General features: G+C 35.8%; 3 protein-coding genes, 1 long non-coding RNA gene and 1 other non-coding gene across 10 annotated transcripts; 2 read left to right on the top strand and 3 right to left on the bottom strand.

Annotated features, from left to right (window-relative positions):
* Nucleotides 1–21,380: 21,380 nt before the first annotated feature.
* On the bottom strand, nt 21,381–21,866 carry LOC119074520. The gene is made up of 2 exons (XR_005087203.1): nt 21,579–21,866; nt 21,381–21,505 (listed from the first exon to the last, which is right to left on the bottom strand). It is a non-coding gene; the product is annotated as an uncharacterized LOC119074520 (long non-coding RNA).
* Nucleotides 21,867–26,629: 4,763 nt separating this feature from the next.
* On the top strand, nt 26,630–26,770 carry LOC119075026. Its single transcript, XR_005087288.1, has one exon. It is a non-coding gene; the product is annotated as a U4 spliceosomal RNA (small nuclear RNA).
* A 1,115-nt stretch (nt 26,771–27,885) lies between these two features.
* Nucleotides 27,886–30,292, bottom strand: LOC119074512 (signal recognition particle receptor subunit alpha homolog). Its single transcript, XM_037180674.1, has 5 exons — nt 30,031–30,292; nt 29,454–29,959; nt 28,648–29,386; nt 28,492–28,582; nt 27,886–28,419 (listed from the first exon to the last, which is right to left on the bottom strand). Exons 1-5 carry the CDS (start codon nt 30,151–30,153, stop codon nt 27,989–27,991), a joined length of 1,890 nt encoding a protein of 629 aa, XP_037036569.1. The 5' UTR covers nt 30,154–30,292; the 3' UTR covers nt 27,886–27,988.
* A 2,145-nt stretch (nt 30,293–32,437) lies between these two features.
* LOC119074519 (ras-like GTP-binding protein Rho1) lies at nt 32,438–49,363 on the top strand. Of its 4 annotated transcripts, none has more exons than XR_005087202.1 (6): nt 32,438–32,597; nt 35,446–35,606; nt 40,877–41,026; nt 41,091–41,171; nt 41,241–41,796; nt 47,196–49,363. XR_005087202.1 is itself a non-coding variant. In XM_037180684.1 (5 exons), the coding sequence occupies exons 2-5, from the start codon at nt 35,451–35,453 to the stop codon at nt 41,430–41,432; spliced, it is 579 nt and encodes a 192-aa protein (XP_037036579.1). In that variant the 5' UTR covers nt 32,438–32,597; nt 35,446–35,450; the 3' UTR covers nt 41,433–41,885. The 4 variants fall into 4 exon arrangements, 2 of the variants coding, with proteins under 2 accessions (XP_037036579.1, XP_037036577.1); XR_005087201.1 differs by lacking the exon at nt 32,438–32,597 and adding an exon at nt 35,223–35,381; XM_037180684.1 differs by lacking the exon at nt 47,196–49,363 and having other exon boundaries at nt 41,241–41,885.
* Nucleotides 49,364–56,191: 6,828 nt separating this feature from the next.
* On the bottom strand, nt 56,192–115,693 carry LOC119074510 (dystroglycan). 3 transcript variants are annotated; one of them, XM_037180670.1, is made up of 19 exons: nt 115,335–115,693; nt 88,065–88,396; nt 84,254–84,322; nt 82,803–82,940; nt 81,707–81,826; nt 81,347–81,489; nt 78,362–78,451; nt 78,214–78,280; nt 70,755–71,321; nt 66,262–66,417; nt 65,911–66,066; nt 65,715–65,853; nt 65,467–65,647; nt 65,203–65,402; nt 64,758–65,137; nt 64,107–64,695; nt 63,850–64,038; nt 63,624–63,785; nt 56,192–62,482 (listed from the first exon to the last, which is right to left on the bottom strand). In XM_037180670.1, exons 2-19 carry the CDS (start codon nt 88,206–88,208, stop codon nt 62,361–62,363), a joined length of 3,612 nt encoding a protein of 1,203 aa, XP_037036565.1. In that variant the 5' UTR covers nt 88,209–88,396; nt 115,335–115,693; the 3' UTR covers nt 56,192–62,360. The 3 variants fall into 3 exon arrangements, with proteins under 3 accessions (XP_037036565.1, XP_037036566.1, XP_037036567.1); XM_037180671.1 differs by lacking the exon at nt 66,262–66,417; XM_037180672.1 differs by lacking the exon at nt 70,755–71,321 and having other exon boundaries at nt 115,335–115,690.
* Between the last annotated feature and the right edge of the window lie 1,288 nt (nt 115,694–116,981).

Below are 116,981 nucleotides of genomic sequence, written 5' to 3'. Positions count from 1 at the left end.
TCTAATCCCGAAAGAATTACTTTTTGAAAGTAATCCCCTCGGACCTAAAAATTGTAATCCCATATTTTTATCTGTGATGCCTGGTTTTACAACTATCACTTGATCGCGTGTGAGTATGAGACCCGTATACAAATGTACAAGTAGGGTGTTTGTTTTAGTACAACACCTGATATAAACTTAGAAACAAATTTAGTTACCTTCAACTGTAAAATATTTCGTAGGATTTATGATGGACTCAGCCCTACTGAGAATGTTCACTTGTGTTAATTTTCCCATAAAAACAAGCTCCTCCGAAGCCGAGACATGCCGATACACCTACGACGACGTATAGTATAATGAATCACAAAACTGAACCGTAAATTATTGTTGTTAGATGTAAAAATAAGTAAAATTGAATTTTATTGCTGTAATTATTGTAATCTGTTTTACCACTAAATGGCTAGTGACTGTACATAAAAGTTAATTAAATGGCGTTAAATTATCAATCGTTGTCCATCAGTCCGTCTAAAATCCATATCATATTAAAGAAGGACCGTATGTCAACACAAACTGTATTAATACCTAGAAATACCATAAAAATGTGTAAAACAAAATAATAATAATAAAAATATCACGAGAAGGGAGCGTCATCATTAAAATGAAATGAACACAAACCAATGGTGTATGACGAATCACAGTGGAATAAAAAGTGCGTGTCCATGACCTTGACATTAGAGGTTGATAAATTGTAATCGATAAATTTGTTGTCCGAGAATAAAGCAGCACATATATAACCTTTAGGACCGCATGTGAACCGAGAAAGAAAAGGCAAAAACATTTATAGTTCATCTGGAAATCCTTCTCCCCCCAATATAATACCCCTTCCTCCCTATCCACATATATAGATATAGATATACGTACACTAAACGTTAATGTATGATTTTATTATTTATGATCACTGTGAGTTAATATTGAGCTATTAAACCACAAGCATATTATACCTTTTTCTTATATAGTAAAAACATACACACAAAATGTTATCAATCTATATATTCGTATAAATATATATTTAGTGTTACTTTACCACAAGAAATGTTATGTAGATATAAAGATGTATAGAACAGACACCCTAATTTATATGATGACGACGATGATGATGATGAACTACTGGATATATTTAGAACAAAAGAAAAACTGTTAATAACACAACAATAAATATTAAATATATTCTTAATAAATGACGATGAGCGTTTTATATTACGGGTGGGTGGGTATCATCTATATGTATAACTGACTTGCAATCCAATAAACCTTGTAATATATCGGTTGCAAAAAACGAATTATCATCGGAGGTCATAAAGGTAAGTGAATAAATTCGAAGTTTTTTTTTAAGTAGGTAGACGTGTCGGAGCAAATACATTTCCGCGTTCGTTAGTACGTTCGGTAATGAAGTGGTTTGTAAAACATAGTTTCATTCTACTAATGATTCGCTAAATGTGTACATGCAAAAATGAATGACAACTTTTTTTGAGTTTGTCGTCCATTTGCCGCTGAAGCCAGGGTCTGCCGAGATTTTTTTTTAAAATAATTTTTCCAATAAACAATAAATTTGACAAAGCATTGCATTCGTTTCACAGTTCAAATCAGGAGAAGCCGTATCAGATGTATTGAATTTTATTTCTTTTTATACATAGGCCAAATTGAAAATTATCACTGACCACTGAGCTGTGGCACATCGCATAGATTACTCGAAGACGTGCTACCGGAGAATTTTCTTCTCTTTTGTTTTATATTAGAGGTGAGTGCGCGTACCAATTAAAATGCCTAGTCCATGTCCACTGCCCAAGGTTTTTGTGAAAAAAAGCATTTAGTTCGGGCTACAATGCGCGCAATAACCAAGCCACTTTCGACCATAGGGAGGGAAATGTGTGCAATAGTACTTTATCTCCCGATGTAATGAATTTTATATGTTGAGGGCGTTGAAAGTAGTGCTTGAAACATGAAAAGTACGGTTTTCGACGCATGTAGCGCATGTAAAACATATTTGCAACAGCTTCGCCGTGAAAACTTTTAAACTCAATTCTCAAGCGTTTTGAACTTTAAATACTGGTTTGATAACTAGAAGCAATCAAATGAGGTACAGGTATCATGTCACAGAAATGCTAAACGGACGAGTAACGAAGAGCTATTAGGAATGGGAATAACTGCATGTCTTTCGGGAAACTTTCATACGAAATAAATGTAAGGATAGAGCATACACTACACAAGCATACATCTTCAAAACAAAAGGTCTTCGAAATTTACTAAGGTAACGATGTCCATAAACAAGGGTATACGGAGGAATGTTCAAGAATTGAAATACATAAGATAAGTGGGCTATACCGCTGAAAGTAATTGGCCCCGTACGAAGTACGAAGGGGCTAATAGGATTACGATGCCGTGTGCAATTGATGGAATTCGAAGCAGACGGTAAGGGCAAAGTGTTTGCCTATGTTCATAGATGACGAATCTGCAATAAAAATTTTGTCCGTCCGTCCGTCCGTCCGTCTGTCCGTCCGTCCGTCCGTCTGTCCGTCCGTCTGTCACGTCGATATCTTGAGTAAATCAAATCCGATTTCAAAAAATTTTTTTTCCCTGAAATATGGTCGAAATAGTGAGGTTAAGTTCGAAGATGGGCAATTTTGGGTCGACCCCTCCCGAGCTGGGGCCCCATAACTGATTTAACGTTTTCCGAAGATATCTGCGGCCATTCAAAGGCTAAACATGTAAGTGATACGTCAAATAAAAGGTATTTACAATACCGATCGACGAAAAAAAAGTTTATGGAAATCAGATGATCGACTCGTTAGTTAGACCCCTTGGAGTGAACTAGGTACAGGGTGGCAAGCCGTTTTTGCTTGTAGTTTGGCCAAATTTGAACGGATTTCGATGGATTTTGCTTTATTAGGTATTGTACCGTACCAATCAGGGAAAAAAAGTTCATGGAATTCAGTTTACAGAAGCGTGAGCTAGGTCTCTTGGAGTGAGCTTATATGTGGCTACTCGGCCGTACAGTGAAGGTGGTGTTTTTTGTTAATATCTCGAGTAAAATTTGACCAAATTTCATGAATTTTTTTTGTTTGAAAGGTATTATTGAATGTTAAGCAGCTGTACTAATTTCCACCTCCTAACAAAATGGCCGTCGGCCGCCATTTTGGATTTTTGTAAAAACAATAGAAATCGGTGAAAATGATACTTACAAAGTTACTGATCAGTGTGAAGTGATTGGTTATGTGTGTGGGGTGTTTCAAGCATCCCAAATATGGATATCTATTTATAAATATATACAGCTATATTGAGCTATATAACGCTGTAAATAGTTCTTTTGAGCTATATACTAGCATATTTATTCGTAAATTGTTTATTTATAGGTAAATATAGGTTAATATAAATTGTTGCAAAAATTTTTAAGTTTAGGTTACAGTTGAAAGGAACGTCGTACGGGGCTTCGTAATTGCTCTATGCGCAATTTTTAAGACGTGCACATTTCATAAGAATTTTAGGTTAGTAGGTTTAGGGTAAGAGTAGGGCGACCGACGAACTAGGGTCGCGTACGCAATAGATGTACGGGTTCGTACCGGGCTCAGTCGCAGCGAACGCTCCGACTGTTCTGACGGCTCGTTTTTTTATTAGATTTAGAATCCTTTATAGTGGTTGTTACGTGCGTTTATGTCAAGTCACTTATGGATTAGGTAAATGTTTTCGAAACGTCCTTCTCCTCTTCAAACATAAATGCATAATGAACGAGCACAACACTCAGATCAAAGATTAAAACCCAATGTGGTTTTAACCTTTTCGGCATTACGACCGCACACACTTAAATGTTTACCTAGACGACGTAAACACAGTTGTTTTTCACTACATTTTTTTGCGTAAAAGGTATTGGGCGAGTGTAAGCATTTCAACATGATTTTCTTTCGAAATAAACATAAAACAAAAATAATTTACGAAAATACCCTCAAGCATACAGCACCTACACCAAAAACAATCAAGCTGGGAAAAAGGTTAAGCAATTTAAATGGAAATGAAAACAATTTTCCCACTATAAAATTAGCATAGAAAATTCTACTGGAAAAGCTATTAGCACATAGACAGACTTAGTTATGCGTACATGAGCCTTGTGTATGTGTTGGTGTGAAATTTCAGCAAAAACAAATCAAATAATTGTATCTGCTTTGTGGTATACGGTTTTAGGCAAATAACAAATACTCGATTTATTTCGAAAAGATGCGGGAAAAGCAATAGAAACAACAGAAACGCAGTGCCTACTGTGATTTCATCAGCCTCCGAATATTTTCTATGTTCATGTTAGAAGCAGTGCTGTGCCATAATCCATACATTTTTGGAAGGGTCTGAAAGGGTCTACATTTTGGACGCACTTTGTCAATGACCCGTAATGACTACTTTCGTATTGGCTTGTTAAAATCACACCATTTTGCTCCTACATCTCCCGATAAGACTTGCCTTTTTTGTCGAATTTCGGGAATACCTGATTTCTGTTGCAATAGCATTTGGTCTGGCAAATTCAAAAAGTGCGCGTTTTCTCTGACAATACTGTAGTGACTTCAAAATGATTATTTGTCCGCTTGGTATCTGTACAACGGAACCTAAGTTTGATTATCAGTAAAATAGTTCGAGAGTTACTACTGAGTGCCAGAGAGTGAAGTGAATGAAGGTACTGGGAAACGTTGAGGCGCTTCTACAGGCCAACGAAAGTTTACTATCGAAGGGATAGAAAACGATTTTGGCTCAGGACGAAAGATCATGATGATGGGATACCTGACAAATTGTTTATAAAAGAAAATCGCTCAATCAGTCAATCTGAACCGAAATGTGTCTATTGGACAGTTTTGAAATTAGAAATTTTTGTTAGTTGACAGACTGCAAATATTAATTTGATTTCCCGCCTCTTCCACACACCGACGAGTCGAATTTGATGTGGTTCAAGATGAAAGAAGATCATTGCTTCGGAACAGCATTGGACCGTACTATTATTGCTGGTTTATCGTTTCGATTACTTTGGGTGAAAATTTAATCCGTAGATTCATTTCGTTCCGATTTTACGGTCGTGCTTTAAACCAATTTTATATTTCATTTGACAAGGCGTTCTCTTGGTCGTTTCGTTGATGAAAATAATCTTCGGTAGAACCATCAAAAAGATTATTTTTCTCACTAATTACACAAATTTACCAGTAATAAAACAGTGCTAATCGACCACATAATTTCGGCATTAATTCCTTTCGGAAGAGAATTTATTTTCCACAGTTTGGTTTATTATCTCTGGGCATTATATCTGTATTGGACATTAAAACAGAATGGAATTTTGGGATGTATAACCGAATTTTGCGTGAAGAGCTGTTCTGCGTATTACAATAATGTAATATAATACGAAAACACCGTGTCAGACTGATGTTGGGTTAGATTTATGTCGAAAATTGTATTTAATGAAACTTTACCAAACTGTTGTTTCAAAGCAGACCACTACACATTAGGGCGTATCGAATTTTGCAAATTTTAAGGACCGCGATAGCCTGTGTGCGGAAAACATAGATCATCGAAAACTGTGTCCGGGCATGTGGTTGATGAATCCGATGGAGCCATGGAAGAAGTCCCCCCGGGCGGCTTTAAGTTTCCGATGGTCATAATTCGGAAAGTTGAGAGTATTTTTGAAAACAATGTTCTAGCGGGATGCAGAGCTTTGAAAACTCTACAAATCTACCGAAGAAACCTATGGTCCAAAAGGTGCCATTGCCAAGATTGCCTAACATCGAAAATGTGACCTTTTGGTTTTTGACTTATATTTCCTGAGAGACAAATGATTTTTTTTTAGCCTGTGGTATGAGGTGGTAGAGGAGGTCGAGCACTTCCAGTACACTAGGAATTATGACCTTCGGAAACTTAAAGTCGCCCAGGGGGATTTCTTCCATGGCTCCATTGGATCCATCAACCACATGCCCGGACACAGTTTTCGATGATCTACGTTTTCCGCACACAGGCTATCGCGGTCCTTAAAATTTGCAAAATTCGATACGCCCTACTACACATGTTCAACAGACTCTTAGCCACCAAGTACAATGTGTCTACTCTATGTGTCGGAAGTTTATCATTGTTTGGTTTATTCGCTATGTTAATGTGCTTGTTTACTCAGAAGCGAAACGTTCATAATAGAAAACACCAAATTCTCGTTACGACAGGCAAATATAAATTCCAATTGGAATTGAAAGCAAACCGGAAAAAAAGCTCTTGCCACTTTATCTGACTTTACCATGTTCAATGTTTGAGGGGATCAGTAGGTTTTTATTCAGTCGCCGATATTTTAAGCACGTTTCGTTGGGTCTTCAAATTATAGATAAATGATGTGGTTCAGGATTGTACATGGAAAGAAATAGATATCCCCTGAGCACACATTGTTCATCGACGTTGCATTTAAGTTGGATAGTCCTTGTCATACACTATTGAAAGAAGAAATGTTGCTTATCGCCAATTGTCAGATTCGTCGATTTCAAATTTAAAAATCTCTTTTGAGAAGTAACTGTTGGGTGTTGGGGGCACATCGTTGTTGTCTTATACCAAAGAGGGTTTCTTTCATTAACGGCCTCGGCACGAAATGAGACTAATTTCGTCTAAGAGGAATATGATTTTCTGAATTGTCAAATATATGATCCCAACAAAAATCTCTTCGAGAAAAGTGTGACGCAGTCTTTGAAGTACAATTTCTAAAATGAATGATATCGCTAGAGTTGACGCTTTCAGCTTCGTTACGCAAAAATTAAATTTTACACCCAATTTTAGTTCAAACAAGCTGGCTTAGTTTTTCTCATCATCTGCCAAATAATTTTTACCAAAAAAAATTTGACTGGAATCAACCAAAATTTTACCAAAAAAATCTGCGTCGCAAAGTGGCAGATAAATTTTCTTGCTGGTCTGTTCCTGAACATTTGCCACTTTGCGACGCAGATTTTTTTGGAAAAATTTTGGTTTTTTCCAGTCAAATTTTTTTTGGTAAAAATTATTTGACAGATGATGAGAAAAACTAAGCCAGCTTGTTTGAACTAAAATTGGGTGTAAAATTTAATTTTTGCGTAACGAAGCTGAAAGCGTTTTAGAAGTAACTCTATATGCAACCATTCAAGAAATATCTCCAAAACCCCAATCGACCCACCCATTTCAAACTTTCGACATTTTTCACATATGCCCCTCTGTTCTACTCATAAAACTCTGAGACTTTGCCGAAGAAAGTAACTCTCTATCTCTCATAATCGCAAAAATATTAGTCCTTTCATCCTACGCTCGAGTAGCTCAAAATTTGGTCACTCTACCCAAGTAGCATTTCATAACCGCGGTTGGAAAATTGACTAATTCGTTGCAAACTTTTTCGTTATCCAACGGTTATGTAACGAATACGTTATGTTCACAATAACTTATTCGTTATATAACCGTTTCACACCTAATTCGTTATCATTCAATTTTTAACGAATTAGTTGTACTACCGTTATGAAACGAATAAGTGAATCGACAATTTTTGCCAAAAACTTATTCGTCAATTAACTGTTATACAACCAATAAGTTGGAGTAATCTACTTAACTAATTCGTCTTAAAACAGTTATGCAACCAATACATTTTCAGTGGTTGATTTATGACATTTTGATTCTAACTGACGCGTCAGTTGGAATCAAGATGTCATGCAAAAAAGATCGGTCGGAGATGTAATCTGCGAGTAACTTGTTTTGCTTTAGTAATGCAATTTTAATACGATGCCATAATGTGAAACAATGAATTAATGTGAAGTTTGAAAATTGTGATGAAAATTGATCGTATTTTGTGAATAGTCATTTTGTATCTTTATGTCAATTAGTAAATCAGCATTTTATTGATCAATTTCACAACTTTTGTCTGCCACTGTTGTCGAAGTTAGGATTCTTATGTCTTGTTAGGTCTCTTTAGGAATATCTAGGATCGACAACAGTTTCTTACAATAAAAGTGAAATAGATCGATAAAATTTTGTTTAACTGGCATAGCAGTGAAATCTTTCATTATCAATGTCCGGAAAATTGGAAAAACGTCTGACTGACTAATTGTTGACCAAAATCAAACTGTGAAGAAAACAAGTCTTACTTTATTTACACACCAAATAAGGAATAATTAATTTAAAAAAATCGATTGCAGTGCATACAAACGTCTTTTCTGTGCATATAAATAATGTGAATTGATTTACGAATATCCAATCGCAGATCAAATTTTCAATGTAAAAACGTGTTCTTGAAAATGTAGTTAGAAGTTGAAAATAATGATAAACGAAAAAGTTGTCAAACGGTAGAACAACCGTGCTACAACTTATTAGTGAAACAATATTGAATTTTCAAATGTGACATAAGTCCTACGACGGTTTTGCAACCCTTTCACAACTTTAACCAATTCGTTGTATGACCGTCACACAACCAATTCGTTAATAGAATTTTACAACTGGGCAAAAACCGTTGTACAACCGTTGCTACAACGTTGCAGTAACGTTACGACAACTAATTAGTTATTTTGGGTTATCTCCAAAATATTTATAACCGCGGTTACATAGCGGTTGTACAACCCAATTTTAACAGTTGAATGCTACTTGGGTAATCACTCTAGCTCAAACGAATCTGCCCCGATTTTTTAAAATTATTTTTTTGTTCGAATCGTGTTACGAATACCTTTCATTTGATGGGTCGCACGCCTCTGTAGGTTTCAACACAGCTAAGCTACAGCCGAAAACGCGTTCCCGACCCGCGAAAACCACACTCAGAAACCACTTCGAGGCCAATAAAACAAAATTCTGGTTTTTCCTGGGGTAATGGCGTATCACATTTTCATTTTTATGCCCACCCTGAGGTTCCTGCAAAATTTCATGGCGATTGGCTGACTAGTTTCCGAGATCGACCGTCGATAGATAGATAGATAGATAGATAGATAGATAGATAGATAGATAGATAGATAGATAGATAGATAGATAGAAACATACAGAGTAAGTTGAATGATTTTGATTGTTTGGGAAACGTTAATTTGGTGCATTTTCTATCAAAATGACCAACTTCAAAACGATGTATCTCCGGCAATTTTAAAGTTACATAGTCGAGTGATAGCTCGTTTTGCTCGTATTTGAAGCGACAATATGATCAAATATGTTTTGTGGTGATATAAACCAAAGGGTAGAAACTGAAATGTTCGGCTATATATAGTTGCCGCGTCTCAAAAAATTTTCTTCGTTCTTTTTTTGGAAGTTAGACTGCGTCAAGTCCTCCGCTATCGCTCCGGACATGATCGATCCCCCTAACTTCCTAAAATGCGTATTTATCGAGTTATTACTTTGTCTGACAACACTGAATTGCGAATCTGTATGGAAACACTGAATTGCGAGTGTTTTTTATGGATGTTCCCTAAGGGTGTTTCATATAAATGCCCAGATAGGTCTCGATCGGTCCCTGGATCTCAAATACGTGTTCAAAGGTTCTTCATACCACATATAGATCGACGAATGAAGCATGACTGTCAAGCTAAGACCCTCCACAGTCAGGGCAGTCTATGAGGAACAGACATTCTTTCGGGAGGTGTGCTGTGGTTACTCGACTTAAGCTTTCCAATGAACCCTTTCTGCTCCTTAAAAATTAGTATCAAAATTCCATATTTTTGACTTTTGAAGACACGTCACTTTGAACTATGAACCCGGTTTTTACTTCTAGCGACCATTACCTGTCTAGACACACTCTTGAAGTCTCTTGGGGGAAATCATACCGATCTCGTCAATATCCTTCAATTCTTTCTTGAATAAAATCAAAGGAAGTTGTTACACTACATAACCCAAATGAGGAACAATGGTGCCTTCATCTAAATACCGGCAGACTTTTTAAACGCCCTTGTCGAACCTGATCCCAAAAAGGCTAAAATTAAATGCGATATCCTCCGTGAAACCTGAGCATTCAGTTGTAAAAGTTTAACTTTCGATTTCATTTTTACATAATGTTGCAAAAAAAAGTATAACTTTCAATGCCCTTAGTGTGTGCTCTCTCAAGTATATATTTGAAACTCGAACCCTCACTAACTATCTTGAGAATATGAAAATAAAGAGTTCTTCATGGCTTCAGACGCTTCAGAAACACTTTTCTCGAACACATACATAACAGAAACTGTGATGTGAGTTGCACTTAAAACCGTTAGAATAAGAAAAGAAACTCTATCTATATATGGAAGACGAAAAAGAAGAAGACGAGGAAAGAAAAAAAAGAGAAGAAAACCCTTCACTTCACATGCCATCAAATCACGTTTCGATAAATAAATCATTTTCCGTACGTGATGTTCGTAAGAATTGCTATTTACGTGTGTAGAAAGTATATAATATGTTATGTTCATTATTAACCACCGAACGAGCTTCATATATCAGCAATTCATTCATTTTCCAAATGAAATAGATTAGAACGAGAAAAATTTTCCGTATTTCCTTTGCCCCATTTTATTGTTTTTATTGTAGATATATCCGTTCCATATATCGCCGGGCACGGGTATTAAAACGAGCGGTGTACAAACAGTATGAGCCTCAGAGCGTGAATAGAAATAAAATCCAGGAAATTAGTTCAAATTGACTGTGGCAATTATACTGATCCGTGGAAATGATTTAAGAAAAGCGATCTTCTGTTACAGACAACATAGTAGCATATAAGTCTGGGTAGTATCAAGTATCTGGGAATTTTATAAAAATTTAGCTTTAGTCGATACAGGGCGGTTGTTGGTGTTGTTCAAAGATGTGATTGAGATTGTTTATTTGATTGATTCCGCTGGCACCATTTGTTAAGATTAGCTAAGACGTCCGAAAAAAAACTGCAAAATCAGACGAATAAACCTTTCAATCGAACGCATCGTATCGGACACGATAAATGTACTTCATCAAGATATATAGAAGGCAAATGGACAAACAAAAAGAATGAGAAATGTGTTCCGAGCAATTATTGCTGGGTTTTCAATGTTGGAATTTCGGTGGAGCAGAGTTACGACAAGATATCGACATTATTATTAGTTAGCTGTGGGCACATTAATTATGGATATGCCAGTTCATTTACCGGGCTACAAATGGAATGGTCATTGAGGTAATGAATCGATACTTTTATGGGGACGATTTTTATCACTGCAAAGGATACATCAGATGGGATATGGTATTAGAAGATGTGGCCATAAGGTGCTATGATGACTATGATGTAGACCTTTTCAATCGATTATGGTTACTATTCATCAGAAACATACAAATTAAGCAAACACGTTGTCATAAGTTGGTAGACTAACAAAACGTTTAGTTAACAACCAAAGGTTAGAACCGAGGTTAGAACATATGCATCACATCCACCCACACTGTCAATAATTTTTTATGTAAGAATGGAAGGTAAGCTCAGATCGATCCAATTAATAAGTCCACTCTTCGTATGAAGGAAACGCGGTATTTGGTCAACCCAATAACCTCGAAGTATTCAAATGATCTTGGGACAGAATTAGGCGCATAAATGTACGAGTCATTCAGTGTGGAAGTACCCAAATTACCAGGTATTTCTCACTCTTAAAGTTGCATAAAACCTTTAGTATCACCATATATGACCTTCATATTGGAGGAACAGCGTATCTCGGAATAAAGATCTTATCGGGATAATTGAAATATGGACTGTTTCGTTTGAACGGTTTATTTGAAGTGAAAATTAATTTTTACTAACATCGTTGGACTACTTGAATCGACTACTATGAATTTCCATTAAACAAAAATAACTCGTAATCTATGATTCCAACACTTCACCCTGAGAAAACCAGCATGCAACGACTCTGTGAAATTATGAAGGTTGGGTGAACTCATAGAGGTAGACTACCTAGAGGAATTATGACCCGAAATCAATACTCTCTCTAGCATCCAAAATCTCTCAAAAAATCGATGTAAGGGGGAAAATAAGTTTGAGAAACGCTGATTTTAATATGACTTAAAACCAACAACAACAACACGAGCGAACAAAGTAGCAGTGATTCATAAACGTATCTACCACCTTAATAATTGTAGTTTGGTTGCTAGGTAGAGTATTGCCCGAAATTCATTGAAACATTATATCACACACACCACTAACACGAAAACGTCAACTTTGCTTTGCTTTTGACGTAATGTGACCCTTTACTTTTGACATTAAGAGTGCCTTTTAAGTACACGGAGCTGTCACACACACATTTAAATATGAACTTAGCGATGTAAACTCTAGAAAAATTCCGAGTGGAATAGAACTCGTTCAGGAACTAAAAATTCGTTAGCCAAAGTGAAGATTTTTACATATTTTATATGAAAGAAATGTCAAAATTCTCACCAGTGAAACTTAACGAAGAGTTTCTGAACGAGCTCATACATTGTTTGACACGGGATAATTGGTCATTTTGGCAGAAGACCGGTACCAATACCAGATCGTTGCCTTCTTTGTTCTTCACAAAAATGTTTTATTAGTAAGAAGTAAGAAGCATTACTGGAGCAATACTATTTTGCTATAAGCTTCTGGAAAAAATGTCTTTTGAAACCAGTTCTCAAAGCGATCCGAAAAAGATTTGCGCTACGAATTTTATTTTTGAGTGCAGGGCCTATTATTGGGAATTTTATTTACTGAAATTACTGAAAATTACCGAAACTTACCAAAAACTTACTGAATTAACAAACAGACAAAAAAATTGTGGGAAATTTCAATGAAATTGCACATAATACCCAGCCACTAAAGAAATGCTTTTCCTAATCGGGAATAAAAACAAGTCAAAGATTGTGAGGATTGGCTTTGATAAAATATGGTCAGTCATCCTTCTGATTCCATAAGTCCATGTCTGTCTATACATACCTGTGAATGAAACAAATTTTCCACTCTTCGTCATTTACATCAAAAATCGACTTATCATTCATTCATTATGTAAATAATTATGGGAAGAAATAAAAGCGATAAATCTAAAACAAGATTTGATCACTTGAAAATAAAAAATGATTGCAGGAAAATAAGAATGTGATCACAACCAGTTTTTCAAATATAACACTACGAAATAAGATTCTATCAACCTAAAATAAGAAGTGATCACAAGTAGTACCTACCACCCGCTAAATCAAATGTGATCACTAAAAATAAAGTATTTGATCACTAAAAGTAAAGAATTTGATCACTAAAAGTCCGAACGAATACACATAAAAAGCGTTTTAACACGCCGAGCGATCCGGCCCATTGCCCCGGAGCGAAGCGGAGGGCCGCAATGCGAGCCGGGCGCCGGAACGGTGTTGGTAACTTAGGAGTTAATTTTTTTTCTCTCGCATCGTCTAATAATTAGTCTGTGTAATTCATTGCACATAAAAAGCGTTTTAACACGCCGAGCGATCCGGCCCATTGCCCCGGAGCGAAGCGGAGGGCCGCAATGCGAGCCGGGCGCCGGAACGGTGTTGGTAACTTAGGTGTTAATTTTTTTTTCTCTTGCATCGTCTAATAATCAAACAGAATAATAGATAGCATATCCTTATTTCTTGCAATCAAATTTTTTATTTTGCACGATCATTTCTTTATTTTTTGTAATCAAATTCGTATAATTGTAGATCATTTCTTATTTCGAGACGATCATATGTTAGTGGTAAAATTGCATATATTTAGTGATCAAATTCTTATTTTTTGGTGATCAAATTCTATTTTTATTGCTATCATAAAAAAATTGTGATCATTTCTCTTTTTCTAGTGATCATTTCCTATTTTCTTGTGATCATTTCTTATTAAATAGCTATCACTTTAATTACATGCCAATAATTATTGTGTCAGGTATCTACAGTGCCGAACTGGCTGCGAAAAGGCGCTACGGAGAAATCGATAAAAGGTCCGTTAAATTCGAAAAAGGCCTATTTTTCAAAAATGTAAAAAACTCCTCGGGAATCGACAGAATTCCCAGTACTGTCAGTGCGGCCCTGGGTATATCTGAAGCCTGAGTTAAAAAATATGTCAGCCGTTTGAACGTTTAATTGAACTTTAATCCGAACCATTTATTTCGTTCGTTCATCGCATCGCAAATGAAATTATAAAATGAAATAAATCGTTTCGAATTAAAATAATTGTCCTAATACGACAAAAAAAAAACAAGAGATAGAGAGAATTGTTGTGTATTTTTACAAAAAAAAAAAAGCAAAACAACATAAACAAAGAGAGGACTTTATTATGGATTCCGTTTTTGTTTGGTTTACGTGACATTTATAAATAATTAATTTTTGTAGTTGAATAGGACTACCTACAGGTTTATGTTTGAAAAAACAGTTATTTGTTTACCGAGGGGCGAAAATTTCAACAAGAGCGAAGCTTTTTTTGCAGGCAGAGCGAAGCGTTAGCCACAAATCGTTCGAGTTTGAATTACCTATCGTCCAGAGGTGAACACAATATTATCGTCGTCTGTATCTGCGTGACATTTCCAAAGTTTATAGCCTTGGCCGAAAAATTTTCTACCGAATAAGAGTAATTTCCCGGAAGTAATGTTCCCGTGCTCCCTATGAATTTCAGCGGCCTTATGCTCAAAACAAACGAGGCATTGAAAACGTGTTTTGGTCCTATTTTTCATGACGAAATTTTCGAAACTGTCAAATGAAGTTAGAACTTTTTCTATTCAAAATCGCGACTGCTGCATCTGTCAATGAAAACTAGGACCAAAACACGTTTTCAATGCCTCGTTTGTTTTGAGCATTAGCTTTTGATATGTGCGAGGTGTGATTAATCGTCGAAACAAAGGTGACAGTTCGGGGAAATATCAATTTATTTTCTCTCCTATCGAAACAAGAGGGAAGAAAATAGATATTTTGCCCCGCGAACTTTCATCGGACCAAGCGCCAACAAAACGTCTTTTTCTTTTTTTGAGTGGAGAAAATAAGGCAAATCACAACGCACTTCTGAACCGAAAACTTTTATTTCTGGTACTCAATGCGTTCAATTGATAAATGAATATAGCGGAGCATAAAACGTGTGTACCTTAAGGACATTAAATATTGACTGATGTCGTTTCAATAATAAATTATATTCGACGTTCATTCAGTAAATAAACGGAGACAAATTGTTATTGACTCAAATATCGAGATGAGATATTTGTTGGGCCTACGTTGCGATTAATTGACGAAACTAAATAAAGAGCATTGATTCCAAAACAGCTCGCATTTTATATGCGTAATTTATTGATTTGAAGTTTCACAAAGTGTATACCGATATGTTCAAGTCAATGGTATGTATGGGGATTAACGTTAAGTGCATTAACGGTAAAATTACCATTATAACACAAAAACTGAAATTTTCACAACTCTTCAAACTTTTTCCATTAAAATGTTTTGCTAACATTCGTGGAATTATAAGATCCAACCATTTCAATGTTTCATTCACGTTACTCTTTCGCCAAAGAAATGATGTCGTTTCTGCTAGGTAGACAGTTCTAATTTTATCACGTATACAACACAGTGGTCGTTGTTCGTTATGCGCGTTCTACCTCGGAGTGTGAGCTGCCGTCATCATTTCTCGATATTTCGAATTTGAAATTTCATTCTGTTTTAAAGTCTGGATAACATTGAGCTTTAACGTGATAGTTAACCGGTCTTGGTCTTTGAAAATAACAACAATAAACGTGCAATCACTTCCGAAATTTCGGTTTCAAGTTTCAAATGAACGACACAATTAGTAGAGGACAACCGTAATGACGAATCTACCGACTATATACTGAAAATTATTTTACATGCTAGCGTGCGGTAAAGTGCACTTTACGTCACTGTGTTTGACAGCCTGCGAGCGAGTGAAGTATTCACACAAGCCAAAACAACAAAACAAGCAATTTTACGTACACATATTAGTTGGATCTTATAATTCCATCCATGTAGATGAGATTTTTGTTCACTTTGATGTAGGCTTGAGAGCATTCAATTTCTAAATACGATTTGCAAACAAACTCAAAGTAACTGAATTTAACGTCAGTGAAATATATAAGTTAATCGAAAACGATTGGAAGTTTCTGTTTACGTGCCCTCATCAAAGGTTTGGAAAGTTTAAACTTATCATCGCATTTGGCACGATAAATAAATAAGATGCCTTTTCGAACTGTACAGCCAATATTCGATTAATAATGTGAATAAGATACTTCTCCGTACAATATACCATCCAACCCTGATGGGTATTGATTGAGGCATAATCTGATATATTATCGTGCAACTTAATTGAAATAATTTTCTTTGTAAAATAAAGTTGATGGAGGTATGCTGTGATGATGGCAGCAACTAATTTTAAATAATTTATTAAGGAGATTATAAATGTATCAGCATAACCTGCAACCTCTTTTGTGTGTAGAGCGTAGATACTTTTCGGTATAGAAATACAAATGACCTGATGGATGGTTTCAACGACAAACGTGTATGGGTTTCAGTAAACAGCAGTCAGTGTTGTAATAACCTATAAACTCAGCTAAGCAAGCGATATTGCCAATAGTTTTAGAGTTTAACAAAAAGTTTAATATTTTACTTTTTCGTAGGATTAATAACTGAATTGAGTGCAGGGTGGACGAAGTATAACATTAAACCTCTCGTAATAATCGAGTGTTTTTTGCGTACAGAGAATCTGCGCTACACTAAACCTTTTATAAAAATAGAGATTGATTAACGATGGAGACTACAGAAGCTTAGATGAGAGTGGTTCATTTATCAGTCACTTTTGATGAAAAAATTGTACTACTTCAATTTTCCTAATTTTATTTTATCTAACATGCCTTCAATCCATCTCTTCCTTTCATTAAAAAAAAAAAACAAAAACAAAAAAATGTATAGAATCTCGCCACCTTGAGGTAGGACATCAGCTATCATCTGTTATCGATAATAACTGTGGGAATAAACAGTGCCGGACTGGCACTATGGGCTTTCGGGCGATTCCCGACGGGCCTTTTGACTTTTGTGTGGATAAAAGGCAACGAAAAATTTCTTCATACAACGCCCAAATCATACAACAAGCTCTGGCTCATACTCATGTCGTCCTATATAGCAAATATTCAAAGAAATGAAGAACAAGATTTTGTATCAATCCCTTGAAAAGATCATAACAATTGAGGTAATAGATGCGATAGTAAAAGTGCCGATATGCTGGCCGTGTGTGATAGATTAGAATCTATTCCGATTCTTAACACTATTCATTTGATTTCTATTCGGATTCGGTAAAATTTCCGTATACAGTGAACAGGCTGTCTTTCTCTATTTGGTCTATTTTTCCAAGGGAGGGCGGAGGTAATGCCATAAAATTCAAAGGTCAAACATTTTAATGTCTTTATTCGTACAGAAACCCATTTGTATGTCCACCATTAAAATATTTGACATTTGAACGGCTAACTTCGATAGAATTGAATAGACCAGATAAGAATGACAGCCGTAATTCCTCTCCAGGCTTCATTTTATTTAAAATGAGTTTGCAACAATAACATTTGAAACAACTCCACCTTTTACGTACAGCTGTTTCATCTGTTGTCAACATAAAAAAAACGACAAGCTTTGACTAACGTGAACTTATATAGCAAAATGTGTGTCAAAGCTAATGAAGTAAAAGATTTTCCATGGAAAAATTTTAGATCAAAAGAAGTCTAACAGACTCGATAATTATACTGGTGATATGCTTGTCGTCTGTGGAAGTCTAATAAAATCACAAATTCACTTAATCTTTCTCGGAAAACTTTCACACTTCTAAACTCTGTATAACAATGATGGACAGACAATATTGTTTACCCATCAACAATATATATGGAGATAAAGGACTGAATGGGAAGCCTCAAAGAACCCATATTATCACCCCTTTTTTCCTTTCATACCTTTCTTGGTATACGCTTTTATTTACCTACGCTAACTTCCTTATTGCTTTCCTTTCATTTGAGATCTTCTTTTGTATTTAAATAGATTTTTCCCTTTTTTTATTTTTAGATTCAATAATGTGGAGGAAATTGCAAACAATTCAACGATACCCAGAGCGATGTCGCTCTTCAATTGCAATGTTTTCGAAGTAAAATGGAATTGTCATTGCATAGCATTCATACTTATTACAGAACGAGAGCGTTAGGTTTCGTAATACTGAAACAGGTTCATCGGAAATTAGCCGGGAAGATTCATTGTTGTCGAAGTTATTCATATCTCGTTCAGACAGAAAATATGGTTGTCGGTAAAATAATGTTTGACTAATCGGTCCACGGAAGGAATCTTTAAGGAAACAAAATATTACTTTATTGATCATGAATAATGATCTGAAGAACTGGAGCTATAGTGTGGATGCAGGTCGTAGGTCCGAACTGGTTCTATAAGTATTCGGGCGATGCACGAATTTTTAGGCCCTTACCCGAAATATTGCCTATAATTTACCGTCAACAACAGATACGTAAATAACTGTTACAGTGATGCACCGATGGACCTATAAGAGCGCTTGCGCGAGTATTAGTACTCAAGCGCTCGTGTACGTACACGTCTCTTACAGCCTTATAGCAGTAATGTACTATTATCGCAGTAGGCAAACATCTCTTTTTCTAGTGATATATTTTGCTTGCAAAACCTTTAGCCAGGCGTCCCACTTGTCCGAAATGTCCGAAATTTTACACATTTGTCCGAATTTGTCCGAAATGTCCGAAATATTCTTCAAGACCTGACCAGAATTAAATATATAAACTTATAAAAGTCTCATTTTCAAAAAAATTGCCTGCGGCGCGCTTCACAGAATTTTTAATTGAACTTTCAGTCTATCAATACTTTGTCCCTAAATTTTTATTCACTTGACTGTAAGTCATATGGGTCTTTATGGCAGAAAATACCGGAAAATGTGTATAGATACCGCGATCACTATAATTGAAAATTATGTGGAAATATGACGTTAAATATGAAACGTTAAATGTGTAATATATTTTTAACTTGAGTAAATCTAAATCGATTTTCAAAAACGTTTTGTTCGAAGGAGAACTGAATTCCTCAGGTCAAGTTTTTAAATGGGCGTTATCAGCTCAATGGTCTGGGAGTAGTTCTCGAAAAACCGATATGCTCATTGTTTCTTTTCCTATGGAACACGATAACTAACTCAGCTAATTTTCTAGACTTGGTTTTCATTCAAAAAAGCATTTCCTCAAAAAAAAATCCTGTTTTTCTGATTATGGTACTCGGGCATAATGTTACAATTCTTCCTTCGAGTGAAAATCAATAAATCAATATTAAGATAATAATATAACGAGTGAGCGCAGCGAATGAATATGTTAGAAAATAGCTGTAGCTCTAAAAGACAGCCACGTTAAGAGTTTCCTGCGTCACATCTTGGCTGACTCCAATATCTTTTTTAAGCATTTTTTCAGTATAGTCGAAATTAAAAAATTTCGAATAGAAGGGAGAATATGATCGAATTTTTGAAGTAATAGTAAGAAAAGTAGACAAAAATTCCAACAGGTTTAATGGTAACTAATTACAAGATTCGCCTGTGGCGCATCGAAATTTTAACCTTGCTTGTGATCATTATTTCTTCCATCCTTCAATGAAATACATGCAAATGATGTAGGTCGACGAAGGAAGTGTATTGACTAAAAACCACATATTTGAGGAAATTATTCTATGCGAGGAAAATGTATTTCTCAGCATTTGTCCAAAATTTGAGGAACGGAAAGAAGCCTGACCCATATTCAACCTGGTTTTATTTAAACATACAGTCTCGCAAGGTTGAAATACGACATGTTTCTGATTCGGGAGTTGTGGTTTGTAATTGAATTCACAAGAATTTCGTTTGACAAATGAAGATCTGGATTTCTGTTTTCTGAATTTTTATACTAAAATACCAAATCTAGATTTTCGTTTGTTTGACGAAATTTACATGGGATCTATTACAAACACTTACCTCAGAAACATGTCAGATATTATTCTTCCGCGACATGCATTAGTTAACCTACATCTTTAACACTATCTTTTCGTGAAGGTTTCAAGCCCTCTATTCAGGTTTATGATCTGTACAGCTACAGGTCATGTCAAAGTATACTTTTAAAAAAAATCTCATCTCTCTCATCTCATATAAAGCCTTAGGATTTGTTGGTGGAATGGACTTAAATGACTTACAGACTTTTTCTAATGCGTAACTTTAGTGAAAATTAGAAAAAAAATGTCCGAAATTTTTGCAGAAAATGTCCGAAATTTTTATGAATTGTCCGAAATGTCCGAATTTCGGACAAGGCAAAATTTAGTGGGACGGCTGCCTTTAGCTCTCTAGGGTAAGTTTGTTTACTCTTATGTACGTCGTTTATATAGCGCACAATACACACACACCGTATGCGATAAAATTAAAAACATTTCATTTGATTATACGTAAAGGCTAGTGCAATTACAAACTTTGTATTTATGTGACGTGATGTCAATCCAATTCATTCTATTCATTACACATGAAACTGATTATAGACTTGTATACGTACGTATTAAGCGTAATGACGAACGATACCACGATGTGAAATGAGTCAATAATATCAATAGAAGAAGAAAGTTTGTTTTAAACTGTTGAGACTCTATGGCTGAAATAATTAATTTTCGAATACTCCTATGTAGTAACATTTACCGTGTTCGTACTGTTAGGCACCGAGAAATGCATCTTAATTACAGTAATGAGATGACATACTCGACAACACATTAAGTAATAAAATGACGTAAATCTGCATATCATTCTAAAGTGCACTTTACAAATAACGAGTCTTATGTGATAATAGTATATTACGTACCTGCTCGTAAATTGGTTGTTTTGACAAGTGTGAGAATTGCGGAACGAGCCGAAGGCTAGAGAAGTATTCACAAAGGCCGAAACAATCATTTACAAAGAAATCCATGAGTTATTTTAAAGCACGATACAGAAGGGTTCATTTAACCGGCTACAACGGAACTGCGATAACGGCACCTCGCCTACGGCTCGTATAACGCAATAATACGCTGTTCACATGAGCAATGCTGTAATCTACTATTTTAAAAAGAGAGTAAACGTGAATGTACTGACGTTTGATCTGTTAGAACAGTATCGATTGGTAAGATTATCTGAAATCTGCGAATAGCACGACAGTCTCATTTATAAATTATAGAGGAACACAATCATGGAGGACTGAGAATAGAGAGAACTAAAAAAGAAATCCCACGGTAATTCACCAGTCACTTTATTCATCAATTTAGTTACTTGAATGACTTGTTATTCGAACCTTACACCTGAGACAAAAAGCAATTTTGTCATTGTCACCAATCAGTTCAAATTCCAGATCAACCGTTGGTCCTGCCATGGGAGCATTGACGGGCGCAATTAATTCATAATGAACTATTTCACCTTTTTGCAATGGACACGTTGCATTCTTTAAAAACTTACAAGCGTCCAAATCTTCCTTGGGCACGTCGTACGGTAGTAAGACGCCTTCCAGAAAAGCCTTTGCGTGGGCTCGTAGTTTTTCAGTATCTTCAGCTAAGGAAAGAAGTCACAAAAATCTCTGTTGAACACATGTAAGCGTATAAGGCGGACACGATATGAAGTACACTTACAAACTTCAAAGTTTATTGCAAAGTGAATGTTGCTCTTATTTATCACCTTGCATGGCTCTTTATTGCACCCATCCACTTCTACACTCAATGGAAGGGGTTTCTTTGAACTGCAAGAACGAACTTCAAGCGTGTATGTCCATTTCGATGAGATTATCAATAACACGACTACGCGGAACCAAGTTAACATATTGCTTGTTTCGCTCGGATTGAATTGCATAGAGAATTTCCCGACGAATTTTCTTTCCGTTTACACTAACATTGAAATAACTGAATGGATTCGCACGATGACAAGCAAAGGTGACTTGTAACTTTAGTTCCGCTGAAAGGTCGCGTGCTGATTTCGACTCACATTCAATTAATCTCTCAGAGATTATCTCTGACAAAGTTTCAATTTCATGCGTCTATGTAATTTTGAAACAATATTCATAGCGCAAAGCTTTTCGGCGTTGACTTCAGTTGCGTCACAATAGACCGTGTTCATATGATGTAATTTATTTTTTACCAAATGAACACATAGAAAAAACGCTCGGAACGTGTATAAATAGTTGAAAAAGTATTAGTTAGTATTTTTAATTTGAGTATGAAAGATTCAGAAAAATTTTGAAAATTTAAGCGCTTAAAAAGAAAGACCACATTCTGAATTACCAGAGTTAAAACGAAAAGCCAAAATGGCGCCGAATGGGATATTTTGATCGTTGACAGTTTGGTGATGTTGATCGTTTAAAATGGTGAACACATGAAAATTTTCGGAAAAAACAGTTTAATATGAGCGATAGCGGACGTAAACGATAAAACTTTTTATCCAGAAGAAAGTGGTCAAAAATGAATTTCGAAATGTTTATTAACGAACGACATATGTATAACATTTGTTCAGTGAAATTATAAAAAATCAAAACGAAATTTGTGCCGGTGTATGTGTGTAGTTGATGTTTGTTTCTATAATTAATTATTGAGTGATATGTTTATATTTTGCGTCTAAAGTGACCACAACAGTTCAATTAATCATTTAATATACATCTGCACCGATTAAAATGTTGCGAAATAATAGAAAATTGACGTCAAAGTGAGTCTCCAAAATTTGCTTCAAAACGAACATGGCTGCCAAAAATAATAACAAACAAAATATCCCTATCAGCTGTGGAATAATATCCAATTTTACATTTTTTAGAGTTTCTGCTATGAAACAAATTGACCATCGGGATGGCACCGGGATGGCAATGTATTTCTTAAATAATTTAATAAAAATAAATATAAACATTTGTTCTTGTGGTAATCATGCTAAATCTGATTTTTATTGACGTTCGAAACTTTTTTGTCAAAATAGCACTCGGTCTATTTATTGTTCAAGCCAATACTCTCTCTAGCAAACAAACTACTTTTATACTCATCAATAGAGAGTCAAACAGCCTCTGAAATTTTCATGTAAGTTACAGCGTAGTCAGTCAAAACGTAGAATAGTGTTAGTAGAATACACCACTAAAAAGCGTAACTACCATATTACTGGAACTACGAACTACTTAACCGATTTTCATAAACTTTTTTTTCGTGTGAAAGCTAGAATTACATAGATAAATAAGTCAATCCGACTAATGGTTCGTAAGATATGGTCGAAAAACCGAAAAACTTCGACGAACTTTGACGTAAAAATTTATACGTCAGAGAGAGCTTTTTTCTCCTTTGTTACGATCTGTCAGTTTTTCTATTTTGCGATTTTGTATGGAAATGAAAACTAAAATTGAGATATCTTTGCGGTTTTACAGTGAACGACATCTCAAATGTCTCACTGTCAAATTTTTCTGAGAATTTTATTGTGTCATTGCAAATTCTCAATGACATTCTCTGAAGAAAATGACAGTGAGACATTTGAGATGTCGTTCAATGTAAGTGGTTTTTCATATTTTTTTGGACCAAAATGTTTTAAAGTGTGTTTGGAATCGATTGACATTAACAAAATAATAAAATAGAAAAAAATATGTTCACACAATCTGTTAATGCCAATCGATTCCAAACACATTTTAAAACTTTTTGGTCCAAAAAAATATGTAAAACCACTTACAGTGAACGACATCTCAAATGTCTCACTGTCATTTTTTTCAGAGAATGTCATTGAGAATTTGCAATGACACAATAAAATTCTCAGAAAAATTTGACAGTGAGACATTTGAGATGTCGTTCACTGTAAAACCGCAAAGATATCTCAATTTTAGTTTTCATTTCCATACAAAATCGCAAAATAGAAAAACTGACAGATCGTAACAAAGGAGAAAAAAGCTCTCTCTGACGTATAAATTTATACGACTAATGGCGTGGATTTGAGTAAAACCACCATACTTCAAGCATGAGTTGTACTCTAAATAGAGTATTGCAACGGGACAGTGTATCAAACAAATTTTGGCACTGTAAAGAACTTTGGAAAAATTGTGCATAGAAAATAGTATTATATTTGACAGCTGTCACTCGAAGTGCTTTTGGTTGAAGTGCATTGGTAAAACCAAATTTCTTCGTTTGCCAAAATAATCACTAATATTAGGGGATTATCACTCAATGAAGAATTATTTTTTTTGTTGCTCGCGATATGAAGCTATCAGCTCACAGCCATATTCATTAGTAGTTTTGCTCATTTTAGTGTCATAATACTCTCGAACCGACGAAAGTTGTCGGTGCGAAAACAATTTGAAATAATACATTAAAGCGCCATCTCTACACATTCAATGGAACTTAAAATCGGCAACCTCGGCAACTGAATAATTTGCTCACTTAAAAATGTTGGTGATATTGGTAGCATTGGAAATGCTTCACAAAATAAAACATCTGTTTTTGACATATTTACATCTTGTTGTTTGTGGTATGGCAGTGTAAACAAAGCTTTGGCTATTGGACCTATTGGACTAAGACAGCATGAAAATTACTAACAAAATGAAAAACGGAAGGTATGGAATGCACTCCATCCATTCAATCGAATTGCATCTCAGTTAAGCAGACAATTTGTTTTTACTTTGTAGGCCCGGACGATCTGAAGCTTTAGTAAAAGTGGAACCGATCTGCGTTTTGTTCTTGCTGATATTTCGGTCATGAAATAGGTGGATAAAGGAGTTGTCATGAAAATCGAATTACTAATTACACCGACCAATCAAGGAAGCAGTTTGGTGAGAGGGTTTGTTAGAAGTTACGACTGAACCGGGTATAACTGCACAAAGTGCGTCTTGAGACACAACGAATGCATCTGATGTTTGCGGAGTATGACGAGGAGAAACCGCATACCGTAGTACTAAACATAGAAACAACGGAGGAGAAATTGCCGATGCATCGCCTACTTGAGTCATTTGGAGAAGAAAATTTTCACCGAAATCGAACTTGAAGCTATTCATCTATAAACAAGAACAAAGCCTATCGAAGAGAAGTGCATTACGCACAGCACTGCTCTCGCATGAACCTAGAAAATATTTGGAGGTTGATGAAGTCACAGAAGGCACTGCCTTTTTTTTGTAAAAATCGATGACTTGTTTTCCTTGTTAAAACATACATTTCAAGAAATCCTAAGCCTTGTTACCTGTCATTTCAGTGTTCATGCTAGGAGCAGTGCTGTGGTGAAGCAATACAGGTGAACTAAATAAAACGAATTGATTGTTAAACGACAGAATCCGAATGTGTTGACGAAACATAAGAAGATTTTGTTCGAATAAATATTGCTGTGCTTATAAATGCGATACGAAAACGAATAGGAACAGATTTAAATTTAGATCAATTTAAGAAGAGGTAAGTGCTGCCTAACGGTAAACCGGGGTGCAGCGATTGCAAAGCTAAATTCAATAAATTTTTGTCAAATATTCAATCTTGAAACTGAAACAAGCACAAAGTGAAGTGGTGAAATGAAATCTCAATTCACCTGTGGCAGTTCTCTAGCTACGACAGTCAAACTGTCAAACCATTCCGATATTCCTTTTCCCCTTTCTTCCTTGTTCGATAAGTTTTTCCACAAAATATTCGTATGAGTCTGACCTGGAAGTTGATGGACCGATAAGGAATGATGAGTTGTTATGAACTGACCTCCAATTACATCAAAAATTACATAAATCGAGAAAAGAACGTAAAAAATGTGATAAAAACTCGTAAAACCTACCAGTTCTAGAGCTGGGAAGACGATGGAACATCGGAAACATCACTCAACACTTAAAGAATGTATATTCTGCAGTTAATTCTCACCATATAGAACGCTTCTGGCGTTGAATCAAAGTACTTTAGTGCAAAAGTAGGGAATTTACGAATTTGGGTGTTGAAGGACATCCACTGCATTATGAACCTTTTTTGTGGCTACGATTCTATTCCACATTCCATTAGGACTGGCAGGCTATTCTTTATTTTTCATCAGGAAACATTAATGGTGCGTCACTGCTCTGCTCGAAAAGAAATACTAAATAAAGTTTGAAAATCTCAGTTCTAAGAACCGTGGTAATCCTGGCTTCAATCTAGGCAACAGGGCAAGCTCTGTCACGCATCAATCAAAAGGTACTGCCCTTAACTCTCCAAAAATACCACATTTAATGAAAACTATTTAGAATTGACGGTATGAGGCAATTAGGAATTTTGCGGACCACTTTTTAGGAAAATCCCTATATCGACACCATTTCCTTTCACTAGGAAAAAAATTGTTCCACGATATGCTGGTACTGAATCAGGCTTTCAAAGAAAAAAAGAATTTTTGAAAAATGTTTTCCCGTTCAAGAGATATTCGACTTTAAATTTTTTCAAACAAACTGCTTTTCCGGTCGGAAATGCGATTTTCCATTTTCCAGAAAAAAATTTAGTCCAACAGTTTTTCATGCTCACAAAGAAAACATTTTAAAACCGCAAAACGAGCGAATTGACCCAACGTAAAAGGAAACACAAATTTCTCCGTTTCATCAAATTGTTACAAGTAAACTGCATTCAGGTAACATTTCCAACGAAACATTTTTTACATACAATTTCCTTACATCATTTTCGCTACGATTCGCTAGACTTTATCGCATATGATTTCATTGGTAAGCCGTTGAAAACTACTCCAGTTAGCTTTGCGCAGGCGGCAATATCATAATCAATGAAGTGAAAACTGAGATGTGATTATTGCTAGTTGAAAACTTTAACCAATATCCCGTCGTGTGGACTGTACTGCAGTCCGCTATGACAATTTTTGAAAGCTCGAAAGAGCTAATAATTGATGATAAACCAATGCAAACCGAATCAATGGGGAAGAAAGCAATGCATATGCATGCATGTTGTGTGTGTTTTCTGTTTACGATTGAAAACGTTCAGAGAAAGAGAATAGAGACGAATGACTTTTCACTTGAATGGTGTGTGCTGTATAAGGGTGCGATGAAGTGTGAGGCGCTATACTGAGTTCTTTTTGTTTTTGTTTTTTCATTGATAATTCTTTATGAATAAAAGAACAATAGGTGTCTGACAACTGGTACCGTATCGCGTCCGGAGACTGGTGTCGACACACTACAAGTCAGTGACTTGAAGTCACCATTTATATAATGGTTTTCAAGGAGATTTATCGAAAGTACAGCAGTCACTCAGTGAGTGTCGTCTGTAATAGATGGTCATGGTCAACAGGTCAGCAACTTCATCGATATTTTATTCACGTTACGTAAAATGATCGAGGAACAAACAACCAGAATCTGGCGCTTGCTTCTTTTGCCAGTAAGGTAACGAGATCAAACCTTAGTTCTGCTTAGCTTTAAATTTTGTTCAGAATTGTAAGGCCCGAGAGGAGTTTGACCTCAAAATTTACATCACCTAAGTCTCTCCAATCTTAGGTCTAACTGAGCTGGAGCGTTATATCTGTACGTTACAACTTAAACTGTCCTGCAGCACTACACAAGGCAGCACTCATTACATGTATTGTTTTCACTGTAACGGTGACATAGTGAGTTAGATGGGGATCGGTGTCCTGATTACGAAACACACCTTCATTGGTAACGATGGTTTCAACGGGAGTCCACGGCCAAAATTATTCAAGATTGACATGGCTCTAAAAGTATGTGATGGAAACCAATTGACCTGTGTGACCAATGAACTCACGCCAAACAACATCAGCAAGCTTCCCGAACACGAATGAATTAGTCGAGGTTCGATAGTCAATTTTTGCGGAAATTTCCATCGGAAGAGGAGACTGAGTTGGTTATCAGAGTTACTGATTATACTACCCAGCCCAAGAGTATCCATCACGAGTGGTCCCTCCACATTTTTTTGTACAAAAAATAGTTTTCATTAAAGGCTGGCGGCAACGGTTCAGTTGCCATCAATAAGAACAACGCAGAGTGTACATAAAATAGGTCTCTTTTAATTGATTTACATTCATTCCAACACCGAACAACAAAATTCGTTTTAAAAACTTTCCCATGACCACACCATGAACGGCCCATTATTTCATCAAAGCGTGAACGACCGCCTTAGCATTCAATGCCTTCAGATCGGTGTACGTTTGCCCGGTACCGACAAAAACAATCGGTTGTCCCGTGATGTAGGTCATGGATATGGCAGCTCCGACTTTGTCGTCAATCGTATCGAATTTGGTCAAAACGATGCCGTCGATGATGTGCGGATTGGTATCGGATGAGTAGTCGGCCAATGCTTGATTGAATTTGACCAGTTGATCGACAGCTTCATTGCCCACCAGCGCTTCGCCGACGAACAACACCAAATCGGGTGTGTTCACTTTGATTAATTTAGCTAGGGCTCGCATCAACGGTTCGTTATCTTGCATACGGCCGGCAGTGTCGACTAAAATTACATCGAATTGGGCGTCTTTACCGTAGCGGATTGCTTCCATTGCGATGCCGGCTGCATCTTTTCCTGTTTTGAGTAAAATCGAAATTATTTCTCGTGCGTCCATTTGTCATGTCACGGACATGCTAGTCTACGTACCATATCCTTTCTCATACAATTCAACCATTGTACGTCCTCCATGCTTTTGTGGTGGATGTAGAGCATTTAAATGTCTGGTATGAGTTCGTAGCTGCAACGAAAAACAACGTTACAGCAACGTACGAACAATAATGGTCAGCCACAATCGATACGAACCTGTTCAACAGCACCAGCCCGGAAAGTATCGCATGCAGCAATCAAAACGTTCAAATTATTTTCGATCAACCAAAAGCAAATCTTCGCCAAATTGGTCGACTTTCCGACACCATTGACGCCACAGAATGTTATCACGAACGGTCGTTTCGATTTCTTTGCTTCGATGCAATCGCGCAAAATGTCGACACGTCGCTTCGGCGACAATATTTGCACCAACGCTTCCGTTATGGTCGTTTTAACAGTTGAGGCAATCGTGTCAAACGTTCCCAGCACTCTGCCATCCAATTTCGCTGCAACCGAATCGCACAACTTATACGCAATGTCCGAAGCCACATTCTTGCCAATCAAATGATCGCGCAGCTTGTCCAACGCCGGCTGCATATCGTCATGAGAAAGGTTCTTCGAACCGACCAAGCTTTTGAAAATCGAAAACATGCTGCCCGACGTGCCAGACTTAGATTTAGAGTTAGCAGTTCCTTGTCTTTGTTTCACATTGACCACTTCTTCCTCAGACGATTCATCGTCCAGTTCTTCTTCGCTTCCAACTTCCAAATCTTGAATGACACCTTTCATCGTGCCGATCATTTCATCGTCATGACGGAAGTCACTGCGAGCGTCCTCCGGTCTATCCTTTGATCGATCCAATGACGGAATGTCTTTGTTGTTACCACCCAATTCCCAAACGCGCGGTTTCTTGCCGGCTTTGTCCGACGGTGGTGCTGCAACTTTTGGGGATTTTCTATAAAAAAGAGGGGAAAACTTTAGGATTGGTCGTCTATCACGGCATTGCGACACTGCGAACGTACTTAGTATCACCTTTTTTCTTCGACAATTTTTCGGCTAATTTCCGTCGATTAGCCAATATTTGGTCCTCCTTATCAAACTGATCGTCGTCGACGGTGGCGACCTCCTCCCTAATATCAACAATTTTAACAGATTTCTTAACATCTTTATCATCGCCCTTGCGTTCAATCATCGACGCAACGGTCTTCTTCGATTTCATTGAATCGCTAAAGGAACGCATTTTCTTCGGCATCGCTGCCTGTTCTTTCGCCCATTGCTCGGACTCGGACAGTATGTTGTTGTATTCATTGACGAAATTGTAATTGAAAAAACTTCTAGCCACACCGCCAGTCAATTCATTTTTGTATTTGTCGCGAAACTCCAAATGAACGTCGCTCAGGAATTTGTCGATGTACGAAAGTTGGAGGATTTTCTGATAAGCAACGACAAAAATCAATTCGAATTCATTGTCGAGCTTATACTGTAGCGTCAAATTGTTGTGGTCGAATGTATTTGAACCGGAGCGTTCCTGCAGAATTTATTCGCTGGTTAGTGTTTCGGGTCTCAGATTTTTTTTCGAAATAGAATTCGGTTGTTTACCTGCAGAATTACACTTCGAATGAGTGCGTTCACGGACGAGGCAAATAGTTCATTTGTTCCAATTGAATTCGACCACCATAGCACGATACCTCCCTTTGTGAATATTGTAAATAGATCTAACATTTTTACGCTAACAAAAACTTGGCTTCAGAAGCAAAAGGGAAAACAAATAAAATGTTCGATATAGAAAATTGGATTAACTAAAGTGCGTAGAGCAACGATGGATATTTTGACATGTACTATTATGATGAAAACTGACAAATCAGCACACACACGTCAACATTTTTGAAATTATTATGTTCAACAAGTTGCATACTTTCTATCGGATGAAAGTTTTCAGCCTCTCTGTTTTCACTGCAACCATTAAAAGCGCGACAATGTTGTAATGAGGGATTCGGTGGGAAAAACTTTGGAAAAAACACAATGGGCAATTGTCCAGGGAGCTATATTAGAATATTTCTTGTTGATATTAAGTCGCCAAAAGTAATAAAGTCAAAAAGTTCTGCTTGCATATTCTCCGGTTTGTATGAACAGACCATACCTGGTTTGTACTTTCTTTGGGCTTTCCATCTGCAAGGTCAAAATTGTGAAAAAATGCTAACTCTAAATCGGGAAACCATTGCTTACTGTAATCCGCATGGGGCTGTGTTAGATTTAGTAACTCAATTGATTAAGTTTTCATATGTGTGCCTTGCACAGTTAATTTTATTTGTTCAATATTTATACAAAGACATTTTTCTGTAAATTACCGTTTATTATTTGCTAATGGTTCCCAGAAACCTCTGAAAACTGTCTGTTCCGTCGTACTGCAAAATCGATTTTTGACAAGTTGAAAACTAATGAGACCATATACAGAGCCATAGTATAGCCTCAAAACTTTTGCGAACATTTCGTCAACAATAATTTTTTGGTTATGTCATCTACAGTTTTGACAGCTAAAATAATCTTGGAACATACCTATAAACATCATGTCGACCTGCTCGTCTTCTAAGGCTAGGGAGTGGAAGAGATGAGACTTGGTAAGTTTTTTTTTGTACAAAAAGTAAACACCCCCTGCAAGTTACTGCATCGGATGTTTGTTGATCTCCTCTAATAGGTACTACTAGAACAAATGAACGCATTTTTAGAAATGTTTCTCAGTTATTTCCTCGATGTGGACTCAAAATCAATCAAATGTTGTGTGTATAGCCAAGGCTGTATACTTTGGGGAGGTCACGCAGATACAGATACGCGGGTTACACACCACAGTTGATGATAAAATGGCCGATTTCATACTAAAATTCACCTACTCTGATGATTCTCGTCGTCTTGATGATGTGGTGAATTTTTTGTATATGTAAAGTCATCAGAAGTGGTGTGTTCCCGCGTATCTAATAAAATGGCGGTCTGCGTGACCTCCTCAAAGTATACAGCCTTGTGTATAGCTAGTCCAGCTAGTCTTACAATAGTTAAAATATTGTTTCTCGACAACAAAATTTCAAAAATTTGCGCGATTTTTCTAATTCATTTTTGAATCTCCCATTGTTGGAATCGGCAGGATTCCGGACAAAAGGTTCGAGTAGAAACAACGATTTTATGAAAGAAAGTTTAATGAGTCCGAACATGACGAATATATAATTTTAACTGACTACAAATATGTTTGATTGCTATGTTGATCTCCAACACTCCTCCTCAATCAAATGGATTTGGAAATCTCAATTCAGCCGGACTGATACCTTAGACCATTCAAGGTACAATCGGGCTCCTCCTGAATCAAGAATTTTTCGCCTTCATTATGTACTGAATATGCAATGCTTGGTTACGCTACGCCATGTACGACTATGCGTCTTGCCATGCTCAGCTATGCGATCTGCATTGCTACTCCAATCGCTATGCTACGCCGATCGCCATACTTAGCTATGCAAATTGCCATGTCGATGCTATGCAATGCTACACCGAAGCTACGCCATTTCAGTCTTCATGAATCGCCCAAATGCCACCAACCTTCCAGACTTCTTGTAAATTCTCAAAACAATATTTGACTATGCTGCTATGAATTGCTACGACGCTATGAATTGCTACGCTGCTATGCATTGCTATGCTTTTGTGTAGCCACGCCATGCTACGCCGCTATGCAATTCTATGCCACAATGCAATTCTACGCCTCGCTCTGCCAAATTACGCTTGATGAATTTGTTTCAACACGACCTAATGAACGTCCCTGGGCCCATAACCTGTTGGAATCGGCAGGATTCCGGACAAAAGGTTCGAGTAGAAATAACGATTTTATGAAAGAAAGTTTAATGAGTCCGAACATGACGAATATATAATTTTGACTGACTACAAATATGTTTGATTGCTATGTTGATCTCCAACACCATCGACACTCTCAACTGTCTGCAGCCATTCAGAGGTTTGTCGACAGACATGACATCTGCATTTTTAGTTCAATGAGTCATACGTCGGGGTTTTCGTTTCTTATTTTGTTTGTGTCAGTGAAAAAACTCGTAAAAAATATTTATTTTCTTTAAGAAAAACGCTCGTAAACGCACCGATAATCTACGTTCTACATTTTCAACAGACTTCAGGTATTTATTACAAAAAGTGTACATTTGTGGCGTGAGTAATTCATGTCTTAATCTCAATTAAAAAATATTTTTTGGATGTTTGCATTATGCTGCTGTACATAAGCGCATCGTATTTTGTTCATTATGTTGCTTTTATTTCGGTTAAATAGAAATAGTGAGAAAGGAACGTCCATCAAATTATTAAAATATTGAAATTTACGAGACTGACGAGACATTACGGGCAATATTCTCATGATTTTATCGGACTGTTCAAAGACTCTTACACATACGCACGGAAACACCTTTCAATGGTATTCTCTGACTGATATGGCATTACATTTTGTTATCTACTGTCCACTGTGAATAATCGGAAATTACACAAAGATCGAGATGTTTATCTGTTTGTATGTTGCTAATTGAATTCTTTCGAATTGATTTGATATCAGAAATTTTCGATAAAATGTCCGTCCTATAAAGGGCTTCAGTATGGGTTCATTGTATGCATACAGCCAATATATTTACGCTTAGGTCAATAAATTGGTCACGTTTGGTTACCCAAATGTGTTCAACGCTTTCATACGATCTGACTAATATGAACGGTTTTGACTTGCACAGTACACAATTAGTGCTTCGAATGATCTTTCTTCATAAACACCATATCATCGTCTGCACCGGATTTCAACATACTGCGCCTATTGAAATCATAAGTGCTACTACAATAAACTGAACTTGCGCTGCACTCGAATTCACACGATACTTGGGTTCCGTGTGGTCTCGCAGATTTGCATTTCCTTCAGTTGTTTATAGACTTTGGGTATTTTCTACGTTCAACCATTCGTTTGACAAATTAATCACTTGTCAGTAGTGGTTTTCTTAGCACTTTAACCAGACAGACACGTAATACGATACAATGAAGTCTATTACATCTTTTGGTTAACATATCGCCTAATGCTCAACTCTAATCTTTTACTTCATTTGTTTAACTATTCATTTTACTGAGTAAGAACAATCCTGTGGTGTCATTAGAAATCTAATTGCATGTACTTTCAGGGCAAATAGGGAATATTGGGGCTTGGAAGCATCTACGACGAATTATAAGAAGTTGAAATGTTTCAGTGCTTATATTGAATCGCAGATGCTACCAAACTTCCGTAAGCTCTACTTTCCCTGAAAGTATATGCAAGTACCTTTCTAATGAAACCCCACACGACCATGAACGCTTCGTGTACCTCGAGAAATTTCTGTAAGAAAAGTGTAAGTTTTCAGTCTTTTTTCGGTTGAAAACTTCAACTGTACATATCTCAGTGTGGATGAATTTTAAACCCAATAAGACCCCATTTTCCCCGGAAGTACATGCAATTACCTTTCTAATGACACCCCACATGACCCTGCACGGCTCGTGTAACTGGACAAATTTTTGTAAGAAAAGTGCAAGTTTTCGGTTTTTGATCCCCTATCACCAGCCACACAAGCTACGAAGAATTTTTCTAAAAATGGTTTTGGCTTCTGGAGTCGAATACCTAACTGGGCACATATAAAAAATTCCAATAGAAAAGGCTTCCGATTTCGGTCTTCTGTTTTTCAGAAGAATCCCTCACAACGAACAATTTACACTTACTCATATGTACTGTAACGGTCCGTTGCCAAAGCGTAACGTTAAAAATATCGAAAGTCCTATGAAGAGTGCTCTGCGCACCGTTAAATTAGTAGGACTAGAATACCACTGTCTCCCAACAATGTCTTTACCGGTAAAATGTATGACAATTCTCAATTTGTGCTTTGTATCCACTTCCGGCAAATCGGCTTTTTTCTGCTTTTTACATTTTTGGCAGTAAATCTAAAGGATTTACTGCAAAATGTATGAAAAATTGATGAAAAATAAGCGCTTGCGTCACTGTCCTTCATCGCATAAAAAATTAGTACAAAGGAGATTCACGATTTTATGAGAGAATTTCAAACGTTTACTCTCTCAAAATCTTGCATCTCTATTTTTGCACTAAGTTTTTATGCGTTGTAGGACAGATTAAGGTGATGAGCGAAGAACATTTGACAGTTGGCTCACTTTATGTTCATATCTGTGGATATAATCGTTTTTGTTCGTGTTGTCAAAGTTCGGGCTTACAGTTAATTGGAACAAACCTATTTTTCAAGCACTATTTTTTAGACATTTTTCGAGAACTGAGTACTCATCTTCTTATGTTAAGAAACTTAGAAAATCGAATTTTTAATTTTACCAATAAATCAAACCGCCTGGAACTTTTATTTTGCTGGTCGATCGGATACATACGATGTGTAGCTAACATTTGCGTTCAATATTCCGTCGATTGAGGGAGGACTCAATAACTTATTGATAGAAAATCTTAACGCAACGGTTGCAATGGTTCACAGACGATTTGACAAATGTCAAGTTTTTTTCATGTGTAAATCTGATGTAAATACCGATTTTCGATATTTTTGTCACGACCTGTGTCCTTGCCTTAATCAATTAAATAATTTGGTTCAAAATGCACGTCAGTAATCAATTTTGAAAAAACGAATGAAAACGAAACAATTTATATGCAAGAAGTTAACGCAGTTTTTATGCTAAACGCCATCTATGGCAAAAAAGCCTGAACTAAATAATTGACTCTGTTGACGGTAGGAGGGTGTGTGAGTGTGTGAGAAAAAGAATTAGATTTTCTGTCAAACTCCAACGTCCATTTTGATTCGTAGAAGAAGTCACGGTCCATTTTTAAAGGCGTTGTTCTCACATTTAATCGAAACCGAAAACATTTTTTTTTAGTTCATACAAACGTTCAATTAATTGTAATACAGTTTTCCTTTATATTTTTTTTCTTTTTTTACATTTTATTTGCGTTGTGTCCTGCAGAATCGATGGCTGCCATACGCAAAAAATTAGTTATCGTCGGCGATGGTGCCTGTGGTAAAACTTGCCTTTTGATTGTGTTCAGCAAAGACCAATTTCCAGAGGTGTACGTACCGACAGTATTCGAAAATTATGTGGCTGATATTGAAGTCGACGGAAAGCAGGTAAATATTAAGTGCACATTTATGCGTACGTTACAATTACGCACAGTTTATGCCAGTGGCCATTAGACATCCCATTTCGTTGGATTTCTTTTTTTCTTTCGTGAAATTCTTCAGAAATTTATTTTACTTTGATAATCATAAGAGAGATGAAGTCATCATATTGGTCGTATAAAAACCACCTATATAGGTACATCATATATGTAATTCGAATGTGTCGGTTCAATTTAGTGTATAAATGTTGACGTTATGTTGATTTTTTCGTTGTTTTTGTTGTTGTTCTTGCGAGAAGAAAAGTATTGCTAAAAATAATATAAACTCATTGCAAATCCATTTCGGTTCGTTGGAAATGAATCTAAAATGCTGCTTGTTCGTTTTTCTTCCCGAAAACGACCTAATTTTCCAACTGAAACAACATTTTATTTGGCTTCAATTTCGGTCTTCTTCTTCTTTATATTTGTAGTCGTTCAATTGAGCGTAGCATCAAAAAAAAATTTTTGTTGATTTTATGAATGAATTAGTCTTTTGAGCTCATTTCCCGATAAAATTGTAAGATAACTGAGCTACACTATACATGCGCTCTGCATGGAAAGGTCATACAAATATATACCTGGCTAATCGTCACTTTATGGGTTTTCGTTCAACGATTTTTTTTTTGTTTTCTCGCGTAAAATGTTGCGAAACTCCCACACCACCACCGTCATTTTCCCCAGTCTCCCGATTTCCATGTTGTATATATCTCAATGTATTGTCGATTGTGACATTCAGAACAAAGGCGGAAAACTCACAACATCAATATGTTTTGATAGAAAGGATCAAAATGTACACAGTTGATTCAATGTGACACAACAGGTACAATTGAACAATCGAAACCATAAACTTTGAATTCAAGTGAACAAAGGGTCCATTGTATTTTGTGCGTGTGTGTGTGTGTGAGTGTGCTGTATGTTTCTCAATTCCTGGAAAAAAGGATTTTTTATCATTTGTGTTTTGTCTGTGCAAAAACTTTCCGTCTTACGACAATCGGAAACGAGCAGTTTTCTTTTCATGCGGGATCACCTACTCGGTTTTATTGTGTGTTATCGTAAATAGCGATTTTTCGTACTGGATGTCGCAATCATTTCTCTGAAACGTTTCTAATAGCAACAACGTAGATGCATATTGTCTGCAAAGAGTTTAAATTATTGGTTTCTCACTGCTAGCGTCTGTACAGATCATTCATAGTTCAAGCAAGCAAATTTGCAAATTAGTTTTTGTACGGCAACGTTTGACTGCATTCAAATGTTTAACGGGCTTTGATTCCTTCTAATGCGTCCGATTGATTTAAATTGTCACTCCAAAATTAAACTCATTTGAGCCTCAATGTAATTGCTACAAACACCAAGTTCTCAAGATCAAATATTTAGTTTCTGAAATATGTTATTCGCAAGTCATTATGTGAAGTGTACAGACTGGAGTCCAATTTTTCATTTTTTTTCTTAAATATTTTCAATAAAGATTTTTCGAACCAAGATACTGCGAGTATCGACTCAAAAAACAAAGTCTAGTGTGCAGACATGAGCGCCGCCGCCATTTTTGAGCAAGCCGCGCCGCAGCCGAGCCGGTGCCAAAAACACGGCTCAAGCCGGCTTGAAACGGCTGGAAAATGAAATAAAGATTTCGAAAGGTGAATGGGTGAAATAATTTTGAAAACCGAGATTCCTGTTGATCCTAAGCAGCTCAAGTACATTTTGATTTTTTTTTTTAAATTTGAATTTCTTGAATTTTCATGAATTTTCCAGAATGGTATATTACGTCCTCGCTTCAAAGTTTGTTGTTTTGGCAAGTATGACCTTTGCGGAACGAGCCGAAGGCGCACAATCAGTTAATTCACAAATTTGAGAAAACTTTATCGATCTTTGCGAATTTTCTCGATTTTTTTTCTTTTCAATTTTTACTTGATTTTCGTGGGCTTTCGATTTCTTCTCGAAAACCATTTTCTTAATGAGTTAAATGAGTGTACCGGAGCATGATTTTCCATTTAGTTCAAGTTTTGAGGCAATAAAACTTGAGGTGTTAGTGAACCTTAGACTTAGAGACTTGCTTGTAACAAGACCAGTTTCACTTGCACTTTGAACAACCTTATCTACCTACATTTTCGCTTTCCGTACAATTTCATTTTCATGCTTACTAGTTCATTTTCCATGAATTTATCTAAACGTTTTTAATTTTAAAAAAAGTTAAAAGGAACCTCCAGCCGAGCCGTTTTAAGCCGATTTTTTCGCCGCCGCCGAGAAATGTTTTTCGGCTAACCGTCGCCGAGGTTTCTCCGTCGGCGCTCATGCCTGCTAGTGTGTACCACTGTACCACACATGGCATTTTTTGTGGAAAAGAGCAACGAGAATATTATTTCAATAAGCGAAATTTCATTAATGTGTTAGAGGTAGACCAGAAGTGAATTGCTTATCGGAATGTTTTTCATGTCATTCTATGGTTTAAGTTAACATTTTTGGTAGTTAAATTCCAATTTCCTTTCAAAATTACGCCAAGCCCCCCGACGGTTTTTTCAACCTCAAATGTATTCCAGGGAACCTTTCAGCCAGGGACAATTTACGGAAATATACTTTCCTAAATTTCCCCAAAAAATATTGATAAATGACTACCCTGCTCTTCTCAGTACAGTGAGCGTCAACATTGCGGTTTACATTCTTTACACATGCTTTTGATTCAGTTAGACGTTTCGTTGTTTTTTCCCCGTAAACATCTCTATGCAATGCAAACGTCTACATGTATCCTTGAATGATAACAAGCGCCCAAACGATTTCGTTAAATTTAGTTAAACTTAGGTAGAATTCGCAAAATTTCACAGATTTCGTTAGGTTTCACAAATAATTGGCCCTGCCATAGACCAGTCAATCTTCTCGCTTCTCGTTTTTCGAGCTCTTCCGTTAATATTGGTAATGAGAAGTTATGGAACAAATTTTCTTTTTCGAACATTGATTTTTTCAGTAAATTTTTGACGAACGAGAAATTTTTTCTGATACAGCAAGGGGCGAATTAGGAATTCGATTTTCACGAAATTTCGTTAAAATTCGCAAAATTGACGAAATTTCGTTAAATTACTCAAAATTGACGAAATTTCGTTAAATTACTCAAAATTAACGAAATTTCGTTAAATTACTCAAAATTGACGAAATTTCGTTAAATTAATCAAAATTGACGAAATTTCACAAATACTCGGCCCTGAAACAACCAACTGTTGAGTCTCACTGTGTTTTTGGAATCAATCTATCATCGAGTAATTTAGAAGCAGCAACTTCCTGTAACTTTCGCAAAAACATTCCCAAATTCTGTACGACCTGACACGTGCTGGTAGCACATTAAATATTTAAAGGCATAGGCAGGAAACGTCTTATTTACAGTAACCGATTAATATCGACACCAGATGATGTACTAAATCCTTTAATGCTTCTGTGTTCCGTTATATTATCAAACGAATCTCCAACCGATACATATAGTTTCACGAACCAATCAACCGTACTGGTGTCGACGAAATCACGTACATCATTCGCTGGCTCACTCCTAATATTGATTTTATTTTTAATTTTTTTTTCGGTTTTTTTTTTAATGAGAAAATGAATATCATTACTCGGATGGATGTGTTTGCATTTCGGTGAGTTATAACCGAGCGCACATTACATTTTGTTTTCAGCTTCGACATGACCGCGCGCTCACACACACAGCGACACACACACACTGGGATTAGTCATTTGATTAAAACGAAATTGTTTACCTTTTTAAATACGAAAAATGATAAATTTTGATTTCATTCGCTTATTGGATCACAATATGCTTCTACTTTTGATAACCATTTATGAGGGAATTTTAGTTTTCCGTTTGTTTGTTAGTCGAAAGGTTATAATTTTGTGAGATACAAACGTATGTGTACCGTTGTAAGAGTGGCATGACACACATTCGATTACATCGGAATCTTATTCGATGTTCAAACATTAGTTGAGTGAAACAGCCTTAGTAGGTATGCTCGTCATTCCTTGTGATCATTAGCAGATCAGTGCCCCTCCTTTGCCATTCCTTTAGTCTTCATCTATGCTAGGATTACAGAGATTTCTTTTGACATTTTTTGAACGAAAAGACCTGCTCCAGCAATAACAACAAAATACATCTTCAACGTTGACGACTATTGAAATAATGACGTCATCATTTACGTCACATACCATGCAATAATTCAATGGCGTTACGTCATATTGGGGCTTCTCCGCATTCTTATCTGATAGAGCTTGGTGTTTATTGGAGCAGTTTTTTCCGGTGATAATCCTGACTGTTTTGCGAACTACTTTCGTTTCACTCCATTTCTCAACATTTCGTTTCCGTCTGTTCTCGGCAATCGATAAGAGAAAATTAATTAGCTAACGATTCTTGCATCCTTTCAAAGGCTGCCCTGTCTTCCTCTCATGCGTCGTGACCGATTAGATGTCGAAATTGACGGTATTCTTCGGATACTGATGGATCCTTTGAGAGAACTTGGTGATCTGATTTTGTTGTGTTGTTAATGACTAAGCTAACATGTCGAGGTCAGGATGATTCGTGGGGGCACCATTCGCTGTATGAGATACGTTGGAAATTTTCGTAAATATTTTTCTCGCGAAAAAAAGGGGACTTTTCCACTAGCAAATTCAATATCGGAACTGCATGGACCTAATTATCGGGAAATTTTTTCGTACAAAATTTGGATACCGGGAAATCGTGCCTTAACTGAAGAAATAACCAGTAAATGTATGAGGGAGGGCGTTGACTGACTTACAACTACAGTAGTTCGGCATCTCTGACTTTCTGGCTGCAACAACTGTGATATTACGAATCCACAACTCTCGTAGGCAGTCAATCCACCGTATCTTTGGTCGCCCTTTGAAACTTGTACCATTGAATTGACTTACGAAATCTTTTTTGTTTGCGACTCTATCATCGTTCGTATGAATCACAGGACCTGACTACCATAGTCGCCCTGCTTTGATAGCGCTAATTGTAAATTGGGCTGTTAATTCTGATTCCACACCTTCACTGGTCCCCTGGTGTTCTTAGTCCATAGTTTCCTTTTTGGTTACCGAGAAGTTTATTGACTCGATATGTTCCCATGCCCGATATGGCTTAAATGGTTAAATGACCACGGTATCCTACTTGTCCATGGTTTAACTGAAACTGAACCTGAACGGTCCCAACTCCATTTCATTCCTTATAAGACAACGCCAAACTAAAAATCTTTTCATCTTTTTTAGGTTGAGCTAGCATTATGGGATACAGCTGGACAAGAAGACTACGACAGACTAAGGCCACTCAGCTATCCAGACACAGATGTCATATTGATGTGTTTTTCGGTTGATTCACCCGATTCATTGGAGAATATTCCGGAAAAATGGACACCAGAGGTAATGTTTCGCCGTTGCTACTGTTCACTTGTACAATCCAATTTTTAACGATTTGATTCAACAGGTCAAACACTTCTGTCCAAATGTTCCAATCATCTTAGTCGGTAACAAAAAAGATCTTAGAAATGATCCAAACACAATTAAGGTAAGAGCGAAATGCATGGTGTGAACGATCAGTCGATCATTGACATTGGATTTTCTTTCGGTCACACAGGAATTGGCTAAAATGAAACAAGAACCAGTTAAGCCACAGGAAGGTCGTGCAATGGCTGAAAAAATTAATGCCTTCGCATATTTGGAATGTTCGGCCAAATCAAAGGAAGGTGTTCGCGAAGTCTTCGAAACAGCAACTAGAGCAGCCTTACAAGTCAAAAAGAAGAAGAAGGCCAGATGTTCCTTTCTCTAAACGAACGAAGCACAAAAATTTTCATTTTCTTTTTACAATTAAAAAAACAACAACACGAACATCAACAACCACAACCGGAATGTCCAACACAATTCTGCAGCAGAAAACCAACAACAGAAAATATTTTACAAAAAAAAAAATTACAACAGCCAGCCAACCAACCAACACACTTGACGATTATACATTTTCTTTTTTATCGAATTGGTCAACAAACATTTTTGGATTTAGAAATAACTTTTTAAGTGAAAACAGTGGAAGAGAGAAGAGAGAGAGAGAGAAAACCAACACATTTAAGTGGACAGAAAAATCATATTTTAATGGGGTGGTCAACAATATATGGAACACAAGGATTTAATTTCGAGAGGTTCGTTTTTTCTAATTACTACAGAAGATTATTTTATTAACAAGTTGTATTTTTATTAAATAATAAACTCGTATTTATTATGTCAGTGATTCGGTGGTTTGTTTGTTTATTTGTCCCATTTTTTTTTTCAATCCTTCGGCAGACAATATTCTTTCGATGCGAAAAAGGGCGACAGTGTTCACTTTTTCAGTTTGCAGGCTGACGTTTATTTATAGAAAAGTCGTTTCCAATGGAAATTTCACATATTTTTTCATTTAATAAATGATTTCTTTCATTCCATTACACTTTCCATTGCAACTCATATCGCTGGCATAAGAATACGAGTTTGCCCATTTTGAACAGAGGCAAAAAAAATGTGTGAAAAGTGTCCATTCACAGTAGCGAGTGTTAAATGAGAGCGATTTCGAATTAAAACAAAAAAACGGTGGCGGGACATTTCCACACCGTCAATATCGTCAGGAACGATATTATCGTTTTTTTTGGACGATACTATCGTCTAAAAAAACTATACTATCGTCTAAAAAACGATAATATCGTTTTTAGACGATAGTATCGTCCAAAAAAACGATATTATCGCCCAAAAAATTTTCATCCAGGACGATAATATCGTCTAAATTGAAAAATTCTAAAATATTGTCTGGACGATAGTATCGTTTTATTGTCGATATTATCGTTTAAAAAACGATATTATCGTTTAAAAAACGATATTATCGTTTTCTGACGATATTACCGTTCTAGAAAATCTAAATATTTTCGTTTTCTGTACGATAATATCGTCCAAAACGATAATATCGCCCAGGACGATATTATCGTTTAGTTTTGGGTGGTAATATTGTCCAGGACTCAATTTTACTCAGAGGTGCAGCAAGAACCGAATTCTCTTCCAAAATATCGAAAAACAATTGTCAGAGGAAATCACCTACACATCAGTGTTTAAAAAAGGCGTTTAGTTCGTCCCTAAATAATTCATCTTTTTACGTAATGAATACCAACTTTGATTGTACATAAAAAGCGTTTTTCCCAAATTTAGTATTTTTTAATTTTTCAAAATTTTGCAACATTTTTCAAGATTTTCAAAATTCTGCCACTTTGTGACGCAAAAGTTTTTTGGTAAAATTGTTCTTCTATAATTTTTTTGGCCTAATTTTTGCTTTGCCAATTTTTGCGTACAAGCGCAGAATGCGTCATCTACAGCGATATCACTTGTTTTGGAGGTATGCCCAGGGACTTGCGTCACTTTTATTCTTTTACTCGAACCGTTGTAGGTAAAATGGCACCGAAAATAAAATGTTTCAGTGAAAAGTAATGTTGTAGGTCCAAGGGGGAAACAACAACGGAAAATCATGTCCCACCGTTCGCATTCGAATACCATCCGCTCACATTCTCCATTCATTCGCTCATTTTTTCCCTTCATTCGACCACATTTTCACGTCATTCGCTCACTCTTTGGGCTTCTTCGTTCCACTCATTCGCTCATATTTTCCTACATTCGTTCCAACGGCGAATGCAACCTGTCCCACCATTCCCACCTGTCACAGCTGATATTTTTTTTTTGGTAGGTATTCACGCCCTCTTAATATCAGGGAGTTGCAGGAATGGGCCCAGAAAACAAGATTTTCGACCATTATTTTGATATTTTCGTAATTTATTATAGTTCCTGCAACTTGAAATGTACTTGAGGATCTCCAGTTGAGCTGAATGTGAAAGATATTTTGCTTGTATGTTATGCTTCTCTTTCATTAAGGAGTAGGTGTGGTATTCAAAGACTATTCTTATACCGGAGTGCGACCACCTCGACCGCACATAGGTGGATCCGCGCCCGGTCTTATGTCACTGACATAATTAAAACAAGCAAAGCAAGTCACTGTTTTGAAAACAGTGTTTTCACTAAAAGCATAAACGAATTTTCAGATATTTTCGTGATGCTTCTACTAGCGATGTAACTTTATAAAATGCTAAAAGTTTTGGCACATTTTCGATTTATGTTCGCTTCAAGCTTTATGCATTTCCACATTTCCTGACTAGGTTTTTCTAACGATCCCAAAATCCTGAACACTTAGATGGAATTTTAGGGTATTTTCGACATATTTGCCATTTTTAGCTCTTTTTTGCAAATATTTTCCTTCGATGATCTCAAATTTTGTCATGTTTTCTAGAGATTGTGAAGACTTTTTCAACGAACCCTAATTTGTAGAAATTGGACTACTTTTAGAAGAAATTTGAGGAAACTTTCGCTAAAATTTATCATTTTTTGTGCAACGCAATTAAATTCTCAAATTTTATACTATTCCCTAAAACTTATCGACCTTTCCAACGAGCTGTAACATGTTAAAAATTTTGAAAGGCAAATCACCGATATCAGGAAATCTTCCTTTCCAACTCTCTTTCTTTCTCTGGAACGAGTTGTCCAAATGGCACCAAATTTCATCCTATTTCCTAGTACTCGATTAAAATCCCTAAAACTAAATGTGACATTGTCCACACAACAACACCATTATTGCACAGTGCTGTTAGGTATAGATGGTCCCATCAAATACTAACAACACAACCTGTCACCATTCTGTCACCTTCTCCATTATTTGATAAATTTCGTTACATTTTTACCTTCGACGGTCTTGGAGCACTTTGTCTGTGAGGCATGTAGAATCATTATCCGTCCAGGCCCTATACTTTTCGACAATGTGAAGATCAAGCTCTTCCCATCCCTTTTCTCTTTCTTTTTGAAATCCGTCTGAAATTTCCCGCTTTTCAAGTAGCTGTAGCTTCTTTAAGTAATGCAAAGGGAATTGCATTTTCGTACTGGAGAAAATAGGAGCAGAATGAACGTATCCATAGATAGCATTCCGCATCCATCGAGAATTACAATCAAAATTTCATCTTTCGGTTGTGGAACAGTGTAGCGAATAATAGAACATTTTCATGCGAAAATGATTTTGTTCGACTTGAGTCTTAGTTTCGTACGAAGTACAGTTGCTCATAGCTTAGCAGTTCTTTGTGAATTTGATTATCTGAGTTAGTCCCAAACACATTTCACACACCCCAGATGCCTATGCGATAGCTGGACTGTGCTCAGTTCACGAAGTAAGCGTGGTTTTTCTCTGTTTGAAGGACAATCGAATGACAAAATGTATGACCAATGATAACAGATGGAGAAGTGGATTCAATGGTTCCAAATTTCAACAGTTACGGAGTTCTGTGGAGATTCATTTTTTGAAAATCAATGGAAAATTCAAATCTCACACAGTGATATGTAGATATATGTGATGGGTATTATCCCCCAGAAGGAATAATAGGCTCAATTGGAACTTTCATCTGGGAAATTATCGCCTAGAAATCATAATGGAAATATCATCCAGGAATTATTATCAACCAGTTCAATGGAAAATTGGGGAATTATTATCACAAAAAAACTGTCTGCTCTGCAAGTGCTACTGTTCCTCCCAGAAATAGACATAAAGTCAAATTAATATTCCTTATTATTAACGAGCAGAAAGTCAAATTTATTTTCCTTGTACGAACACTAACATGATTTCCACTTCACTGGGCGATAATTCCACAGTTTCAGATAGCTAGGGAATAATTACCATGTCACCCATTTCGAACTTAAAAAATTAAATTAGTCAAGAATCTTCTCACACTGAGCCAATAAGTTCCTAAACTCGTCGGAGTTTATTTCGTACCATTGTTGCAGAGAAAACTATCCCCGTGGTATTAAAATCCGTTCTTAAATCCCCAACAAATTGAAAGTGATCCCGCACAAACCTAAAGGTTTAATATCAGATTTTTATCTGTGCTCCTGTATGAAATTTTACAAATTTCTTTAGCTCTAAAACCAGTAACATTGGAATCAGAATTTATTATAAGTTTTGTTGGTGAAACGATATTCATTACTGACAATACGGTTTAAGTTGAAAAAGTTGTAGTCCGTTTGCAAAGCACTAAAACTCATGTCTACCTTTTACCGTGTTCACCCGATGGGACTTTAACACCCATCCACACAGTGCCTATTATTTGGTAATTAATTCCCAAGATTCCCAAAAATTCCCAAATATTCCCAAATATTTCCAAAAATGGAACTGAATTGAAGACGTTGTCGTCAGAAACGTAGATTGTGACATTTGTACGATTCAGTGGATGTTATACTTATAAAATTTTTAATACACAAAATAAAGTGTTTTAAGCCGATGGAGCATATAAAATATGCATTTACATTGCCTAATCAAGTAAAGCACATTACGCGATTACGCCTGAGCTTCCAAAATTTAATTTGGATTTCTTTTGACTTCAAAAATCTTGTCATCTAAGTTCCTAACTTAATTTCTGAGAAATTAATCTAGTTTTACTCGGCAGTGATACTAGAAAAGAGATGATCCAGTATAATTGATTCCTTAATCTACCCTGTAGCGGTATTACGGAAATCATTTTCTATCGTCTCTTATTCTTCTACTCTTCCGATAGAAATACGCTTTGCTACTTCGCCAATAGATGTCGTTCATGCCTTATTATTTCGAAATCGATTTTGTGAATTTTTGGGAATATTTGGAAATTTTTGGGAATATTTGGGAATATTTGGGAATTTTAGGAATGTTTGGGAATTTTAGGAATGTTTGGGAATTTTGGGAATATTTGGAAATTTTTGTAAATATTTGGGCAGTAGAAGAGTTGTAGAAGTTTAAACGATAGAAAATACCCGCTATATTGCCACTGGTTATTCCTAAGTCACTTGTGAACAGCGAAAATAAACTTCTAATGGATGACATAAAATGTTAGCGGTATTTAAACACGATTTATAGGGCTTTATTTGTAACAATAAAAACATAGAAACCAAACAAAATATATTCAAAAGGAACAATTATTTGGGAATTAATTCCCAAAAATTTCCAAATATTCCCAAAAATTTCCAAATATTCCCAAAAATTTCCAAATATTCCCAAAAATTCCCAAATATTCCCAAAAATTCCCAAATATTCCCAAAAATTCCCAAATATTCCCAAAAATTTCCAAATATTCCCAAAAATTCCCAAATATTCCCAAAAATTCCCAAATATTCCCAAAAATTTCCAAATATTCCCAAAAATTTCCAAATATTCCCAAAAATTTCCAAATATTCCCAAAAATTCCCAAATATTCCCAAAAATTCCCAAGTATTCCCAAAAATTCCCAAATATTCCCAAAAATTCCCAAATATTCCCAAAAATTTCCAAATCTTCCCAAAAATTCCCAAATATTCCCAAAAATTCCCAAATATTCCCAAAATTCCCAAATATTCCCAAAATCAATTCCCAAATAATAGGCCCTGCATCCACACCTTTATTTTCCCCCTTGAGAATAATATTTCATTTACAAGTGACAAGAAGATTGTTTCTGACCTAATTGCTTTTTTATTCTTTCTATTTCAGATTCTACAATTTAATTACGCTGGATACAAACTAAAAGTTTTCATTGTAAGATTTCACTGTATACTCTCACTCATAAAAGAAAAAAAAGAAGAAAAAAAAACACAAAAAAATCATGAAAACTATTTTCATTCTAAAAAACTATTATAAAACTTTAACGTAACAATTTAAACAAAACAAAGAATAAACAAAAAAGTTGTCAAATCTGTAATTTTTAACAAAAGAAAAGATAAAAATTTCTACTTTTTAAAAAGCTAAACGATAAGAGGAACAAAATGTGAACCGTTTTTTAACCCTTTCTTTAATGTGAAGCAAAAATAAGAAGAAATTTTTAAACAAATTGATTGTCTGTTGTCCGTTGATAATTTCAGTTGTATACTTTGACTTAGATTCAGTCATTCAAATGCAAATGGAGCTCAAAGGCCGAATGCATTAGGACTCATTGAATTTTCCTTTTTTTTCTTACATAAAAATCAAGCTAATCGAAGCTTATCAACAATATTCAATATAAATTATCCCAAATGAATACCAAACATCATGAAAAAAAGAGAAAATTTGCGATTTTCATTCTTCTGTAACGGAAAAATAAGAAATTGCAAAATAAAAGAAAAAGTTAAGAAAGTGCCTGATTTTCGTAGTTAAAACAAGAAAGAAAGAAACCATAACAAAATATCATTCGTTCGTTCGTTCGGTTTTGTTTGTTTGTTTGTTTGTTCTAAAATCAAAAAAGAGAAAAATTATCAAAAAGGCTTATTCGTTTTATACTTATATTTAGTGGGTTTGAATAATTAAGATTATGTTACGCATATCGCTCGTTTAGTTTTTCGAAATAAAATTTCCCAACAAAACAAGTATGAGAAAGTAGAATTTGTAGACCATTTTAGACGATAAAAACAACATTTTCAGTTCAGCATTCAGTGAGCATTTCTCCTTAAATTTTCATCCAGCTGTTCTTAGACCCAGACGTCACATGACTAGTTGTTTCCTTAAAATTCCTTAAAATTTTTAGAATTTTTAGGAATTAAATTCCTTAAAATAGGCCCTGCTTCAGAAGAATCACGAGGTCGAATGTCAAATAATAGCCTCTGCCGAATGATTATTTCTTTTTACATACCGTCAACTGTCGTCGATTTCAGATAGCCTTATGAATTTCGGGCGAATTTGTTATATGACCAGCGCCGGTTGCCATTTGGACGTGCTAGCAATTGTGAATCAAATACAATTTTGTAGTTTTGTTCGAATCATTATACTCTCCCGACTTCCGGTGTTCGTTGAGTTCCAGCATAGCCAATTTTTGAAGTAGAAATTCTCCAAAATTCTCTCCATTTTTTCAAATGTCTCTAAGTGTCCTTGAAGTCGATTTTTTCTTCCATTTCTCCAAAATCAAAATTGTTGTACCGTTTTGAAGGGCAGAAAATTCATAAATTTTGCTTTGTTGATGGAAAATTGTTGGTAGAATTGCATTTTCGAGAATTTAAGCAAAACGAACAATCCTATAAATAGGTTGAGTACGATTCGGGTTGGAGACATTCGTAAAAAAGACGGTTCGCACTTTCATATTTAATGTGAAAATTCTTCAGTGAAGAAACAGGCTGAACGTTTCTCGCTCTAAACCCTAAACCTGTCGGTCGCATTAGAAATATCCTCACTGAGGTTCATGTTAGGTCCCATTTAGAAGTAATTTCTGTGAGGTTTACTCTAACAATCTTCTTTTCAAGTGTTTACATCTGCTTATCCTGTGACCATTATCCAATTAGCGATTCGCCTCGAGAAATTCCAGTTAAATCTCCAAAAAAGGAAAATGTAAAATTTCCAAAACTTAAATTTCACAAATCTACACTTAAAGTCAACCAAATTTGTGTCATCGAGTCAACAGCATCTGGCTCACTCATAAAACTGCTTATACGTTTTATAGTCACACACACCCGATAGTTCTAAAACCGTATAAGTAGTGTGATTGTATGGGTGGACCAGCTGTAATAAACTTAGACCAAAATTCGGTTCGCATTAACTGTGTACGCAAATTCTAAAAAAAAAAAAAAATTGAATTAACAAACTGAACAATTGTTGCTTGTATTTTGTAGATTTTAAATGTTTAAAACAGTGAAAAGGGATTTGATTAAAGTTACTATTTTTAACGATGAAACGGTAGGTCCATTTTAATACGAAAAAAAAACTTGAATGAGTGAAACATTTTGCTTTAGCTTTTTCTTGTGACTTGATTTGATTTGCATGAACATTGTGAACAATTTCTACTCATAAAAATAATAAAAATATGAAAAACTAAAAAAAAACCGAACTCTACTATGCCCCCTAAATTGATATAAAATTAATTGATAAAAATTGTAATATAAATAAAAGAAAAGAAACATTACCTACTACTACTACTACACGCATTACATAATAATAAAAATTAAAATTAAAAATATGAAAAACAAATTGTGAATAAAAATGTCAAATGTGTAACCAAATTGATTTTCCCCTTTATGTATTTCGATTGATAAGTCGATGCTTTTAATTAATTAATTTTTCTTTTTTAAATTAATGAAAAAAATGGAAAAAGTATTTTTCAAATAGATTTAAAATAAAAAAATAAAAAAATTATGAGACTTTGCGCGGGGATGATTTTTTATCCGAATTATCCGATTTAATAATAATTTATTGCAAAATCAAAAACCAAAATGTTTAACTTTATATCTGGACGATATTACTCAATCCAAAACAAAATACTTTCGTTTAATTTCGAACCGATTTATGTAAAGAAATGAATTTTCGTTTAGTTTTAAAAAGATAAAATTTTATATAAAATTCAACATCATCAAACAACAAAACAAAAATTATTTTAATAAATAAATACCTTAAGCGATTGTCGTTGCCTTTTTTACTTTTATCATGTCCGGAGCGATAGCGGAGGACTTGACGCAGTCTAACTTCCAAAAAAAGAACGAAGAAAATTTTTTGAGACGCGGCAACTATATATAGCCGAACATTTCAGTTTCTACCCTTTGGTTTATATCACCACAAAACATATTTTATCATATTCTCGCTTCAAATACGAGCAAAACGAGCTATCACTCGACTATGTAGGTTTAAAATTGCCGGAGATACATCGTTTTGAAATTGGTCACTTTTCATACAAAATACACCAAATTGACTTTTCCCAAACAATCAAAATCTTTCAACTTACTCTGTATGTTTCTATCTATCTATCTATCGACGGTCGATCTCGGAAACTAGTCAGCCAATCTCCATGAAATTTTGCAGGAACCTCAGGGTGGACATAAAAATGAAAATGTGATACGCCATTACCCCAGGAAAAACCAGAATTTTGTTTTATTGGCCTCGAAGTGGTTTCTGAGTGTGGTTTTCAAGGGTCGGGAACGCGTTTTCGGCTGTAGCTTAGCTGTATTGAAACCTACAGAGGCGTGCGACCCATCAAATGAAAGGTATTCGTAACACGATTCGAACAAAAAAATAATTTAAAAAATCGGGGCAGATTCGTTTGAGCTAGAGTGATTAGAGTGACCAAATTTTGTGCTACTCGAGCGTAGGATGAAAGGACTAATATTTTTGCGATTATGAGAGATAGAGAGTTACTTTTTTCGGCAAAGTCTCAGAGTTTTACGAGTAGAACAGAGGGGCATATGTGAAAAATGTCGAAAGTTGGTAATGTATGGGTCAATTGGGGTTTTGAAGATATTTCTTGAATGGTGGCAGATTTTCGTCAAATTTTCGTATTTCGTCAAATTTTCTATTTTCGTCAAATTTTCGATTTTCGTCAAATTTTCGATTTTCGTCAAATTTTCGATTTTCGTCAAATTTTCGATTTTCGTCAAATTTTCGATTTTCGTCAAATTTTCGATTTTCGTCAAATTTTCGATTTTCGTCAAATTTTCGATTTTCGTCAAATTTTCGATTTTCGTCAAATTTTCGAATTTCGTAAAATTTTCAAATTTCTGTTATAAACTGTTATAAAAAGCAGTGTTCTAAAACTTCTAAAACGACTGATATCCCAACAAAAATCTCTTCGAGAAAAGTGTGACGCAGTCTTTGAAGTACAATTTCTAAAATGAATGATATCGCTAGAGTTGACGCTTTCAGCTTCTTTACGCAAAAATTAAATTTTACAACCAATTTTAGTTCAAACAAGCTGGCTTAGGTTTTCTCATCATCTGCCAAATAAGCGAAAGCGTCAACTCTAGCGATATCATTCATTTTAGAAATTGTACTTCAAAGACTGCGTCACACGTTTCTCGAAGAGATTTTTGTTGGGATTACATCCATGGATCAAATAAAAATCCGATAATCTGATGAAAAATTAACAATAGGCGAACTGTAGTAGCCCCTACTGGCATTTCCGAATTGTCTGGAAAATGGATAGTTTGGGTGAAATTTGTGAGACCATCACGCAACCTACCAATGTCAAGGTCTATTCCATTTCCTAGTTTTAATCGAGTACTAGGAAATACGAGTGCCATTTGGACAACTCGTTCCGGAGATATGAGAAAATGAAGTTAGTTACGTGTACGAAGTTGGGAAGGAAAATTTCCGATGAACTTTCCCATGATTTTTCCTAAAATCGACTATTCTAATTTCGTATAAAATATATCTAAACTTTTACAGATTTAAACATGCAGTAGCTCGTTGGAAGGGATTGGATTAGTAGTAGGAAATCGGATTAAATTTGACCATTACAATGCGCTGCAGATCTGCATAAAACGCTACAAAAAATTAAAAGTTTTAGTGAAAATTTCCTCCATCTACTAAAAGTGTTCCAATTGCAACAAATTTCGTTTGAAAGGTCTAGAGAAGTTCTAGGAAATAGGATAAAATTTGAAATGAATGAAGGAAAATATTTCCAAAAAAGTGCTGAAAATGGCGAATATGTCGAAAATAAAATTTCATCTAAAAGTATTCAGTTTTTGTGAATGAGGGCGCGTTACAAAAATTACAAATTCTAACAAAAAATTGCCAACTTTGGGCGTCAAAAACAAAGCTCCTGTGAGTTTTTTCAACTTGTTATCAAAAAACTTCTCTGCAATGGATTCTCTATGAGATTACCTGTTCAGGCATACCTCACACGATGTATTATGTCGTGATTTGCCGATTTTGTTTGCAAATAAAGTTGAAATTTTTGGTCAAAAAGTCTCAGTTTGGAACACTGACAGAGTGAAGGCGAAGATAAACAACGTTCTTATGGTATTTCATAGCTGGACTCCTCAGGTATTCACTACAGTTATCAGCAATGTCTTCTGTTCCCAAATGCTCGAGATATCTGTCAACATTGTGTGCAATTTCATGCTACTACCCCAAAAATCAAAAATCAGCCTAGAGGCAAGGAAAAAATTAATTTTTAATTTTTTTTTTGTTGTTTCGGATTCCTTGGTCAATTCTGAGTACAGCCTGAGGCCAGGCCTTTTAAAATAAAAACAAAATGAAAATACGACCCACCCTAACCAATAATAAGAAACGTTGGATCGGAAGATCTATCTGACATAACTATTGACGATGTACAGGCTGCAGTAGCCGAAATTAAAAACAAAAAGTCTCTCGGTGAAGATGGTGTTCCAGTGGAAGCCATTAAACTAGGTGGCGACTCATTGTTGGGTGCAATAACGACTTTGTTTAATCAATGTTTCCAATGGGAAGAAGTACCAGAAGCATGGGAAAATGCGGTAATTACATTGCTGCATAAAAAAGGAGACATAACAAAGTTGGAAAACTATCGACCCATATAAGTCCCTTATCAACACTGTACAAGTTGTTCATGAAAATCGTTACGAAGAGGAACACCAAGAAGCTCGACTTCTACCAATCTGTTGAACAAGCTGCATTTAGATCAGGATTCAGCACAAACTTACATGTGATGAGAACGCTAATCGAGAAATGCAATGAATAAAAAGATTGCTGTGGTCTTGATATTCATAGACTTTGAAAAAGCTTTTGATTCAGTGGAAATGTGGTCGATATTGGACTCATTAAACGAGTGCAGAGTAAACTCAAGGTACTCCAACACAATTCGATACGTCTTTAAAAACGCTACGTCGTGTATAAAACTCCATAAAAGCACGGAAAAATTCAGAATTGGCAGAGGTGTACGACAGGGTGACACCATATCACCTAAGTTATTCACATCGATTCTGGAGAGTGTTTTTAAGAAATTAGACTGGAGTGAAATGGGTATCAACATAAATGGAGAATACTTGAATAATCTCCGTATCGCAGATGACATCTCCCTGATGGCAGCTGATCTAGATCAGGCGCAATTTATGTTACAACTTACAACAGTTGAATGAGGAGTCAAACAAAGTCGGTCTCAAGATGAATTTGTCGAAAACAAAAATCATGACAAACATTGACGATGACAGAGACATTAAAATTGGTTATACTGTCATTGAACGAGTCGACAGTTACGTGTACATACCTAGGTCACAAATTAAAGTTAGGTCTGGACAACCAAACTGCAGAAATAAAACGTAGAATTGGTCTTGCATGGGCAGCCTTCGGAAAACTCAGGCTAATTTTCAAAAGCAAAATGAACAACAGTCTGAAACGTAAAGTGTTCGATGCGTGTGTTCTTCCTGTGCTCACATATGGACAGACGTCCCACATGTACGATTTGTCCGATTTGTCCGACTTTTTCAACATTTGTCCGACTTTGTACGATTTGTCCGACTTTTTCTTTAAAAATTGTCCAACTTTGTCCGACTTCTCTTCAAAAATAAAAATTTATGAGACTTTTTCTTCAAGATAACATTTGTTAGCAACATTAAATGCTTCTGATGCAAACTCGAAAAAAATCGCTCGCTCCGCTCGCATTTAGTTGTTTACACATTTTCACATTGACTAATATGTCATTGCATTGTACATGTTACTATAAAATTAAGGCAATAAATATATTACTGTATTGACTTGTTATGTTGACTACATAGAGAGGATTCTTTTGAAAAACAGCCTACCGAAATCGGACGCATTTTCCAGTGGACTCTTTTATATGTGCCTAGAAAGGTTTTCGACCCTTGAAGCCAAAACCACTTTCAAAAAAATTCTTCGAAGCTTTCGAATGTGTGGGGTGTCATTAGAAAGGTAATTTTATGTGCTTTTGGGCCAAATAGGGTCTTATGTGGTTTGGATGCATGTACGATGAAATAGAAGTTGAAATGTGGAAGTGTCCATATTTCATCGTAGATGCATCCAAACCACATAAACCCTGTACTGCTCGTGTAACTGGAGAAATTTTTGTAAGAAAAGTGCAAGTTTTCGATTTTTGATCACCTTTCACCAGCCACACAAACTTCGAAGAATTCTTTCGAGAGAGGTTTTGGCTTCTAGGATCGAATACCTTTCTAGGCATATATAAAAGAGTCCACTGGAAAATGCGTCCGATTTCGGTAGGCTGTTTTTCAAAAGAATCCCTCAGAGGTACCATAGAGGTTGACTCACATATTTACAATTTTGTATACGTTAACTTACAATACACAGACAATCGAATTTATAAGTTATTTATATTCCTTTTGACTTATAACATCTAAGTTGTAAGTTGTAGGACGACAGGGAGGTTGTTGAACCATGATTGAGTGATAAGACTTCAGGAAGTGACATCTTTTAGATGAACTTCATTCCTGACGCCTCTAAATTCAATTTATAAGTACGATTTATCCAAAGTATATAAACATACTGAAGGTACTTAATGCAAATCCACAAAAACTCACGTAACCCTACTTTCGGGTGAATATAATTTTTACAATGTTGGCCCCAGGCTGCATCTTTATACTCAACACAAAAACTCCAAACGTCACGCAAGCAACAGAACGCGTCTTATATCTTATATTCACCCGAAACTTAAGTGCCCATTCCACTTAAAAAAAGTACGCCGTGAGAGAGCCGTTAGAGCGCCGTGAGAGAGCAAACTGTCAAATAAACAAAGAAAAATAGAAAAAATTCAATTTTGTCTCTCACACGGAGTACTTTTTTTGGTAAGAGGAAACTAAGCATTAGGTTCCGTAAAATTTGTGATCCGCTGAGCATTTGCATTACCTTCAGTCAAATCACCTAGCAGGGTAATAGAAAAAAATAAAGTAGTTAATATTTCCACACCTTTTTTTTCATAATGTCATTGCAAAATTACCATTAAGGCTGCTAATGGTATTATTGGTATCAAAAAACTACTCTATTTGACGTGTAAGAACCTCTATTACCCTGCTGGGCTTTGCTTCAGTATGTTTATATTCTTTGCGATTTATCGACGAGGAATTGTCCGATTTTGTACTTTATTGAAAAAATACAGGTACTTTTCCTTAGGAAATGTCCGATTTAGTCCGACTTTTTAGCGAAAATATGTCCGATTTTGTCCGACTTTTTCAAGAAAAATGTCCGACTTGTTTTAAGTTGGACACCCCGAAAATCAGGTGGACGTCTGCATATGGAGCGGAATCGTTAACGTTAACAAAAGCTTCCGAAAATAAACTAAGAGTGGCACAAAAGTCGTTGATGTCATGGAAAGAATAGCATCTTTAAAGTGGAGCAGGGCGGGACATATTGCAAGAAGGACGGACGAACGTTGGACCAAAAAGATCATGAACTGGAGACCACCTAAAACTCGACCTAGAGGTAGACCACCAGAGAGATTGGATTTCTGATTGCGAAATTAAAAACACAATTGGGACGTTTCACAAAGTTTTTTTTGTTCATTAATTTTAAAGGATACATCGTTCACTGTTTATATTTTGAAAGGATTTTTTGTGTGTGTGTTGTTTGTTAGTTAATGTTTAATATTAAATCCTCATTTCAATAATTAATTATTATTATCATTTTATAATACTTATAAATTGTTAATTTTAACTTTAGTTTTGCTTCATTTTATATAAAAAAATATACAAATACGTCTAAACTATTTATTGTTGATGTTTGTTTCGGGTTGTCTAATTTTTTTAATTTAATTTTTTTTTTAATGAAAATTGTAAGATGTTCCTGTTTGTGTTTGTCGGTTGTTTTTTTTTTTACCAGACACATGTTTGTGTTGTTGTCATTTTTCATATCTTTTATTGTTTGTTGTTGTTTGTCGTAACGATTTGTATCTTTTTAAATGACTAATATTTAAAAAAAAAGTCTCACCTCTCCTCTCAAAGGAGAGATTGTGTATGGGATGGATACTATTATGTTTAGAAAAAAATGTTCATAGGTGGAGAGTTATATGCGGACTGATGATTAGGGTATAGGGTATCTAAATCCTTTATTGTAATTCGATTAATTTTTGTAAAAAATATTTTTTTCAGTAATTGGAAGCATGGTTGATATTTATTCATTTTCGTGGTATTTTAGTTCACTAAATTGATAAATGGTTGGTCTTGCAGCTTTTTCATTTTTCTTGATATAATATTGATTATATCTGATTCAAAAACAACAATAATTCTGTTATTCGTCGGGTAACAGTTTTATTTTACTGATGTATAAATGAGTCAAAAAGTGTCTCGATGTTGATAAAATCGAGTCAGTCGTAGAATGATAATTTTTTGTTGTTGTTTCCTTTATAGGTGTGCAAAAATTGATTGCTAATTTTATGTTGCTAAGGTTTTCTTCATTTTTAATAGTTTGGTTCGGTTAATTAATTTTATTTTTATTGTTATTCAATATTCGCGCGTACAAAAATTAGTTCACTTCCAGAATAATGATGACGATTTCGTTTTTCGAATGGACTGTGTGTCCCGATTGAAGACTACGTCAAGATATCAAAGCATTTCTGACGAACAATTCACCTGATCTTATCAGTGACACTTAACGATGATCCATTTTCTTGACACTTCTAAGAAATTGAGTACTTGCCAGTGTGCCCTGATACATCCTAGCCAAAATTATCGAAAATCTGTCAGTTCATCGAAAAACCCAGAACCAGACGGTAAAATCCGCCATACTTCCTGAACTTTTTTGTCAAGGTGAGTCCAATTTGCTGTATTACTTTGAATTAGAGGTGTGCGCCGGTCAAATTTTGCCAATCGGAAGGGCATGAAAATGATAAAACAGTCGCCCCATTGTGATTCAACTTTCCTAAATTGTTTCATTCAATCGGGAATGATTGTTCTAAATAACTGTATGTTCGTGTCACATTATCAGGGTATACCAGGACCTATGTTTATAGGAATTTAATTATTGAAAATTTTCCGAGAAAAATCTGAATTTTTCTGACACTTTTCGCAGAATTGTGCAGAGCTTTTCGGAATTTGCAGATTTTTTTCAAAGTTATACCTTCCAAAAGTAGGCCCTGGAGTATACGGATCGATAAATTCTCGAATAATATACCATAAACCGTAATCTCTTGTGTCAGCCAGACCTGGACTGGCCATATGAGGCGACTTGGAAAATCACAAGTAATTTAGTTTAACCTGCGACAGTCAATAGAGCTTTTTGACGCCTTTACTCCACTTTAGGCACCTTTTCCTACAATAGCGCCTTTTGGTAGCCAGTCCGCACTGTATATTGCCTGGTAAGAACAACATTTTTGTGAAGTACGAGATTCAGATGAATTCGTTTGATTGTGTTGTTGTCAAGTTTATTAAATCTGAAATGAAATTGCACGTCCGAAATATTGGAGAAATGGCATCACTTATTCTGGAGATGAGAAATCAATGAAATTACAATTGCTATTCTAATCCATTTTACACGATTTCTACTGATTTCTTTTCGTGCTTCACTTAAAATTTGTTTTTGTTTCTTTACAATGTTTCGACAAATTCTTATTTTTATTCCATCGTGGTGTACATCAAATATTATACAAAATATGGTTTATCTTGTTTAGCGTTACATTTTTAGAATAGTTTTATATTTGGGTTTGGGTTTTATCTTTTCTGTCTCTTATTTATTCCGGGTCAGTATGTGTTGAATTAGCGGATATGCGCTAATCTACGTCCACAATCTAATCGATCTAAAATTGCTTACAATTAATATAAATGGCAATGCTACTAAACATCTAAAATATTTTTCTTCAGAGATATTCTGGCGCTTGTCTTATATCAGTTTTAACTGAACAAAAATAAATTAAAATCGAAAATTTCCAAGAAAAATTTCCACCACCGGTTTCGGTTCATTTAGTTCTCAAAATTTCTGACGAGAAATTTCCATCCTATTTGGTTCATTCAATTTTCTTTTCATTTTCATTCATTTTTCGTAATCAGCTGAAGAAAAATTCGGTCCATTTGATTACGAATGGGTACGAATTGAGTTCCTTCTTTCATTGCGACCGATTTTCCTTATAGAAATTAAATTACGAAAGCTGGAAAATTTGGTCCAATTTTGGTTTGTCGTTGTGTCCACAATATAAGTACACGAAAATCTCAACGAAATATTTTTACGAACAGAACCATGGTTATTCAAGCGCTACATCTAATTTTTCTTTTCGTTTCTTTTTTGGATTGGCAGTGTGTGGTCATAAAAACAGTCATCTACTCAGATTTAATGCAATGCGAAGGGACATAAAAAGTCCTTACCGACGACATACTCACTTAAATCTTACAGGTGATTAGACATTTCACTAGGATTTGGGTTAGATGGTTCGTACATTGGAATTGGTCAGGCGAGGAATGAGGAAACCGTAACTTTATGCAACGGGAAGTCTTTAAGAAAATCTCGTAAATCTTTCTAGGGAAGTTTTAAGAACATGTCGAAAATCTTTTTCTTGTTACTTTTCTGCGCTTTGGTGACAGAAGTTCTAGTACCACACTGACAAAAAATATTTCAGAAAATTACCAGCGTCAGGTAATCTTCTTTCTTATACAAAAATCATGTAACCTGCCACAGTGCCCGACTCAACTTTATTTTCCAAATACGAATGTGCTCGGCTGCAGACCGAAAGTCGTTTATTACATGAAATTCCATGAACTTCTGACGGCCTTAAGATGTAAAATGCAATATTTGGGAGTAAAATTAAACGTCACGTTTCGTGTGACTATAGACCTCGGCTTCGCTTTGAAACAATTCATACTCAACCTTGCCACTCAGCATCATAATATGCAAACTTTTGATGCCTCTGTGGCATAAAACGTTGTATGCAACTCGATGCAAAGTATTTTATTAGGCTGTAGATGTGTAATTATGACACAAGGCCGCAGTAATGTACTTTGCACCTCGGTCGCATAAATTACTATTATAAAACCGAGTGATTTTTAGGCACTAGATGTGAAGATTGTCACTCAAGGCCGTAGGCCGAGTGTGACAATACACATCGTGTGTCTAAAAAAGCATTTATGATCGAGTTCTATACAACGTTTTTCGCAATAAAGGCAACGGAAAGTCCAACTTTTCGTCACTTGTTGCGAAAATGACTAATGCATAACTAGGGACAAAAAGTTGAAAGTTCACGTGCTGATTCGAGGCGAAGCCGAGGTCAATAATCACACGCAAACGTGCCTTCTATCCCGAGTTTACCCACCAACTACGAAACGGCGTACAAGTGAGAATTATTGTGGCATCCGAGCCGCTGGTGAGGTGCCGTTATTGTACTTATGTTGTAACCGTTTACATGAGCACTGTCGTATTATGCTATAACTTAACATCATGCTCATGACCTTCCAAACGTCAGACACGATCCCGAGCTATCAAACATGTCGAATGAATTAAACGAACAATTTGCACGCAGTTAACATCAATCGATTGAGGTTAAGGACAACTTAACGAAAACTTTAGTTACGAGTTACGTTGACGAACATGATGTGAATATGGGTAATTCCAGCTAATTTGTGACTGTTCGAAATATTTTCACCAATTGAAATGCGATTTCGGCACACTTTTTTTTCCTAGAAAGCTGTTGACCAGACGCGTCGTTTAAGCCCCATATTAGATCGGTGGCCAAAAATCTCGGGGAGATACCACCATAAAAATGTATGCTTGTTATCAGCAAATTTTTGAAAATTCTAGTTTATTTCACGAAACCTGAACCGATTTCACTAAACTTTTTTTTTGTTGAAAGCTATTGACAAGACGCGTAGTTTGACACCAATATGTGGTTATTGTAAAATGCGGTCTCGGGGAGACATGACCAAAAAAGTGTTTGTTTGTATTCGACATTCCGAGTTATTCTCAATAAATCTCAAATGATTTTTGTAAATTTGTTTTCCTGTAGATGTGAACGCTATAATTCCACAATTGCTCCAAGTGACACGAAATTAAATTTTTAAAAAGATTTTTGGTTCATTCTGCTTTGAAGTAAGGTAAAATCACCTTGACCCAAGCCTTGCCGAAATTACATTTTTTCAAATAAAAACTGAAGATCGGTGTCATTCGAAAGCTACAGCATATGACTTCACGAGAAAAATAACTTTGAGTCAATCAGGTTAGTTGGGTGAGTAAAGTAGGTGACAACAGCTTCCCAGTGGTGATAAAAGTCATCCTCGAATTTTAACTCGTCGAGATTATCTCGAAAAATTTTGTAACCATTTTTTTAAACGGTTTTGAGCCGAAACAACATTTTCTGTGGGGTAACAACCACCAATTGTGAAAAAAATATTTCTGGCTATTTATGACCTCAGAAAAATATCACTTTTTTAGACATATCTCCCACAAATTTTGGGTTACCAACCTCATATTAAGCTTAAACTGCGCGTCTTGACCATAGCTTTCAGGGGAAAAAAAGTTTACCGAAATCAGTTTTGATTTGGTGAAAATATTTCGAAAAGTCACAAACGTGTAACGCAACTAACCGCTGACTTTCGCGATCACACAAGTCACACTTCGCAGGCTAAAAATTCCAATTCTTGTTGGTATGAAAGCACTGTGTCTCCTGAGTATTAGAAAATTTATAGACTGATTTGTTACCGCAAAACATAGCCAACACAATTAACTTTATGACTCACAGTTAACGAAATTTGTAACGCAACTAACCATGGAATTACCCATATAGCCTGTAATAAAGGTAGCCTGTTATGAGCAATTTGCAATGCATACGCGATGTAAATTCAACGTACCGGTTGTCTCAATTTAAAAAAAGAAAAGTTATCTGACGGTAAATCTGAAATCGTTTTTGTCGGTGCATGAAAACTTTAAAATTTCGATAAGATCACAAGTCCTAGATATTTGATTCTAAATCATAAAGTCACATGGATTGGTCGTTGACACCTCTGTTAAGCCTCATCAGAAAATCTAACCCTTGCCGAACCAGTCTTGTCCACAATAAAGTGGTAAATTAATTATATTACGTCAATTCCAGTTGCATTTTGAAGCTGCCATCATCAACAAGCCGCATCGAAAATCTTTTTACCCCATCGTACTCTTCAAACGTTTTTTTTAACCTTTGGCGGCCATAATTGGTCATTGACATTTGGTGAACAAAATTTGAATGACAGCACTGTATTCTGCCTACACACACATATCCTCTTTCCTACCGAAATCGAGGATGTTTTTTTAGGCAGATAACAGACACGGTAAATACCAGACGAGACTCCAGAATATCGATATGCTTTTCGTTATAGGGAAAATAATTGGAAATCTTTTGACTTTTCTTCTCTTGCTTCTCTTTCTCCTCTTGTTTCTCTTACTTTTAATTACTTAAATGCTCGCTACGCCTCTAATATTATATTGTAGCCGGTCGATATTTAAATTCTATGCATAAACAACATTTAATGTAAATTTACCTTACGTTGCCTAGATTTACTTAAAGCAGCCCTGCAAGTTAATTATTTTGTTTCATAGAGTTAGTCTGTAATGAGTTTTTTTCTTTCTTTTTTTTCATAATTTATTTGTTTCTTAAGTTTAATTATTAAATTTAATTTAATTTAAAGAAAAATATTGAAAATTGAAATGTAAGGATCAATTACGAAATCCGGGTGTTCTTTACAATAGAAATTTTTATTATTTTTTTTTTTGATGAAGTCAAACTCCTCTGTTGTGGCTATCAATATTTTAGAAACATTAATGTCCTAAATTACTAACAAAAAATTCTAATCATTCAAAGAATCCTCTTCACCCATCATCATCATTTTTATACACTTAAAATTACACAAAATCAAAATCAGTCAAAATAAAACGCGGAAACAAAAATTTGAAAAGAAGAACGCGGGAAAATTTCTCTTAAGATCGTACAAAAAAGTATTGGGGTGACACGGGGTTTGAGTACAAAGAACAACGAAAATGATGCGCTTGATTGTTACATTTATAGTACATTTAACATTAACGGATGGTCGTTTAAGGCGAAACATATGGTGGCGGTTTGCGATAGGATGGTGTTACTGGTGATTTGCCTCTAGTCTCTCGGCCATTCATGACGACGGCAGGTGGAGGCACGTATTCATCCATATCTTCTTGGTCTGCAATGGATTTGATGTATAAATTTCAATTGCGTCAACACATTCCCGACTAATCGAATTCGATGTCTTTCAACTTTCTCGACCAATCGGGACGTTTTATGATGTCTAGCCGTTACACTCTAACGACTGAGAAATATACTACGACTACCCTCGTTAGAGCACACGTAGAAAACTCAAACTCAAACTCAACTCGCAGAACAAATATTTTTCGAACCGAGTAGTGTAACAACTTCGCTTAGGTTTCATTGTAAGGAACTGTTGTGCATGTAGGCTCGTCGTTCACTAAATTAATCGTGTTTTTGTCGAGGATTGACACCCCCGCCAATTGCCGCAACTTGCTGGAATGTGTTCTTGCTGTTCTTACTCAATAGGGCGTATCGAATTTTGAGAATTTTGAGAAAAGAGTTCAGCTACTGTTATGGAATATTATGTGCACTTACTGGCCAAGGTTACCTCGACTCAGCAACACCGGTTACAGTGTCTGCACTGGCTTCGTGGGCGACGTGGGTACACTTAAAAAGTTCATTCATTAATGTTGAAAAAGTGGTTTCGGATGGATCGCCGACCGGGGCAATGCCTAGTGTACTGGTAGTACTTGACCTCCTCTACAACCTCATGCCAAAAGCTAAACTTAATAATTTGTCTCTCAGGAAATAAAAGTCAAAAACGAAAATGTCGAACTTTCGATGTTAGAAAACCTCGACAGACACACCTTTTGGACCATCGGTTTCTTTGGCAGTTTTGTAGAGTTTTTAACGCTCTATATCCTGCTAGAACATTGTTTTCAGAAATACTCTCAACTTTCCGAGTTATGACCATTTGAAAGTTAAAGTCGTCCGGGGGGACTTCTTTCCGGGCACCTTCGGATCCATCAACCATATGCCTGGACTTAGTTTTCAATGATCTACGTTTTCCGCACACAGGCTATCGCGACCCTTAAAATTCTCAAAATTCGATACGCCCTATTACTCAACAGTTCTGTATTCTCTTAACGACTTTCGACACCTCGATACTTTCAACCGTAGAAGAACTAGGCGGCTAGTTTCAATTCACTAGACGCTTTGATTTTAAATGAATTCTAAGCGAATCTAGACCGCCCAACGAATTGAACAAAAATGTGAAAGAAAACGGAATAACTCACCGTCTGGGTTTGTACTATTATACGACGGCGGAAGCAATGGCGGTTTTTCGTCCTTCAATATAATCGGAGATTTGTTACCAATTTCCGGTTTTTCGTCCAATTCATCTTGGAATATGACCGGAATTCCCTTCGATCTAAACGACCTGCGTTCTTCCTCATCTCCTACACAGGCAAGAAAAACTCGAATTAGAACGATGCTACGCGGCTCTAATGTCTTCCGTCTTACCCAATTCCATTTTTCCAGTCATTCGTCGTCTGTGTAAACAACAGGCAATGATTGCCGCTATCAAAATCATCAAAATGATTACAACTGCTGGAAGGACGAACGTTAACAAGTAATCATCGCTGAAGTTAGACTGTTGTGTATCATCAGTTTTGACTGGTACGTGTGCATGATGTACGGTATCGTCGCTCTCTGTAGAATAAATGAAAATGTTAAACGATCTGTTCGGCAAAGGACAATGCACATCAATGTAAACCGACCCAAACAAGCTCCCATTGGAATCAAATTCACTTTGTTCAAATCGAATTCGCCGCCCAGCGTATCCTTAACTCTATGCCGAATGTTTCCGTCCGATTGAATCAACACTTTTCTCAGTTGCTCGATGTGTTCGGTCGGGCATACATGGTGCGGACGATGCAAAGTCGTGTTGTAGTAATTGATAAGTGTCTTGCCGGACTGATGCATTTTGCGGATTGCGCGAATTTGGATGCTTGACGTAGTCGTGTCACCGAAAATCTGTGCAATGCGTTCAACGAATCGACGTTGTACGGCTGAATTGTTGAATTCATCGTATGGCATGCCCAATGTCATTTCGAATAGAGTGTTATACTCTCGATGCAACGGATGGCTTACAACGACCACTAAAGCGTCTGTGGCTGACAGACCTTCGCGATCCTCAGCTACCAAAAGGAATTCCTTCTGTCCGGCGTCACCGTATTTTGGAATGCCGAAAAATTCTTGGTTCTTGGCATCGAACTGAAGCCAATGCCGAGGGTCTAATGGAGCACGATCCAATGACAGAAGCGATAACTTCAAGTCGGTGTTATCTTCCGGATCGTAGAACGTGTCCTACAAGTTTCGTTTCCATTAAATTCTAATCCATCCAGCGAGGATCAAGCGTAACAACTTACCGTTGGCACTTTGAACACCAACAATTGGCCAATGGTCGCATTGACTCGATCCACTTGATTCCTTGGCACGGGCGGGTAATTTTTGGTCATGTGAGGCGTTGGCTTCGGCGCTTTCGGTTTTGGTAATTCGATTTTCAAGCACGGCCCAATCGGCTTTCCGGACACAAATTTGATTTCCATTTCGGGAACATTCTGCGACAGTGCCTTGACAGTCAATCGTTGGATCAGTTCGTCTAATTTTTCCTCGGGGCACTTGTCTTTGGGCAGCGTGTCATTTGTGTAAACGAATGTGGCAGCACTTAGATCTTGAATGCTGTGACGAATTTCGCGTACCTCTATGCCACCGGTGCTAGATGTATCGTGTAGAGTGTCAATGATGCCTGCGAAGAGCAATGATAGTGTCATCGAAACACCTCCAACCAATGGAAATACAACGAAGACTCACCCTTAATCAGCCGAATCTGCCAGTCAACGTTGCTGCGGAATTTATCGATTAGTTTCACACCAATGCTAATGTCGTGATTAGCAGTACGATGTGCTTTATGCTGCTGCACAGCTATGTCCACTGTTTCCACAACACTTTCGTTAGAGCTGTCGCTAGCTCGAAGTAAAAATTGCCATTTCGAAACAGCATCTTCTAATGGTCTGTGGGAATCAAATTTTTGGGTTATTCACTTAAGCCAGCTTAACACAGGCAGCACAGTCTTACAGTCCATATATTTCTCGATTTTCTGCATTAAATTGAATCCACGAATTCTGCTTCAGCGGATTGTCGTTTTTATCCGTCAAAGACAACTTCAAATTGGTTCCATCTTCATTGTCGAAGAATGTCTCGATCGGTACGATTATACTGAACGGTTTGCCAGCCGTGACTGCTAGCTTTTGCATTCCTACACAAATTGGGAACAAATGGTTTACACAAAGAACAAATGACAAAGACGAATGTGTTTCGCTCACGATTCTTGATTGCAGGTGGATAATTCACTGGTTCCGGTTCGATGTATTCAGTGGTAGTGGTTGGTCTGTTTGTCGTAGGAATGGTTGAAGTGGCTGCAAATACATTATTCCGTTCTATCGTTGCGAAGGACGGAACAGCCTATAAAACGGAGATCGTTGTTGAGTCGTGCATGATAGAAATGGTTCAAAAAATTACTTGAAGCGGGACAATTCGTTCTCTCTCCGATGACGTTGTGGATGATGGAATGGTACTAACTTCTTCATATTCGTCACTATAGTCGGTTTCGTAGATCGGCGTACTGGATGTTTTCACAGTTACTCTTTCGGTGATGCTCACAATTGTTGGTTCAGTCTAATGAGGTTCCAAGAAAAAAATTCTGATTTTAGTAATGTGAAAATATTTATGGGTAGTCGCGCCGGAATGTGAATGATGAACATTATGAACAATGAAATCTATTTACATTACAGGTAAAAAAAGGTAACAAAAAATCGACTCGAAAAAAGGGTAAAATTTTGTGACTTTTTTTTTATTAAAATCTGAGATCACCTTCCGTTCAGTAACAACTACTGTAGCTTCAGTTTCTTGAGTTGTTGCTGATTCCGTTGTCGTTGTTACTGTACTTTTAACAACTTCTTTAACTTCTTCGGTAGTGGTAACAATTATTGTTGGTGCTACCGATGACGACGGTTCCTCAGTCTCAGTCTGTTTGATGTAATTTCAAAATAGTTTTTGTTATTAAAATTGTTACGATTAGAAAAGAAATTTATTTTCGTTGTCTATTTAATTGCAAACAAAACTGTTTTTACCAAAATATCGATTTCGATTAAAAGATAATTTTTCGCTTTTGTAAAATCAGATTACCACTAAAACACGGTGAGCTTGAACGAATTTTAATATAAAGTTGTCGTGCATATCGGTTTTGTCGTTAGATTTTATTGAAGGATCATACCAGGACACTATATCAACAATAAGAACCGAAAACCGACAGGCGGGTTTTTAAAAACGTTTTGAAAACCCAAACTTTTCGAACCAATTCGGCCTTTTAAGCACCTTCTGTTCAAACTAAAGACAACAAAGGGTACTAGTGTTAGAGACACTTCGATTACCTTTCGAATGGGACCAATACTGCTCTTGGGAAACTCTGTCTATGCCAAGAAGACTTTCTCGAAAAGTAGACCTATGCAGTAGACCCAGATTGGTCCAAAAAATAGAAAAAATTAGCTTTTTTGGGCATATAATTTCCAATTTTTCCTCTACGGAGTCTGTAGAAATAGAAAGCGTCGACATAATTCCAAATACGAAAAAGTTGTGTGTATCTCCACCACCTACGGGAATAACAACATTTTCAAAGAACGATTTTCTACAACGCAAGCGAGAAAATCTTCATTTTCTACCCTCCGCTGAAATTTCGGAAGCGTTTGTTGTGAAAAATGTTCTGTTTATGCATGAAGATTGCAAGTTACTTGACAATGAAATTGAAATTTGGAAATAAAATTTTTGTTTTACGCGCCCTGACGAGATTTGAACCCCAGACCTCTTGCGTATGAAGCAAGCGTTCTACGTATCAAACCACAGGACTGAACTCAGTCCTGTGGTTTGATACGTAGAACGCTTGCTTCATACGCAAGAGGTCTGGGGTTCAAATCTCGTCAGGGCGCGTAAAACAAAAATTTTATTTCCAAATTTCAATTTCATTGCCAAGTAACTTGCAATCTTCATGCATAAAAAATTATTTCAATGTTCGGAACACCACCGAAGCAATACAACATTCAAAATAAAAAAATGTTCTGTTTACTTCGGGAGAAAAGTTGTAAAATTTGACCTCGTTTAACAAGTAACTATTACAAATGTGCGGTGTGATTTACCCTTATTTTGTGGACTCATAAGGCCTTGAGAGAATGACGTTTTGTTGACTCTTTGTCTAATGACAGTTCTGGGGAGAAAATGTCTATTTTCTCCCCCCTTGTTTTGACACAACTTCACACAAGAAAAACATTCACCTCTAGAAGAAAATAAGAAATTCCGATCTGCTCCAAAATTTCGGTCTTGTAGGAATTTACTATTTTCATATCTCGGTAAACAAATTTTGACTTATACAGAGTGACATAGCAAGTTTGAAGTCTATCGAAAGGTATTCCAACTAGCATCATCACTATTGCTTTTAGTTGTAATTATGTTGTGTCTAGTCACGAGGAGCTTAAAATGGAATCAAAAATCTTTTTTTTTGCTAAGTATTTTCAAAAAGCGCTCGCTGGTTTTTCGTTCTGTCTGAATGTTGAGACAAAATCTAAAGTGAAACCCAATGTGATCGACAACCTGATTGCAAAATTTTTCTAGCGCGCCGTGACTAAGCTCTCCATCAAAATGTCTCTCGTTTAAATAATAAATTTCATAGATTAAACATGCTACAAAATCGAATTAACGAAAAAATAATAATTGTAAGTTGAAAGGGGTATAATAAGAAAGATGTTCTGTTGTTGTTGTTGTAGTTGTTGATGATGATGATGTGTTTCGCGTTAATACATCAGCCGAAAATTTATGCGACTCGGATGTAATTAAATTCAAAGTCGTTGGTAATCGAAGCACAATTTTACGTGTACTTTCATCGCATCATAGCGGTGTGCTTCAATTAAACAAAAGGTATTTTTAAATTTCGAGGTAGAAAATGTTTATCATTTTACATTGACGTAAATGAACACTTCATCAAAGCATATACTTCCACTGAGTGGTGAAAAAAAGTAAATTAGAAAGAAAACTGTTAAATCGAGTCGATAAGTGAAAATTATAAATCGATCGGTCGAGTACCTATTTATAGCGATCGATGGCAGAAATAATGAAAGTGCTGCGCGTTTAAATAAATTGAATTCAAAACCGGGAACGGAAGTTGTTAACATGAAAATGTCGAAAACTCTCAGCCGATTTTTACAGTTCTTTTCACCCCAACAACCGACAACGCACTCAAATCATAAAGCTCAACGCTAGACACACAAGTTTGAGATAATATTTGGCTTAGGGGGCTTATAATTCTATATTCCTGAAATTGTCAGCGTGACTCGGATCTTAAGTGAACTGTAAGAGGCGCCCGTTCAACTGGAATGTACTAAGTTTCTATAATAAAGCCTTCAACCTTTGAAATTATGCAAATCATGCAAATGTCCACAGTTCTGCCATTAGTTTTGAATCAATAATTACTTGAGAACAACGCGTTTTTGTAGGTCGAACGTACCAAAGCCCACCCTAAATTTACACAAACTAGTATGCTCTCCCTGTTTTTCTAAGGCTTCTTTCTGTCTCAGCCAAAATTCTTTCAAATTAATCGGACCGGCTTTTCTAATGTTGAACAAAATCTTTAACCGTTTTTCATCTTCATCTTACATTTTCGTTCAAGTTAAATATCATTCCATCGTAACGTTCGCACATCAAAGATCTACTATCTATCAATCTATCTACCTCAACGTTTCAAGGTGAAGCACCCAGAAGTAACTTGTTCACTTGCTAAAGAACTAAACGAAAACTATTAAAGTGAGGAAGAGGAGAAGTCGTAGGACTTAGGTGCTACTCACATATTTCATACGCGGAAAATTAGGAATTTCGGTATTCGGTCAAAATAACCCCACCAAAATAACGAATTGTAGTAATAACTAATGTCAAAAAAATTATTGGAAAAATGACGAGATGACCAGTATATCGACAAAATTCGAGGATATCGACAGAATTCGAGGATATGACTATATTCTAGTGTATCGACAGAATTCGAGGATATCGACTATATTCGATGATATCGACTATATACGAGTTCGACTGTAAGTGGAAGATATAAAAATTGTGGCTAGAACTTGCCCAGAATTCAATAAGTACAACATCGCAAATGCAAATACAATTATTATTTTTAGGTAAGTTAGCGCCGCAGGCCATGAAAAAAAAAGCAGGGTCGAGGGGCGGCAGCCCCCGCATAGGGGGTCAAGGGGGACTATCCCCCTTGCGGGGTCTAAGGGGCGGAGCCCCTAGCGGGGTTTGGGGCAGAACCCCATTAACGTCTGCAAAGTATGAAAAAGATCGCCGCTTTTAAATTATAAGAAAACGAGTTCGAGACTGACCCTAAATATTATGGGTGTTTTGTCCTCTTTTTTTTCACCGGGGTTATTTTGGTAGTAGTTATTTTGTCTCGTCGATATTTTATTGGGGTTATTTTAACCTAGAGCCAGGAATTTCATAGCCACTCCTTTTCCCCCAAAAAAATGTAAGAATAAAATTCCTTAGACATTCCCTTCCTCCATTAAACCGTGCGTAATTTGTGAATGTCTTAAGAAAACGCAAGGATTTGTGACTCTCAAACATACAACGTCCTAGAGACATTATTAATTTAAAGGGTTGGATTGATCACTTTTTACAAATGAAGTTTCATGGTGGATACTCAGGCCCTGACAGGCCAACTGTTACCTTAAAGTAGCTGTACTAATACTTATAACTAGCACATTAAAAGTATTTTTATTAACTAAATGAATGAATGATTGAAAATGAATTTAATGTTCCTTCCTGTCTAAACAACAAGACCACAACTTAAGCTATAAATACACTTAACACTAACAAAAATACTTTGCCACAACAATCAAAACCAATATTCGAAAAGTTTGTTAGTTTGTAAAGCACAATGCAGAAAGAAATGATGCAAAAGCATGTTAGTTCAACGACACGTTTTCTTTTTACACAAGGCTGCGCACAATATCAAAATAATGTCCAAGAAGTCAACGTTAAAAGAATTATGTGTCCGAAATACAATTAATTTGATCGGCATCTGTTCCGCTCACAGTATGTACCTACTAGACAAATGTGAGTTAAAGTGAAATCAACAATTGGGCTAGTGTTTTGGGTACTAAGTACCTCCGTTCTTGCAGGCAAGTTCATCTCACATTTTCCACCGGTCGACGTCTATCAATTCAATCAATTTTGCTCTTTTCAATCGTTGTTCTCACTTTAATTCACAATGCCCTCAAAACATAACCGGAAAATCGGTTGACTTCCGGTTCAAATAATCTTACCTTGATGGTAGTAGCAAGAGTGGTTACCAATGCGACAGTCGTCGATGGAGTCGTGTTTTCTGTGGATGTTTCAACAATATGCTTTTCTGTAGTTGTCACTACATCGACTGGTGTCGCAGTAGTTTCAACTGCTTCATCATTATCGATTGCTTCCGCAACACCGTCTTCTTTAGCAGTTTCGGCAATTAATTTCTTTAACAATGAAACATCTTCAACTACATAGTCCTCTTCGACTTTCTCAGCGCTAGCCGGTTTCGTAGCTACTTCCAAAATTTCATCATCGGATATTGTTTCCACAATGGGAAGCACATCCTCTTCAATCACTTTCGCGGCTAAATGCTTCGATTTCTTTTCCTCATTCAACATATGCTCGAGTTCTTTCAATTTATTGTTGTTATTCTCGACGGTTTTCATAATATCCGATTCTAATTTGGACACACTTTCCTGTATATCGAAATCGAGTAGCGTATTGTCGTCGGAGGCTCTAGCTGCGCTCTCAATGTCATTGTGTTTTTTGTCCGTATCTGTATCTGTTGATTTAATTAGACTATCGCGAGGTATGTTTGGCTGAAGCGATGAAAACAAAGAAAAAAAGAAGTTTTTTGTGAAGTTATTTACACAACGAATTTTTTCGTTTTTTTCTTTTTCAAAAATAAAACCCAATCACGATGTTGTATTTTTTGTTTTGTTAATATTTAAAAATGAACGGGTTCGTTTGATGATGAGTTCTAGCAAAGCTCAGTCGCGCATTACCTGATGTGTAATTAGAAAAAATATTTACATTCGATTTGCATGTAGAACTCATCAGCAAATAGACCACAGTACGGAAAAGACAATTTATTAAGCGAATGATGTAATATATCTCTTCTGTCCAGCTAAAATATTGTTTCAAAAAAGAAAAAAAAGTTAGCCGTGCGCAAATAACAGAGGTAATTGCGTCTTAATTTGCTAACCACGTAGGGGAAAGGTGATTTGAATATTTTTAATTTTATCGACAGGATGCGCCGTTGACTCATTTTAATTATTTTACTCAGAGAACTGCTTTCGAAATCGGGGAAATCACTAGATATGAGCAGGCAGAATGTATAGGGTATGTTGAATTTTACATAAAAGAACAACGCCTGATCTCTGGTTGAACTCAGGATGGTCCAGAGATCTTTATTGGAGGAAGTTTTATTTAATATGTTTTTCCCTCAAGACCCTTAAGAGCAAGTCCTAGATTGAGGTTGAATATTTCGTTGAAAGATTTCATTGACGTGAAGTAAAACCATTGGCTATTGGCTTAAGTTTACTGCTGAATAATGTCGCTTTAAAGTGGCACTGCTATCTGCCCCATAAACGTGCCCGGCGCTCACCTCTTTAAATAACCAATAAGCCTGCGGATGTAAAATATTCGAATAGGAAACTGCGGGAAAGGGCCTTTTAATTTCGGAAATCCATTAATGGTTGTATTTTGATTTAATTTAATTAAAGTAAATCCAATCGCGACAATCTAGAAATGACAAAAAAATAAAATCATTACCCGTCCACGCGTGTGGAAATTCACGCTATCCGCGGTATCCTGGATACCGGGAAGATTTCAGAAAAATTCTTTAGATACCGGGAAATCGAAAAAAACCTGATAAAATATGTGGCGAAAAATCAAATTCACGACTTTAGATACCGGGAAATTTGACTCGGATACCGGGAAGAAAACAAAATTTCCATACGCGGCCTGTCCATAAATGACCATATGTGCCACCAAGTTCCAATACAAAAAATTCTATACAAAAAATGGAAGACACGTCAGCTGTCAGTTAATCTTTCACCAAATTAGATGATGCATTTTTTCAATATTATTCATATTTCCGATAAAATTAAAGATTTACCCTCGCAAAAAAGTTGACAAAATAATTTAAATGTGCATGTGTGTGTATAGAATAAACGGGTTAATGAGTCGTTTAAATCGCTGGCTTTTAGAAACAGTATTCAAACCGTCGTCGAACAATCCAAAAACAGTCGTCGACTATGTACAAAAAACAGTCGATCGACCTTTTTAAAACAGTCGAATCGACTGTTTTAATAAGGTCTTTTGAGGGCGCCCACAAAATGGTCGTCAGACTAAAATGTAATTTTCGCGGATAATAATAAGATTTGATTCGTGCCAGGTGGATTTCCAATATTAATTAGGGTAGATCTAGCGAGTTGTCCCATAAAACCGATATGTGTCGAAGAAAATTGTAAATTGGTAAGACTTTTTAAACAGTCGTTACCGTGATGATCGCCGCGGGAACGACTATTTTAAAACATCAATAAATTTACAATTTTCTTCCACACATATCCGTTTTATGGGACAACTCGCTAGATCCACCCTAATTCTTATTGGAAATCCACCTGACACGCATAAAATTTTATTATTTTCCGCGAAAATCACATTTTAGTCGGACGCCTTTTTTGTAGGCGCCCTCAGAAGACCTTTTTAAAACAGTCGATCGACTGTTTTAAAAAGGTCGATCGACTGTTTTTTCAACACAGCCGACGACTATTTTGTATTTTGCCGGATTGAATACTTTTTCTGAAAGTAACTTAAACGACTCATTTAACAGTTTACACATGCACAATTTTATTTTTTATGCCAAATACTGCGAAAGTTTGTATTTTCGGTCCTCAAATGGTGACCGAAAGTAAAAAAATTCAGGCCTTGGGCCGAAAGTAAATGTCACTGTCATCATTTTACTTTCGCCCCATGGGCTTGCGTATTTGCGGGCCGAAAGTAAATGTCACTGTCATCATTTTACTTTCGGTCCTCATATGTCTCGAAAACACATGTTCACTTGATTGAAAGTACGCATTGAGTGTAGTGTTGTGTTGACGATAGCCAAATGTTTTGTGAGCAAGTGAATGTATGTTTACAGTAATTTCATTTGTTAAATTGTTTTTATTTTTATACCAGCGGGCTGCCGCCCCCTGGACCCCCGCGCGTTTCGGCATTTTGGTGTTTCTACAGCAAATTTTGTTGATAACTCAACAGTTTAATTAAAATTATGTTTTGTTTCGGACCGAAAATACAAATCTTCCGCAGTATTTGGCATAAAAAATAGTATGCATCACTCGGGGCAAAAGTAAAAAAAATCAAATCGTGTGATTGCCGCCCTTGCCTGCGGCGCGGGCTGCAAACTTCACACGTTTGAATTTTTTTACTTTCGCCCCTTGTTATGCAAAATACTATTTTGTTGTTTTGTGGGGGTAAATCTTTAATTTTATGCGAAATATGATTGATATTGAAAAAAGTTTAAGATTCGATTTGGTGAAAAATCAACTGACAGTTGATTATTCTTCCTTTTTTTATTTTTTTATTAGAACTTGGAGGCACATATGTAATGGTCTTTTATGAACAGGTGATTATTCTACTTTTTTCTAGCATTTCGCGATTTGATTAATTTTTTTTTAAATCGAAAACCAACTATGAACGAATTTTAATCAATTTTTGAATTTAAAAAGCCCTCTCCCGCAGTTTCTAGGTTGAGACTAGCAAGTATGTTACCATACGGCATCCATACATTGCCACCGGGACAATATGAAGGGACTTTCTGTCTTTCATAGAACAACCCTGGCCGTTGATCGAACATTTAATTCTTTGGACATTATCAATTCGGACCGTTTAAGTCAAACGAGAACCAGAGTATAACCAACTGTTTCAAAAGTCTCTTATCTGTTATCAAAAAGAAGAAGACAAAAACAAGCGAATTAGCACACGCAATTCTTCCCTTATATGGTGTAAAATTGAATGAAGTAAAAGATTTGATTTGATTTGATTTGAAGTAACAGATTGAGTCGTTTTATGGTAATACGCTTGTCGTTCATTAATTTGATTCAATTTTCAGTGAATTAAAAACCATTTCGAGAAAATCGTCGACCGATAATTAATTTTCAAAAAGTCGTGCTCAAATTAAATTGTCTTTCCGTACCAATTATGTGATAGAGAAAGTGTGTAAATTTGAATGTGTGTAGAGAAGGAAAAAAATATTATCAAAAGCAACGCTGAAATAAACTAAATAATTAAATAAAAATGAACTGGAAACTTTCCAGAAATTAGAACAAAAAACAAAAAGAACATCAAAAATATAAAAAAAAAAAAATATTTTTTCGTATCAAAAAAACTGTTTGGTACGTTTGTAACAGAAAAAAAATTGTACAAAAGATATATTAGACAGACCATAACTTTAAACATGGATTTTTCATTATGCCGTGATTTGCTTACTATTCACGAAGAGTCAATGGTGTAGGGATTTGTGTCTTTAAAAAAAACGGTTCCGTGCGCGGTAAGGTATAAAATTTCCAATTTTCTTTAAACGTTTCCTAACAATTTGCTTATCAGAAATTGGGAAATGGTTTTTACGGACGGAAAAGCCATTTGTATGAAAAACTTAAAAGTAAAACAACTCCGACACTATTGGATACTGTTGCGATTTTTACCTATTTAATGACCACATTCTCACTATATCCACAAAGGACGTCCTCGTATTTTCGAAAATTTTTGTAAATGGGGTTGTTTTGCGTCTTAGAAGTGAGATTGCCGATACGAGCGAATCAAAACAGCTTTTACATAACAAGGTAAGACAAGACTGAGTAAAGAAACGCTGGATTTAATAGCTAGCCAAGTAGAGTTGATAAAAAACGGAAAGAGAGATTCAGTAGAATACCGAAACTTAACAAAAACTATCAACAAGGCAATGAGATCAGATCTAAGGAAATATAACGTCCAACTGGCTCAAAATACGATTCAAGCGAATTGCAACATGAAAGTCTTACGATCCAAACGGATGAATGTGAAGAAAGAAATCTTCAAATTACGAGACAAAACAGGAACGATTCAATCGGACCGAAATACGATATTAGATATCGCCAAAGAATATTACGAAGATTTGTTTTCATCGAAACGTCCCAACCCGAATTCTACGACAGAAGAAGACAGACCAGTCGTTAGGAACGTAGGATCAGAAGATCTGCCTGACATACTTGTTGAAGAAGTAAAGGCTGCAGTCAACGAAATGAAAAACAGAAAGTCACGTGGTGAAGATGATGTTCCCATCGAAGCCATTAAACTAGGTGGAGACTCCCTATTAAGTGCAATAACGGCTTTGTTCAATCAGTGCCTCCAATGGGAAAAAATCCCGGAAGCATGGGAAAATGCAGAGATCACATTACTGCACAAAAAAGGGGACATAACAAAGCTAGAAAATTACCGGCCCATGAGTCTTTTATCAACACTGTACAAGCTATTCATGAAAATCATCACAAAAAGGAACACGAAAAAGTTCGACTTCTACCAACCAGTCGAACAAGGTGGATTTAGATCAGGTTTCAGCACGAACGATCATTTACTCATTCATTGACTTCGAAAAAGCTTTTGATTCAGTTGAAACATGGTCGATATGGGACTCATTGGACGAATGTAGAGTGGACTCAAGGTACTCCAAGGTGCTCCAATATGTGTACGAAAATGCTACGTCATGTATTAAACTTCATGAGAACACGACGAAATTCAGGCTAGGTCGAGGTGTAAGACAGGGTGACACCATCTCACCGAAACTGTTCACATCAGTCCTGGAGAGTGTTTTCAAGAAATTAGACTGGAGCAAAAGGGGAATTGACATAAAAGGAGAATTCCTTAGTCATCTCCGTTTCGCAGATGACATTGTCCTAGTCGCACTAAATCTATACCAAGCTCAAGTCATGTTAGAAGAGTTAAATGAAGAGGCTAACAAAGTTGGTCTCAAGATGAACTTATCTAAAACGAAAATCATGACAAACATTGACGACGACAGACAAATAAAAATTTGAGATACTGTCATTGAACGAGTCGACAGCTATGTATACCTTGGTCACAAACTGAAATTAGGTCTAGACAACCAAACTGCAGAAATCAAGCGTAGAATTGGTCTTGGATGGGCAGCTTTCGGGAAACTCAGCCTGATTTTCAAAAGCAAAATGAATAATAGTCTAAAACGGATAGTTTTCGATAGGTGTGTCCTTCCAGTGTTGACATATGGAGCAGAAACGTTAACATTAACCAAAGCATCTGAAAATAAGTTGAGAGTGGCACAAAGAGCCATGGAACGAAGTATGCTTGGAATTACACTCAGAGACAAAATGACAAACCAATGGATTCGCCAACAAACAAAAGTCGTTGATGTCATGGAAAGAATTGCGTCTCTAAAGTGGAGTTGGGCAGGACATATTGCAAGAAGGACAGATGACCGTTGGACCAAAGCCATCATGGACTGGAGACCCCCCACAACAAGACCTGTCGGAAGACCACCAGAGAGATGGACAAACGGAATAAAGAAATACATCAAAGGTACATATGGACACACGAACTGGCAACAAGTGGCAATGGATCGTACAACATGGAAAAATTTAGGGGAGGCCTACATCCAGCAGTGGATACAAACAGGCTAAAGAAGAAGAAGAAGAAGAAGTAAGAGAAGAAGAATCTTCGTGTGTAATTTGTTGATCCGAGGCGAATCCGAGATCAACAAACACATAAAAACAAGACTAAAAAAATATTGTCTTAGGTAACATAAACCGACATTCTTTACTCCTGACAGTTCGTTCAGCTAAATCAGTTTTCTCTTTTATGAGATAAAGCATCGTATTGTCAAGCGAGAGGAAATCTCGGCAAGCATTGTTTCCCTCATATAACAAAAATTTACTGTTATCCCGAGTATTTTACGTGCTTCTGTGCTTAAAGTCATTTTGCTTTTCATGGGTCGAAAGTGGTCTATTACAACTCTAGCGAACACAAAAGTATGTAAAAGCTTGGGATAAAACGATGAAAAGTAGAGTTTTTGTGAGAATTTAGTTGGTTCGAGGCGAAGCCTAGCTCAAAAAACATACGAAAACCAGGCTTTTATTTTTTATCAAGAGTTTTGTAATGCTGAAGGCGTTAAAAGAAGTGCTTAAACATGAAAAGTACGGTTTTCGACGCATTCTTTTAAAGCATGAAATTTCGGCATTAAAACATACTTTCAATAGAAAAATCTCACGAAGATTCATTAGTATCGTCGTCTAAATTTTTCATATAAATGGCTTTTCCGGCCGGGAAATCATTTTTCATTTTGCGGAAAAAAATTGTCGGAAATCTTTTCACGAAAATTTTTTACAAACCTTACGGCACACAGAATGACACTGGCACTAAAAACCATGTAGGAATTTCAAATGCGAATTTAATGCTTCAAAGTAAGCAAATCATTGCAAAAACGAAATGATCAAAAAAACAATGAAAAAAATAAATCAAAATTCAAATCATCACAAGTGAAAAATGATATAAATTGGATAGGACAACTAAAAAATGTACAAAAAGTAAACAAAAACCAAATTCTCTCTCGCAACGAATTCATCAAAAAAAAAAAGAAGAAATTGAATGAAACGAGTGTTCTGACATCGAACTCGTCAAAAATTCAGTGAAAACACTTACCTTTTCGTACCCATGCTGATGACGATGTGGATGACTTTCAGGCTGTGCAATTTCGGTAATGGGAGTGCTGTTAATGAGTAAAATGAAAATGAACGTAAACAAACAAAAAACCACTCGCCAAAATAACAAAGAAAATTTGTCAACATACTCGTCATCATTGTCATAATAATCGTCGTCATAGTCATCTTCACCGGAACCCTCATTTCCCGTTTCGGCTTGCCGTTTATTTCTTGGTGTTCTGAAGGTGGAAAAAAGGAAGAAAAAAAAAGTTTGCACATTAGCCACAACAGCATTGCTTATGTTCTATTACGATAAAAGATGGGTATGTTCAAACCGTAATGTTCATGAATCTTTAATGCATTATCGGGCGCACTCGTATTTCGGAAACGGAGAACAAAGACTTACAGAAAAGTAAATCTCATCGAATCCATAAAAAAAATTCGTTATTCGTTTCGCACGATTAATCATAAATCACCACGGTGGCTTCGGAGTGCTTTAACCGGCCTGAATGCTATGTGAAAAATTGCTTTTAATCCAACTGAATTCTTGATGAATGAAAACTCATGTGAAACAAGATAAGACATTCTGCATCCTTTAACATAATGAAAAGACAAGTACTGCTGATCAACGGTATCAACACCAACATCAGCTCCACAAGCAGCCAATGGCAAAATGGGTAATCGTCCTAAGTGGATTTTTCCAATTTCAATTTGATGGATATGGTCATGTGTTATATTCGACAGCAATAGCTCTTTGGGATACGTGTACCAGTGGCGGAAAAGGACATAAGCTTGTATTCCGAACCGCCGCGATGATAATCTGGTTGGCATATGTCAACACTTAATCAAGGTGGTATATACCAGCCAACAAAAATTCCATCGGAACTTCTTTTCGGTTTAATTGAAGTTGTGGGTGTGTGGAGAGTAAAAAGTTCTTAAAAGGGTTGACGTTTCAAGAAAAAAAACATAGCTAACGCCGACCCGTACGAAACACCTATTCGTATCAAAAGCCTTTAATGTGAAACTCTTCATTTCTCTTACTTCATTTTCTTCTCTGCTGAAAAACTATTCTCCCTTTAAAATCACTTACATTATCCACTCTTTGCCTTGTTATCATATACAACTAAATTGCCGGAGGCAATATAGACAGCCCCGTACGAAGACAAATTTCATAAATTCCTATTTAAACAGCTATATACCGCTATATTTACCTATATTTCACTATAAATAAACATTTCACAGATAAATATATGCTATTATATAGCTCTATATGCCTGTATATAGCTCAATATAGCTGTATATAGGTATATATAGATGTCCGTATATGGAATCCCTGAAACCCCACACACATAACAAATTATTTCCATGTTAACAGAAACTCTCTAAGCATCATTTTTCCCAAGATATTTCTATTTTACTAAAATCCAATATGGCCGCCGGCAGCCATTTTGTTAGGAGACCGGAAATAGTACCGACGCTTTACATTCGTTAATACCTTTCAAACAAACAAAAAATCATGAAATTCGGTCAAAATTTACTCGAGATATTGACAAAATACTCCACGTTCACTGTACGGCCGAGTAGCCAGATAAGAGCTCACTCCAAGAGACCTAGCTCCGGAGAACATAATTAAAAAACTTTTTTTTCCCTGATTGGTACGGTCAATACCTATCTAATAAAGCTAAAACAGACGAAATATGTTCAAATGTGGCCGACCTACAAGCAAAAACTGCTTGCCCTCTGTGCCTGTTCCACACCAAGGGGTCTAACTCACGAGTCGGTCATCCGATTTCCATAAACTTTTTTTTTGTCGATCGGTAAATACCTTTTATTTGACGTATCACTTACAAGTGTAACGTTTAAATGTCCGGAGATATCTTCGAAAAACCGTAAAGCACTTATTGGGCCACAGCTCGGGAGAGGTCGATCCAAAATCACTCATCTTCGAACTTAGCCTGTCTTTTGACATTACCAAACGGGAAAAAAAGAATTTTCAAAATCGGATGCGTTTTACTCAAGTTATCGTGCAGACAGACGGACAGACGGACAGACGGACATTTTTTTTTCGCGGATTTGGCATCTCTAGACAACCACAATAGGTTTCCCCTTACTCAGGGAGTCCAATTCGACGTGTTACAAACGTATGCGTAAACCCATAAGACCCCAGTACTTCGTACGGGTCTAAAAAGTTCAAATTTAATGAACATCACAACTTGTAGAACGTTTATAGTCCCGTGCTTTGTCCAAGCTTTAAACGACGTCTCAGGTAATTTGATTTGAGGATAAGGGATGGAAATGACAGATATTAATTTAGTCGTTCGAAACGATCGACTATCCATCATCTAGGATAATCGCTATGAGTGTTTTGTATAGTTCATTACCCGTAAATCACGTTAAACCTGAGTGGAACCATTCGCTATTGAAATATTTACACTGACTGTTTGACGACTTACGTATTTTGGCCAGGGATTATTATTGGAAATTCAAATTCGGAAAATTCGGAAAAACTCCGAATAATTTTGACGGAATTCCGAAAAAATTCGGAGTCTTTTTTCTGAACTTTTTTAGATTTATTCGGAGTTTTTCCGAATTTCCATAAATAACATTTCCAAAAATATGCCCTGCTTTTGGCATCTCGTCTCCAAATTATGATTGAAATGTTATCAATTTCATCAAAGAAAACATTTTCAATCGTACTGCACACCGCATAACCGCGTGTTTGTGGTCTGTATATCTATATACGTTCCTGCTGATTTTCTTTACATTGTAATACCATAACGTAAGTCAACAAACTTTGTAAAGCATTTTTGTTTGCAAACTTTTTCGCCTTGCTCGTGTGCTATTGTCGTTCCACATCCCTATGTTATTGATTACCAGCGACGGTATGTATATAATAAGGTATATCAGACACTTGGCTCTATTTTTAACCCATAACAACGTATCTGTATTATACCGCACATCATATATACCGACGTAACTGATAAACTGAAAGCTAATTAAAAAGACATTGTTTCAAAATCAATCAACGAATTCTTCCTCAATCGACGACATATTATCTACCGCATATTTTCCACATACATATTGACAAGCGGACATTCCGTTTTGTGTGTGAAATGCACATACAGCACACATACCTATTATTCACTCGTTTCGACCATATTAGCCAATATCCAATATCTAATCCGGATATGTCATCAATCGATCCATCATTTATTTGTCTCGATATTTGATTGGCAATTAACTGTCCAGAAGGCAAATAGGAATTACCACAGCCAATCTAAATAATAGAATAATCCAATGTAATCGAGTGATTTGCATTTTTTTTCCCGTACAAATTCACTTTTCATGCTGTTGAAAATTACAGGGAGGACATAAAACAAAAAGCTTTTTTTCCCCATACACAGAAGAGAAAAAAAGGTTGTCATGTCTGCGGGTATAATGCTACCTTGTGTGTACTGTACAATAATTATTGTGAATGAAATAAAGTTTCCTACCACAAATTCGATTTTTCCCAATTTTTTGTGTCCATCCAGACGATCGATTCCCTTGTGTATGGCATATTTTGTCATTTCATATATTTCACGACCGTGAACATCACCGACTGATATCGAATCCTGTTATAAATTCGATATAAATGTTACAATAAATCAAAATAAGGAACAACGTTTGTTCTTCAACCAAAAAAATTAAATAAATTGAAAACGGAAAATAAACCAAGTGACTATAAGCACCCGGGTGCTAATAGTCTAGTCATAGTATTATATTGTAGATGCTATTTGCACTGGAGCGAAGGTAATTTTATTCTGATAATACTGCGACGATTAGCATCTTTACACTTTGTTCACCTTTAGAAAACGCAATTTTAGATTTATCAGAGTTTTAAATGTCATCCCAGTCAATAAAGTGATTCCCAGTATATTCGCGCAAAATTGAAATTCGAATTTTGTGCCAAAATATCAAAACCTGGAATAACTTTATTGACTGGCAACATTGACGACTTTCAAAACTCTAAAATATGTTCAGAACTAAGAAATTGCAAGTGTACTACTACTATTTGCATCCAGATACAAGTAGCATTTACTATAATACGGTGATTACTTCCATCGGGTGCAAATAGCATTTGAAGGATTCTTTTGAAAAACGACCTGCCGAAATCGGATGCATTTTCTAGTAAAGTTTTTTATATGTGCCTATAGGTATTGGTCCCTAGAAGTCAATTTTTTTTATTCGTCGATGCTTGCATGGCTACTAGCCGGAGAAATTTGCATAAGAAAAGGGCATGTTTTCGGTTTTCGATCACCTCTCGCTTGCCATGCAAGCATCGACGAATTTACAAAAAAATATTTTTGGCTTCTAGGGACCAATACATATCTAGGCACATATAAAAAAAAACTCCACTAGAAAATGCGTCCGATTTCGGCGGGTCGTTTTTCAAAAGAATCCCTCATTTAAATTAACAAATACTGTGACTATTTCCACTCGGGTAGAAATTAGCATAATCGATAATAATTCCACTATTGCACCTCAGTGCAAATAGCGTCTACCGAAAATAAACAGGAAAATAAAATGAAAACTGTGTTAGTGACAAACCTTTGGAATGGCAAAAAATTTTGCCAGTTTTTTGATGGCTCTGTCCTGTTTTTTGCTGATTATATCTTCCCAACTGTTCGATCGTAAAATCAATGTGAGTATTATCTTGCTCTCGGTGTATGGGCATTTCGCTACTTCCTATTTGAGAACAAAAATAAAATAAGAAATTCCTTCATTAAGTTAGGTAACAAGCGAGTTAAGATCGTTAAACTGTTCAATAAACCGAAAAAATTTATTGAAATTGTATCTTCGATGTAGAAAAATTAGAGCGACCCTTATTTTATGCAAATAAGGATTTTGTAATAAACACACAATGTTTATGGATAAGTGCACGATATCCAAGGTTACACAAACAGAACTATGCTGTAAAAGGTTGAATATTAAATGTTTTGCGGCGAAATAACTTGTTTAAAGTCTATAAACTGTGGAAATCCGATTTTTGGATTGTCGAATAATCGCGTGGTCGCGTTTTAATAAGAATTTGAAGAAAACGCGATGAAACGTTTGATTTACTTCACTGCTAAGGAACTGTACCTTGCGGTTTGAGTTGAACAAAATACCTTCACGTTTCTAAGGAATGAATTATTGAATTGGCAATTTTGTGATTATTTGCCTCGCTTTGGACTCAGATCAGCCATTTTCTCACTGGAAGTAAATTTTCCATCACTTGTGCCATGGATGTGTAACGTAGACTAAGAAATCCAGAGAGTAATTGAAATTCAGGATATCTTACTACACGAGACGTTACCTTCGCACTTAACGTTTTTTAACAGGCTGTGACCTACATTCTCATTGTTAGTCTCGTTGTTAGTTGTACGGTCAACCGTTTTATCATGAAATATTAGTTCCATAGTGAAACCAGGCGAAAGCACAAATCGAACGGAATTAGTACGCCCAGACAGCACAAGGAGCGGAAACGACGTTTTGCTTCGTAATCAACCATGCATACGAGGTTTGAGTTAACTTAAGTGCCTGACTGGCCATACTGAAAATTCGAACGATTACCGATGCGGTTTTACCGATTTTATCGATTTCCACGAACGGCCTTTTGTTAGTCAGTGCGGTACTGAATTCTCTTTCATTTTTTGCAGGTACTGTTGTTGCCGATCTTTGACGAGTGAATTTTTTGTCCACTACGGAGAGATATCATAGCAATATCACAGATATCTCTAGGTAAAGAAATTCTCACTTAAACCGTATTCTTGTGCTGCAAATATCTGTTACAATAATGTTGAATTCTTCATGTAGCATCAAAGACGGTATTAGCACCGTAAAATCAAGTTTTCTCAACACTACGCATCTAGATTCTAGAATCTAGAAGCCATTTACCTCTAACGACAGTCCATCTTTCTTGCATTTAGAATCAGATGTTCCACAACACAAAGCAAATCGATAAGATTCGAACAGAAATACAACACTCGTTTCAATGTTCTGTCTATTATTGTAATTACCTCTTCATATGGTGATAATTTGGTAGGGCCGCCATTGTTCACGATATCTTGCGGTTCAGTAAATACTACCTGTAACGGAAGATAATAAGGAAAAATCTATTAATTGATGCAATCTATGCGAAAATGCGAAATTAAATCCACAAAAGGAAATCCGGACGAAAAATGTTCGACCATACAGAATCACGTTTACAACATTATAATACGGATTCTATGGCATTTTAGTCCCATTATCCAATTTAATGGATTCGTTTCATGTGAAAATGTAATTTAAACTGAAAAGCGATGGAGCATCATATTTAGGGCGAGAATGTTTTATTGTTCCAGTTATGAAAAGATATACGAATTTCAGCGGCGATTATGATCGACATGTTATTCTCAGTCGCCCTTTTTCATAATTTATGAATAAGTTACTCAATCGAAAAATATTCAATTTCTGTTCAAATTGGTTATTCAGCGGTAATGGATCAGAGTAGATCAATAAAACCGTATAAGGGATTCGATGATATGGCTCGGTTCGAATGCAACGAATTTGTTGTAACTGGACTGAAATTCACAAAGTAAAAACCTGTTGGAAAACAATGAACTACCAAAAGAGGCTTCGGCTTAGTAAGATGTTTTTTGACGAGATGCACTTTATCTCGCAGCTCACAAATTTTACTCATTATCTCGAGTACACTCTCGGTTTCAAGTATTATCTACCACAAATGAATAAATCTCTTCTGGTTTTGACAAAACGACAAGCTTGTCATAGGTTGTTGCTTGATACTTTTACATCAGGGTAATGAAACTTTCATTATACTTCAAAGTTCTCCAAAAGTATTTGGTCGGTAGAAAATAGAACTATTCAAGGTTTTTAATGAAAATTTTTCTGCTAAGTTTAACTTGCAATGTTTCCGAAAGTTCTCTAACAGGTGTCAAAAGACGATGGTGTTTATCATTGTTTGAACAAATATTTATAAAATTTACCAGAAAAAGCAAACATCTCTGCGGTCCAAAAAACAGAAAACAAAAAAATTGTACCATCGTGTAAAATAGATGAATCTTCGATGAAAACGAGCCGTCAGAACAGTCGGAGCGTTTGCTGCGACTGAGCCCCGTACAAACCCGTACATCTATTGCGTACGTGACCCTAGTTCGTCCGTCGACCTACTCTTACCGTAAGCCTACTTCGCCCGTAAACGTCGGTAAAGTAAAATTCTTATGAAATGTGTACATCTTAAAAATTGCGCATAGCGCAATTACGAAGCCCCGTACGACGTTCCTTTCAAATGTAACACAAATTTCGAATTGACCTAAAATTAAGTAAGTATCATTTTCACCGATTTATATTGATTTTACAAAAATCCAAAATGGCGGCCGACGGCCATTTTGTTAGGAGGTGGAAAGTAGTACGGCTGCTTTACATTCGTTAGTACCTTTCAAACAAAAAAAAATTTGAAATTCGGTCAAAGTTTACTCGAGATATTAACAAAAAACACCACCTTCACTGTACGGCCGAGTAGCCAGATAAGAGCTCACTCCAAGAGACCTAGCTCACGCTCCGGTGAATCGAATTTCATAAACTATTTTTTCCCTGATTGGTACGGTCAATACCTATCTAATAAAGCAAAATCCATTTAAGTACGTTCAAATTTGGCCAACCTACAAGCAAAAACGGCTTGCCGCCCTGTACCTAGTTCACACCAAGGGGTCTAACTCACGAGTCGGTCATCCAATTTTCATAAACTTGTCGATCGGTATTGTAAATACCTTTCATTTGACGTATCACTTACAAGTGTAGTGCTTAAATGTCTGGAGATATCGTCGAAAAACAGTTAGGCACTTATTGGGCCCCAGCTCCGGAAAAGGGTCGACCCAAAATCGCCCATCTTCGAACTTAGCCTCACTATTTTGACTATCTTTCAGGGAAAAAAAAATTTTGAAATCGGATTTGATTTACTCAAGATATCGACGTGCCAGACGGACGGACGGACGGACGGACGGACGAACAAAATTTTTATTGCGGATTCGTTATCTATGAACATAGGCAAACACTTTGCCCTTACCGTCTGCTTCGAATTCCATCAATTACACACGGCATCGTAATCCTATAAGCCCCTTCGTACTTCGTACGGGGCTAAAAACAAAAAGTGAGCCTTTATAACCTACAATCGCTAAACCGAACTGGTGTGCATACGTTATTTTGCACCAGATGGTCCCGTTTGGAATTGTATGTGACCAGCTGGTGCAAAATAACGTATGCACGCCAGTTCGGTTTAGCGATTGTAAATAACAAAATCTACGTTTAAACTTAAGAAGTAAAAGATTTTACTACACTAGACGATGCTTAAAACAAAAGCTGCAACAGATTTAATCGTTTCCATTCAATTTCTAAAGTAATGAACAATCATAGATGTGACGTCTAGTCGAAATGGGTTATTAGAATTATCGAATAACAGAAAGGGAAGGCCAGTCAAATGGAGACATGAATTTGCTTTATCTGTTTTTCAGCTGATCCATTCATACACATACAAACAAAAATGCTCACAAGCCTTTACACGGGTGGAATAGTACAGGTCCTAAGACGAACAAGCAGTTTTGTTTGTTTGAGTCGACTAGCGAAAAACCAGCAGAACCAAATTCATGTCGATATTTAACTGTCGTTCACTGTAAACGTCTAATGCTTTATCAATCATGTAGTGATTAGAAAAAGTCAGACTGAATTCTGCCGTGATAAGCCAAAAAAAAACCGTATCGCATTGCTTGTGTGCATTGGAGTTACCGAAAGTTTTGAGCCTCTTTCGGATTCAATTGGAAAAATCTTGGCGCTCTCGAACACTCTTTCGAAGAAAAGCAAAGACACGAACGCGATACAGTGTGCTGGCTTCTGACGGAAGAATTGTTTTCCGCGGGTATCGAACCCAGGTTGACTGGCGTGTGAGTCCAACAGTCCAACGCTCCAGCAATGGTATCTGAAAAACTATTAAGGGACTCTTCTAGTGGATTATTGACATGTGAGGGATAGTATCAAGACTTCCGAGTATGTTATTGCTTAAGCGGAAACAAGAAAACAGACGGAGGCGAGTTATAAATATTCCTAACTATTTCAAATAACGTCGGTTTGTAGTTCCTTGGACATTAATAATGAGCGCTTTGCGTATGCAATAAAGATCCATATCTAAATTCTGAGTCAATTCATTGATAAATCTAAGCATTCATCACTCAAATAGTGAGCCAATGTTCCGGGACTTCAAGAAACGGAAAGCTTATCACCGTACCACACCTAAATCTATTACTTCATTTAATTAAGGTGTTTGATAAAATGGCTCGAGCGAACATTTTAACTAAACAAATGTACAATAACCAGAGCTCATCGCTCATTAAGTGTCGTTGTAGTTAGTAATCGATGCAGGGAGATTAGCTGATTAGTCGTTTATGTTTCAAACGACTCGATACTATCAATTGACTGTTTTATTACCATCTTTTGAAGAACAAAATTGGAGTTAATTTTCTTTCAATTTGAGTTAAATTAAAACTAATTGACCGAAACGATTGATCTGATCGACATAGTATAAATGTTAGACCCTCACACAGTAAACGGGAAACTCTTTTTTAAGTTCATAAATGACTCAATCTTTTATATTACTGAAACCATAAGTCAATTTGCGCAATCGTTCTAATTAAATCAAACAAACAAAATTAACATTTCTAATTTTCACATCGTAAAAATGATTGTTTAACGCACATGAAAAATGATTAGGCAAGAAAATGGTAAATTTTTGTATTCATAATGAGTAAAAAAAAAACAACAAATTTACGATCTACCACTTACATGTAAGTCATCATCCGTATTCGATTCGAATTGAAAATCTTGTCCGTTGATTGGCAACAGACAAAATAAACTCAAATATATCACAGTAAGTTTCCAATTACTATTAACATGATTAACACAATGTCTGTATTTGTTCCAAGCCATTGCAATTGTATAGTACTCCGTTTTAAATTAACATATATGTTGTGGATGGTGAAGCGCGATGTACAGATACGATTTATTAATTCAATTTTTAGTACTCTGTAATTGGTATACGAAACACCCAAAGATGTGAAGTGAAAATGATGAAGATGATGAGGCGAGCGTGCTGTACACTAATGCATCGTTATAATCTGAAAGAAGAAGAAGAAAAAGAAATATGAAAAAAAAAATTATTTTGTAGAAGAGGTCAAGGGTCATATAATTAACACTTGTTTAAATTAAGACTGTTATTGTGGATGGATGATATTATGTATAAGCGAAGGCAAAATGTAAATAATATAAAACAATAATGAGAAATGCTGTATTTAGACAAAGATCGACCAACTCCACATCACATCGTTCTTGAGTTCGTTCTGGATTATTGAAAATTCTGTTTTTTTTTTCGTATTCTGTTCTGTAGTTATTGCCGGTTGGTTATAGGAGATGGGTTTTATGTATACATGGAAAATAAACACAAAGAATACAATTTCTTTTCAAAATGCTCTTCATTTTTGTTGTTTGGATAATGTTGTTGTTGGTAAATGTGTTCCATATTATGGATGTTTGTTTAATTCGGTTCAGACTTATGGGGGTTATTGTTTTGCGATGATCGCTTCTCTTAAACCGAAAGAATCTTCAAACTTATTAAATCAATGCGTTCGATAATATTTACTTAAGATTAATTAAGTAGAATCACGAATGGAGATTGTGCATATTTTGAATGAGATAACAATTTGTAATCCGATGGGAAACATCATCCGTATCAATATGTTGCAATGTATTCGACTCTTTTAATTTTGACCAACAGCCAACGGAGTTATCTTTGAAACAAAAGTAATTATTGCAGGTAGTCGGAAGTTAGGATCATTTTCGTAGTAACGTTGGTGTTGCCCTACTCTCTAAAATCATATTTCAATAGATTTGATCCGACACTAGAGAAGAATAGGAAGGGAATATCTAATTTATTTGGCCACAGTGCAGTCCCCATGACCTTCTATGTCCACCATTGACGAAAGAAGCCCAATGCTAGAAAAGCCTGAATCCAAAGCTGCTTCCTACAAACTTATAATATAATAAACTTCTTGCACATGCTCCTCACAGTTAACTTACAATTTGTATTTATGAATATTGGTACCAACGAGAAATGTTTCAATCATCGTGCTGTAAAAGAACTAGTGATTGGTATCAATCAACCTTCCTGTTGTGGTGCCTGAGCCTCGTTTAGAATTCCTTAGAATTCAGCTCCTAGGTATCTCTTTCTAAAATCCATAATTAATCGTTTGTAGTGGAAAAACTGTTACAAATAGGAGCGTGAAGTAGTAGATTTAGGTGAATGAGTTGAGTCATGTATGTGTTATTCTAAGGACCTTTGTTAACTGTTAGCTCCAAAAGTCTTCTGCTTTCACTTCTCTTTACCCATAACCTGTCGCACAAAGTATGAATCTAAAATCACGATATCGTAATGGTCGGCTATTTCATCTGCTATCGGAAGCGATTTTAGAAATAAACGTGAAGCTCTGAATAATGCGGATATATAAACCAAAAATAATTTTCTTAGAATTGAAGTAAAAGATTTGAAATCAATCTCTTGACGAATACTTCGATCAAATGAAGTAAAGATCTGATAGTAATATTGCTGATGTGTAAAATGTTAATTAGAGCCGGTATCCCGCTGAATCCTTGTACAGACATCATAATCACAAATCTTACGATAAAATGTCGAAGATCTTCATCTAAGGCCGACAACCCACGAGAAATTTTACGATGCTGAGATTAACAATTTTGATTGACAATTGCTGTCCGGTCCGTGACATATGCTTAACAATGGAAAACGCAGACTAATTGTCTATCTCTATCTCTAACATTTCTTTCAACAGAACACTAAGTTCAAGCCAAGAGTATAATTGAAAGTTTCGACAATATTCGATAGGCACCTACATTAAACTGGCTTGGCTATTGAATTCGTCTACTGACAATAAAGATGGTGTATTAAGTCGTGTGATCGAACCTTTACATACCTTTATATAACCTGTACGAAATCTAACAAAAAGTGTTGAGTCTAATTACACCGAACTACCGATTCATGGACCATTAACAAACCAAACAAACAAACAGTCGATTTTTGGTAAAACTCTCAACACTTTCATATTAGTAAGTAAATATTGCAACGTGTAATCTGACCGAGACTTACTGCATAATGAAGTCATTAAGTTTCTATGAATTATACACCCAATGGGAGAGCATCTTTTTTTGGATGAATGTGTGAACAAATCGGTTTATTGAACTTCCTTACATAAATACTACAAATGCCACAAACTTTGAGCTAATTTTTTTCTCTGAACGTAGAAAAAGAGTCAACATCAAAATGTTCATGAATGCAACATTTTGTAATAATAAACAATGTGCAAAGAGTTTTTTTATGATCGCACATTCATATTCTAAACGCTGTACCATAAACAAAAATAGATTTTTTTTTACAATCTCAAAAAGTGGATTTTGTTTATTTTGTCAATTTGACTCTCTGCACTGTGTGTACTCTGTGTGTACCAGTACCTATTGTGAAATTTTTAGAGACGCATGGGATTTTTTTTAAATAATAAATTATTGCAAAAAGCCACGATATAGACGAACTGAAATATGTAAAATGGTCGCCGCATTTTAGTGTATTATTAGCTGGAAAAATGGAAATGTATATGAAGAGCATATTGCACTACACAGAATAGTTCTACACACTTTCGGGCATATACTGTATTTTGTTGCATGGATCTGGTGTTATATTAAGTCAATCTAAAAATATCTGCACATGTCGGGATTTATACAATAAAATCGAATAAATACGTTTCGTTAACGCTCTGGATGAAATAACAAATAGGTAAAAAGTGAATTAGTGGTCTTGGTAGAAATTTATAGCAAAAAAAAACTATTCTATAATGGAAAAGTGAGGAATGTTTTTTCGGTTAAATAAATTCACTGAGATATTTCGTATGTTAACATTAGCTTCATCAGCTTTAATATTTATGTTTTACACACATAGAAACTATTCTGGGCTGGGCGCATAGAATTTTCCGGGGAAAAGTTTATTGAAGCACTGTCGATTTAATGTAATGATAATCGTAACAATAACTCGGGTGGAGTCTGTAGACGGCTCTAATTAAATTCAATAACTGGGAAAAAGAGCATTGCATTATAATGAAATAGCTCAATAAAACATGGGCTACGTGCATGTTAGTAAGGAACACTGCATTCATGTTGATAGCAATAAATTGAAATCAGGAACAGCCATTCTCTATTCTCTTTCTTATCAGAACTCTACCAAGAGATATACACCCCGCTATTTCTCTGAGAGATGTTGTTGCATTAAACCCAGTGCCGACAGAAAAATAATGAAATTTTTATTCGACGGATTTTAATCCAATAAAATTCCAGCTCATTCCAACTGCGGAACAATAGTTAGTTTTTCAATCGATCCAATATCTGCTAGGCGATAAGACTCTGGAAAAAGATATTTATGGTCAAATGATATAACAAACATTTTTGGGAACACCTTGCAGATATGAAACACTAATTACTATTCCGGAGTCCTGAGATCATGAGCCGGCATTTTATTTGACTAAAATCCGTGCAGTAAAATTTTAAATGTTTTTCTGTCGGAATTAGTTGACATCTTTCAGCGAAATAGCGGAGGGTGTTCCTTAATTCAGATTTTGACAGATAGTAACAATCAACGTCAGTGAACTTTAGACATGATAATTGGTTTCAGCTGTTTTTCAGTTGGTCCACTCATACAAAGAGAACTGCCACCACGTCTTAAACGATTTACCAATAGCACACATGTGCTAGTTCACCCGAGGCGTTAAAGAATTTTTGTTCGCATGATTGCACCAGCTGACGCAAATTCATGTCTAAATTTCACTGTCGTTGACTGTACTGTTTGTTCCATTCAAAATAATAAAAAAAAAATTATAGTAGAGGACAAGGCAACGGCAGCAAACCATCTGTTATTAGCAGCAGAGACAAAGAAGAAGAGGTGCTTGACACTTAGTGTTTTGTGTTATTTAACAATAAACTGTTTGTTAAAACTAATGAAGTACAAGATTTTGTATCAAACGTAATTATTGCTACTTTAAACTTATGAAGTGACAGATTCATTCGTTAGCGATAACTCTGCCAGTGTTTAAGGTTGATCGAAGTTGTTCATGATCACGGTTGCACGGTCTTACTTAACAGATGTGTACGTAAAAACGAAATCAATTGATACATCAAATTGAGCAGTACTTTCTTGAAATTTAATTTTTTTTTCGATTAGAAAATCTTAAAATTTTAAAGGATATGTTCTACAGTCAGAGCCATTAAAATTTCAGCATGAATTTGCTACAGTTGTTTTCAGCTGATTTTCACATAGAATCAAAACTGTTTATACGGTTGAAGCTGGCTACACGCACGTGATAGTGGTAAAACCTTTTAAAGACGTATAAGCGGTTTTGATTGTATGTCAGCTGAAAAATAGCTGAAGCAAATTCATACTGAAATTTCATTCACGCTGTCTGTAGACAAAAAAGTACTGTCTTTTTCAATGAAATTGATAAGAACGGTCACAAGCATCAACATGTCTGGTAAAACTTATGAATGAAAGATGTGACAAAATGTTGTTTAAATCTGATGGCATCATTAAAACGAATGAAGTAACAGATTCGTGGGTAACGGTTGTTGATTTTGTGCACCGGACAACTGAAATACGATATATTTTGACATGATTTTTTTGTTATGAAATGTCAGGTTTTCCCGAACGATATATCGTGCTGGAAAAAATTCATTTCTTTCCGATGCATTTTGCGTGACTTCGTCGCACTTTTTCTCCGTCCAATATGAAAAATTTATTCGAAACTTCTCACACGCTAAAAAAGACTATTAAGTCCTAGGTACGAAATGTACTATTTTCAGCACACGTTCTAATTTTCCTTAGCTGGTGCTGAAAAAATCGTCATTTTTTTGGTCGGAAAAATACTATTGTGTGACGATATGAGTATTCCTTAGAGACCATTCTGATATGGCGCATGATTTTCGGTCTATTTCCTCTTTAAAGAGCATTCGCACCATTTGCATATCCTTTTAAATGCTTTAAAAAAACAACAACCGTGGTTTATGTTCGGAATTCGAAATAACAAAAATCAAATTGATAATCGTGGATTTATGTTGGTGACATTTTACTGAAATTATTATGACATATTCTTACAACAACGAAAAAAGATATCAAAAATAACATAAATTGATTATCACTCATTTTCCATTATCCCCCCCTGGCTGACAGTGCGACTACCGACCGGAAATTAATTTACATTTGTATATGAATAAATGCATAAAAAGACCATTGTTTTATCCCTGTCTGACAAGCTAATATACATTTTCATAAAATAATCTTGGCTGTGTACAAAAAATAAATAAATTGTTGGTGCGTTAAATTGCTTAAGTTTTAACATTTATAAACAATCTGCATAATATACGTGATGGACGAATGATGAATATTAACATAGTGCTAAAAGAGTCTTTGATGTGTAATTCATGGCGTCGTCGGTCGTATAGTGCGGCAAAACTGAATATAACTCCGTTGAATACCAAACTATATATGCGTATGGTATGATGTATTATATACGATACGATCCATAAAGTGAGTATGTCATACATCGAAAACATTTCATGTCGATATATTAGGGGTAAGCCATTATGGTTTGTAAAGGCCGTAAGTAATTTCGTCAACGTTTTTGACATTTCTCCCATATATTTTATGTCAAAATCGTACACTTATCGCCATACTCATGAACTTTCCGAACCAAAATGGTTTACCCCTATTAAGTACTCAAAATTCATTCGACTTATTTTTACCTCGTTCAATGTTAGATATTCTATTTTGTCTTTGAGAATATTCTCTGTTCGTTATACATGGATTGTTTGGTTAGACATTATTATCCAATGAGTAGACGAATATAATTAGCTTTTGACAGAGTATTTTAGCTGTATGTCTACAAAGAACGTTCATTATATGCCTAACCTAACCGGGTGTAATACATACGGCAAAATGACATTAATATCAAAATTCATTGAGACCGAATTTCAAATTTTATCCTCACTCCTCAAAACCTTAAAATATTTATAGCGAAACCTCCAATTCCTCCGGTAAATTACAATAACTGAAATTGGAACGCCTGCAAAGCAAAAAAATGTGTAGATAACAAAAATAGCAAAGCATAACAAATGTCTTGAGCTGAAGTAAAACGAAAGAAAAGTTTTTTTTTATTGTCTTTGCTTTTTCAGCTACAAATGATTCCCTGTTGTGAAACCACAAAAGTGGTGGAAATGCCTTGATTTTTCGGAAACATTACGGAGGAAAATGGTATAAACAAAAAGGTTATACCAGTACTGCGTTCAAGATATAATGAACCGAAGCGCCGGCATGGCATGCAAGGAATATGAGAAATTACTGGCATTTTTAGTTTATAGGTATGTGTGGCATGGCAAAATACCAAACGTTGAAAAAGTTTTTCTTTTTTGTTCCCTCATCAACATACTTTGTTGTGGATACAACAAGTATAAATATACGTTTCGCATGTTACATACAATTAATAACGATCCCCTTTTCTTTCGCAAATAACAATTCACAAATTATAATATAGGTCACGGTACGACGTCTATACGTACCTGTACAGTCTGTATAATGTGAAACAATTACCGTGATGCTAAAACAGAAAACTGTAACGCTGATGTGAAAAGTTAGAACTGGAAAAATGTTTGAACATATCGAGGAAAACGTACGCCAGCAAAGGCGGAAACCATGCCAGGAAACCCTCTTTGCACGACTTGGCTGGATCACTTTGAGGGTAAATTAAATACATTCAAAGAGGACGTCCGAATTTGTTGAGGAATTTGTGAATCCCACATTACGTCCAAGGTTTCCAACTCTTATAACTGGGAGAGACGGCTTTTCACAGTACTCCACATATCTAGAAAGTGGACAGTCCGTCGTGGATATCCCCTGACAATTAATGGAATATATGTTCACATAACTAGGTCTTGCAAGGAAAAGTCGTAAAGACGAATTATGATGTTACTTCAGTTGATCCAAGGAGAAAGCAACGACGACAATAATCACTCGAGATTTTGGCTTAGACCAAATGATATTGAAAACTCGAAAAGACTCGACTCAAGGTATCAGTAAAAGTACCAGCTGGTGCTTATTTAGACTGATCCTTTATTCTAAGACCCAAAAATGCCCAAAGTCTTGAAAAACTTAATTCAATGCATGAAAATAACAAAAACAGAGGCAAACTACTTACGACGAATGTGCTCTTGACAATTGTTGTTGTTAATTCCGGATTCTTCCCCAATAGATATGCTTAAAGTATCATCATGCAAAGTAAAGACATTGAGTAATTCGATATGTCCGCAAAAAAGCGGTTAAATGATATTTTCAGTTCAAAATTGCTTCGTAAGTGTATTTATACGGTAAACAATGACTCGATACCACAAAGTATTGTACACAGAATACACAGCGCTACGACGAAAATAGTAAAAAAATGACTATACGCAGTTACCTCAACATTCGTTGACTTGACATTTATCTTTTGTTCGAGGAAAATTAGGTTTTTTAGGCAGGGAAGAATGGAATGCCATGGATGGCTATCATATTTTTCAGCGAGCTTCGCAACATTATAAGAACATTAAACTGATAACAGCAACACTTGTTCCATCATTAATTTACTTTTACGTTTTTCAACTCGTTCTACTTGAATTTTGCTCGGTATTAATGTTGACAATGCATTGTATTGCATGATGTACATTGCAACGGGATAAAATGATGAAAGTTATTTTGTAGTCACGGTACATTGGGTAAATGGCACAAAACCATTTGTAGAACATTAAACTCGAACATAAAAGTAAAATGAATCGATCAATATCGAGATGAGTGGCCGTATAACTTTGAAATGATCGGCAATTTCCCACAATCTAATTAGCCGAAATGTTCAACTTATTTTTGAATTTTATTGGAATGAATAAATTTAACAACTCGACGGTTTATACAAAGTTCTAACACAACCAGAACCAGCGGATTTTATAAAAATATTTTAATTATCGAAGCACATCTAGCATTAAAATAGTTGAAATAGTGTCAGTATACCATTGTTTTTACTGTTGTGCCACACAAGAGCTGGCTGTTGCGGCTGCCACGACATGACTTTCAATTAAAAATTTATTTTAAAATTCTATGGGTTCAATACCTTCATTTTGACACCAATTTGGATTTTCTATAGAATCGTGTACGATATGTCACGGCTGAGATATACACTAGGGTTACCCTCGTTTGGACTTTGACAGTTTTCCACTATATTTATGGGATTTCTTAGTGATCCGTGAGATAAATTCATATTTTAAATGGTGACGACAACTAACATTTAGAAAATAGAATGACAAAACGAACGTAATCAAATTAAATTAATTTTAACTAATTTCTCTAATGTATTGAAATAAATGGCTCCGCAGCATTTTCATTCCTTTTTCCCCCTTCAAAAGCACCGAAAATAGCGTGGATGTACACTTTTAAAAAAATTGTATGGAAGAACGTATTTTATGTGGGAAATGTTTCAAAAGATTTTCCTCAATTTCGTTGAATACAGTTTTTTGTCTATGGATCATTCCATTGTTACTCGGATGCCAAGAGAATATTTCTGTGAACCATCCACATTCATTTTTTTTAGATCGGGCTGAAGTTAGCCCAACGCCAAAATTATGACTAGTAACAAATATGCTTATAAGTACATAAGATGTATGTGTATGTGTGTACACTGTACATAACAAATCATATTACATAAAGAGTTATGCTATCGCTATTATGTACTTATGCCGGCCTCGAATTTGGGTCGGACCCAAATGTTCCTTAACTTTAAATTGAATACATTTGGGTCGGCCCAATATGTTCAGCTCTTATGACTGCCTCGAATTTGGGTCGGACCCAAATGTTCTTCCGTTTTGAGTTTTATACATTTGGGTCGGCCCAATATGTTCAGCTCTTATGACTGCCTCGAATATTGGTCGGACCCAAATGTTCTTCAGTTTTGAGTTTTATACATTTGGGTCGGACCAATATGTTCAGCTCTTATGACTGCCTCGAATTTGGGTCGGACCCAAATGTTCTTCAGTTTTGAGTTTTATACATTTGGGTCGGCCCAATATGTTCGGTAATTATGACTGCCATGAATTTGGGTCGGACCCAAATGTTCTTCAGTTTTGAGTTTTATACATTTTAACTCAAAACTGAAGAACATTTGGGTCCGACCCAAATTCAAGGCAGTCATAATTTCCGAACATATTGGGCCGACCCAAATGTATAAAACTCAAAACTGAAGAACATTTGGGTCCGACCAATATTCGAGGCAGTCATAAGAGCTGAACATATTGGGCCGACCCAAATGTATACAATTTAAAGTTAAGGAACATTTGGGTCCGACCCAAATTCGAGGCCGGCATAAGTACATAATAGCGATAGCATAACTCTTTATGTAATATGATTTGTTATGTACAGTGTACACACATACACATACATCTTATGTACTTATAAGCATATTTGTTACTAGTCATAATTTTGGCGTTGGGCTAACTTCAGCCCGATTTTTTTAGAATGATCTCTCTTATGTATCTGTGGGAAATTCTGTTTAGTGCACACACTAAAAATCCTCCTTTCTCATCTTGGCTTCCCTGATTTCTTATTTGTAATCTGAAATAGCATGCGAAATGAAAGAAATCAGAGAAACGGAAAGAAACAGCAGTAACAGTTTAGATAGACAAAAAAGTGGGATTTTCTACGTGTACGAAGCAGTACCTTCGACTTAGAAAGTTTGTATCTCGCCTCGAAGGCGAGGGTTTTTATCGCCCCAAGAGATAAACCGTTTTTACCGCTGAAACATGATGATTGACAAGGCAATAAATGAACAAACAAAACAATTTATCTCCCTAGATAGACTGAAAGTCTATGTGGACATCAGTCTCTCATAAGACGACAGTTAGATCTCTTTGTTCTACGACTTTCATTTTCTCATGCGTTTTTTAATTATCTCCGTCAATATGGATTTTCTAACAGTCTTTTAGTCTGGAACCCACACTGTGTTGAGTAAAACAATCTACTGACCAACGCTCTCGTACATTTGTTGCCTAAACTATTTTTTTAAATTCAAAAAGAAAGACATGGGTTCAATAATCAAGCCTTCCGGACCAGAAAAACATCTCATTAGCCCAATATCCCACATTCCCCGGAGTCAGAGCAAGCCTACTGCACCGCCGAAAGCGAATCATTACTTCATCGAAATGAACGATAAAACTCATTTCCGGTGGCTTACTGAGTATCAGATTATATATTAGATGCTGCGAAAGTAGTACATAACACGAGGTAACAGCTTTGTTTTTTTGAACAAGATGCTTCGATATCTGTCTTTTCGGCTTCGGCTCGGATATAAAATCTTTACACTTGCCGAAAAGGCAGCTTCCGAGGCGAGTTGCTTAAAAAACGCAAGTGCGAGTGTCACAAGGTTACTTCCGAATTAATAAATTACATAGCAACATCCAATGTAAACTTGTTTGTTGCCTGCCTCATGCGGAAGTTTTTATCACAAAGGAACTCACGTAAAATGAACCAAAAATATTCTTCATTTAATGGATCATCTACGCATGGGGCAAACTGTCTTGTAATGTTCAATTTTCGCAAGGGGACGGTCGTAATCTACTACTTCCAATGCTTCGTAAAATTATCGAAATGCAATCAACAATGGAATCGACCATATAGATCATGGTGAGCATAAATTTAATTAGATCAACATTACCACTTTAAAATACACTACAGCAGCGTACACTAAACATATGAGCGAAATAATAAATATTCACAACGAAAATACATTTCGAGTCCATAATTTCCATTTTAACTATTAAAAGTTTTAATTAAATTGAATATCATTTAAATGCGTGCGCAATATGGTTTGTTGCATTATTACGATTATATAGTCCTTAGTAACAATCAATTTGCCATTGTGGGCCATGTGTGCTTTAAAATAAAAGAGAATTTTTATTATAATTGTGACAATATAACTAATTTCATACAACAACAAGTCAACGCCCATATTTTTTCCCAGTTAAAGTCACAAATAAAAATTTAATTGGAAAAAATGCTAACTCGAACATTTTCAAAATAATATTTCAACTCGACTGTATGGCTATACATAGAGAGAAAGAGAAAATTATACGACTGGGAAAGCCATAAATTGTTCTCATATGTTTGCAATGACGAAGCGTTCGTCATCAATATGTAACGTAAACTGAGATCAAAACTTTAATCGAATGCAAAGTTTGTAGTCTAAAATATGATAGTCTTCTATCAGGGCCGGAATGGCTAACAAGAGGCCCTTCGGGAAATTTTGGGAAAGACTAGTAAAAAGCAAATTAGAAGCTAGTGACATATTTTTGACCGAGACAATCTCCAAATCTATTTTTGACCTTTAATCTCTTGTTGATTTAAATACAGAACAGATAGGGACAATCGGCCAATTTATCAAATGTATTCATAATTTTTTTTTGTCAAAATAATATTAAAATGAGTGAGTTTGAGTGCTCCAGGTGGACGATATACCACACCTTTTTTACACTTTCATTGACTATTTTTGTGCAAATGTAAAAAGATGTAGAAGCCAACATCTGCACGAAAATGAGCTATTAACTAGGCTCCACCTTATGAGTGGGTCAGGTCCCTTGACTGACTGAATAAATATTCGTAACTTGACGGTTGCGTGTATAAAATCCTACAAGAACTGTCAAGTTACGAATTCTTTAAAGTTACGAAAATACGACAATCTGCACTCTGGGCGCCGATTCTCGTGAATTTAGGAATTCCAGTTGTCACCTTAATGCGAATGTCCATACGATTCGTAACTTTTAAGATGACAACTGTCAAGTTACGAAATCTTAAATTCACGAGAATCTGCGCGCTTCTTATTTTCTTATAAATTGCGCATTCGTTTTATTATATTCCAATTTTTTTTTTTCAGAAAGTCCCATTGTCTGCTATAAACGGTGGTGAAAAGATTTCTTGATTATGTATTGAACAAAAATGAAACTCGTGTGGATTACGGCCCTCGCTTCGCTCTGGCCGCAAAGTCCACACTTGTTCAATTTTTTGTATGCAAACAACTACCACGAAATCACTCAAAAAAATCTTTTCGAAATAAAGTCTAGATTGTTACTCCAATACTTTACATTTACTAACCTAAGCCTCATGAATTTCAGTCCTAGTCGATTAAAAAAAAATTATGGAAGGCCACGCTTTGCTCTGGCTGTAAAGCTCACGTTCGTTTAAATTTTCTAAATTATGAGAATTTTTTTAGCAATTAAATCTATTGAAACTCGGCCTCATTTGATCATGAATAAAGTATGAAACTCGTGTGATTACGGCCCTCGCTTCGCTCTGGCCGCAAAGTTCACACTCGTTGATTTTTTTTCTAGCATAGACAACAATAAATGACACATAAAAGTCTTTTCGGAATAAATAACAGATTATTACTTCAGTAGATCACCCGTCCGTTATAGCCCATCTTCGAACTTAAACTCAGGAATGTAATTCCCCGTCGAACAAAAAAAAGTTTTTGGAAATCCATTGAAAATTACTCGAGTTATCGTGTTATCAAGGAATGAACAAAGTGTGACAAACATTTTAGAGTGTTTATCATCCGTAAGACCCATGACTTTCAGTCAAGGGAACAAGGTAAAACATTTTAGGAATGTCTCGGTCAAAACGGTCAAAGCTATATCACTGAGCTCTGTAGTCTTTGTAGTCTCAGCAAGTCTTTGAAATTCATGCAATTTTTTCATATAAAAATACAATCGCCCCTCGAGTTCAGAGTACAGTCAGTCCGACCCTGTCCCCTATTGATGTAACAATTACAATGTTTATCACAGATATAAGCTAAGACCACCCGAATATATTCTCAAAAGTTTTTTTTTTCTTATTCTTCGTTTTATTAACGTACTCAACTACCCAAATATTAAAACGATGGACCATAAATTTGGTTAAAATTTCACGGAGATAAAAACTTTTATTGTCTATGCGATCTGTAACATATGCCACTCTTAAAATATTTATTCGGTTTAAGTTCAAACTTTAATCCGACCGTATTTTCCGTTCATCGCATGAACATTCGAATATTTGTGAATGAATGTTTTGATGCCAAAAATTTTATCCAAAAGAAAAATCGTCAATTCATTAACTACGAGACCTTGGTACGTTCCACTGAGATTAGATAACAGAAAAGTGTGATAAAAAAGAGTTACACCAACAACATCTGTAACATCATTTTGTCACAGCTGCCATTCTTGCTTGAGTGCTTTATGACCTCTACACAGAATCGGTTGTCCCATTTAACAAATATAACATATGCATCACAGCAGCACACGACGATGTGTTAAAGGCATCAAGAGAGAGAGTGTACCATTGTTTTCTTTCGTTTTTTTTTCATCTGCCATCCCAAAGAAAAATAAATACAGAACAACGAAAGCTGAAGTCAAATATTTTTTTTGTTCATCGTGTGTGTGGTTGGTGGTTGTCTTTTTTAAAACGATCAGGAAGATTTTGACGTGACGCAAGTACTTCTGTTTACTGAGAAGCATAGTATGCTTCATGAAACAGGATCTTTGCAGTACTTTTAAAGGATTTAAGGAATTTAATTTCAAGATTTCTTTAATCAATTAATGGAATTTTTACCAATAAAATAAATGAAGTGCGTCCTTACTCGATGGAGATTTAACATGCCGAATGTACGACACACCTAGCGAATTTCCGCCAGATGTTTTTAAATTTAATTTTTTTCTTCTTTATCTTCGATGTGCGCCACAATTCCCTTTTCACCGCAACAGTAACATCCATGATATTTTTTCAAGAGAGAGAAGTAACAAAAAATATTGGACGGATTAAGTCTTTATATATAACGTCGTTTAATAAATGGTTCGAAATAAATAACGCGGCAGAAGTTTAAATGGGGGTATTTAGGACGTACATGCTTGTACGAATGAAAGATTGTCTTTGGAATGAAAACAAAAATATGAAAATGACTGTCACAAACCTTGCTCTTAAAGCCGATATTATCCCCATTGGTTTACTGTTTGAATATGGCTTTGAATAAATTAAGGTGAAGTTCGGTATCAAAGTGCGTAGAACGGTTTTGTTTATTATATTTCGATACATCAAATGCTTCTCTATATAAATAGTTAAACGGGACGTGTAACATTAGCGAATTACAAGAAAAATGAATTTTCAATCATTTAGCTTTGAATAAGCTTACGATGACTTTTGTTTTACTATCGAAAAAACGTCTATTGACATGTCAGCCTATTTAAAAACGTTCCTAAATCAATGTAAATTCATTTTTCTTATAATTTGCTAATGTCACACGTCCCAAACCTTTGACGCCACATTTGCAATGCTCCTCTTCTCCCAATATTTCTGCCTTCAAATTACAACAAAAACATAGCTAACGCCGACCCGTACGAAACACCTATTCGTATCAAAAGCCTTTACTGTGAAACTCTTCATTTCTTTTACTTCATTCTCTACTGAAAAGCTATTCGCCCTTTAAAATCACTTACATTATCCACTCTTTACCTTGTTATCATATACAATTAAATTGCCGGAGTCAATATAGACAGCCCCGTACGAAGTCAAATTTCATAAATTCCTATTTAAACAGCTATATACCGCTATATTTACCTATATTTTCCTATAAATAAACATTTCACAGAGGAATATGCTATTATATAGCTCTATATGCCTGTATATAGCTCAATATAGGTGAATATAGATATATATATAGGTGTCCATATATGGAATGCCTGAAACACCCCACACACATAACAAATTATTTCCATGTTAACAGAAACACTCTAAGTACCATTTTTCCCAATATATTTCTATTTTATTAAAATCCAATATGGCCACCGGCAGCCATTTTGTTAGGAGACCGGAAATTTTACCGACGCTTTACATTCGTTAATACCTTTCAAACAAAAAAAATTCATGAAATTCGGTCAAAATTTACTCGAGATATTGACAAAATACTCCACGTTCACTGTACGGCCGAGTAGCCAGATAAGAGCTCACTCCAAGAGACCTAGCTCACGCTCCGGAGAACATAATTTCATAAAAAAAAAATTCCCTGATTGGTACGGTCAATACCTATCTAATAAAGCTAAAACAGACGAAATATGTTCAAATGTGGCCGACCTACAAGCAAAAACTGCTTGCCGCCCTGTGCCTGTTTCACACCAAGGGATCTAACTCACGAGTCGGTCATCCGATTTCCATAAACTTTTTTTTTGTCGATCGGTATTGTAAATACCTTTTGTTTGACGTATCACTTACAAGTTTACCGTATAAATGTCCGGAGATATCTTCGAAAAACCGTAAAGCACTTATTGGGCCACAGCTCGGGAAGGGTCGATCCAAAATCACTCATCTTCGAACTTAGCCTGTCTTTTGACATTACCAAACGGGAAAAAAAAGAATTTTCAAAATCGGATGCGTTTTACTCAAGTTATCGCGGACAGACGGACACTTTTTTTCACTGATTTGGCATCTCTAGACAACCACAATAGGTTTCCCCTTACTCAGGGAGTCCAATTCGATGTGTTACGGATGTATGCGTAAACGCATAAGACCCCAGTACTTCGTACGGGTCTAATTAGACCGACATCGACTGTTCAACGGGATTGAATGCGTGACGGCAAAACTTCGCAAATTGCTGAGCAAAAAAAAATTGAAGATGTGCAAGACCCGCAAAATTCGTTAAATTACAACGTATATACAATTACCGTCCATAGACCATTATGATCATAATCAGTAAACATAAAAATTATAAAACGAAATAAAAATGTGCACATGTCTCCACACGTAGTATACATATTATATGTGTGTACGTCGTCCCACAGTTTTCATTGATCATAAACCATATTAAAATTTAATACACACAGCCGAAAGCAGCAGCGCAGGCAGAGAGCGTACAATGTAATTTGATAAGTTCGTTCATATTTTTGTGTATATAATGTCATTGAATTGAATGCACATTCAAATTGTATACGTACAAAAAAGTGGAAAAAAAATGTGTTTTATGTTGCTCTTGTAACTCTACCAACAATTCAATACTGAATACTCGTCTCTCGCTTTTATTCTAGCTAGTACGTAATACATGGTCTCGACGGCAGACACTACCATTCCCAACATCACAATAATATGCAGACCAGTATACCACTTCCGAACCTTATGCTCTTTGAACGTGTCGGATAGGGTTTATATATGCATTTAGATAGCACACACAGAATCTTTTTTCGTCAACGTCATATTAATTTGGATTCGAATTGAATTATAGGCGCGCGTATTTATGTATTCTTGTCTGAATCAGAGCAGGAATGAATCACATCGCAGTGTACCAAAAAAAATAAGATAAATAAATAACCGAACACAGAATGTGTATTGTATGGAAATCACAGCGTTTTAGCCATCTTGTGATTATGATGGTCGTGTAATGTGTAATTTCAGTTCGTTTTTAAACAGGATTGTTCAACAGATTGTAATGGTGGTTGATATAAAAAGAGGGCAAATGGCGTACAGAGATAAGTCTAACGAAAGTCATTATTTCGGTTTGGAATCAACAAAAGGAGTACTGTCTGTCGTAGCTTTTTTTGATAGTTTCCCATTAAAAATATTTTCTAAATTCTAAAGGTCAGAGTCATTTGAAAATAAACAAAAAAAAAATTGAGTCTCAGTCTAAAAAGAGACCGTTATGAGTAGCTGTGTCCAGTCATCCGCTTGCCAATAATTTTTTTTTTTTGAGAACACAGTTCGCATTATGACTTCATCAAATTGCTACGCAGGCCATAATTTCTGTAGCAGTTAACAACGAGGTTAACCAGATAGCAGAAGAAGAAAAAAAAAACTATTTTTTTAAGCATTTTTCATTACTTCGGTCTCAACAATGTTAAGCATTACGTACAACATGTTGCACTTGTATATCCATCCAATGATATGTAACTCACTTAAGAGAAAATAAATTTGTAGAAAAAATGCGATAAAATCAAGTGGATTAAATACGGTTTGAGTGAATGTTAAAAGTTTTAATTATGTTATTGGATTTAATTTCCTCAACACGATACCAAACATTCAATTTTCTACACTGGATGGACACGTGCCTAGAGTGCAATTATAAAGGAACTTGAAATGCCCGCATGTATTGAATTTCTTCCATGCAATCAATAAGGAGTCGAGTGACAATATCAGGAGAAATTAAATCCAAAACAACACACGAATCAAGTGAAGCATATAGACTTGCGATACAGTCAGTCAAACTCGTTGAAAATCTGTTACTAGCTTCAATGTCCTTCAATGTCATCTGAACAGCTAATAGACCAGTGCCCCACAGTGCACGGTCATAAAAACACGATTGGAAACATTTGCCATATTATTACCTGATACGAAAAGAAATTTATTCGACCTTTACTTTTGAGCCGTAGAAGTGTACCCTCTAGGGTACAGCCAGTGTATGTTGTCGTCACGTATTGTAGAAAATCGAAATTGAAAACCTCTTATTAAAAGGCCCTTCCCACCAGACAAAATCTGCAAAGATGTATGACAAGGGGGACTGGTCTGTAATAAGTCCAGTATGTAATATTACAGAACTGACAGAATGAAACTAGAATCAAACACTTGTTCACTATTTGGACCTATTTGGATGTGGCTACGGAAAAAGTTTTATTTTCGAAGAACATTTCTATGCTTTCCTAGGGAGTGATTCTCAACGACATTTCGCTGGACCTGGTAGGACGAAATTGCAAATTGCAAATGGAAATTAAAAATTCTTTTAGAGCCTCAATCGATCGATAAGGTGTTAGCGAGACTTCCATACACGCAAAGAACTCCTCATCAAAGGATAAAGTGTCGGAAACTTCTCTTTACTTCGACAGAATGAATGACGCAATAGCAAAAGTTTAATGGCCAGTTGGAGTTAGTTTTAGAATCGATTCATTTTCAATTTATGTTGAGTGGATTCAACACCGTTCCATACGTCCAGACACGCTCAAAATGCACGTCTATTTATAATATATAAATCAACAGACGGCTTCTGTAATGTGCAATATACATTCAATATATATTTTCCATTATTATTACTCAATGCAACTAAGCTGACAGACGAAAATCTCTTGATTTTATTCAGAGGTGTGTTTTCTCACAATATGTGGTGTGCGCGGCAATATTGTTTTTTTATAACAAAAAACGAATGCTAATTGCCTATTGCTAACACATTTTTGAATAATTATTTTACCTCCAACCCCATATATCCGTTAAGAACAGTGAACGCTATAATGGAATTTGCGAAATGGACGTTTGTCTATGTATATGAGGAACCATAAGAATTGTGAATTTCGTATAACGAATAATCAAAATGTATTATGATGCCGTAACAGTCTTGTGGGACTGAATTTTTTATGGTTAATGTTTGTCTACTGTAATGTCAAAATATTCATAATAAGTTTTACCAGGGCTTGGTATATCTAAATACCGTGCTCTTTTAGTATTTACGGTCAATTTACACATGGACTATTTCGATATTGTTGTTCATTTGCGCACGTAAAATTTCGATACTGAACACTGAGAGTTAGGTCTTTTCAAGGAACACGTCTTGTGACGAGTACCATACCATTACTACCAGAGATGGACCCGTAATATTACCGTGTAATATTACCCGGTAATATTACGTAAAATTACGTAATATTACCCGAAGCTCGGTAATATTGGTAAATTAAAGCCTCGGTAATATTACGTAAGTTACGTAATATTACCAAAAATCAGTTAACATATTGTAAATTTTAATCATTTTCAACAAAAATTACTCGTTTTTAGCAAATTCAGGTGTATTTTATCGTATAATTTTGTTTTAGTTAGGCCTAGTTCAGCCTAGTTAAACAACTTGTTCAAAAACAGTCGAGTAGTATACACATTTGAATGAGCTTCAACCGAAATTGATAATTAAAAGAGCGTGGATTTTTACGATTTCTCTCAGAATGAATGACGCCGTCGGCAACTCGGTCTTCTGTTACTTCATGAGAACACGGGCTTAGATCGAAAACTGAAATTTGTTAGCAAATGAAATTTCATTTCAAATTTCGTATCCTAAAAGACCGAGTTTCCGGCACTGCCATCGTTGAATATTGTGGTAGCGACATACAATCTAGCGTGATAACGTAACACAAGTGCTTCCAAGTCTTTCGACTCGTGTACCCCTTCTTCAACTAGTCGAATACGAGTTTGGTTATCAAACAAGTTGCTCAAAAACACACGAGTGAGTTTCCGAGTATCACAAAGTTGTTTCATAAGCAATCAATTATGTAGCAGTATCGAAGGTACTGGTTTACCGTGTGACACATGCGAAAGTTGAGTTTCACGTAAAATTCACGAAAAATGAACAGAAAATAGTCCACCGTATAGAGGATAATTTTCGCAAAGGACATATTGCTGAATAATATTCAACTTTCGCATGAGTCTGATAGTAAAATATCGAATTGCTACAATTTTGTATTGGTAAATTACGTAATATTACCGAAACATCGGTAATATTGGTAATTTAAGATTTCGGTAATATTACCCAATGTTACGTAATATTACGTAATATTACCGACAATAAATAAATTACCGGTAATTTCCCATCTCTGATTACTACGATACCGATAGCCGGTATTTTGAGTATAGATCTTGTTTAACAATATGTTGCTGAACTCGCTTCGCTCGTATCAGCAATTTCACATTTAGTGCTCAAAACAAGCCCATTTACCAATTAGTTAGCAAAATAGCTATTAACTGATGGAAGCAAGAAAACCATCCTCGTATGCGCTATTTATTCATGACATTTTATACATCAAACCAGCGATAAAACAAAAATGGTTGTGTGTGAATTAGTTTGTGGTAGTTATAAATGAACGAAAAAAAACTGCTGATTCTTTTTAAATTAACTAAATTGAGTCGGCCGAACGCATCAAGATAAATTTGTTATAATAGCAATTTAATGTAACATTTTATAATGTTTGTATTATTCGTTCAAATTCTTCTTTTTTTTAGAGCTTAGCTCGTTTTAAATGAAATGCAATTCTTGGTTCATATGCCATACATAACAAGGAGAACATTATACAGAAAATTTTCACTTGATTTATTAGGTTCTCTTTATGGCTAAATTGTAATGCATAAATAGCAATTGTACGGATCAAAATGCAGTACATTTGAATTTATATTTATGGGCATTTTCATAATAACGTTTATGCATGTACGCACTTAAGTTCAAGTGATAAGACTTGTGCCAGACCGAATGTCGATGTTTAAATGATAAAAAAATGTATTTATGATGTGCTCGAGCAGAGAACAGCTTTTCCCATACAAAAGAAAAATATTTTACTTGATCGAGTGTGAATTGGATGACTTCGAATTGCCAGATCATTGAATTGGAAACTGGGCAACACAGCATTTTTTCCATGACAAATGTTGCATGCATAATAATCATAACAAAACATAAAGAAGGGACTATTTTTGGAAAAGAAAATTTCTTATTTTTTCTTCCTAAATTTGTCCACTTTTCTTCCAAATTTCGCGAAAAATGTTTTTGGTAAAATCTAGAAAAACTAAGAAAAAAGTTCGAAATTTTTTGAAAAAATTGGGAAAATATGTTGAGAAAAATAGTTTCTAAGATAATGAGTTGAAAAATCGAGCATCCGTGTGTATTGTTGTTGTTCCGAGGCGAGGTCGAGGTCAATAAATACATGAATCGTGACTTATCATTTCTACCCCGAGCTATGCACCAACCTCTATCTCGGCAAAATAAAAATGTCCAAACAAGGACGCAATGTTCTATTACATGTTTCTGCACAAAAAAACCGTTCGTTTCATCAATTACAGTGCCATGTAAGATATTGTACATAACTCGCACGAAACACGAAAGTCACGCTTTCACGTGGTTATTCACCTTGGCCTCGTCTCGGATCAACAAACATCATGCAAAGACTCGACCTTTCATCTTATCCGTCATTGTGATGCAATGGATATTTTCCTAACTAGTGTTATAATATCGAGACTTCGTCGCTTATTTCCCACGTCGTTTAGGAAAAACGTTGTTCCTGACTTATGCTAAAAGGCTTTTTTAGCGAATGACAGGTTTGTGTCGAATTCGCTAAAGCATTTTAGCATAAGTTAGGAAAATAGCTATTATGACAGCAAGTGCTAAGTACTAAGAAATAAGCCTTAAATGTGTATTTATGACAGGAGGCTATTTTGAACCCCATTATGTCACTGTCAGAGCAGATTCAAAAAGATCAATGAAAGAATGACAAGCAAATGGTAATCTTTTATATAGAAGGACACTAGCTAACAGATTAACCACAGAAGTAATAGATTTAGTGATTATATTGTTGCCGTTTGAAATATGTTATCAGTATCTCCTTAGTAAAAGTTATGTCGGGCTGACCAAAAGCAGGCACACTCGAGTGTTGTTCAGAGCTGTACAGAATTCTTTCAATTTATTCAAATCTCTGTAACGTTACAGTATCACTGGGCAAATGAAAACATTGAAAATTGAAGACGATACAGATAACCGAACTGATTTCTTCAGCACTGAGTCCCATAAAAAAACTGCTTGCAAATCAAAATTCAGTCGGAATTTCATTATGAAGAACATAATGTCATTGGTGTGTTTCTGCTTCCGTACGTAGGTTGTAAATGATTAATTAGCTTTTAACAGAGTCCACACATCATTTGCTGTTGCTTCATAATTCATTTACAGAAGCGTCATTTCTTTATTAAAAAAATAAGACCCCAGATACCTTTCAAATGACGAGTAGGGAAGCTTAAACCGCAAAAATTGTTTGGATTAGTTTGAAGATTCTGTCTAAAAGAAGAGAATGTGTCTGGGAATCATAATCTTATTTGTTAATAGCCTAATCAAAACATATACATGCAGCTCACTGCTACACGAAAAAGTAATTAAATTGTTGACTGAGAAACACATTCTATAGAAATGACGAATGTACTTGTTTGCCATCAATTCTGATGAAGAAGAGTATAATTCTATGCGAGTTAATAACAATTTTTTTTTCAATAAATTCTGTTTCTCAATTTGTAACCATCCGCCTACGTCTTATATTCGAATGCGCTTATCAACAGAAAAACTGGTTGCGTTCAATAATGTAACAGTAGACACAGTAGACAGTAGAAACTTCTATCCACATATCTCAATTTATTATTGTCACTGTTAACGCTTGTACAATGTACATTATACACACCGTTCTTCTACGAGTATACCTTGGGATTATAATCAAGGGCTTGTTTTGGAAGGATTGAGTGGTTTAATTAAGTTCTCATGATTTAAAGAATTGTCGTTGCATCCACTTGTCACATTTACTCATATTCATAGAACATCAGCATAGTCGAGTTTACTGTGTATAACATCGGTTTAAATAGTTAGCAAGTGATTTTATATGGAGGCAGCTACTGCTACAACTACAAATCTATAATATAAAGTTTAATGCTATTTTTAAGAGAAACATAGCTAACGCCGACCCGTACGAAACACCTATTCTAATCAAAAGCCTTTAATGTGAAACTCTTCATTTCTCTTACTTCATTTTCTTCTCTGCTGAAAAACTATTCTCCCTTTAAAATCACTTACATTATCCACTCTTTGCCTTGTTATCATATACAATTAAATTGCCGGAGGCAATATAGACAGCCCCGTACGAAGTCAACTTTCATAAATTCCTATTTAAACAGCTATATACCGCTATATTTTCCTATAAATAAACATTTCACCGATGAATATGCTATTATATAGCTCTATATGCCTGTATATAGCTCAATATAGGTGAATATAGATATATATATAGATGTCCATATATGGAATGCCTGAAACACCCCACACACATAACAAATTATTTCCATGTTAACAGAAACTCTCTAAGTACAATTTTTCCCAATATATATCACTTTTAATAAAATCCAATATGGCCGCCGGCAGCCATTTTGTTAGGAGACCGGAAATAGTACCGACGCTTTACATTCGTTAATACCTTTCAAACAAAAAAAAATTCATGAAATTCGGTCAAAATTTACTCGAGATATTGACAAAATACTCCACGTTCACTGTACGGCCGAGTAGCCAGATAAGAGCTCACTCCAAGAGACCTAGCTCCGGAGAACATAATTTCAAAAACTTTTTTTCCCTGATTGGTACGGTCAATACCTATCTAATAAAGCTAAAACGAACGAAATATGTTCAAATTTGGCCGACCTACAAGCAAAAACTGCTTGCCGCCCTGTGCCTGTTCCACACCAAGGGGTCTAACTCACGAGTCGGTCATCCGATTTCCATAAACTTTTTTTTTGTCGATCGGTATTGTAAATACCTTTTATTTGACGTATCACTTACAAGTTTAACGTTTAAATGTCCGGAGATATCTTCGAAAAACCATAAAGCACTTATTGGGCCCCAGCTCAGGAGGGGTCGATCCAAAATCACTCATCTTCGAACTTAGCCTGTCTTTTGACATTACCAAACGGGGAAAAAAAGAATTTTCAAAATCGGATGCCTTTTACTCAAGTTATCGTGCAGACAGACAGACGGACGGACGGACGGACAGATGGACATTTTTTTTCTTGCTGATTTGGCATCTCTGGACAACCACAATAGGTTTCCCCTTACTCAGGGAGTCCAATTCGACGTGTTACAAACGTATGCGTAAACCTATAAGACCCCAGTACTTCGTACGGGTCTAAAAATTGGTTTGTGGATGATAACTTATTGCACTTGGCGAAATCTTTGCAAATGTGTAAATTTATGTGTTTTGCATAGGGTTTCTCCAAGTGGTTTAAGTTATCGAGCACAAATCAATTTTTCCCTTAAAAGTAACACATTTTTGCATGCTTTAATGGTTTTACTTTCTCAAAAAAAGATTTTGGTTCAGAGAAATCATCAAAAAACGAATATTTTTGCGCACAAATGTAGGCTAGAAAATTGCCAAGGGGTGAGCGCTCTTAATAGCCCAGACGGAAAAACCTACAGACTTGAAACTCGGCATACCGAATGACGAAAAATGAGGACGAACGCACGATTTTTGTTTTACTTTCATGCGTTATTTGACGCGCGAATTTTTGTGAATGTTTAAGTCGTGTGTGCGTTTCTTAACGCGTGAAAAATTTTTGACGCATAAAAATCATTTTTTGTGGAAAATTTATTTTTGAAGCGTGAAAATATGATCCCGAGCACAGCCGGGCACTACACTAGTTTCGATATAATTTAATGTTCATACTACGCACAATGTAAAAAGAGATAAAGTACGAAAATGAATCATGGCAATACATCGCGAGTGGGAAAGCCAGATTGTTTTTATTTTTCCGTGTGGCGTCTTAATGGTCCTGCATTGAAAGAACGTCGATCTTGACTAGGATCTGGTTTATATTGAATATCGCAGCAGATTTTTTCTTTTTCGATATTGTGTGTTTTGGCTTGTAAAAACCCACTTTGATTGCACTGAATACGTAAAAAAAACAAATTGAATTTTAACGATGGGTACGTGATAATTCCGTAATGAATTCTCAATAATTTGGTAACGACGGAAATCCGAAAATCGTTATCTGAATCTCAATGTGACCAGAAATTAAATTAGACAGTCGAAAATAGAGGAGAACAATTTTTACTGATTTATAATCCTAATCAGCTAGCGCCAGCATTTTCCTTATACGTAACACAATGCAGTATTGCAAACAAAGTTATCAAAATTGTAATATTATTCTTTACTCGGGAGGTCTTGGTTGACACTCATAGTTTGATAACAAAAAAATGAAGCAAAAATGTAAATATTTTATCGAAAAAGTTGCTTTGTCGATTGTTACATTTTCTGTGTCGTTTTCGTTTGAAATTACTTTTCGAAGATTTCATTCCGATAACATTTGCTTTGTCACAAAATGACGTAACTTGAAAAAGTTTTTCGCAAAATTGTATTTCAATTCGACGAAAGGAAGTTTATAGAACAAGAAATACCTACGATTCGAGTGAAAACCATTGGCTTCGGCGAAATTGCAAGTGTGGTTTATGGAATGGATAAAAAAAAAAATCTTTTCAAAGATTAAAACTGTGCTGAGAAATTGAAAGAGTGAATAAAGAGAGATAAAGAAAACGTTAAGTTCAATCACAATAACAGCGGATGTGTTTTCGTTAATAGGGCTTACGACTTTGTCAACGGATTTTATCGAAGTAATAGACTTAAGATGGATCAGCAAAACGTTTCAGTGTATAACGATGGAGAAGTGTGGTACCTAAGGTCTCATTGAATTATGTCATAAAAATAATTTCGTGCTTGGTATCGTTGGGAAGGTCAAGATAAAGACTGCAGTTGACAAAACTAAGACTAAGACAAAACTTTAGAAATTTGCAACAAAAACGGGAAGATTGAAGATGTTGGAATATCTTAAAATAAGCAGCTCAGGAAAGAGTTGGGCCCTAATGTTTTAACCCCAGTTGATACAGTACGTATCCTTCAAGGTACATGCCTTTGATGGACTGGACTGGACAACATTTGGACTTGTCTCACAACAAAATCATCAAATCTGTTACTTCATTTGTTTATGTTTGCAGTGTTTGATGGTAGCAAAATCTATTACTTCAATATTTAAATCATAAAGAAAGAACTAACTAGCCGGTTGCTTATTTTTATCTTAGTTGTCTAGTGGAGATGTCTAGCCGTTTCTATAACGTTTAAAAGTGTGAAAATTTTAATATTTTCTGCTTGCGGGCGTACAGACTCCGGTATTTGACCATACCTCTATTCTACTTTCATTGGTTTCTTTGACTTTAAAGCACAGCATTTGCTATCTTAGAAGAGCACTAAATACAGATAGTGTTTCTATGTTGATGGAAAGTCTCCACTCCACTGGAAACATCGAGTCACCAAAAATGATTTGACGTAAAATGGGATAAAGGGAATATTTTGGACCTCAGAGTTGTTCGTACAGAAGATCTTGTGAGTCTATGCAATCAAAGAACATTTTTCCTATGACTACGAGTGACAGTCGAGTAGGGGCGATTTTCAAATTGTAAATCAAAACCACTTTACACGCTCGATCCGTTAACATATCACAATCACCTTTGTTCTTGCTATTCACACTCTAAGCTAAGCTCATTGCTAGAGCTGCTTCGAAGTGATTATTTTGTTGTTGTTGTCTTCATTAAGTTTTGATGACAAGATTACAAGATAAGAAATGAGTTTAAATCAGAGATTGTGCAACGACGTCACGCCTCAACATAAAAGTAATTTAATCAGAAGAATTTGTTCAGCGATTTTTTACTGAAGAGTATTTACAAAGGTTTTGAGGGAAGTTTTAGTTTGAACTAAATTGTCTCTTAACGAATAATCATGTTTATAAGTGCGAAGTCAACGGTGCAATCACTAAATGTACACTGACTATCAGTTTACATTACGTGGTCAACCGGCTTAGACGGTGTGTGTTGAACGCATAATTACAATTATTATCAATAATTAAACATAGAAATCATTATTTGTTCCTTATCGCTCGACAAACTCACTATAAATATAAAATAAAAAGTAAATTTGCAGACAACGCACATAATCTATATATTATGTGACTAAACATTGTTCTCGCAACCAGAATAATTTTTTCAAAATACCAACAAAGAGATGTGAATATAATACAACATTGGCTGCTACCAAAAAATGTGTACAGAAGAGAAAATGATGAAAATCGATAAATTCTTTACGGTTTTGTGTACGGAAGTTTTCATTTTACACACAATCGTCGGATCTGCACAGCTGCTAGATTCGAGATGCTTAAAATAGGTTTTTTTTTCGGCCGAAACATTTTCGCGATGAAAATTCCAAGGGAAATGTTTGAACTGATTTGGTTGTAAATTTTGCATAATTTTCAAAGATTGTAAAAACAAAACAGCTTAACTGAAATACAGATTCACTCACCACTCAAATGCCGAAATCCAAAATAAAATCCAATCAAATGTGTAAACGCAACAAAACGTCAATAATCCGTTCAGCTGATATCAACACAAGAGGAATAAAAAAAAAACTTTCCAACTGCAAAACTGTTTCTCACTTAATTGAATGAATTTATAGCACAATTCCGCCGATGACCGTCAAACAAACCGAATGCAAATCAATTGAGTCGAACACATGTATATTAAAAAATTCTTTCAGAGATTTTCACATATATTTTACCATATCAAAACTAATGGCCGGTTTGCTCTTCACCGCTTTTTTGATTTTATTTCCACCGAAAGAAGCACACCCATCAACTAACAGCTATGTACCCAGTACCTACTATACTACTCTTTTTTTACTGATGGCAAAGTGTCAACATTTTTAACGAAAGGAAAAAGTTCTATGTTCGTTCAGTGGAATTCAGTGAAGTTGGTAACAAAACGATTGGAAGCGACATCTATGTTTGGGTAGATTTTACACGTAAATAATTTCACTACTCTACAACCGAGTATACTGAATGAGAATACAAATATACAAATTGTGCTAACAATTACTACACCTGCCTCGAAGATGGCGGTAATAAATAGCGATTTGATTCATAACGGACAATAAACCTATATTGACTGATTTTTAAGTTGCAAATATCTCTAGTGATTTTGATTTAAATCAGAAGGTATAGGTAGGTATGTGGCCTCACTAAGCTATATTTTCCAAACAACTTTGAATTTTAATATGAAGTTTACAGTCCACGGTTGGTTTGAAACGAGATTAAATAGGGACCATCACCAATAATTTTTTTTCATATTTATAATAAATGATGGACAAGAACTTCACACAGGAAAAAATTAGCCCAAACCCCTGAGCCGTTTCTGAGAACCAGTGGATGCGACTACCACAAGCAGTCAGGTACAGCCTGAGCCCATATTTTAATTGGGATCGGTAGAGGGAACAATTCAAAGATATACCGTGTAAAAATTATTTCTTTGGATCATCTGCTCTCGGAGCAACAACAGTTGAAAGTCGAAATTTCCCCATTTTCGAAGAGTAATATATCCCTGACAAAGTGACCAAGACAGCCAGTTAAGATTGATTCTAGACGCGGTTAGTAAGCTCTTTCGAATGACGAAAAAAGTTTTTTGAAAAAGTTCTTTTATGTTACATTTTCAGAGAAGTTACTTTTTCCGCTACCCTCGGTGAAATTCGGCCACTTCTGTTCCTTTCTGGTAGCCTTATTTCAAACTAATTTGTCGCTTTGTTGTAGCCTGAAGAATAGGCTTTTCAACGATACCAAACATGCCATACTTGATCCACAACAAGATTTTTTTGAAAAAAAGTAAACTTTAATGACTTTCTGAGTCGGTACAATATACATAAGTAAAAGTCGTGTAATAGTGAAATTTAATAATTTCGTTTTCGAGGGCTCCAGATTTGCGAGTAGAGTGACTTCGATTGAAAACTGAATCATCAACAGTACTTGTTGTGGATCAAGTATGGCATGTTTGGTATCGTTGAAAAGCCAATTCTTCAGGCTACAATATAAGCGACAAATTAGTTTTAAATAAGGCTACCAGAAGGGAACAAAAGTGGACGAATTTCACCGAGGGCAGCGGAAAAAGTAACTTCTCTGAA

This window comes from Bradysia coprophila, unplaced genomic scaffold (genome assembly GCF_014529535.1).
Source record: "Bradysia coprophila strain Holo2 unplaced genomic scaffold, BU_Bcop_v1 contig_151, whole genome shotgun sequence".
Classification (NCBI taxonomy): Eukaryota; Metazoa; Arthropoda; class Insecta; order Diptera; family Sciaridae; genus Bradysia; species Bradysia coprophila.
Note: the sequence above shows the minus strand (reverse complement) of the source record. Positions and strands in the feature narration are given on the sequence as shown.

Excerpts from the sequence above, each read along its gene's own strand:
- LOC119074512 (XM_037180674.1), bottom strand. The coding sequence starts at position 30,153 with ATGTTAGATCTATTTACAATATTCACAAAGGGAGGTATCGTGCTATGG. Across the intron at positions 28,583-28,647 it reads GGGCTGGTGCTGTTGAACAG|CTACGAACTCATACCAGACA; the intron begins GTTCGTATCGAT and ends TTTTCGTTGCAG. Across the intron at positions 28,420-28,491 it reads ATTGTATGAGAAAGGATATG|GAAAAGATGCAGCCGGCATC; the intron begins GTACGTAGACTA and ends TACTCAAAACAG.
- LOC119074519 (XM_037180684.1), top strand. The coding sequence starts at position 35,451 with ATGGCTGCCATACGCAAAAAATTAGTTATCGTCGGCGATGGTGCCTGT. Across the intron at positions 35,607-40,876 it reads TTGAAGTCGACGGAAAGCAG|GTTGAGCTAGCATTATGGGA; the intron begins GTAAATATTAAG and ends CATCTTTTTTAG. Across the intron at positions 41,172-41,240 it reads ATGATCCAAACACAATTAAG|GAATTGGCTAAAATGAAACA; the intron begins GTAAGAGCGAAA and ends TCGGTCACACAG.
- LOC119074510 (XM_037180670.1), bottom strand. The coding sequence starts at position 88,208 with ATGGCTTGGAACAAATACAGACATTGTGTTAATCATGTTAATAGTAAT. Across the intron at positions 81,827-82,802 it reads AATTTTTTGCCATTCCAAAG|GATTCGATATCAGTCGGTGA; the intron begins GTTTGTCACTAA and ends AATTTATAACAG. Across the intron at positions 65,854-65,910 it reads AACGAATTGTCCCGCTTCAA|GCTGTTCCGTCCTTCGCAAC; the intron begins GTAATTTTTTGA and ends TCCGTTTTATAG.